Genomic DNA, 144,179 nt, shown 5'->3' with positions numbered 1-144,179 from the left:
CAAAAAATTTCAATTTTCGCCAAGTGGTTTTTGTCTTATTATACCTGCGGGTTGTCAAAATCTTACTAAGCTTTCTAAATCTTACTAAAAATTAGCTCAATTTTTTTGAGTCAAATATTTTACAACTTTTCCTGCCTCAAAAAGTCTAGTTTTCCCTGTGTTTAAGCCATTTCGTTAAAAAAGTAAATTTATCTCTACTACTGCTTAAAAAAAAAAATAAATAAGTAATAATAGTATAATATTTTTTGTTTTTCATAAGAGTTTGCAAATATTTTACTTTTTTTCTGTATTGGTTCTATCACAGGTAAAACTCGTGTTTTTTAGCCCGGAAAAGTTGTAAAAGTTTTAGCTCAAAAAAATCCGCCTCTTCCAGTCTAACCCACGGTCCCATATGCAAAAATCACCTTTTTTTCTGTCAGTAAGATAATCAAGCTTTTCAAAAAAATAAGTCCTTACATAGAGAATAATAAAAAAATTTTTTTCTCTTTCAAATTTTTTATTTCGTCTAAAAATAAATTTCAAAATTTTTAAAAAAAAACTTGACAAAAAAAAAAAACTATGTTAAAATTAATTGGGCGAGCTTTTGGCAATTTTTTATTTAATTTTTATTTTAAATTTTCAAAAATCAATTTTTTAATTTCTATAATATTATTTTAACACTTTACCCCTTTTTTGTCGTTTGTGGTATAATGCAAAAATTTTAAAAAAAAAATAAGTAAAAAAAAAAATAACAAAAAAAAAAATAATAATATATAATTAAATTGAAACGTAAAAGATAAATGCATTAATTAATTAATATATATTTAATTATTATTATAATATTGAGGAGGTGCCACAATGACACACACAAAAAAAAATAGACTTGGACGCTTTGAAGTCGTAAAATGTACGGATTTAAGCAAAAAAAAAATCGATAATTTTTTGGCGGACTGTTTCGATAATCAAGACATAAAGGACGAAAAAAACCGATTATTAAAAAAAATTAATTATAACCGCCACCAATGCACAAGCGGAGCACGTGAAGACTGCGACGCGGACCGTGTAGAATTGGCGCAATACGTGATTATTTGACCAAATAACAACGACGAAGACGAAAGAGAGGCCGAAGAAGAAGAGGAAGCAAAAGAAGCAGAAGAAGAGAAAAAAGAACAAATTAAATTTTGTAACTCCTTTACTGGTTTAAATGATAAATTAAATTGGGCACATTACTGCACCGAAGATGTGGAGGATAGAGCGCGCGACCTGTTCACCGACAGCGACGAGGTAGAAGATGGGGAGATTTGGAACGCGTTAAATGGATACACTCAAGCCGAAGACTTGAAGCCTGAAGATTTCGCGACGTGAAAAGATTTAATTTTGAGAAGTTGCGGAATTACCGCGCAAAGTATACGCGAAGAATCCCACGACCTCGCAACATCTGAAGAGAACAAGACGCAGGACGACGAGACGCAAAACGATTTAGCGGATAAAATCAACTTGGCACGAATGCTTGAAGATTTCGAACGTGACGAAGGAGGTGCAGAATAATGGAAATAAAGCAAAAAAATAAATTATTGGCCATTTTCTCGACACTTGACAACAAAAACGATTTCGAAAATCTCGAAAAAATTACATTTGAAACAGACAACGCCAAAAAAATTATAAATAATTTAATTATAAATAATTTAAACAATTTGGCAAGCTTCGAAATGGAGCCGGTCGACTTAATCGAAATTATAAAAAAATTTTTAAATTATTTTGAGGCGAAAGAATTACAGGCCAAAAAAGAAATTGAATTTTTAAAAATCCGGTTGATTTTGGCAAAGATGAAAAAGGAGGGTGCAAATAATAAATAATAATAAATAAATAAATATTATTTAGGGCCGGGGCTTAGATGTTCCCGGTCTTTTTTTTGCCTGTTGAAATCTGAAAGCTTGCGGATTGTGTCAGTCGTAGCGCTGAAATATTCAAATAATTGCCATTTGAGGGCCTAAACGAGTTTAAACGTGGTTTAGTATTAAAAGAAGAAAAAGCAAGCCCATTTTTAACGTGTTCAATCGTGCGAATTGTGCCGGCGAAAGGCTCCCCGTTTATTATATATTAAAATTTTTATTTTGTCAAGTACTTTTTTTTTTATCTCAACGATCGAGAACGTGAAAAGGTACCCCCTTTTATTATATCACAAGAACGCGAGAAAGTCAAGCCCGAGGATATCCCAAGCTTTTTTTAGGGTCCTAGGGTAACTCAATTTGTCACAGCCTCAACTTATAGTAAGATTTTTTATTCTCGCGCTCTCAGACGTAAAACTCGATGTTTTTAAAAATAATTCAAAATAATTAAAAATAATTAAATCTTTTTTAGTGTTTTTGTACATATATATATATGAAGGGGTATAAAGTTTATTTCGACTAGTACCTCCTTATCGTCATCAACTTTAAGATCCCTTCTTATTATATAATAGGAGAAATTTATGGAAAATAACATAAAAGAAACTGTGGAAACACAAGAAGTGCAAAATACTGAGAAAAGCACAAGTACAGACAAAGACACTAAAGTAAGTGTAGCTGAGTTTAATATGTGAGAAAAAAAGTATGATACTTTGAAGAAACAATATGAAAAAGCTGTCGACCAAATTTCAAACTTAGAGAAAATCAAAAACACTCTTGGCGAAAATTTGAAAAATAGAGAGCTCGCTCATAAGGATCTTGAAGGGAAGTTCATACAAGCTCAAACATCATTAAGACATAACCACATTAAGGAATTATTTAAGAAAGAAGGTGGCGATGAATCTAAAATGAAACATGTTTTGACCTTATTAGGCAATAAATCTGCTCAGTTAGAAGACAAAGATTTGATTAACGAGTTTAAAGTTTTAAAAACCGAATTAAGTTCTTTATTTGTTCAAAAGGCTGAACCGCTCCCAACTACTAATTATAATGGGGACATGACACAAAAGACACCTAATGTGCCTAATGTGACAAATTTAAACCAACCCGTTAATGAATATATAAGACAAGCTACTCGTAGAGTAGATCCCCAAACTGGTATTATTATTGATGATGACTTGAGCAACAAATAATTAAAATAATAAAGGAGAATATTAATTATGGCAACACTAAGTCAAGACCAAGCTTTTGGAACTATCAATGCGACTACTAAATCTGCTATTGAAGGAATTCCAGGGCAAACATTAACAGAATCACAATTAATTGCAGCGGAATCTACCGATACAAATCATTCGTTATTCTATATTCAAGGATTTAAAGGTAATGAAATTGTTCAATCAATCAATTTATCTCAAATCCCAACAATTCCAAATATTGATTATGACACAATTTTCAAATTAGGGATTGTTAACATGCACAGAGATCAAAATGGAACTCTCCAAAAAACATGAGTTTTAGCATCTGGGCATGGAACTTCATCATATTCACACCAATTAGCTCTTTCTAATGGGTTCAATTCAACAGCACCTGTCAATCCAACATATCCAGGAGTGGATAAAAAAACTATTGGAATGACATTTTCGCACTTTGAATTCAATCCTATGGAACAATTAGACAAATCATTATTTTTACATAGTGGATTCGTCTATTCTGCTCTTTTGGCACAAAGATGAAGTAATTATAAAAATCGTGTTAATCTTCATTACTTTAAAGCAGTTATCGAAGCTCTTGAAACTGATTCAGAAGCTAAAAGTAACGTTTTACAACTTACAGACGAAGATATTGCAGCCACAAATGCTGACTCACGTTTTGCGGGAATCACTTTCCTTCATAAATTCTTAAACATGATTCAATCATTGAAAACACGTACAAGTCTTTATGGTAAAGTGGGAACTAATTTAGTTTTGATTGTAGCACCCCACATCAAAAATTTATTAGCTATCGTAAACGCCAAAGTTGGATTAGATACAAGCAACTATCAAGAATTCGAGGATAATAACTTGAAAATTGGAGGTTTGAAAGCTGAAGTATCAATCCTTTTAGGTAAAATCTGACCTAAAGGAAAACCTGGAGCTACTTATACTGAAATTGCTAACAGTCTTTCAGAAGTTACAAGTACTTCGGCTGCAGACACCCTTCCACTAGACGCAAACACAGGATTAGCTACTATTCCTTCGTCACCAGCTAACGCAGTTTATATGCCAACATATAGTACAGCAATTACTGGAGATTTAGGAGCAGACTTATCTCAATATATTGCGATCTTACAATACATTTCGCCTGAAAAAAATTCACCAGTTATGGTATTAGCGGGGGCACCTTATGTGTGATCAGCTATAATTCCACAAACAGGTAATATTGTTACAGGGTTGAAAGCTTTGTATGGAATCTCTAAATGAAAGGGATTATGTCAAAAATTCTTGTATGGTATTAAATTACCAGCAGGTAAAACAATTTATGACATTGGTGGATCTTAGAATATAAGGTCTAAATAGTTTAGAGGTCTTCTATTTATCAAAAAGGCCTCACAGAGGAAAAATATGAAAAATCAAATTAATAAAATTAATATTAAAAATTTAGAAAAACGTTTAAAATTATTAGAACAACAAGAAAAACGTTTAAGTTTGTTAGAAAAACAAAATAAAATTTTAAAAAATGCCGTTGTTAATAATGCTAATAATAATCGTAGAAATGAAACAGCTATTGAAATAGCGGAAACTACAGTTCTTAAAGTCACACCTAAAGGAACTATCAACATTAGAGCCAACGATGCGTTACAAGAAGTAATTAAAGATTATAAACAAATTACTAAAGCTTATTTAAAAATTTCAGACGTTTTGGATGAAAAAGATAATACTATTCACTATATTGTAGTTGATGTGTTATCTGACCTTGTTGAATTATCTCAACATTTACGTGAAACTAGAGCTTCTTGACAATATGAAACATTACCTATTATTATTAAAACAAATATGTATTGTGAACATGTTCAAGCAGAAATGAAAAATAAACTAGATTCACTTTTAAAAAATATCTTTTTACCAAGAAATGCTTTTAATAAAGTATTAGATACAATAAATTCAACATATATAGACGTTGACGAAAAGAAAAAATTACATGCGGAGTTAAATAAACTCGATTAATTATGACAACATTACTAGAATTTCAAACTAAATATAACTCTATTTTTGACAATATTGAAACTTTCAAGTCAAGTATTATAAATAACAGTGAAAACAAAACTTTAACTGAATTATTAATACAAGTAACTAATGAAATATCAACTATTAATACATATACTTTAAATTATAACACTTCTATAGCACTTTTTACTGATGACCTTATAGCACCTACAAATTTTAATGATTTTTTACAATGATTAAATTTAAGGAAAACTTATTATGAAAGGGTTATTAATTATGAAAATGTTTATCCTTTTATAAAGAGAGCTAACAATAATGATTTTAGTACTATAGTTACACGACGTGATATTGATAACGAATTAAAGTCAATAGCAAATTTTAATATTGAGTATAATAAAGAAAATAGTGATATTAAATTAATAATTGATAGTTTGATTTCTAGTAGTAATATTATTTTATATAAGAAAAGTTTAAACGATTCAAGAGCCGAGTCGGCACCTTATATATATGCTAGAGATGTTGAAGCATTAATTAATAGAAAATATAAAACTGAACAATACGAACGTATTATTTATAATGCTTATGAACGTATTGACGCTGTAACAGAAGGTAAAATTACATCTTATGTTACTTTATTAAGTCATACTACTAAAGACAAAGTTAAGTTTTTACGTAAAGCTTTAGTATTGTTATCTGCTTATTATATTCAACACGGAATCAATTTTGAAGGGCGCCAAGTTTCTGAATCTGTTAATGGACTTTCTGAAAATGTAGCCAACTCATGACCTATTGGTTATTTACCAAAAGAAGTTGTTAATTTATTAGTGGCTGCAGGATTAGTTAAAAAAGCTACATTAATAGATCCCATAGGGCAAAATTGTACGACACCTTTTAATGTAAACGACCAAGATAGTGAAATTATAGAAGGGTTGTCTAACTTCGAATTACGACCAATCACTTACATAGAATTTGTTCGTGCTTGAAATGAGAAAGTTGGATTAGCTGACATGAATAGATTAATAACTGAGTATTTAAAAAGTACTAATCTATTAGATGAAAATCTAGAACATCCTACTCACGAAATACCAGAAATTTCGTCTCAACAAAGTTATATAGAATCTTTTGGTGACTGAGAAGCTCAATATACAGATGAACAAATTGAACATCTTCAAACATCAACTGATACATTCGACTTAACTAAATTTGATATATATAAAGTATTTGACCAATTTATTTATGGTAGTGATACTTATGTTGTTACAAATGTATCGACATCACAATTGACAGTTGTTCCACTATATAGAAATAAACCAGTTATTACGATTGTAAAACAAGGAGCTAATTTTAATGGTCAATTACTTGATTATAATTCTAGTATACCTAGCCCTTACAACGTAAATAACGCTAATTTAAATTTACATTATACTAATTCTATTTTAACATGAATTAAAGATATATATGATCACCCAATTTCAGACCCAACTAATCAAGGAACACAATTAGATTATAATTCTAGATTTTCATTTCTTGATAGTAATACACCAATGTTACCAGTATTTATTAATGGAAAAGGTAACACTATTATAGGTATTAATGCTACTAAGTACTTATCAAGTATTTTTGTAAAAAAAGATGAAATAAGTCCATCACAGACTGACGTTTTTAAAATTGAAAATCATGTATCACACAGTCAAGTTGCTGAGTTGATTGAATTAGATAAACTAATTTCTGTAATTTATGATGATACTGATGTTAATTCATTAAGTAACTTAAAAGTAAATGATTTAGTTTATTATAGTGGTGAAATTTATATTACATTTGCTAAAGATAGTACTTATACTTATCTTATAAACAAATATAAACGTCAAGTTTGAAGACATACAAGTACATTACATCCCGACGAACTAAATGGAACTAAAGGTATTTTGACAGTTAAAGAAACTGCTTTAGCTCTTGAGTACGTTAAAAAACACGCGCCAACTGTTGATACTTCGGGCGAAAATTTTTTCATTGACTTACTTACAAGTGTTTATAATGGCGAAGATACAGAACATGGATTTGTTCCTTTTTATACAGCGGGTCATACAATTGTTGGTTTTGAAACAGGTGCTCCTGACACTGGAATAGCATTAATAGATCCAACAATAAAAGGTGCTGATAATCATAGCACAGTTTTACATCATCCTTTAATTGAAAGTTTAGCATCAGACGACAGAACATCAACATTTTTGGATTCACTTTATTATTTTGAAAAAGATGGTAAAATGTATTTGAAACAAGTTAATGGTGATGTTAAACAATTGTTATATTCAGATTCAGGGCTTAACACTATACATTCTATTTTACATAATAATATAACGTTTGCTTATAAAAGAGATACATATAATAAAGCAGAAATTGATAGTAAACTTGAAGGTTTATTACGATTAGATGATTTACTTTTAAACGAAACTACTTTACCTTGAACATCAGTACCATTAGACGACCAACGAGCAGTTTTAGCTGACGTTTTTAAAGTCCCCGAAACCTTTTATGGATTAAACGTTGGAAAATGATCAAGTGATTGAGCTCATAATCCTTTAACGCTCCGTACAGAAGAAAAAGTTTATCTTTATAAATTTAATAACTTTGGTATACCACAAACTTTTATTCAAGATATTTGAAGTTTATGAAAAAAAGATACTGTTGAATTTCCTTCAGATTGAGATGACTTAACTGAAGATCAAAAACACGATGAAGCTTTAAAATTTGTAAATAGAAGATGTGGATCTAGTTATAAAAGAAGTGACTTTGAACATATTGGAGGTAGTGTTACAAAATTAGATCATATTAATCCTATTAGAAGAAGCGATTTAGGAAAACTTTATGAATATTTTATAAATTCACAACAACCACCAGTTTATTCATTTGAGTCTAATTTCAGCACACCACAAAAATGATCTGACGAATATGGTTATACAAAAGAGCAGTTTTATAATCATTTTGTTAAAAACACAATTATCACACGTGTTGATAATATGGTAAAATCTAGTAGTGTTGATGTTGCATTAGATTCTTTTGCAGGATGGAAGCAACAACTAACCGACTCTCAACTTGATGATATTGCTAGAAATGTTAAAAATTATGATTCTACTAAATATAGTGACTATAAACTTTTTGATAAAATTTTTTATGATGGTGAAGTATATATTTTTGTTAGTAAAACACCAGATAATGTAGACTGAATTATTGCTCCATTATTAAAAAATTTATCACCTTTTGAAATTAGAAGAAATGGTAATAAAGTACGTATTATTCCATATGACGATACTTTACCAAGTCCTTATAATACAAGAGGCGCAAATTTAAATTTACAATACATTAGTTCTATTTTATCTTGAATTAAATATGTTAAAACGCATCCAATTTCTCACTCAACACCTGAAGATATTGTTGAAAGTTATAATAAAAGATTTACATTCTTAGAAGGTCATTTACCAACATTTCCTATTTTCACTACTGAAGATGGTACTATATATGGTGTAAATGCTCTAGGTTTTTTAAATGATTCTTTTGCTAAATTACACCAAATCGAAACAGGCGAAACCGTTTATGCTACAAAAAAAGACACATATACTAGACCTCAAATTGATACAAAAATTGATTCTATTTTTAGAACTACAAATCCTTTATTGTCAGAACTAACATTAGGTTGAGAAAAAACACCAAGTGAAGCTCAAAAAACAGCCTTATTATCAACTCTTAAAATTCCTGAAACTTATTATGCTTTAGAAGAAGAAGGGTATGGAGGTGACTACGCAACACAACCTTTGAGTTTAAATGTTGGCGACAAAATAAATATCTATAAAATCGTTAACTTTGGCGAAAAAACTTATGCTATTAAAGACGCATGAAGTCTCTACAAAGGACCTGGTGATTGAGACGATTTGACTGAGTATCAAAAACGAGCAACTTTATTAGCTTGAATTAATGATATATGTAGTTCAACTTATGTATTAAGTAATTACACAAAACCAAATGGCGAAGTTGAAGAGTTAAGTCACATCGTACATATAAAACGTTCAGATCTAGCTTTGCTTTTCAAACATTTTGAAACAGATAATGATAGTGATGTAGCCGAAGAAGAGGGTATTGTTAAAACACCAAAACTTTATAGCGAAAAAAATCATTTACAACAAGAAGATTTTTATAACTTACTTAGAGGGAAAATTGAAAACTTAACTAAAGTGTCAATGGATTCTTTTATTGATTGAGAAACACAATTGACAGACGAACAAATTGATATTATTAAAGAAGATATTCATGCTTTTGATTGAGCCAAATTTGATGATTACAAAGTATTAGATTTATTTACTTTTGGTGATCAGGTTTTCGTTTGTGCTCGTCTTTTAAATAATGAAAATATATTTGCTATTAATTTGTTAAGAAACCAAGCTGTTAGAATATTTAATAAAACTGCAGAGTTAATAGCTATTCAAGGAGATCACGTAAAAGCAATTATGGGTCCTTATGATACTGAGCTGGCAAACTTAAACTTAAAATATATAAACTCAATTTACAGTTGAATTGAAGACCACGATAATCAGGCTATTTCTACCCCAATACCAGGTGGATCAGTATTTGGCGATTGAGAAACTAGATTAAAATATATAACACCAGAATATTCAAACTATCCTACACTACCAGTATTTACAAACAGAAAGGGGAAGATTTTTGGTGTTAAAGCGTATAGTTATTTAAAAAAGTTTTTTGCTTTAAAAACAGATATAAAATCACATACTACAATCGAGTCATTTGAAGATTGAAATGCTCCATTTACAAATGAACAGATTGATCTTATTCGTGGAGAAGTTTCCTTCTATGACGAAAACAAATTAAATGAATATAAAATTTATGACTTATTTGATTATAACGATAGCCTTTATATTGTTTCTTATAAATATGCGACACAAGCAGGTATTATAGCTTTAAATTTATTACGTAATACTGCTCCTTTAAAATTTACTGTTGGTGATATTCGAGCTGTTACAGGAAATACTTATGTTACAACAATTGAAGCACCTTTCAATGAAAACAATGCTAATTTAAGTCTAAATTATGTTAACTCAACTTATTCTTTTTTGGAAGATGGTTACAATCATGTTATTTCAAACCCAGATCAAGATGATAACTATGATACAAGTACTTGAAATAATCGTTTTAATTATAATGTACCAGAAGCTTCAAATTTTCCAACAATGCCCGTATTTACAAATTTAAAAGGAAAAATGTTTGGTATTAATGGATTTAAGTATCTTAAAAATTTTTTTGCTACAAAAGATACTATATATACTCGTCAACAAATAGACGCTCAGTTAAATAATCGTTTATCAGAATTAGAAACTGAGGTAACTAATATTGAATTATTACCTTATGATGTTAATACAAATCCTACAGGATTGAAATGAGAAGAAGTACCTACAGCATCTCAACGTGAAAAATTATTAGCGGTTTTAAGTGAACCAGATCATTGATATGGTAATCATAGTCAAAATAATCACAAAACAGCTTATATAATAGCTTATGATGATTATATAGATAAACGAGTACCTTTTACTAAAGATGGTATTAAACATGATGTTTTAGATGAATTATCTACTGTACTAAAAAGAATTTATAGAATAAATGACATTTTAGGAACAAGTTATGATAATGATGTTCAACCTATTTATTGAAGAACTGGGGATATTCAAAAATTGATTGATAGTGGACGATATTATAAAAGTACTAGTAGTCCAAATGTATGAGCTAGTGCTCCTAAATTTTATTCTGCTTATAACAGTCTATCTCAAACTGAATTTTTCAATCTTCTTAGAGAATTTAAAGCCCTTACTAATTTACCAGATGAAATTAACCACAAATTATATGCTAAAATAGCAGATACATATAACAAACCTCAAATCGACGCAAAATTTAATGGAATACTCAGAACAGAAGATTTAATATTAAACAGAGACACTATTCCTTGAACAACTGTTCCAACTACTGAGAAGCTTCAAACTTTAGTTACTGTTTTAAATACAGAAGCTGAATATTATAGTCTTGTTCAAGAAGGATATGGAAGTAATATAATTTCGCAACCTCTTTCTCTTGATATAAATGACAAAGTTGATATTTACCAAATTTGTAATTTCAAAGAAGAAAGTTGTGTAATTCGTGATATTTGACAATATTACAGAGGACCTACTGATTGAAATGATTTAACAGATTATCAAAAACATTTTGCTTTATTGACTTGAATTAATAATCTATGTGGTTCTAACTATACATTAAGTAATTACATAAGAAAAGATGGAACTACTAGTGTATTAAGTCATATTATTCATGTAAAAAGATCTGATTTAGGAAAAATTTATAAAGAATTTAGAGACGTTGACACAACTCGGGCAACTAACGTACTAAACATAGCAAGTACTCCTGAAAAATATTCATTATTGAATCATTTAACAGAAGATGAATTTTATGACTTATTAGCTGACAAATCTCTAAGCGTGAAAGCTGTTAATAACGCGTCAATTGAATCTTTTCATGGTTGAAATGAACAGTTGAGAGACGACCAAATTGACTTCATAAGAGCTGAAGTACCAGATCTTGACATGACTAAGTTTGATACATACAAAGTTTATGACTTGTTTGTTCAAGATGACGAATTATATATTATTGCTAACATTGTTGACCCTAGTTTGTACTGTATTAATTTACTAAGAAACTATGCTGTTATAAAATTTAGCAAAGACGGAAGTTCTGATTTAATTGGATCTCATGGTCAATTTGTTGAAGAACCTTTTAATACTGATGGTGCTAATCTTAGCATAAAGTATGTTAATTCTGTGTACTCATTCGTTGAAGATTATCAAAATCACGTTATTTCAAATCCCGACCCACAAGACGAAATTGCTCAATCATGAGAAAATCGTTTCACTTATCTAGATCCATCAAGATCAAACTTTCCTTCAATACCTGTTTTCACTAATCAAAAAGGAAAATTTTTTGGGATTGATGGTTATGATTATTTGAAAAATTACTTCGCTCTAATTGGAGCTCATTATACAAAGCATCAAGTAGATACATTATTAGAGAACCGATTGGCACCTCTAGAAACAAAAATTGTTGATCCAGAAATGGAACCTTACGATGAGGATAATAATGCTGAAGGTTTGAGATGAACTGACAGACCAACAGGTTCACAAAAAGATAAATTGATTGACATATTAAAAGCACCTGTCTCTTACTCATCACGAATTAATTCGATAAATAACTCATATTATATTCGTGATAATTCACATTTAAAAATATATAAGTATTATCCATTCGAAAAAGTTGAAACATATACTTCTGGATTAAATTATAAAGACACAAAAACTATATTAGAACGAATAACTCATGTTGATTCTAGACGTCAATTATATGCTTCTTATGGTTATTATAAACCTATTAGTGTATCAGAAATTGAAACTGTTTTAGCAAATGTTGACTTTCAATGAACTAAAGGAACAGATGATTATAATTCAATATTTGGTGAAAACTCACCTAAAGCATATTCTGAAACACATGGTCTTACAGAAGCACAATTCAGACATTTAATTACACAATATGAAGCAAAAGTGGAAGGTCAAACATTAATCGAAAATATTGGTAATGACAATATAACAGATTCTCAATTTAAAGATCTAGGGAGTACCGAAATATTCGAAACAGCACGTAGTCGTCTTGAAATGTTACACACTCCCCACCCATGAGTAGACGTTATAGGTACTGGTTCAACAATTACAAAAATGGATTCATCAAACAACATTGAAGCTAATACTTACTTCGCTGGAGTTGGAAAAAAAACAAGTTTTCCAATCATTGACAGAGTAGGATCCCAATTAAAATACTTTAGTAACTCGTTTTTTGTTACCTTAAATACTGGTAATTCTAAAGAATTTAAAGATGGATTGTATTCTTTTGATATTCATATCGAACCGCCTCTTAATACGTCTAATGTTAGATGACATTCATTTTTAGTACCAAAACAAACTGGCGACACAACAAACAAAACTTTTCAATATTTAGTAACCACTGACAATTACAACGCAACCTCATCAACAACAAAAACATATTTTCACTCAACGTTAAAATCAGCGAGTCCATGACAATTGAACGCAAATCTTTACAACCACTATTTCGCAACAAAAACAGGTGTTAATATTAAAGGGAATATTAAATGAACAAAAGCAACTGGCGACTTATTATATTGAGGAGATATATGATGATTAACAAATAACGACGTTTATCGTCATCCATTTTACGTTTACTACCATATGAGAAATAATGTTGCTTTAAACGATATAAAATGAACATTTAACGCTAATGGTAATTATAATTTGGTCTTCCCAACAAAATTTAACTTATCAGTTAGAAGAGAGAGCGGACATTAGATGAAAAGAAATGATAAAATTTATGAATTGAGATAAAATATATTGAAAAATGATAAGCGCAACCGTAGGAGGTTTTGGCTTGTCGCAATTTATCCACTTTGCTAATAGTGAAAGTAATAATAAAACAATTTATTCAGCTTTAATTGTTTCTATTCCTGCGCTTATAGCACTCACTGTAATAATATGTGTTACTCTGGCTTACATGTATGACAGGAAATATATAAGTAAAGATTTGGCTGTTGAAAAGGCGAATGAAAAACAAAGTGAAGATTTAAAAAAATGAATCGATAAAAGAATTAATGGCAAGCTAGAAAAAATTATGGAAGTTATTAACAAAAATAACAAAGGAGAAAATAACAATGAACAAAACATTAAAAATGATAATTAGTTTCGTAATGAGTTTTGCGAAATCACAAATAGACGAAGTGGCAATTTATATTATTAATAAATATGCTACAAAAACTCAAAAAAATGACATCTGTAAAAAGATTTCATGTGACTGTAAAAAAACAAAAAAGGAATAATATAAAATATAATGGAAAGTTGAGAACTAGATATTAATAAAGTTTCTAAGTATTGAAACATGTTACACGATAAAAATGGTGAAAGAACTACTAATCACTTAAACAAATTTTGTGATTTTCCAATAGTTATAGCTGAGCACTTAACACATGCTATATATAATAGACATTACGTATTTGATACTGACAACGAAAAATTACTAAAGTTTTGAAATACATTTAAAGTTAATGCTCAATGAGACAAATTCTTATCTAAATTAATTTTCCAAACATCTTTATATGGTGAGGCGATTTTAGGTTTTGATAAAATAGAAAACTCTATTGAAGACGATCAAGGATTTAGAGTATATTTAAATCGTCCAAAATTTATTATATGACAACAAAAGAGTTTTGAAGAAATTGTAAGTATTTCAACATTTGCCGAAAAAGAAACACATACAGTTATTCCTATTATTATTAGAGAAACATGAACACATGACGGTCGAATCAAAAGAACATATATCTATAATAGTAAAGAGATAGCTCTAGGTGAATTAAGTGCTATGATTCCTAACTACTACTTCAAACCTCAAAATGACAGAAACCCCTTTTACAAAGAAATTAAAGGTAGAAAAATTCCTATTATACCGTTCGAACATTTCACAACTTTTTTTCACACATCTCAAACACCTAGACCCGACTGATTAAAATGTACTAACGTTATTAAAGACATCGTTAATTTCTATGATTGAATTGAAAAAGAACGTCTTAATAACCGTACTATCATGTACGTTGGAAACTTAGACCCCGACACATTAGAAGATTGAGACAAGAGAACTAAAAATAACATGGCTCTTCCACGAGCTGTTTTGGTTAGTGAACTTCCTTCCGAAGATCAAGCTATTCAAGCTATTCACCCAAACATCAACTGAGAAAGTCTCCAAAAAACTATGCTCGAAAAATTTCACTTATTGTATTCTTTAATTGGAATTAGTTTGAATAGTAAGTTAGAAGCAAACGTAGCTGAAGATATTAAAAATGTTTCTGCAGCCGAAATTAAAACTATTATTTCTAAAAGAATGATGTTTAATCAACTGATTAATAGATTCTTGAAAAAAATGTTCTATTGTGCTGGTTTTGGTGATGTAAATTTTTCTTTCGCTATTAGAGATGGAAATAATAAAAATACAATCGAATATATCAATGCTGAAATTGCTAAATTAAATAATGGACTCCAAGATAGAATAACAACTATTAGTAACGTTCAAGAAATTGGCCGAGCATCAAGTGTTGAAATGAAAAAATTAGTTGACAAAGATGCTGACGAAAATAGAAAACAATTCTTAGACTTTGAAAAAGAGAAAGGAAAAAATGAAATTATGAATGATGCTCAAAACGGCAAATTGAAAAAATTTAATCAAGTGAGTAACTTTAATTCACGCGATTCAAATCCAAAATCACATGCTCAAATGAGAACATCAAATGACGGGTTAGGAGGAAACAAGACAGATGCTGGATCTAAATAATAAAATTGTATACCGAGATGCTGATACTGATAATTTAAAAGTTGAAATAGATAAAAATAGAGATCTTTATTTTTTTCCTTATGTTTTTGCTACTGGTGCTACAGATGTTGATGATAATTTAAGGTTTAATTCTTTAATTAGAGAGCGTATTTTTACAGGTAAAAAAACTATATTAGTTAAACCTTTAGGTTGAGAAGACCCTATCAATCCAGTAGAAGATGATGCGTCAACTATTATAAATGTTGATATTTTAAAAAATATATCTCCTAAAGAACCTGTTAAACCTGAAAATTATGATACATTAGACACTTTTGATGAACTTAGATTAACATATGATGAACAAAAAAAACAATATGATTCATATAAAATAATAGAAGCAAAAATAAAAAATTGTAAAGGAAAAAAAATATTCAAAGAAGGTTATTATGTTGTTGGTAAACCGTTGCCTCCAATTAATTATTCTAGTACTTTTACACATGATGATGATGGTTATGTTCGTCAAGTATTACAAAGTACAATAAGAGCTCGATTTGATGATACTCAAAAAGATACAGAAAATATAGAAAGTTTTATTTGAAGAGCAGATTCTCATACCATAAAAAAAGATAATATGACACTTTTGTGATTATGTCCAGAAATTAATGGTAATGATTTATTCTATATTCAAAGCATTGAAGTTTTTACAAATCCTAAAACAAACGATTATATGTGACATGATGTTACTTTTAAAAGTGTAAATGAAAGTTTACGTACTGTAGGAAAGAATATTATACAATCTATTCAATTTGGTCAACCTGGTGAAACTTTTTTTAAACCAAATGTTATTTCAACTAGTGCTAAATTAGAATTAAAAACAAATGATAGTGGCGAAATTATGTATGATATAAATAACAATCCAATTTATGACGAAATTCCACAAACTAAAAGAGCACCTACACTAGAAGATATAGATAATGATATTAAAAATATGAAAGAGGATGAAGATTATGAGCCTCTATTTTTTTCAGAAGTTAAAGGTGTTAATTCTTTACAATTAGAAGTAGAAGGTTCTGTAGCTTTATTGTCTTGTGAAATATATGGACATAAAAAAGAAAAAGATCCATCAATAATAAATATTATTACACCATTATGAATTGAAAAATTTTTACAACCTAAAGTATCTCCACTATCAAAAACTTATCAATATGAACAACAACATTTAATTATACCTGATGGTAATTTTGCTTCTATTAATTATGCTTTGAATTGAAAGCAAGACCAAGAGATAAATTTCAATCCTAACGATAAACGACACAACCGAGGAAGTTTAGTAGCTGAAACTTTTGATTCTAAAATATGAGATAAGGGATGAATTGGTAAAGCAAATGTTTTAAAAACTATTAGAGAAATTACGGATTCTGACTCAATTCATGAGCTTAAAGCTGTAGCTGTCGATGGTTTAAAAGTAGATACTATAAATTATGTTCACTTAATGAATTATATAAATGTTAAATCTGCTAACAGTACATTATATTTAAGTTCTAATAATGATGTTTCAAATATTAGATTTCATGGTGGTTATGATATTAAAGAAGAAAACTGAGAAAGACATAAATTTGCTACATTATCTTCGGCGACAAATTTATTTTTTGACAAATCGGTTGATGTTGACGGTAAAATAATATATGATTCAACAGGATCTATAATTGATGAAAGTAGAGATGACAATTCAAGTAATTTGCCTATATTTACTAATGCTACAAAAGCAGACTGTTTAAATTATATGAATCTCATTAATAAAAAAATAGTTACTTTAGAACCTTATAGAGTTAAATGAGAAGATTATAGAGGTTATTATACAGCTTGATTAAAAATTGTTGTTTCTTCTGCTTCATTTTTTATGTTATTTCTCCCAGTAGGAGGTATAGTTAAATTAGTAGGTGGTGCTTTAGCTCAACAAATTGCTCCACAAATTACAAGTCTTATACCTGCTGAATGAGCTACTTTTAGATCTGTAATGGGTAATGGACTAACTTTTTCATTTCCTTATATGATTAGTCGTTCAGTAATGAATGGTATGCTTTCAAATCTTCCAAGAGCCATTACTGGTATACCTCTTATAATGTTTACAACAGACGAAAATCCTTTTTCACAAATACTAGACACAACACAATTTAGAGATGTTTATCATTGACAACTTACAGATAAAGTTATGATTTATGATTCTAAAGAAGAAGGTGACGAAAGAAATGAAATAATCAATTTAGAAAAAGTAATTAAAGGTGAAAAAAAAATTAAATTAGGTTATAATCAAACTACAATATCTTATCCTAAAGACAAAGATTCAGAATTTGTTATTGATTGTATATTATTAAAAACAATAGGTAATAGAAATGTTAAAGTTAGTTTTATGGATGATGATAGAAATATTATATACTATTATGAAACCCAAACACAATCTGAGTGAAGTGGAAATATGAGAGAAGTTTCTAACATGGTATTGTTTAATTATAGTACTGATAATTATTCAAATTTGGAATCTTATAAAAACAAATCTGTTATAGATGATACGGCTCAATCAATTACAGTTGATAAATTAGAAAAAATAGTTCCTTTAGAAACTAAAGAATTTTTATATAATTCTATATTAGATGATATTAATTATACTTATATAACTGATATCCAAGAAATTGAAACTTTTAAAACAATAAATCAATTATTAGAAAAAAAAAATTCAATAAATACTTATACTGTATTTACAGTTACACTTGAAGATGTTCAAGATGTCAATATTAATATAGATATTGTTAAAAAAGATATTACTAAAGAATTAAAAGATAAGTTAATATTGTTGGTTGATACCAAATTACTAAATCTTTATACTATAGAATCTGACAATATTATTAGAGAGATAGAACAACAATATACATTTCCACACTATTTAGAGAATAAAGAAAAAGATATTAAGTTAAAAAATTTTCCTACTGATATTGAACAGAATTTATTATATAATATTGAAAAATATAAAAATTTGCTAAAAATAACTGCTTTAAAAAATTTATTTACTGTCGACAGTTCTAATGATGACTTTAACTATGATGGTCTTACTAAACCTCAAGATATTATAGATCTTAAAGTTAGAGTTAATGATAATACTAATTTATCAAATAGTCAAAAATTAACTAATATAAGGGACTTAGATCAAAGATTATTAGATTTGAGCACTTGATATAAAGATACAATTATAAATTCTTTAAACACATCACCTATTATAGTTACCGATTATAAAAAACTAGGTCAAATTATTAATGATGCTGTAGAATATTATGGGCTACCTGTAGGTGATGCTTATCCTGTCAAACCTAATAATTTTAATACTTTAACAAGTATTGATTATGATAAATATAAATATATTTTTATAGATGAAATTTTTACAAGAGCAAAAGAAAAATTAATAGGTTCTTTACAAAAAGAAGTTGATAATTACATGGATGCTAAAATAATTAATTTAAATAGTTTTTATGATGATTTAAAAGTAAAGACAGTAAATATAATAGAGAGTGAATATAATAGTAGTAGAGAAGATGAAGCGGTTGTAGACATTTATAGTGATATTATAGGAGATGAAAATTTTACAAATAGTGAAACAGCATATAATAAGATTTATACTACAGCTATAAGTCTCTCAAGTTTAACAGATGTTTCTAGCGATTTAGAAACTTATATGAGTGGTCATTTGTATAAAGAATCAACCACTAACATCGAAACTATGAAAACAGTAGCAAACCAACGTTTAATAGATGAAACAAAAACGATGGAACAATTAAAGCAATATTTAGAAATATATATAAGAGACAAAAAAGATTCTATTATATCAACTAAATCATCAACAGTATATAGTTCTTTGTATTCATTATTCTATAAAAAAAGAACATATTATTATTCTAAAAGTGAATTAGAAAAAACAGTAAGTGATTTGTACTTAATAAATACTGAACATCAATATGTTGGTTATTCACCTATTACTAATTCTATAAAACCATCGGGTAATATGACAGATTATCCTTTCACAACAGAAGATTATACAAACTGAAAAAGTTATTTTCAAGCTGAATATAACACATTACAACCTTTAACTTTAAATCATTTATATTCTGCTAATAAAGGAATTCAGTTTAAAGACTTAGTTGATTTATATGAGGATGGTAGAAATTATAGATTTTTAAATTTAACTGGTAAATATCATTCCATAACTCATAAAAATAATGGATTTCCTTTTTGATATAATGCTAGAAGTGCTAGATTAAGATATCTTAAAGGTTCGGGTTGAAACACAGCTTCATCTAATGCATCTATTAATGGTCGATCTAAAAATCAAATTAATGCTTATAGATTTAATCTACAATTAAAAGAAGAAATAGTTCAATATATAGATCCTAACTTAATAAAATTTAAACCTACAATTTCTGTGTTTGAACAATATCCTAGTTTACCGAAATGAGAAAGTCTTTTAAGTTCTAATATACAACCAATTGTTCTTTTAGAAGATGTAGGAAAATATAAAGGTGATTATTCTATTTCAATGTCAAGATATAGAGCTCAAACTGTTATAAATGGTTATAATAAAGCTGTAGATAAGAAACTTATAAATAATCATATTTTGAAAGACGCAGAACCTAACGGTGAAAATACTTGATTATATAATATAAATCCACATAAAAAAGAACCTTGATTTTCTTTTTGCTATGACCAAATAATTTCAGATAATTATTATGTTCTTTCAATAAACTCACTCCGATCTTATAAGAAAAAAAGTACATCTCAACAAAGTAGTGGTTATTATTCATTTGGTACTGGTGCTTTTTTCGAAGATGATTCAAAGATGAATGAACCTGTATTTTATCTTAGTTCTCTTGAATATACAACACCTTCAATACTTTTAGAAGATTTAAAACGTTTAAAACAATTTTATATAGATGCTATGACTATGACTACAGCTGATTTTTGAGCATCTGAAAATACTTTAAATATCGTAAATAGTGAACCTTTAACAATTTTAGAAAAATATAAAAATAATATAAGTTATAATACAGAATCTTTATGATATGAATTATTTAAAGACATTTATAAACCTGTTGTTAAATATATATCAGCGCATCCTTTCTTTAATGTTTTTAAAAGACATATTATTAATATATTGTCTAGACCTTTAACAGTATATACTACTTATAATCCAACAAATTCAAAATTGAATGTAAAAGCTACTTCACTTATAACAACAGGATCAAGTGTTTATAATACAATTGTTGACGCTGAAGATAATATAGTATCAACAACAATTAGCGATTATGACTTAGTAAATACGTTTGGTTATGATTTAAGTGAAAATAGTACTTTAGTTTTGAAAAGATTGAATCCTGTAAAATAAAATTATGAATAATAACTTTACAAATTATAATAAACGTTTAAATTCATTTTATCAAGTAATAAAAAGAGATAGATATGCTGGGGTACCAGACATTAGAGCTTTTCAACCTGGTATTACAGCTACAATCAACAAGGCAAGATCTATAATATATTATTATTATATAAAAAATCCTTGAGATCGGAAAGCATTACGTCAATTAATAAGAATCCAAATCGATAAAGCTGTTGATAGAATTGAAACTCACATGTCAAGTGCTTACGCAAAAGCCTTTAGAGAAAAAATAGAACATCTAAATATTTTAGGTATAGCTACTAAAGGAGGTTATGACAAAGCATTACAAATGTTATATGATGAAATTAAATCAATCCAATTTGACAAAGAAGATTATCTTAATAAACAAACAGATATAACGCGAGAAGGTGATGTTATTAATAAACAGCAAGTAGCTGTCAAATATAATGTTGGTAACTTAGAAACTTATGAAAATTTAAAAGGAGTAGCTTCTTCTTGAATTCAAGGACTTAGATATGAACATACTACCCAACAATTATGAATTAGAGCTCACAATAGATGATATATTTGAGTTAAAATACCAGAAAGAATTTATGAAGAAAGTCTAAATCCCTCAAAAATTGCTTTTGGATCTACTTATAGTAAAATAAAAGGTAAAGGAAGTGGTAGTGGAATTGGAACCGCTATGTGAAAAACTGGAATCTTTTTTAAAAATCCTGAATTAGGTCAAGCTTTACTTACAACTGTTGCTAAAGGAAAAAAATGAACAGAAAAAAAAAGAGAGAAAGTTGAAAAATGAGCTATAGCACAAATAAATAAGTCATGACGAAAAAGAAGAAGAGAAATGATTGGTGTTTTAAAAGCAGAAGCTAAAAAAAACGTCGATTATACTGGCTTTGTTTTCAGTGATGTTTTAGGTAGTGACTTTCACGTTAGCGATACAAGGATGGATGTTATCAGACCTACAAAATCTGTTCTAAAAACATGACAACGTCAAAATTTAAGATCATATTATAGAGATATTGAATTAAGAAAAACTAATATAAAACAGTTGAAGACTGCTAAAATAAATGCTAAAAAAGATATATCACTAAAAGTTAAAAATGCTAGAAAACAATATGGGAAGAAAAACTTAAAGAGAGAAATAAGAAAGAGAGTTAAATATAAAAAAACACAAATAAGGAGTCAAGCATGAGCAAAATACAATCAAGGAAAATTAGACCCAAGAAAAATATTAAAAAAAATGGGCGTAAAATTGAAAAGATAACACATAAAGAGGTTGGGCCTTGTACTTGTTTCACAGATTTTTTAAAGAAACAAAAACTCGACACTCTAGTTCTATTAGCAGATCCTGGATCAATTCCATCACTTATTGAAAAATATAAGAAATGAAAATTTGAATTAGGATTTTGTGTACGTGATAGTAATTGACGTGAATTTTCAGAACAATTAAAAAGTATTGTTATGAGACGAGCTTTATCAACAGCTTCTCGTTACGATATAGGTAATAAAATAACTATAACTTCTGACGAAGCTCCAAAATATACTATTAATGTAGAAAATAAATCAGGAAAAAAAGTATAGATGAATAAAAATAAATTTGGATTATCACCAACATTTTCATATTTAAACGACATTATGTTAAAGATGTCAAGAGGTGAAGAATTAAATATTTATAAATTTATGTTTGGTGGGGGTCGTTATACGGGTAAAACCGCAAACGCATTAGTTTTTGCGATGATGTGTGCCGACTTTATGCCCGAAAAATCATTTCGTATTTATTTAATTCGTAAAACTTTAAAAAATATTAAATACATTTTTGAAGAGTATATTAATTTAATTCCACCTTGATATAAAAAAAATGGACTTAATATCAATTATTCAAACTCAACAATTCGAGGAAATAACTACACAGTTAGAGCTTTAGGATTGAAAGACTCTTCACAACGTAAAATTGCGCACGTAGGACTCCCTCGAGGTTATTGTGATTATGTTATTTCAATTTACGACGAAGCTGGTGAATTAGACGAATCCGACTTATCAGCCATTAAAGGTGCTATTGCCGGTCAAAAAGAAAGTATTCGTTTCTTCACATCAAACCCCTTCTTCCCCGGATGTTGATTCTTTAGAACACTTGAAAAAGTATTGCCTTGAAATCGAGCTAAAATGATGACTAAAGGTGAAGAGTTTTATATTAGTGAAGAAGATCACACGATTTACCATTGAACTAATATTCTCAAAACTAAAGATGAAGGTTATATTTCTAAACAACAAATCGAGGAAATTTTAAAAGACGCCGAATCTGGATCCCACAACGCCGAAGTTATTGCTTATGGTAAACCTGCTGTTTCTTCAGACATTATATTCCCAACAGAAAAAATTATCCATATTGATAATTTGCTCCAAGTTGAGAAAACATTTGAAGGTGGCTCTTTCCGAATTGGTGTCGATTTTGGTCGAACGATAAACATGACTTATGTTTGAATGGGTATTGTTTCTAGAGATCGAACTAGTGTTATAACGTTATGTGAAAAAAAAATAATACACAAAAACCGCGCATATAATTCGACCTCTTTACAGACAACTATTTTCACTTTTATTCATGATTCTTTAAGAAAATTTGGCTTTGATATGAATCGTGCAGCCACAGTATATACCGACGATAACGAACCTAACTTAGTCCATAATTTACGAATGTATGCTAAAGCTCGAAGTAACATATATTTTGTTCCAGTAAAAAGTAAAAACTCAAATAGTTTTAAACGTGAGATTAGAATTACATCGATTAAAGAAGTTATGTCTGTAGCTAAATTTTATGTATTGAAAAATAAATGTCCAGTTCTTTTAGAATGTTTAAACAGCATGAAATATAAACATGATGCTAATGATGTTAACAAACTTGTTGAAGATAATAGTGTTGGATTTAACGATCCTTTCGACGCAATGTGTTATGGTCTAATGCGAGAAATTAAAGGTAATCGTATTGGTTATCTTAAAGGTATTAGAAATAGAGAAAGATCAATGCGTATGTCTAACATCAGACACGGAAGTATTATTAGATCTTAATTATCTTCTAATTACTTTAGATATATTATAACACACTTGACCACCTGAAGAAGTTTCTTTATAAACGCTGTATTCAGAGAAAGAAGAGTCATATAATACTTTAAGTAATTTCGAAACTTGAGGTAAACGTCGGCGATCTATAATAGACATGTCACTTTCAGTTTTTCAAATTCTATATTCATCGCGTAGTTCTGAAGGTTTATAATATTTACTTTTACCATCACCTAGCAATCATTCTAAGAAATCTTTAATTGGACTGCTGATATTCTTATTATACAATTCTTCCATCGCTTTAGTATTTTCAATTTTACATTTGTACGCCATTAAATAGTATAGTGATGTTGTAAATACTTCTTCTAAAAAACTTTTTGATCTCATTAATCTATCTAGTTTGTCAGGATCCATAGCGTCTTTTGAATCGGCGCCTTTGAAATTTTTGGGGAACAGCATGAATTTAAATCTAGCTCTAATACTATCGTTATCTTCTTCTAAATCCATTGTATAGTTAGTTGATGTTACGAAGTTTTGAGGATAAATCATCATCGACGGTTTACCAAATTTAACTTTTAAAAAGTCAGTATATAAATTACTTGTCGTCTTTTTGAAAAAAACAATTTCTTCTTTTGTAATTTTTTGTTTTTCATCTTGAATGATTAAAGTTTTATTTCTAATTTTAGTGATAATATCAAACTCATATTTCATAATAGTATTAATTGCTGACTTAGAAGTTGATGTTTCTGGCGATAAGTTGTCTAGAAGTTCCAAGTATTTAGATTTTCCATTACGTCCTACCGAATTATAAATAATAAAAACTAACCCTAAATATGAGTATCTCAATAATAATTTAGCTGTACACTTAAATAAAGCAATCATATTTAAACGCCCTTCACTATTATTTTCAAATAAACCACCAAACATATTCAAAACGTCTTTATCTATACTAGCTTCCCCTTTTTCAATTAATCTATTATAAATACTTTTGTTAAAAGGTAAATTTTGAAAATAAGGGATTGGTTGCTTCTTTTTAGTATCCCAAAGCGGTATATCATGTTCTTTCAAAACGACACCATCCCCATCTTTTTCAATTTTATAAGCTTTGTTATTGCTGAAAAAATAACCGCCGTCTTTGTGACAGTTATCAGCAAACTCTATCAAAATGTTTCTTAACTTAACCGAACCTTCTGAACCATCAGGTAATTTTTTAATGATGTGATCATAAATATTTTGAGCTGAATCTTCGGGAATTTCTTCTTTGTCTAATAAATCCATGAACTCGTTAATTTCAAAATTTTGCCATTTGTTTTTTTTCTTATCAAACACATATGTAAACACTCCAATTTTAACAATATCATATTTATATAAAAAATACTTACTTACAACTTCTTTATAAAATCTTTTTAATTTATAATCCATAAAAAATTGAATTATAATTTCATTAGCTTTAAAAGGCGTTTTTGGAAAACAATTTTTTAAATGATCTATAATGTCAGGTCATTTTCTTTTATTACGTTCAATACAAATGTGTAATAATTCAGTACATAAATCTTTTTTTGTTTTACTATTCATTATATTCAATTTCCTTTAAAAATTCATCTTTACATTTTTCATCTCCACATCAACAATTTACATATAATTTATTACCCAAACTCTTTACACTCAATATTAAGCCTTTTTTTACTTTATTGTGGTGGTCACTTTTACCGCTTGCGTGGCATTTTGGTTGAATAGTCAAAATATAGGGGTGTAAAGCGTGTCGTGAATACTTAAACCCTTTCTTGATCAATTGCTCTTCGATTTCGTCACATATTTTGTAGTCTTTTTTCAAAATGTGGACATCATCCAAGAAAAATTTAAGATCATTTGGTAATTTAGCAATTTTTACTCCATTATTTTTATATTCTATATTTTTAACATCATAAACTGTCATAAATTTAAATGGTCTTAACTCAACTATCTTGTCATACTTTTTATAATTTTCTCGAAGTTCTCAAATTATATTATTACTTTCAAAAATTAATTTAAAATGATCTTCGTCGTTGTTTGTTGATTTAATCATAAGTGTTTTGTCTTTAAACTTTTTTAATTTGTCAGTCAACATACATGGACCATCGACATCAAAAATAGTATATTTACCATTTCCTTTAACACTAATACAGTTAAATTTTTCAAACGTCTTCATTTTCTTATTTTGAGACGCGTATGGACTTATTTTTTCATAAGCATTAACTTTTGTTGTATCAATTGTTCAATCTTTACTTCGATGTCTTACATACTTAGTATTATCTTTGTTTCTTTTAACTACTGTCTGTGTTCATTGAATACAATCTAAATCTAATCCTAATCTATGAAGTTCAGTAATTGCTTCTCTGTTACTTTTAGCTCATTTTTCATCTATTTCATCATTAATAGCGAATCCAAATAACGCATAATCTTTTGGCAAATTTTCATATTTATTTTTAGAGAAGTCTTCAATTCATCTTTTTCTTTCTCTAATATCATATTCGGTTAATTTTTTACCATCAATAATATTAGGTTTAATTTTAGTATAATTATAAATACCTTTTAATCCAAATTGTCCATCAATAGTTTCATAACAAAACTCGTTAACATTTTTTGATAAGAATCATTTTAACTCTGTTGCTACTAAACCAATCCCTACCGCTTTTTCAATTTCTTCTCTAATTAAATTAACATCTTTTTTAGTTTTAACAAAAATACCATCAGTGTTAATATTAATCATAGTATCTTCTTTGTTAAATTTATCAACGAGGCTTATACAATAAATACGTCCTTGTTTACAAATTCATTTTCTAATTTTTTCGCCAATTGAGTTGTTTACACAGATATATTGAAGGATACCATAAGTACTGTTTAACAATAATTTTAATGGTTTTCTTTGTTCTTTCTCATCGGCGGTCCCAAATTTTCATCTCGTCGCCTTTTCTAATCAACTTTTATATAGTCAAAGCGAGTCGTCGTTGAAGATACGAAATTGTTTTTTATTTTGTCCTTGTATTAAAATGTTAGGATAAAGTGATGTAAAGTCTAATGAAAAAATTTTTCCGGCGCCATCACTTTTAAATAGTTTATTTTGAATAGCATTATGAATTCCTCCATCTGTTTCAGTCGACGTTGAAATACAGTCTTTTTGGTATGAAATAAATGGTGGATTGTAATTTCGAGAATCGTTATCAGATTTATAAGTGACAACGTTTGATGCTCTACAAAAAGGATTCTTGTCGCCTTTTAACAAGCTACGAACAATTAAAGTAATTTTTTTATTAAATAATAATCATTGTAAAACTCGTTTTGATAATGTAGGGTTGACAATCTTAGCAATATTTAAATAACTATTTCTATCATGATGTTTAAATAATCTTTTTGTTGCGTACAAATCTCGATTAAGATATTGTATACATTTATCTTTGTTTTTATAGATATAATCAACTTCTTCAAATTGTTTTTTATCTCCTTTTTCACCTTCTCAAATATCGTGCTTAAATTTTTTAATGTACTTATTTTTCAAAGACATTCCGATTGAGCCAGTTGTTACAAATTGAGATTCAGCCAAATCGTAAGAACGATAAGCTTTTTTCATTCAATACTTGTGAGTATACTTACCCAACTTATTTTCTAAATATACATTCCCTCCTTTAATAATTTTGTTATTTGAAGTCAGAACACTTTTTCCTTCTATGTAATCTTCTAAAACAATAAAATCATATCGATAACCGTTGAAAGAAATAAAATTGTGAGTTTCTAAAATCTCTTTAACTTTTTCTCTCGACGGATTATCGTAGATTAATGCTTCGTCGCCATATAAAGGTAATAAGCCTATTAATAGATGACCTTGCTTATTGCTAGTGTTATAAACTTCAATGTCTATAATACAGCATTTTTTGTCCATTACTCAAGATACTCATCATAATATTTATATAAAACGAAGGCGTCGGCTAGGTCATCATTATCTGTTTTGTCTTCGTTATATTTATTATACAAATCTTTAGAAAATGCTTTTTTATCAACTCTTAATCATTTTTGTTTTTTCCCCAAAATTGAGTTAAATACGTTAACTTCATTAAAACGTTCATATTTATAATGAATAACTGTGTTTTCTATTGTTTGTAAAAGTTTTCCCTTATACTCGTGTAATTTTGCTGTTGTCTTGTGATTTCTTCCAACATCTTCATAAGTGATTAATATGAGAGGATTGTTTGGTGAAATTTGATGTTTTATAATGTCAATGTGATATTTTATTTTTCTTAAAACGTCACTAAATGTTCCGTGTCCTTTAATAAAACCTAACCTTCCCAATCTCCCATAATATCCACTTTTGAGTGCGGTGTCAATTGCTATAATATATTTATTGTCATAATTCTTCATAGTTTAATTGTTCCTTTATTAATAAATTTCCCTTCATGTGAACAACAAAAGTTCTAATTTTTTGGTATTCGTTTTTTGGTTTTCAGTTTTCTTTTAGTAACATTATGTAACCTCAAAGTTGCGCCGAATATTTTCATTTAGTGCTTTCATAAGACGAATATTTTCCACTTTTTCAGTCTCAGATTTCGACACACTTATCTTTGTCGTTTCATAATATCAAGTCGGCAGTGCCCGCCAGTTTTTCTTTTCGAGAAACCAACGGGACTTCTGTCATTATGATCTTTAAATAATCATTTTTTTCGAAATGTTTTTTTAGCTCTTCAATTCAAGGTTTGATTCGATTTCGTATTGTATCAAAATCGGATGATCTCAAATCTACTTCTTCATTTCATATTGTTTTTTCACATGCGCCGTGAATAATTTTACCTGTTAGGGACGCAATTTGAAGAATCCTTTTAGAAGCTAATTGACCTCGTCTGGCGTAGTATCTATTACAATGTGACAATTCTTGACTTACACTTGATAATTGAAGATATGGATTATCTACTAATAGATATTTATGTGTTTTTTCTTCAAATTTCAAATTCGCCATGTTAAATTCAAATTGTTCAACATTAAAACGAGGTACTATATATTTCTTATAATTATTTTGATGTATCATTCTTTACAGCACTAATTTTAATAAATGACTTTGTAATTGTTTCACCAGAAGATTTTTCAATTAATTCTGCCATTTGTTCATTTGTATATTTAAGTTCTTCTTGAACTAATTTTTTAAAAATTGTTGTGTTCAATCTCTTTGTTTTACGTTCTTTGTACACATTAAATGAGTGGTTATTTGACACATATTTATTCAAGTCGTGAGATTTCATAACAGCAACTAAAATATCTTTATATTCAGTTTCAGTTTTACGCAATTCGTCAATTTTTTGTTTAATCTTAACTAAATTTGCGCAAGCTGTATCTAAAGTATTTTGTAAACTATTATTCATTATTTAATTACCTTCACTTTTTGGATTTCTTCTGGTACTTGAACCTCAGTTTTCATTGTTTCATTCAACTTCATATCGTTATTCAACTTTTTTAATTGTTCAATTTGAGGATCTTGTTGAGGTTGTTGTTGAACTTGTGGTTGATTATATTGTTGGGGTTGTCCTTGATATTGTTGAGGTTGATATTGTTGAGGTTGCGGTTGTTGATATGGTTGAGGTTGATTATGTGGTTGATATTGTTGAGGTTGTCCTTGATTATATTGTTGATATGGTTGAGGTTGATTATGTGGTTGATATTGTTGAGGTTGAGGTTGTCCTTGAACAGGTGAACCATCAAGATTAGTATAAATATCTTTATCATTATTAAATTCAATTGCATAAGTTTTTGTATTTCGTAATAAAGGCCCAACTTGAGCATCACGATCACGTCAACTAATATTTTCGGCAAGAGGGATGATTTGGTTTTTAAATCTTAAAGTTGAATAAAAACTTGTTTTAATTTGACCAGTATTTTTATCAGTATAATTTTTTTGTTGAATGATTACACTACGGATCCCAAAAATAGGTGTATTAAAGCGATTTTCGCCAATCATTTTGTGTAAGAAATTAAGCAATTCAATATGTTTAAATTTATTTGCCGACATTTTCATATTAACACGTTTATATCCAATATTTGGAATTGTAAAGTAAACGTCAAATGTTAATGTTAACCCAAATTGAGTTAAAATTTTAGGATTAAACGCCATTGAAATAGTACTTGCTCTTTCAGCAACAATATTAGGTAATGAGTATTGTTTTCCTTGATTTTGGTTATAGTTATTCATTCCTTGATTTTGATTATAATTTTGATTATTCATTCCTTGATTATAGTTTTGGTTTTGGTTGTAGTTATAGTTATTCATTATTTTTTGTTCTCCTTATTTTTTTTTTCTAATTCTTTTTTCTTAGCTACTAATTTGTCCATTTTATGAATTGTTGATTGTGCTTGTGTATATTTATATTCAGCCATCAAAATTCTATTTTCATTAATTTTTTTACTTGTTTGTGCTCCAATAATTTCAAAAATGTAGTCAATTTCTAAATCGTCACTAATTTTTTCAGCTGTTGTTAAATGAGGTTTTGCGCTAATTATAATGTCAAATAACACAACTCCTTTAAACACTTCAAAAAGATTGTGAATAAAATTTATGTGAGAAGGTCCTTGAACTAAATTATCAAAGTCTTTTTTTGAAATTGTTACTTTTTTTTTAATTCATGTCATTTTTTCATTTGTTGGAATTTTATACTCATTTGAAAGTTCAATATCAATTTTTTCTTCATTAATACTATATTTGATATCTTTATTAAATAATTCACCCATGATTTTTAAGAAATTTTCTTTATCATAAGTTATTCCATACAAACGAGGTAAGTCGTTAATTGTTACTTTGAAATCTAATTTATTAATTGTATATCAAGACACAATTCCATCATTTATTTTTTTTAAGATTTCAGTCAAAATTAGTGGATTTAATGTTTTCAATGATACTTTAAAATCTTTAATTATTTTTTCGTGAGTACTAATATAACTTTTTACAACTTGATTGTAATTTGTAACTTGTACTTTTCTATTGTTAAAATCTGAATCCTTTTCTTTTTTACCTTTTTTTGGTTTGTCTTGATACATTTTTTTAAAATCGAAATCAAAAACTTTTGGTATTGAGAGTAATGAAACTCCAGTATAAGCACCTTTAAAAATATTTTGTCACATATAATACTCGATATTTTTTAGTGCGTTATTTTGTTCGATATTATTATTTTCGTTCATATTCATTTTTATATATTTTTCTCCTTATATTTTTCTTTTTTTATGAAACATTTCATGCATAATGCTTGGTAAGTGTCTGATCCACCAACATAGCTTGTTGATTTAGTTGATTTTCGATATGACAAAGAGTAATCTGGCATATCTTCACATGATGAGCAAAAATCAGTACCTTCTAAATTGACAATAAAATCTGCTTTTCCTTCTAATGTTTTCATCATGAAACGGCGTACATCATTATTAAGTAATCTAAGACCACAAAATAACAATACAATACCTCAGCTGATTAATTTGTCAATATCGTTAAAGAATTCAAGAGGCAAGAAATGACATTCTTCAAAAACGATGATTTGGGGTAACTTTTTATTTAAAATTTTATTAAGAACTTCGTCTAATTTCGATTTTAAATCAACGTTATTTTTATATGGAATCACATTTTCAATCTGTCTTTCTTTTCTAATAGTATCTTCACGTTGAAAAATAGGTGCGTCTTCACACTCTCATTCAATTAATTTTCTTTGTACTCAAGCCGTTTTTCCGGCAAACATAGGGCCAGTAACTAAAAAAATTGGCCCTAAGTTGTATAAATTTTGTCCTCTGAAATCTAACATTTTAGTTGACCGTTCAGCAACGACATTTATAATATCGTTTAAAATGAGGATCTTTTCGTAAACTAAAACAAGTATCCTTACAACAACGACTATAATATCTATAATGGCGTATTATATTTGGACATCTGTTCATTTTCATACAGTACATCTCAAACTTCAAATCTTCATTTTTTTCTTCTAATTCTTTATTTTTTTCTTTTAATTCTTTATTTTCATTATAAAATCTTTCTAATTCTATTTTTCATGGTGAATCTTCACGATCAATATTTGGTGATGTTGTTACATCTGTTTCTGGGTCGTAATACATTATTCTTTTTTCTCCTTTTTTTCTTCTTGTTTAATAATATGAAAACTTAATAAATTCTTCATAGCTTCACAATGTCGAGTAATTATACCTATTTGTCGTACACTTTCTAATGATGTAATTTGAAATTTTTTAAAATGGTTTCTTTTTTCTTCAAACTCTCGCGTGCTATATTCATAAAATAATTTTTTAAGATCTTTAATAGTCATATGTTTATTATATATTTCATATATTATCAAGTCTTCTATAATTCTATAATCTGATTCATCGTTACTATTATAAAATCTATCATTACTTGATAATACAAATCTTCTATTTTTTTCTAAATATTTTTCTCTTTCGCTATATTCTCATTCTCAATCTCTAATCATTATTTTTCTCCTTTGATTTTATCGAAATTTTTGATACAATGTTCCAATGCTTTTTTAATCATAATACATTCTAATTGTATTTCTTCGTTGAAAGTTATTTCTCCTCATTCTCTGCGGTACATCTTTTTAATAATTTCTTCTGAACGTTCTAATATTTCATTTTTTGTTATAGTCAACATATCTTTTAAATTTTCTAAATTAATTAAATTATTTATCACTAATACTGAAACATGTTTGATAAATTTTTTATATATATCATTATTTGTCATTATTCTTAACCTTGTCTTCGAGTTTTTCAATACGTTTACCTATTGGATATAAGCAGTCTCCAATTACGGCACGTGTTGGTAAATCTTCTACTTTTTTTTCAAGTTTTTCAATACGTTCTAAAATTGGTTTCAAATAAACGTCGATTACTTTACTAAATGCCACACCTAAAATTTTATGACTTTCATGTATAGTATCTAACTTTTTAAATGTTTTTTTTGTGTTAATATATTTAAATTTTAAAGATTCAGGTGCGCCATCTCCAATTCAGTTATAAATCGAATTCATATATTCCAAATTTAAATTAGCATCTAGTTTGTTAAAAGGTTTTGGTAATGTTGAATCATACTCATCATAAAGTTTAATTAATGTTCCATCACCTGCGCTACTATATTTTTCAGCGCTATTCTTTAGTAAAGGATACGCTCACATATAACCTAGATCATATGTTTCTACAACACAAACTACATCTTTATATACAAAAGTATCAAATTGTTTGTATATTTTTTTTGGATCATATTGTGGTATATATTTTTTGATTAAATCAATTTGTTTGTCTGTTAACTGTTTAGTTCAACTTAGCCCATCTTCTTCTATTAGTAATGTCATTATAGTTCCTATTAATTTTTCATTTGTTGTTTTCATTATTTTTTCTCCTTTATTTTATTATAATTTTTAATACAATATTTTATTGCTTTATTTGTTTCTTCAACTCTAAGTGATAATTGTAACAATTTTTTTAACTTAAAATCTTTTTCTTCTACTCAATGTTTAATGGTGAGTAACTCCACTTTTCCTTTTTCTGTTAAAAACTTCATGTCTTCTTTAGCTTGCGCATCTGTCAACATTATTATCAAACCTCCTTAATATTATTAAAATTTTTAATACAATATTCTAAAGCTGTTTTAATTTCAATTTTATGTTCTAAAAGACTGTTGTGTGGCATAATTGATTGCCCTTCTTTTATACATTTTAAAATTGTTTCTGTCAAATTCAATATAGAGTATTTAACTAAATCTAATGATTCTTTAAGATCTTCTAATTGTAAGTCATCTTTTTCTATTAATATTTCACAATATTTAACATAATCATTATATATTTGTGATGTTGCGTGTTTTGCTCAATCTCTATGAATCATATCATATTTTTCTATTCTATATAACATATTTTTTTCTCCTAAGATGTAATCTTATCTGTTGTCATCTCATTTTTCTTTCATTTTTTTACCTTGTTTTATTTTGTCGTAATTATCAACACCATACTGCATAGCCTCTTCTTTCTTTTTTACAATTTCTAAGATTGTGAAATATCGTGGATTCACATATTCAGACTCTCAATGTGGAGGTGGTCCTTCAAAATCAGCCATTAACATATATCTTAACTCTTTTACTTGATTTTTTAGAGTTCTTAAATCAATCATATTTTTTTGTATCATTGTTGAAACTGATCAAATGTATCAATCATACATTCGTTTTTCTTCATTTGTCATTTATATAAAAACTGAAACAATAACAACATCAGCGATATCATTTTCGTCTTCAATCTTCTTTTTCTTTTTTTCTCTGTCCATAGTAATATTATTATTTAACTATGACTTTTTCAAGGGATTTTCGTAGTATGAGGATTATATAATTTTTGTACGCTAGTTTCGTACCCACCTCGCTCTACTATTTTAGTATTAATTTTTTTTATTTTGTTTATAATTTTCACGTTTCGATAACACTTTACATATAAATAGTAAGGTATGATTATTACAAACAAACATAAGAAAAAAAGAAGTTTGACGTGTTTTATTTGTGATATTAAAACTAGCCTCTTCTGTCTTAAAACTAAAAGTTTTTCACTTTGAGTCATGTTTCTTTTGACGCATATCGTTTTCATTTTGATCACCTCAAATAATGAGCAGTTTAAATTGTGATGCTCGGCACATTTGGAATCTGACGTTATAGACGTCGTTGTTCCTGAAAATGTCAAAAATGACATTGAAATATTGGAGCAGATGGGGAGAATTGAACTCCCGCAATCAGATTGGAAATCTGAGGTTCTACCACTAAACTACATCTGCGAAACGTTTACCACATGTCAAAATGGTCTGTAGAGACAGTGGTGGCAAACTAGGCTTACACTAATATAGTGCTACCTTTGACTAGCCTTGAGTCTGTAGAGCTGGTCCTTGGATTTTTGGACCAGATAAATAAAATGGTACCCACGGAAGGATTCAAACCTTCAACCTAGGGCTTAGAACACCCTTACTCTGATCAATTGAGCTACGTGGGCAAAAATGGTGCCTCGTAAAGGACTCGAACCTTTAACCGTTTGCTTAAAAGGCAACTACTCTACCGTTTGAGTTAACAAGGCGTGGCGCCCAATACAGGATTCGAACTTGTGACCTCTTGCTTAACGGGCAATCGCTCTAACCAACTGAGCTAATCGGGCGTGGCGGAGCAAATGGGATTCGAACCCATGCGTCAGAAACTAACCTAACTCATTAGCAATGAGTCCCCTTAAACCAGCTTGGGTATCGCTCCAAAATGGTCGGAAAGAGAGGATTTGAACCTATGATCTCTCGGACCCAAACCGAGTGCTTTTCCATCTAAGCTACTTTCCGATAATGGTGGAGGAAAAGAGATTCGAACTCCCGTATCTAAAAAGAATCTGATTTACAGTCAGACGCGTTTAACCACTTCGCTACTCCTCCGTGGCGGACCTGACGAGAATCGAACTCGCTATCTTCTCTTAGACAGAGAGGCATGTTATCCATTACACCACAGATCCAAATGGTAGAGCTATTGGGGATCGAACCCAAGATCTCACGCTTATAGGGCGTGCGCTGTAACCACTAAGCTATAGCTCTATATGGTGCTGGTTAAAGGCCTCGAACCTTTACTCGTCCGTTTACAAGACGGGTGCTTTGCCAAATTAAGCTAAACCAGCAAAAAATGGTAGAGTGTAGTGGGCTTGAACCACTGACCTCCTGCTTGTAATACAGGCGCTCTTACTTGCTGAGCTAACACTCTATTATGGTGGACCTGGCCAGATTCGAACTGACTGCCTTTTGATTGCAAACCAAATGCTCTCCCTATTGAGCTACAGGCCCAAAAACCACCTCCGCGTTAACAGAGGTAGTTAAGTCGGTTTAAGTCACGACTTGACTAAAAGGTTATAGTACCTTTTCAAACTGTAGTGTGGTTAAAGACGCACCCGTGTCTAACAGTTTAAAGTCAAAAAGTTAATTTAGTAACAAGGCGGAGTTTGTTACTCTTAAATTTTATGTATTTAGGACTAGAGGTTTTTTGAGACCCTCCATATATATATATGTACAAAAACACTAAAAAAGATTTAATTATTTTTAAAATATTTTCTAAGTTCCTTTTCAATAGTTCGTAGTCTTGTTTTTATAGAACCTAAAGGTTTATTATATATTTTAGCTAATTCTTTATTTTTTAATTTCTTTCCATTGAGTCCAATATAGTCACATATTAATTTATAATCAAAAGTATCGCCTAAAATACTCTTTAAATCTAACTTTAATTTGTCATTATTAAAAGTATCTAATGATCGTGTTGTATAAATTCTAGATTTTGTAATGTCTAAACTTTTATGATATTGTCTACTTCTTAAATAATTTCAAAGACAAATAGCAGTATATGTACTCAACGTTGTTTTATGTGTAGGTTCATAATCGTTTATTATTTTATCAAACCGTTCAAAACAGAAACTGTACATTGTTTTTGGATCACTATAACCTTTTGTTTTTATATGTGAAACAACTTTACATGTTTTTTTTGCTATATCCATCATCTCATATTTGATTCTATTTAGAATTTTTTTGTCTTTTGTTTCAACATACTTATTATATAATATATCTATTTTTTTTTTCATTTCTTTAAAAATCCTTTAAATTCTCGATATCATGACATAGTAGGTGGTCACACTGTAACATAAAAACGTAACCCTTCTCTATAACATTTTATTCTATTTTTATCATTATCTTCCAATTTTAAAATATTTTTCGATAGTGATCAAATTGCTTTACATGTCAAAATAGTTCGTCGAGTATTTAACAATTTAGACGTATTCATTTTTGATGAATGTTTTACTAAGGTAGCACTCTGATAACCATGAACTTTTTGTCATGTACTTCAACTTAACGATACTGTTCTACAAAATACTTCATTGGCAACTTCTAACATAATATCAATATCATCACTATATACCCCTAAATCATTATTTTCTTTATTATTTTTAAACATCTTCTTTTACTCCTTTTATGTTATTTATAAATGTTCTTACAAACTTTAAATTTATTATATATCTATCAACTTCGTTTCTAAAATTTTTAAAATATAGATTAGAATGTGTTGCTCGAAATTTTCGTCAAGAATCGTTTAAAAAATCTATTGAAAAATTATAGTTAATACTAAATCTAATTTTATATATTTGTTTTTTATGGACTTGACTATCTAAAATTTCATTTCAATTAACAAAGTGGGCTTTCGAACCCACCGTGTCAATCGCTACAAATCCATAATCACCGTCAAGACAATTAAACTTGATTTTTAAATTATTGTTCTTTACAAAGGTTTTTTTAGCAAAAAATTTTTTTTCGCCCCAACTGTTACTTTCAAAATATTTAAACTTGTTCGTGTTCTTCAAAACGACAGCATAAGCTTTTTTGTCATTATAAAATAATTTGTAATTTAAAACAATAATAGTTTTGTTTAATTTTTTTGCCTCATTGATAGGCATCAATTTCAACTCATCTGTTTCATACATATTCAAATCGCGCATTTGCGCCAAACTCTTAAAAATATTATTCATTAATTTTGTCATCCTTTTCAAACACAATAACGTTTCATTCGATACGTTTTTTAAAATAGATAGTGTTATACGTAAAAAACTCAAAAGTTTCTTTGTAGGCTTTTCTAATCTTATTAACATAACTTTTCTTTAAACATTTTGCGTCGTAATTATTAGCTGGTAATCTAATTTTTACTCGTCTTAAAATTTCGGCAGTCGAACAATCTACTCAGTGTACTTCGTGAGGTAAATAATTTTTTGGCATCGCGTAAGTGTACATTGTCAATAATTGATTTTGATTAATTGTTTTATCACCTCCAAATACTTGATAAGCAAACGTACTAAATATATACCTATCACAAATCACAATATCATACTTCTTAAACTTTTTAGCCAATACTTTATTATATAATTCTCAACCGACACTAATAAACAAAATTGCTTTTGTGATCGAACTAATTTTGAGGTTGTCATTAAAAAAGACTTCTTTAGCTAATAATTCGCCAAAACTAATTCCTCGTGGCTCTCGCGTCACATAAACACTTTTTCCTTCTTTCTTATATTTTTTTTTCAATTTTTCTATGTAGGTTGATTTACCTGAATAATCAATACCTTCAACTACTATAAATTTATTCATATTATATATTCTCCTTTTTTATTATGATAGGAACCGTTTGTCCTTTTAATTCAATAACGACATGGTCACCCACTTTATATTTACTTTTATTAGTTGACAAATTAACTTTCTTGACAGTAATTTCATTCAATTTAATACTTTGTTTTAATCAAGCAATATAAGAAATTTTGCCCGTTTTTTTGCCAATTTGTTTTGTTATTTTATCTATTGTTCCACAACTTTTAGGTCCTTCGAATTTAAACGCATATTTACGTTCAATAATCACACCATCAGTGTAAAAATCAATATTTTTCTGTTGTTCAATATACTTTTTCAAATCTTTCAATTTAATTATTTTTTCAACTCTTTTGTAGTTAATAAATTCTAACAAGTCGTGGCGTTTATCATAAAACTTTCTATTAATAAGACCTACAACATCACGCCGATTTCCAAACTCTTTATTTAAAACTAATTCGCCAAAGCCTTCAACTCTATCATCTTTTTTTATAGAAAATGTTGTCACTCTAGCCGAGGATCGACATATAACTAAACTGTTAGATGTTTTATCATAGTAAGCCCCAACTCCGTCAAGTTTAGGGCTTACAGTAACATTTTCGACATTGCCAATTTTCGCCAATATTTTATTTAAATCTCAAAATTTTTTAATTTCTTTTTTTAACATTTTTTTTACGCTCTTTTTCGTTCTTTAAAAAACACTCTAAACAGTATGTGCCTTTAGGTTCTTTAATACAATAATTACATTTTGTCATTTGCTTTTTTCTTAGCTTTTTTTGCTATATCCTTTAATATTTTTGCTTCCATCTCTTTTCTTTTTGCTTCAAGCTCTTTCTTTTCCTCTTTTTTTCGTAATGCTCTTCATTTATCAGCTTCTTTTTTTTCAGCTTCTTCAATTTCTTCTTTGTCTCTTATTTCTAAATATGTTATAGTTTTTTTAATTTTATCAATAATATCATCTCAATCGTTATGGATATCAAAATAAGTTGCTACTTTACAATACATAGTTTTATGTCCATCGTCATCATATTCTGTAAAGTTTGTGATGTCGGGATATTTAACTTTAATATCACCTCCTCTATAAACACAAATTGAAACATCTGTCGCATATTTATAATCTTCATCTTTTTTTCCAATTAAAAAATAAAAAAGAGTAGTATCATCTGATGTTTCGCTACCATGAACATCTTTATCATAAAATCTGTCATTTAAAGTAACTAATTTATCTTTATCATAATTATTTTGTCTGTTTACTTCTTCTGCTAAAGCTTCCATGTTTTTCATAGTAATTCATGATCATTCATATTGTTTAAAACGTTTTAGTAATTTTACTACTTCTAATCTTTTCCGTTCTTTTGTTTTATCTTCTTCAATTTTATTATTATCTCTAATAACATTAATTAAATCAAAAAATATTTCATCTCTTAATAAAAGAAACAAATCATGTTCGATATCAGACATTTTAAGTTCTCCATTTATAACATCTATTACTTTATTTTTGTCTTCATCTTTTTTAATATGTTTACAATTTAAAATTCGATTTGTCAAATTACTATGATATTTTATGTCTTTATGATTTGATAATCAAATATATTTTCGTAAAAATAATTTTCATCTTTCGCGTTCTCTTTGTTTTTCTGTCATTTCTTTAATTTTTTTTCCTTTTTCTTTATTTGTCATTATTCTTCTCCTTTATATTTATACGATCCTCTTTTTTTCGTAAATTTTTGATTAGCAATTTCTTTTCTAATTCTATTAATTGTCTTTATTTTTTCAACGTTTTCTTTTTCTCAATCTAAAATAGCATATACGCCAATAAATATTTTAGGGTCATCGCCTTTTTTTCAATTTGAAAGTCTTGTGTTTACTATTTTAATAAGTGCTTTTCGATATTTGTTGAAAGCGCGACGTGAAACTTTACCTTCGAGGTAAGTATTTGTCAAATCATTATCACCAAAATATTTTTTTCCAATTTCTCAAACTTTTTTAATACGAATATTTTCAAAATTATAACTATACAATTGGTTTCAATTTTTAGCTCGTATAATTGAACGCATTTCTTTTCTAATAGTTTTTTTAAATTCTTCAAGATAATCATCTAATTTTTCAAAATCCTCAAGTATTAAATAAACTTCGATTTTGTCATTATCACTATCTTCTAAATGATATCATCGTCTAGGTTTTTTTTCTAAAATATGAATATTAAAGTTTACAAAGTCAAATCTATGACCCATAGACTCAATAGTGACGACAAAACGACCTCTCAAAGGTTCATGTGGTGACTCATCCCATCTCATTCAATCACAATAAACCACACCGCAATTCATTTTTTCAACAGCACTAATAAGTGTATTTTCCATTTTTTTTTCTAATTGTTTTAATTCGTCACTAGATATTTTTTTATATTTTCCATTTCCATCCGAAAAATTATTCATTATTCTTTTCCTCCTTTTTCAAACGTTTTAATTGTTACATAAAAACCTTTTTTATCTCAAATAGTATTGTCTTTGTCCCCTTTTGGTGATAATATTGTACTTTCAATACTAGTTCTAGCATCATATTCAATTTTTAAATCTCATAGTATACTTTCCAATTTATCCAACTCTTTTTTATCTTTCATTCAAATTTTATATGTTTTCATTATTCTTTTTTCTCCTTTTTTTCTTCTTGTTTTTTAAATTTTCATAACTTTCCATATATTTATTATATCACATTTATTTTTGTTTTCTAATTTAATTAGGTTTGTTTCTTGAAGTCTAGTAAGTGTTCTTAATCTTTCTAATTCTTCTTCTTGATTCCCAATAATTATTTTTAAATCTTCTTGAGATCTAATAATTCCGTTTAGTTTTGTCTTCTCATTATCTAATTCTACTAATTTAGTTTCTAAGTTTGACTTATCATTATTTAATTCTAAATTACTTTTAATCAAAATAATACTAAAAATAACATTTACTATAAATAAAAATATCAATATACTTTTTTTAATTTCGTTTCTCATTTCTATATATATTTATTATATCATATTCAACTTTAAACTTTCTTCAAATTTATTTCAAAGTTTCGGAAAAATATATTTGTTCAAAAACAAAATTTCTTTATCCTCAAATTGAGACAACACTCATTGTTTTAAATTTTTCTGTCTATCTATTCCTAAGTAAAACATTTTAATTTTATTAGTTTTGAATTGTTCAACTATGTCGTGTGTTCCACGATGACCATTATTACATATATGATTTTTTATTTTAAATTTTGTTAGTTTTAAATCCGTATTATCGGCAAAAATAATTAATTGATCATAATTTCATTTTTGTTTTTGACAAATTTTTCTCAAAATCTTTCCTGAATCATTCATTAGTGTTTTCAATTTAATAAAATAAACTGGACTAATACCAGTACAAATGTAATCTTTAAAGTAATAATAATGTTTTTTTTCAATAAATGTATTTTCCGTTATTAAAGCCATAAAATCGCAAAAAAGTCAACCAATATTATGTCTAGTATTTGATAACTCTTTTGAATCATTACCTAAAAAAACGCAAATTATGGGTGTTTTATTCATAATTATGACCTCCTTGTAATTTCCTGATCTCATTATATTCTTTTATAAAATCTGTTGTCGAAAAACCTGGTACAATTGTATTACTATGTGACAGTTCTTCAAAATCTATTAACTCAACAACTTTTTTTGCTAACTCATCATTATATTTAATAAACATATACTGTTGAGTTGTCTTTAACTCTTTTTGATCTGTAATTAATTTTGAGTAGTCGCAAAAACCTTGTCGAGGTATACCCACGTCCCACTTGTATTTAGCCTTATCAAAAAATTTGACAGTCTTTTTTGTGTTATTGTAAATAAACGTCTTTACAGAAGGAACTCGAAACGGTTGTTTTTCTAATAATCTCAAATTTTTTCCGTCTTTAAATTCTTCTCGATTTTTATTGACTCAAATTTGAAATGAGCAATTGAAATTTTTTGTTTTGTTTTTATACTCGAAAGCATTTTGATCAACAGTTAATTCTACAATCAATTTTAGGTCGTTATTTAATTTTTTTTGAGTTGAATATCGTCGCAAAGTATTAGGTACTATAAAACAAACAATATCAGCAATTTTTGAAGCCTTATTGATAAAGTCAATTGCTAACTGTCCAGATCGACCAAATGGTGGATTTCCAAAAATTATATTTTTCGCCGAATGCTTTAGATTAACCTTTAAAAAGTCTTGTTTAATGACTCTTTTGTTCTTTAAATCTTCATCAATATCATAGCACAGAATTTTAGGTTTTATGTCTAATACTTGTTCTAAAGCGTCAACAAACACTCCTTCGCCGGCGCTAGGTTCAATTCATGTTAAATTGTTATAATCAATTTTATAATATTTTAAAACCGCATATATATATGTTGTTAACTTATTAGCTATTTTTTGTTTTGTATAATATTTATCTAATTTATTCATCATGTATTGTTTTCTCCTCAAGTACAAACCATTTTTTATAAAACGCCTCAATATCTTTTCTTCGTTGGTTGTCTAATTCATGTAAACGCGCTATCTTTTTATGAGTTTCTTCAATGTGTTCTTTTAATTTTTTTCTTTGATAATTCAGTGATAACATAATATGATCTTCTAATTTTTTTCAACCTTTTTTATTTTGTTTAATAAAAATACATTGCGTCAATTTGTCTCCCGTATCTGGAATTCGTATATGTAACCTTCCGCTTTTTTCTTCGTGAACTATTACATGTAATGCTGTTCGACCAAAACAATTTCAGAAATCAACAACTCCTGCTTCGTTTTCTCTAATACCCTTTTCTAAAGCTCTGTCTTTTCCAAAATTTTTTTCGATAGTATTATTAATTAAAGTTTCAATTGTATCTTTTAAATCTATATTCATTGTGTTCCTTCTCCTTTATTTTCTCACTTTTCGTTAAAATCTTCTAAGTCTTCGCGGTACGATGTAAACATCTTAACGTCTGAGCTGAAGCCTCCACTAGAATTTTGGGCCTCTTGCGTTAATTCTATTCATGAGTCTACAGTTGTCACAACGGCATTATGTATTTCTTTTATGTCTTCATCTGTCAAATCGTCAAATTTTTCACAACGTCAAATATCTTTCAATTCTTCTGGCATATTTTGACGTATCGCTCTTGGAACGTCAAGATGTTTTAAATTATCGACATCTTTTTTTATTTCTTTAATTTGTTCTTTTGTCATTATTATTTTTCTCCTTTTTAAATTTTCACAAATATTTTATAATTTTATATTGTATGTTAATTGACTCTACACTAAAATATAAAACAATTGGTGTTCCAATACTTAATATTATAATTAATAATATATAGATTGTAATAAGTTTCTTAACTTTCAACACACCAATATTATTAAGTCACCCAAAATAAGTAATATAATTTGATGCTAATATAAATAATATTGACGCTACAACCATAAATATAAGTAAAAAATCAACTATGTTTTTTAGAAAAAATTTTAATTTATTCATTATTTTCTCCTCCTAATCATCCAATTTTATCAAAAAATGAAAAAACTGCTAAAGCTAGTGTTGGATTTAACAGTGGTAATAAAGCTAATCAACTTGGTAAAGTCTCAATTGTTGTTAGTACTACAACTGAGCAAATCAAATGTGAGCAATATATCATTGTAACAACTATTGCTAAAAAATTAACTAGTTTCTTGTTCATCATATTCTTTATCTTCTCCTTCTTTAATTAAATTATAATTGTAAAGGCAGTACTCGATAGCTTTTAATATACTTTCATAGTTTTCTTTATTATGATTATCAACTCAAACGCTTTCGCCTTTTACTACATTTTTTAAAATTTCACTTTTTAATTTTAGTATATTATTACTTACAACTTTGAATGATTTTTCCAAATCTTTAACGCTTAATTTATCATTTCTTATTAAAGATTTTGCGTTTGATAAATAACTTTCATATTCTAATTTATTTTTCATATTATTTTTTACCTCCTTTTTTATCACGATAAACCTCTTTTTTTTTCATTTCTTCAAGTCTCGAAATTGTTGTTTTTAGTCGACTCAACTTAAATTTATTGATACTTAAAATTCAATCTAAAAAATGTTTATTTGTTTTAAATGTTATTTTTTTAAAATTAATTTTGTCATTTTCTCAATTTCTAAAGTGTGCAAACGCCATTTCTTCGTAATAATTTAACCCGTCGCGTCCTTTAAATTCGAAATTGTCAAAGTCGGTTGAACGGCTAAAACTTCCCATTATGTTTAAAAAATCTGAAGCAATTGTTTTCTCTTCAGGTGTTAATCGGTTAGCTTCTTTAGCTTCCAAATATTCTTTAAACTCTTTAATAATCTTTAATCTTCAATTATTCATTTTTTTTTCTCCTTTGTTTTCTTCTATTTTTATTATATCATATTCAACTTTATTTTATTATATCATATCCTAACCCAGGTTGGCATCACAACCTTTGTAAAACAATTTATTATAATAAACAACTATATCTTTGTTTTTTTGGATCTTACAACTGTTTTTAGTTTCACCAATTAAACTATGTTTAATCAATATTAATGTAGATAATTTAAATTGTTTCAAATTTACTTCTAAAATTTCCCGACGCCGATCTTTAAACGAATTTCAACGATCATTAAAACATTTAACACTAATATCGCTTTCAAAATGTTTCAAAATATTTTTCGCCAAAATTTTTTCACCTTTCCCTTTACCTTTTTCTTCGCTAATAATCCCTACTAACTTAAAAATTAAATCAATTGTATTTTTTTTCATAATTTTCTCCTTTTATACTCAATTATTTTTTAAATATCCTTTAATAATGGGTAAACTTCGCTCCATATCTTTCGCACAATATGCTTTAAACTTTATCAAATCATCTTTCAAAATTTCGTCAATCATTCGTTGGATGTGTTTAAAAAAATCGTATGTTTGTTTCTTGAAATTGTCAAAAATCTTTTCATCTTGTAAATTTACGTCATCATCTAAATATAATTTAATTTGCGCTCAATCTTTGTTTTTGCTCATTATTTTAAAATAAGTTTCTTCCATATCTTTATAATTTAATTCTTTAAACAATTTATTTAAATTCTTTCTAAAATAAAATTGTGATCCCGCCCCCATATCATCAAGATAATTAACTTCTTCATCTATGTCATATATATATTCTGAATTGTCAATTTTATTCAAAATAGCATTAAAACGTTGTCTTGCTGTTTCTTTTTGTGTAGTAATCATAATTTTTTCTCCTTTATTTAAAAATCTTCACGCGGTCAATTGTTGTCGTCGTGGTAATATTCATCAGCGTCGATATCATAATCATCATAAGCATCATTATTATCGTCGTCATTTGGTCCAATTTCTTTTGTAAAATCAATATCTTTTAAATGTTCGTCTTTAATTCAAATTGAACATTCTAAGAAAAGATAATCATTTCCTCACATTTTGTTTTTTGTTTCTGTTTTCATAATTATTTTCTCCTTATTTTTTTTATTATTATATTATTATTATATCATATTGGGTTTTCTGTTTGTGAATCATCAACAAAAATGACCACAATAATCGTTGTTTTTCTTTTCTAAATAATATTTAAATCTTTTTTTACAATTTTTACATCTTTTAAATTGTTTTTTAAGTAACAAACCACTACTTTTTATTTCATTTAAATAATATTGTAATTCGTGACTATCTTTAAAACAATCAATAATATATTCTTTCTCAAATCAACAAGTCTCATTTATAACACCAAAATCTTCTGAACCGGCCATTTCATTATCAATACCTTCGTTAATATGTGTCGAAAATCTTAATTTGAATTCGTAACTATCAACTCTTACATAACCATTTTTATCATCTTTATATCGACAATTAATATAAATATATCTGCTTTCACTCTTTCGACTTTTCACTTGCGTAAATTCAACATATTTAAATTTGCTTTTTAATTGTTCTTTTAAATATTTCTTAATCAAAGGTAATAACTTTGTAATATGTACTATTTTACCTTCTTCAACATCTTTTTTAAATTTTTCTAATTCTTCATAATTTAAAACTAATTTGTTCATATTCTTTTTCTCCTTTATTATTATTATATCACATTGAGTATTTATATTATATCATACTCGATATCTTACTGGTACCCTCAAAAAATTTCAATTTTCGCCAAGTGGTTTTTGTCTTATTATACCTGCGGGTTGTCAAAATCTTACTAAGCTTTCTAAATCTTACTAAAAATTAGCTCAATTTTTTTGAGTCAAAATTTCTATAACTTTTCCGGCCTCGAAAAGTCTACTTTACCCAGTGTTTAAGCCATTTCGTTAAAAAAGTAAATTTATCTCTACTACTGCTTAAAAAAAAAAATAAATAAGTAATAATAGTATAATATTTTTTGTTTTTCATAAGAGTTTGCAAATATTTTACTTTTTTTCTGTATTGGTTCTACGACAGGTAAAACTCGTGTTTTTCAGCCCGGAAAAGTTGTAAAAGTTTTAGCTCAAAAAAATTCACCTCTTCCAGTCTAACCCACGGTCCCATATGCAAAAATCACCTTTTTTTCTGTCAGTAAGATAATCAAGCTTTTCAAAAAAATAAGTCCTTACATAGAGAATAATAAAAAAATTTTTTTCTCTTTCAAATTTTTTATTTCGTCTAAAAATAAATTTCAAAATTTTTAAAAAAAAACTTGACAAAAAAAAAAAACTATGTTAAAATTAATTGGGCGAGCTTTTGGCAATTTTTTATTTAATTTTTATTTTAAATTTTCAAAAATCAATTTTTTAATTTCTATAATATTATTTTAACACTTTACCCCTTTTTTGTCGTTTGTGGTATAATGCAAAAATTTTAAAAAAAAAATAAGTAAAAAAAAAAATAACAAAAAAAAAAATAATAATATATAATTAAATTGAAACGTAAAAGATAAATGCATTAATTAATTAATATATATTTAATTATTATTATAATATTGAGGAGGTGCCACAATGACACACACAAAAAAAAATAGACTTGGACGCTTTGAAGTCGTAAAATGTACGGATTTAAGCAAAAAAAAAATCGATAATTTTTTGGCGGACTGTTTCGATAATCAAGACATAAAGGACGAAAAAAACCGATTATTAAAAAAAATTAATTATAACCGCCACCAATGCACAAGCGGAGCACGTGAAGACTGCGACGCGGACCGTGTAGAATTGGCGCAATACGTGATTATTTGACCAAATAACAACGACGAAGACGAAAGAGAGGCCGAAGAAGAAGAGGAAGCAAAAGAAGCAGAAGAAGAGAAAAAAGAACAAATTAAATTTTGTAACTCCTTTACTGGTTTAAATGATAAATTAAATTGGGCACATTACTGCACCGAAGATGTGGAGGATAGAGCGCGCGACCTGTTCACCGACAGCGACGAGGTAGAAGATGGGGAGATTTGGAACGCGTTAAATGGATACACTCAAGCCGAAGACTTGAAGCCTGAAGATTTCGCGACGTGAAAAGATTTAATTTTGAGAAGTTGCGGAATTACCGCGCAAAGTATACGCGAAGAATCCCACGACCTCGCAACATCTGAAGAGAACAAGACGCAGGACGACGAGACGCAAAACGATTTAGCGGATAAAATCAACTTGGCACGAATGCTTGAAGATTTCGAACGTGACGAAGGAGGTGCAGAATAATGGAAATAAAGCAAAAAAATAAATTATTGGCCATTTTCTCGACACTTGACAACAAAAACGATTTCGAAAATCTCGAAAAAATTACATTTGAAACAGACAACGCCAAAAAAATTATAAATAATTTAATTATAAATAATTTAAACAATTTGGCAAGCTTCGAAATGGAGCCGGTCGACTTAATCGAAATTATAAAAAAATTTTTAAATTATTTTGAGGCGAAAGAATTACAGGCCAAAAAAGAAATTGAATTTTTAAAAATCCGGTTGATTTTGGCAAAGATGAAAAAGGAGGGTGCAAATAATAAATAATAATAAATAAATAAATATTATTTAGGGCCGGGGCTTAGATGTTCCCGGTCTTTTTTTTGCCTGTTGAAATCTGAAAGCTTGCGGATTGTGTCAGTCGTAGCGCTGAAATATTCAAATAATTGCCATTTGAGGGCCTAAACGAGTTTAAACGTGGTTTAGTATTAAAAGAAGAAAAAGCAAGCCCATTTTTAACGTGTTCAATCGTGCGAATTGTGCCGGCGAAAGGCTCCCCGTTTATTATATATTAAAATTTTTATTTTGTCAAGTACTTTTTTTTTTATCTCAACGATCGAGAACGTGAAAAGGTACCCCCTTTTATTATATCACAAGAACGCGAGAAAGTCAAGCCCGAGGATATCCCAAGCAATTTTGAGGGTCCTAGGGTGACTCAATTTGTCACAGCCTCAACTTATAGTAAGATTTTTTATTCTCGCGCTCTCAGACGTAAAACTCGATGTTTTTAAAAATAATTCAAAATAATTAAAAATAATTAAATCTTTTTTAGTGTTTTTGTACATATATATATATGAAGGGGTATAAAGTTTATTTCGACTAGTACCTCCTTATCGTCATCAACTTTAAGATCCCTTCTTATTATATAATAGGAGAAATTTATGGAAAATAACATAAAAGAAACTGTGGAAACACAAGAAGTGCAAAATACTGAGAAAAGCACAAGTACAGACAAAGACACTAAAGTAAGTGTAGCTGAGTTTAATATGTGAGAAAAAAAGTATGATACTTTGAAGAAACAATATGAAAAAGCTGTCGACCAAATTTCAAACTTAGAGAAAATCAAAAACACTCTTGGCGAAAATTTGAAAAATAGAGAGCTCGCTCATAAGGATCTTGAAGGGAAGTTCATACAAGCTCAAACATCATTAAGACATAACCACATTAAGGAATTATTTAAGAAAGAAGGTGGCGATGAATCTAAAATGAAACATGTTTTGACCTTATTAGGCAATAAATCTGCTCAGTTAGAAGACAAAGATTTGATTAACGAGTTTAAAGTTTTAAAAACCGAATTAAGTTCTTTATTTGTTCAAAAGGCTGAACCGCTCCCAACTACTAATTATAATGGGGACATGACACAAAAGACACCTAATGTGCCTAATGTGACAAATTTAAACCAACCCGTTAATGAATATATAAGACAAGCTACTCGTAGAGTAGATCCCCAAACTGGTATTATTATTGATGATGACTTGAGCAACAAATAATTAAAATAATAAAGGAGAATATTAATTATGGCAACACTAAGTCAAGACCAAGCTTTTGGAACTATCAATGCGACTACTAAATCTGCTATTGAAGGAATTCCAGGGCAAACATTAACAGAATCACAATTAATTGCAGCGGAATCTACCGATACAAATCATTCGTTATTCTATATTCAAGGATTTAAAGGTAATGAAATTGTTCAATCAATCAATTTATCTCAAATCCCAACAATTCCAAATATTGATTATGACACAATTTTCAAATTAGGGATTGTTAACATGCACAGAGATCAAAATGGAACTCTCCAAAAAACATGAGTTTTAGCATCTGGGCATGGAACTTCATCATATTCACACCAATTAGCTCTTTCTAATGGGTTCAATTCAACAGCACCTGTCAATCCAACATATCCAGGAGTGGATAAAAAAACTATTGGAATGACATTTTCGCACTTTGAATTCAATCCTATGGAACAATTAGACAAATCATTATTTTTACATAGTGGATTCGTCTATTCTGCTCTTTTGGCACAAAGATGAAGTAATTATAAAAATCGTGTTAATCTTCATTACTTTAAAGCAGTTATCGAAGCTCTTGAAACTGATTCAGAAGCTAAAAGTAACGTTTTACAACTTACAGACGAAGATATTGCAGCCACAAATGCTGACTCACGTTTTGCGGGAATCACTTTCCTTCATAAATTCTTAAACATGATTCAATCATTGAAAACACGTACAAGTCTTTATGGTAAAGTGGGAACTAATTTAGTTTTGATTGTAGCACCCCACATCAAAAATTTATTAGCTATCGTAAACGCCAAAGTTGGATTAGATACAAGCAACTATCAAGAATTCGAGGATAATAACTTGAAAATTGGAGGTTTGAAAGCTGAAGTATCAATCCTTTTAGGTAAAATCTGACCTAAAGGAAAACCTGGAGCTACTTATACTGAAATTGCTAACAGTCTTTCAGAAGTTACAAGTACTTCGGCTGCAGACACCCTTCCACTAGACGCAAACACAGGATTAGCTACTATTCCTTCGTCACCAGCTAACGCAGTTTATATGCCAACATATAGTACAGCAATTACTGGAGATTTAGGAGCAGACTTATCTCAATATATTGCGATCTTACAATACATTTCGCCTGAAAAAAATTCACCAGTTATGGTATTAGCGGGGGCACCTTATGTGTGATCAGCTATAATTCCACAAACAGGTAATATTGTTACAGGGTTGAAAGCTTTGTATGGAATCTCTAAATGAAAGGGATTATGTCAAAAATTCTTGTATGGTATTAAATTACCAGCAGGTAAAACAATTTATGACATTGGTGGATCTTAGAATATAAGGTCTAAATAGTTTAGAGGTCTTCTATTTATCAAAAAGGCCTCACAGAGGAAAAATATGAAAAATCAAATTAATAAAATTAATATTAAAAATTTAGAAAAACGTTTAAAATTATTAGAACAACAAGAAAAACGTTTAAGTTTGTTAGAAAAACAAAATAAAATTTTAAAAAATGCCGTTGTTAATAATGCTAATAATAATCGTAGAAATGAAACAGCTATTGAAATAGCGGAAACTACAGTTCTTAAAGTCACACCTAAAGGAACTATCAACATTAGAGCCAACGATGCGTTACAAGAAGTAATTAAAGATTATAAACAAATTACTAAAGCTTATTTAAAAATTTCAGACGTTTTGGATGAAAAAGATAATACTATTCACTATATTGTAGTTGATGTGTTATCTGACCTTGTTGAATTATCTCAACATTTACGTGAAACTAGAGCTTCTTGACAATATGAAACATTACCTATTATTATTAAAACAAATATGTATTGTGAACATGTTCAAGCAGAAATGAAAAATAAACTAGATTCACTTTTAAAAAATATCTTTTTACCAAGAAATGCTTTTAATAAAGTATTAGATACAATAAATTCAACATATATAGACGTTGACGAAAAGAAAAAATTACATGCGGAGTTAAATAAACTCGATTAATTATGACAACATTACTAGAATTTCAAACTAAATATAACTCTATTTTTGACAATATTGAAACTTTCAAGTCAAGTATTATAAATAACAGTGAAAACAAAACTTTAACTGAATTATTAATACAAGTAACTAATGAAATATCAACTATTAATACATATACTTTAAATTATAACACTTCTATAGCACTTTTTACTGATGACCTTATAGCACCTACAAATTTTAATGATTTTTTACAATGATTAAATTTAAGGAAAACTTATTATGAAAGGGTTATTAATTATGAAAATGTTTATCCTTTTATAAAGAGAGCTAACAATAATGATTTTAGTACTATAGTTACACGACGTGATATTGATAACGAATTAAAGTCAATAGCAAATTTTAATATTGAGTATAATAAAGAAAATAGTGATATTAAATTAATAATTGATAGTTTGATTTCTAGTAGTAATATTATTTTATATAAGAAAAGTTTAAACGATTCAAGAGCCGAGTCGGCACCTTATATATATGCTAGAGATGTTGAAGCATTAATTAATAGAAAATATAAAACTGAACAATACGAACGTATTATTTATAATGCTTATGAACGTATTGACGCTGTAACAGAAGGTAAAATTACATCTTATGTTACTTTATTAAGTCATACTACTAAAGACAAAGTTAAGTTTTTACGTAAAGCTTTAGTATTGTTATCTGCTTATTATATTCAACACGGAATCAATTTTGAAGGGCGCCAAGTTTCTGAATCTGTTAATGGACTTTCTGAAAATGTAGCCAACTCATGACCTATTGGTTATTTACCAAAAGAAGTTGTTAATTTATTAGTGGCTGCAGGATTAGTTAAAAAAGCTACATTAATAGATCCCATAGGGCAAAATTGTACGACACCTTTTAATGTAAACGACCAAGATAGTGAAATTATAGAAGGGTTGTCTAACTTCGAATTACGACCAATCACTTACATAGAATTTGTTCGTGCTTGAAATGAGAAAGTTGGATTAGCTGACATGAATAGATTAATAACTGAGTATTTAAAAAGTACTAATCTATTAGATGAAAATCTAGAACATCCTACTCACGAAATACCAGAAATTTCGTCTCAACAAAGTTATATAGAATCTTTTGGTGACTGAGAAGCTCAATATACAGATGAACAAATTGAACATCTTCAAACATCAACTGATACATTCGACTTAACTAAATTTGATATATATAAAGTATTTGACCAATTTATTTATGGTAGTGATACTTATGTTGTTACAAATGTATCGACATCACAATTGACAGTTGTTCCACTATATAGAAATAAACCAGTTATTACGATTGTAAAACAAGGAGCTAATTTTAATGGTCAATTACTTGATTATAATTCTAGTATACCTAGCCCTTACAACGTAAATAACGCTAATTTAAATTTACATTATACTAATTCTATTTTAACATGAATTAAAGATATATATGATCACCCAATTTCAGACCCAACTAATCAAGGAACACAATTAGATTATAATTCTAGATTTTCATTTCTTGATAGTAATACACCAATGTTACCAGTATTTATTAATGGAAAAGGTAACACTATTATAGGTATTAATGCTACTAAGTACTTATCAAGTATTTTTGTAAAAAAAGATGAAATAAGTCCATCACAGACTGACGTTTTTAAAATTGAAAATCATGTATCACACAGTCAAGTTGCTGAGTTGATTGAATTAGATAAACTAATTTCTGTAATTTATGATGATACTGATGTTAATTCATTAAGTAACTTAAAAGTAAATGATTTAGTTTATTATAGTGGTGAAATTTATATTACATTTGCTAAAGATAGTACTTATACTTATCTTATAAACAAATATAAACGTCAAGTTTGAAGACATACAAGTACATTACATCCCGACGAACTAAATGGAACTAAAGGTATTTTGACAGTTAAAGAAACTGCTTTAGCTCTTGAGTACGTTAAAAAACACGCGCCAACTGTTGATACTTCGGGCGAAAATTTTTTCATTGACTTACTTACAAGTGTTTATAATGGCGAAGATACAGAACATGGATTTGTTCCTTTTTATACAGCGGGTCATACAATTGTTGGTTTTGAAACAGGTGCTCCTGACACTGGAATAGCATTAATAGATCCAACAATAAAAGGTGCTGATAATCATAGCACAGTTTTACATCATCCTTTAATTGAAAGTTTAGCATCAGACGACAGAACATCAACATTTTTGGATTCACTTTATTATTTTGAAAAAGATGGTAAAATGTATTTGAAACAAGTTAATGGTGATGTTAAACAATTGTTATATTCAGATTCAGGGCTTAACACTATACATTCTATTTTACATAATAATATAACGTTTGCTTATAAAAGAGATACATATAATAAAGCAGAAATTGATAGTAAACTTGAAGGTTTATTACGATTAGATGATTTACTTTTAAACGAAACTACTTTACCTTGAACATCAGTACCATTAGACGACCAACGAGCAGTTTTAGCTGACGTTTTTAAAGTCCCCGAAACCTTTTATGGATTAAACGTTGGAAAATGATCAAGTGATTGAGCTCATAATCCTTTAACGCTCCGTACAGAAGAAAAAGTTTATCTTTATAAATTTAATAACTTTGGTATACCACAAACTTTTATTCAAGATATTTGAAGTTTATGAAAAAAAGATACTGTTGAATTTCCTTCAGATTGAGATGACTTAACTGAAGATCAAAAACACGATGAAGCTTTAAAATTTGTAAATAGAAGATGTGGATCTAGTTATAAAAGAAGTGACTTTGAACATATTGGAGGTAGTGTTACAAAATTAGATCATATTAATCCTATTAGAAGAAGCGATTTAGGAAAACTTTATGAATATTTTATAAATTCACAACAACCACCAGTTTATTCATTTGAGTCTAATTTCAGCACACCACAAAAATGATCTGACGAATATGGTTATACAAAAGAGCAGTTTTATAATCATTTTGTTAAAAACACAATTATCACACGTGTTGATAATATGGTAAAATCTAGTAGTGTTGATGTTGCATTAGATTCTTTTGCAGGATGGAAGCAACAACTAACCGACTCTCAACTTGATGATATTGCTAGAAATGTTAAAAATTATGATTCTACTAAATATAGTGACTATAAACTTTTTGATAAAATTTTTTATGATGGTGAAGTATATATTTTTGTTAGTAAAACACCAGATAATGTAGACTGAATTATTGCTCCATTATTAAAAAATTTATCACCTTTTGAAATTAGAAGAAATGGTAATAAAGTACGTATTATTCCATATGACGATACTTTACCAAGTCCTTATAATACAAGAGGCGCAAATTTAAATTTACAATACATTAGTTCTATTTTATCTTGAATTAAATATGTTAAAACGCATCCAATTTCTCACTCAACACCTGAAGATATTGTTGAAAGTTATAATAAAAGATTTACATTCTTAGAAGGTCATTTACCAACATTTCCTATTTTCACTACTGAAGATGGTACTATATATGGTGTAAATGCTCTAGGTTTTTTAAATGATTCTTTTGCTAAATTACACCAAATCGAAACAGGCGAAACCGTTTATGCTACAAAAAAAGACACATATACTAGACCTCAAATTGATACAAAAATTGATTCTATTTTTAGAACTACAAATCCTTTATTGTCAGAACTAACATTAGGTTGAGAAAAAACACCAAGTGAAGCTCAAAAAACAGCCTTATTATCAACTCTTAAAATTCCTGAAACTTATTATGCTTTAGAAGAAGAAGGGTATGGAGGTGACTACGCAACACAACCTTTGAGTTTAAATGTTGGCGACAAAATAAATATCTATAAAATCGTTAACTTTGGCGAAAAAACTTATGCTATTAAAGACGCATGAAGTCTCTACAAAGGACCTGGTGATTGAGACGATTTGACTGAGTATCAAAAACGAGCAACTTTATTAGCTTGAATTAATGATATATGTAGTTCAACTTATGTATTAAGTAATTACACAAAACCAAATGGCGAAGTTGAAGAGTTAAGTCACATCGTACATATAAAACGTTCAGATCTAGCTTTGCTTTTCAAACATTTTGAAACAGATAATGATAGTGATGTAGCCGAAGAAGAGGGTATTGTTAAAACACCAAAACTTTATAGCGAAAAAAATCATTTACAACAAGAAGATTTTTATAACTTACTTAGAGGGAAAATTGAAAACTTAACTAAAGTGTCAATGGATTCTTTTATTGATTGAGAAACACAATTGACAGACGAACAAATTGATATTATTAAAGAAGATATTCATGCTTTTGATTGAGCCAAATTTGATGATTACAAAGTATTAGATTTATTTACTTTTGGTGATCAGGTTTTCGTTTGTGCTCGTCTTTTAAATAATGAAAATATATTTGCTATTAATTTGTTAAGAAACCAAGCTGTTAGAATATTTAATAAAACTGCAGAGTTAATAGCTATTCAAGGAGATCACGTAAAAGCAATTATGGGTCCTTATGATACTGAGCTGGCAAACTTAAACTTAAAATATATAAACTCAATTTACAGTTGAATTGAAGACCACGATAATCAGGCTATTTCTACCCCAATACCAGGTGGATCAGTATTTGGCGATTGAGAAACTAGATTAAAATATATAACACCAGAATATTCAAACTATCCTACACTACCAGTATTTACAAACAGAAAGGGGAAGATTTTTGGTGTTAAAGCGTATAGTTATTTAAAAAAGTTTTTTGCTTTAAAAACAGATATAAAATCACATACTACAATCGAGTCATTTGAAGATTGAAATGCTCCATTTACAAATGAACAGATTGATCTTATTCGTGGAGAAGTTTCCTTCTATGACGAAAACAAATTAAATGAATATAAAATTTATGACTTATTTGATTATAACGATAGCCTTTATATTGTTTCTTATAAATATGCGACACAAGCAGGTATTATAGCTTTAAATTTATTACGTAATACTGCTCCTTTAAAATTTACTGTTGGTGATATTCGAGCTGTTACAGGAAATACTTATGTTACAACAATTGAAGCACCTTTCAATGAAAACAATGCTAATTTAAGTCTAAATTATGTTAACTCAACTTATTCTTTTTTGGAAGATGGTTACAATCATGTTATTTCAAACCCAGATCAAGATGATAACTATGATACAAGTACTTGAAATAATCGTTTTAATTATAATGTACCAGAAGCTTCAAATTTTCCAACAATGCCCGTATTTACAAATTTAAAAGGAAAAATGTTTGGTATTAATGGATTTAAGTATCTTAAAAATTTTTTTGCTACAAAAGATACTATATATACTCGTCAACAAATAGACGCTCAGTTAAATAATCGTTTATCAGAATTAGAAACTGAGGTAACTAATATTGAATTATTACCTTATGATGTTAATACAAATCCTACAGGATTGAAATGAGAAGAAGTACCTACAGCATCTCAACGTGAAAAATTATTAGCGGTTTTAAGTGAACCAGATCATTGATATGGTAATCATAGTCAAAATAATCACAAAACAGCTTATATAATAGCTTATGATGATTATATAGATAAACGAGTACCTTTTACTAAAGATGGTATTAAACATGATGTTTTAGATGAATTATCTACTGTACTAAAAAGAATTTATAGAATAAATGACATTTTAGGAACAAGTTATGATAATGATGTTCAACCTATTTATTGAAGAACTGGGGATATTCAAAAATTGATTGATAGTGGACGATATTATAAAAGTACTAGTAGTCCAAATGTATGAGCTAGTGCTCCTAAATTTTATTCTGCTTATAACAGTCTATCTCAAACTGAATTTTTCAATCTTCTTAGAGAATTTAAAGCCCTTACTAATTTACCAGATGAAATTAACCACAAATTATATGCTAAAATAGCAGATACATATAACAAACCTCAAATCGACGCAAAATTTAATGGAATACTCAGAACAGAAGATTTAATATTAAACAGAGACACTATTCCTTGAACAACTGTTCCAACTACTGAGAAGCTTCAAACTTTAGTTACTGTTTTAAATACAGAAGCTGAATATTATAGTCTTGTTCAAGAAGGATATGGAAGTAATATAATTTCGCAACCTCTTTCTCTTGATATAAATGACAAAGTTGATATTTACCAAATTTGTAATTTCAAAGAAGAAAGTTGTGTAATTCGTGATATTTGACAATATTACAGAGGACCTACTGATTGAAATGATTTAACAGATTATCAAAAACATTTTGCTTTATTGACTTGAATTAATAATCTATGTGGTTCTAACTATACATTAAGTAATTACATAAGAAAAGATGGAACTACTAGTGTATTAAGTCATATTATTCATGTAAAAAGATCTGATTTAGGAAAAATTTATAAAGAATTTAGAGACGTTGACACAACTCGGGCAACTAACGTACTAAACATAGCAAGTACTCCTGAAAAATATTCATTATTGAATCATTTAACAGAAGATGAATTTTATGACTTATTAGCTGACAAATCTCTAAGCGTGAAAGCTGTTAATAACGCGTCAATTGAATCTTTTCATGGTTGAAATGAACAGTTGAGAGACGACCAAATTGACTTCATAAGAGCTGAAGTACCAGATCTTGACATGACTAAGTTTGATACATACAAAGTTTATGACTTGTTTGTTCAAGATGACGAATTATATATTATTGCTAACATTGTTGACCCTAGTTTGTACTGTATTAATTTACTAAGAAACTATGCTGTTATAAAATTTAGCAAAGACGGAAGTTCTGATTTAATTGGATCTCATGGTCAATTTGTTGAAGAACCTTTTAATACTGATGGTGCTAATCTTAGCATAAAGTATGTTAATTCTGTGTACTCATTCGTTGAAGATTATCAAAATCACGTTATTTCAAATCCCGACCCACAAGACGAAATTGCTCAATCATGAGAAAATCGTTTCACTTATCTAGATCCATCAAGATCAAACTTTCCTTCAATACCTGTTTTCACTAATCAAAAAGGAAAATTTTTTGGGATTGATGGTTATGATTATTTGAAAAATTACTTCGCTCTAATTGGAGCTCATTATACAAAGCATCAAGTAGATACATTATTAGAGAACCGATTGGCACCTCTAGAAACAAAAATTGTTGATCCAGAAATGGAACCTTACGATGAGGATAATAATGCTGAAGGTTTGAGATGAACTGACAGACCAACAGGTTCACAAAAAGATAAATTGATTGACATATTAAAAGCACCTGTCTCTTACTCATCACGAATTAATTCGATAAATAACTCATATTATATTCGTGATAATTCACATTTAAAAATATATAAGTATTATCCATTCGAAAAAGTTGAAACATATACTTCTGGATTAAATTATAAAGACACAAAAACTATATTAGAACGAATAACTCATGTTGATTCTAGACGTCAATTATATGCTTCTTATGGTTATTATAAACCTATTAGTGTATCAGAAATTGAAACTGTTTTAGCAAATGTTGACTTTCAATGAACTAAAGGAACAGATGATTATAATTCAATATTTGGTGAAAACTCACCTAAAGCATATTCTGAAACACATGGTCTTACAGAAGCACAATTCAGACATTTAATTACACAATATGAAGCAAAAGTGGAAGGTCAAACATTAATCGAAAATATTGGTAATGACAATATAACAGATTCTCAATTTAAAGATCTAGGGAGTACCGAAATATTCGAAACAGCACGTAGTCGTCTTGAAATGTTACACACTCCCCACCCATGAGTAGACGTTATAGGTACTGGTTCAACAATTACAAAAATGGATTCATCAAACAACATTGAAGCTAATACTTACTTCGCTGGAGTTGGAAAAAAAACAAGTTTTCCAATCATTGACAGAGTAGGATCCCAATTAAAATACTTTAGTAACTCGTTTTTTGTTACCTTAAATACTGGTAATTCTAAAGAATTTAAAGATGGATTGTATTCTTTTGATATTCATATCGAACCGCCTCTTAATACGTCTAATGTTAGATGACATTCATTTTTAGTACCAAAACAAACTGGCGACACAACAAACAAAACTTTTCAATATTTAGTAACCACTGACAATTACAACGCAACCTCATCAACAACAAAAACATATTTTCACTCAACGTTAAAATCAGCGAGTCCATGACAATTGAACGCAAATCTTTACAACCACTATTTCGCAACAAAAACAGGTGTTAATATTAAAGGGAATATTAAATGAACAAAAGCAACTGGCGACTTATTATATTGAGGAGATATATGATGATTAACAAATAACGACGTTTATCGTCATCCATTTTACGTTTACTACCATATGAGAAATAATGTTGCTTTAAACGATATAAAATGAACATTTAACGCTAATGGTAATTATAATTTGGTCTTCCCAACAAAATTTAACTTATCAGTTAGAAGAGAGAGCGGACATTAGATGAAAAGAAATGATAAAATTTATGAATTGAGATAAAATATATTGAAAAATGATAAGCGCAACCGTAGGAGGTTTTGGCTTGTCGCAATTTATCCACTTTGCTAATAGTGAAAGTAATAATAAAACAATTTATTCAGCTTTAATTGTTTCTATTCCTGCGCTTATAGCACTCACTGTAATAATATGTGTTACTCTGGCTTACATGTATGACAGGAAATATATAAGTAAAGATTTGGCTGTTGAAAAGGCGAATGAAAAACAAAGTGAAGATTTAAAAAAATGAATCGATAAAAGAATTAATGGCAAGCTAGAAAAAATTATGGAAGTTATTAACAAAAATAACAAAGGAGAAAATAACAATGAACAAAACATTAAAAATGATAATTAGTTTCGTAATGAGTTTTGCGAAATCACAAATAGACGAAGTGGCAATTTATATTATTAATAAATATGCTACAAAAACTCAAAAAAATGACATCTGTAAAAAGATTTCATGTGACTGTAAAAAAACAAAAAAGGAATAATATAAAATATAATGGAAAGTTGAGAACTAGATATTAATAAAGTTTCTAAGTATTGAAACATGTTACACGATAAAAATGGTGAAAGAACTACTAATCACTTAAACAAATTTTGTGATTTTCCAATAGTTATAGCTGAGCACTTAACACATGCTATATATAATAGACATTACGTATTTGATACTGACAACGAAAAATTACTAAAGTTTTGAAATACATTTAAAGTTAATGCTCAATGAGACAAATTCTTATCTAAATTAATTTTCCAAACATCTTTATATGGTGAGGCGATTTTAGGTTTTGATAAAATAGAAAACTCTATTGAAGACGATCAAGGATTTAGAGTATATTTAAATCGTCCAAAATTTATTATATGACAACAAAAGAGTTTTGAAGAAATTGTAAGTATTTCAACATTTGCCGAAAAAGAAACACATACAGTTATTCCTATTATTATTAGAGAAACATGAACACATGACGGTCGAATCAAAAGAACATATATCTATAATAGTAAAGAGATAGCTCTAGGTGAATTAAGTGCTATGATTCCTAACTACTACTTCAAACCTCAAAATGACAGAAACCCCTTTTACAAAGAAATTAAAGGTAGAAAAATTCCTATTATACCGTTCGAACATTTCACAACTTTTTTTCACACATCTCAAACACCTAGACCCGACTGATTAAAATGTACTAACGTTATTAAAGACATCGTTAATTTCTATGATTGAATTGAAAAAGAACGTCTTAATAACCGTACTATCATGTACGTTGGAAACTTAGACCCCGACACATTAGAAGATTGAGACAAGAGAACTAAAAATAACATGGCTCTTCCACGAGCTGTTTTGGTTAGTGAACTTCCTTCCGAAGATCAAGCTATTCAAGCTATTCACCCAAACATCAACTGAGAAAGTCTCCAAAAAACTATGCTCGAAAAATTTCACTTATTGTATTCTTTAATTGGAATTAGTTTGAATAGTAAGTTAGAAGCAAACGTAGCTGAAGATATTAAAAATGTTTCTGCAGCCGAAATTAAAACTATTATTTCTAAAAGAATGATGTTTAATCAACTGATTAATAGATTCTTGAAAAAAATGTTCTATTGTGCTGGTTTTGGTGATGTAAATTTTTCTTTCGCTATTAGAGATGGAAATAATAAAAATACAATCGAATATATCAATGCTGAAATTGCTAAATTAAATAATGGACTCCAAGATAGAATAACAACTATTAGTAACGTTCAAGAAATTGGCCGAGCATCAAGTGTTGAAATGAAAAAATTAGTTGACAAAGATGCTGACGAAAATAGAAAACAATTCTTAGACTTTGAAAAAGAGAAAGGAAAAAATGAAATTATGAATGATGCTCAAAACGGCAAATTGAAAAAATTTAATCAAGTGAGTAACTTTAATTCACGCGATTCAAATCCAAAATCACATGCTCAAATGAGAACATCAAATGACGGGTTAGGAGGAAACAAGACAGATGCTGGATCTAAATAATAAAATTGTATACCGAGATGCTGATACTGATAATTTAAAAGTTGAAATAGATAAAAATAGAGATCTTTATTTTTTTCCTTATGTTTTTGCTACTGGTGCTACAGATGTTGATGATAATTTAAGGTTTAATTCTTTAATTAGAGAGCGTATTTTTACAGGTAAAAAAACTATATTAGTTAAACCTTTAGGTTGAGAAGACCCTATCAATCCAGTAGAAGATGATGCGTCAACTATTATAAATGTTGATATTTTAAAAAATATATCTCCTAAAGAACCTGTTAAACCTGAAAATTATGATACATTAGACACTTTTGATGAACTTAGATTAACATATGATGAACAAAAAAAACAATATGATTCATATAAAATAATAGAAGCAAAAATAAAAAATTGTAAAGGAAAAAAAATATTCAAAGAAGGTTATTATGTTGTTGGTAAACCGTTGCCTCCAATTAATTATTCTAGTACTTTTACACATGATGATGATGGTTATGTTCGTCAAGTATTACAAAGTACAATAAGAGCTCGATTTGATGATACTCAAAAAGATACAGAAAATATAGAAAGTTTTATTTGAAGAGCAGATTCTCATACCATAAAAAAAGATAATATGACACTTTTGTGATTATGTCCAGAAATTAATGGTAATGATTTATTCTATATTCAAAGCATTGAAGTTTTTACAAATCCTAAAACAAACGATTATATGTGACATGATGTTACTTTTAAAAGTGTAAATGAAAGTTTACGTACTGTAGGAAAGAATATTATACAATCTATTCAATTTGGTCAACCTGGTGAAACTTTTTTTAAACCAAATGTTATTTCAACTAGTGCTAAATTAGAATTAAAAACAAATGATAGTGGCGAAATTATGTATGATATAAATAACAATCCAATTTATGACGAAATTCCACAAACTAAAAGAGCACCTACACTAGAAGATATAGATAATGATATTAAAAATATGAAAGAGGATGAAGATTATGAGCCTCTATTTTTTTCAGAAGTTAAAGGTGTTAATTCTTTACAATTAGAAGTAGAAGGTTCTGTAGCTTTATTGTCTTGTGAAATATATGGACATAAAAAAGAAAAAGATCCATCAATAATAAATATTATTACACCATTATGAATTGAAAAATTTTTACAACCTAAAGTATCTCCACTATCAAAAACTTATCAATATGAACAACAACATTTAATTATACCTGATGGTAATTTTGCTTCTATTAATTATGCTTTGAATTGAAAGCAAGACCAAGAGATAAATTTCAATCCTAACGATAAACGACACAACCGAGGAAGTTTAGTAGCTGAAACTTTTGATTCTAAAATATGAGATAAGGGATGAATTGGTAAAGCAAATGTTTTAAAAACTATTAGAGAAATTACGGATTCTGACTCAATTCATGAGCTTAAAGCTGTAGCTGTCGATGGTTTAAAAGTAGATACTATAAATTATGTTCACTTAATGAATTATATAAATGTTAAATCTGCTAACAGTACATTATATTTAAGTTCTAATAATGATGTTTCAAATATTAGATTTCATGGTGGTTATGATATTAAAGAAGAAAACTGAGAAAGACATAAATTTGCTACATTATCTTCGGCGACAAATTTATTTTTTGACAAATCGGTTGATGTTGACGGTAAAATAATATATGATTCAACAGGATCTATAATTGATGAAAGTAGAGATGACAATTCAAGTAATTTGCCTATATTTACTAATGCTACAAAAGCAGACTGTTTAAATTATATGAATCTCATTAATAAAAAAATAGTTACTTTAGAACCTTATAGAGTTAAATGAGAAGATTATAGAGGTTATTATACAGCTTGATTAAAAATTGTTGTTTCTTCTGCTTCATTTTTTATGTTATTTCTCCCAGTAGGAGGTATAGTTAAATTAGTAGGTGGTGCTTTAGCTCAACAAATTGCTCCACAAATTACAAGTCTTATACCTGCTGAATGAGCTACTTTTAGATCTGTAATGGGTAATGGACTAACTTTTTCATTTCCTTATATGATTAGTCGTTCAGTAATGAATGGTATGCTTTCAAATCTTCCAAGAGCCATTACTGGTATACCTCTTATAATGTTTACAACAGACGAAAATCCTTTTTCACAAATACTAGACACAACACAATTTAGAGATGTTTATCATTGACAACTTACAGATAAAGTTATGATTTATGATTCTAAAGAAGAAGGTGACGAAAGAAATGAAATAATCAATTTAGAAAAAGTAATTAAAGGTGAAAAAAAAATTAAATTAGGTTATAATCAAACTACAATATCTTATCCTAAAGACAAAGATTCAGAATTTGTTATTGATTGTATATTATTAAAAACAATAGGTAATAGAAATGTTAAAGTTAGTTTTATGGATGATGATAGAAATATTATATACTATTATGAAACCCAAACACAATCTGAGTGAAGTGGAAATATGAGAGAAGTTTCTAACATGGTATTGTTTAATTATAGTACTGATAATTATTCAAATTTGGAATCTTATAAAAACAAATCTGTTATAGATGATACGGCTCAATCAATTACAGTTGATAAATTAGAAAAAATAGTTCCTTTAGAAACTAAAGAATTTTTATATAATTCTATATTAGATGATATTAATTATACTTATATAACTGATATCCAAGAAATTGAAACTTTTAAAACAATAAATCAATTATTAGAAAAAAAAAATTCAATAAATACTTATACTGTATTTACAGTTACACTTGAAGATGTTCAAGATGTCAATATTAATATAGATATTGTTAAAAAAGATATTACTAAAGAATTAAAAGATAAGTTAATATTGTTGGTTGATACCAAATTACTAAATCTTTATACTATAGAATCTGACAATATTATTAGAGAGATAGAACAACAATATACATTTCCACACTATTTAGAGAATAAAGAAAAAGATATTAAGTTAAAAAATTTTCCTACTGATATTGAACAGAATTTATTATATAATATTGAAAAATATAAAAATTTGCTAAAAATAACTGCTTTAAAAAATTTATTTACTGTCGACAGTTCTAATGATGACTTTAACTATGATGGTCTTACTAAACCTCAAGATATTATAGATCTTAAAGTTAGAGTTAATGATAATACTAATTTATCAAATAGTCAAAAATTAACTAATATAAGGGACTTAGATCAAAGATTATTAGATTTGAGCACTTGATATAAAGATACAATTATAAATTCTTTAAACACATCACCTATTATAGTTACCGATTATAAAAAACTAGGTCAAATTATTAATGATGCTGTAGAATATTATGGGCTACCTGTAGGTGATGCTTATCCTGTCAAACCTAATAATTTTAATACTTTAACAAGTATTGATTATGATAAATATAAATATATTTTTATAGATGAAATTTTTACAAGAGCAAAAGAAAAATTAATAGGTTCTTTACAAAAAGAAGTTGATAATTACATGGATGCTAAAATAATTAATTTAAATAGTTTTTATGATGATTTAAAAGTAAAGACAGTAAATATAATAGAGAGTGAATATAATAGTAGTAGAGAAGATGAAGCGGTTGTAGACATTTATAGTGATATTATAGGAGATGAAAATTTTACAAATAGTGAAACAGCATATAATAAGATTTATACTACAGCTATAAGTCTCTCAAGTTTAACAGATGTTTCTAGCGATTTAGAAACTTATATGAGTGGTCATTTGTATAAAGAATCAACCACTAACATCGAAACTATGAAAACAGTAGCAAACCAACGTTTAATAGATGAAACAAAAACGATGGAACAATTAAAGCAATATTTAGAAATATATATAAGAGACAAAAAAGATTCTATTATATCAACTAAATCATCAACAGTATATAGTTCTTTGTATTCATTATTCTATAAAAAAAGAACATATTATTATTCTAAAAGTGAATTAGAAAAAACAGTAAGTGATTTGTACTTAATAAATACTGAACATCAATATGTTGGTTATTCACCTATTACTAATTCTATAAAACCATCGGGTAATATGACAGATTATCCTTTCACAACAGAAGATTATACAAACTGAAAAAGTTATTTTCAAGCTGAATATAACACATTACAACCTTTAACTTTAAATCATTTATATTCTGCTAATAAAGGAATTCAGTTTAAAGACTTAGTTGATTTATATGAGGATGGTAGAAATTATAGATTTTTAAATTTAACTGGTAAATATCATTCCATAACTCATAAAAATAATGGATTTCCTTTTTGATATAATGCTAGAAGTGCTAGATTAAGATATCTTAAAGGTTCGGGTTGAAACACAGCTTCATCTAATGCATCTATTAATGGTCGATCTAAAAATCAAATTAATGCTTATAGATTTAATCTACAATTAAAAGAAGAAATAGTTCAATATATAGATCCTAACTTAATAAAATTTAAACCTACAATTTCTGTGTTTGAACAATATCCTAGTTTACCGAAATGAGAAAGTCTTTTAAGTTCTAATATACAACCAATTGTTCTTTTAGAAGATGTAGGAAAATATAAAGGTGATTATTCTATTTCAATGTCAAGATATAGAGCTCAAACTGTTATAAATGGTTATAATAAAGCTGTAGATAAGAAACTTATAAATAATCATATTTTGAAAGACGCAGAACCTAACGGTGAAAATACTTGATTATATAATATAAATCCACATAAAAAAGAACCTTGATTTTCTTTTTGCTATGACCAAATAATTTCAGATAATTATTATGTTCTTTCAATAAACTCACTCCGATCTTATAAGAAAAAAAGTACATCTCAACAAAGTAGTGGTTATTATTCATTTGGTACTGGTGCTTTTTTCGAAGATGATTCAAAGATGAATGAACCTGTATTTTATCTTAGTTCTCTTGAATATACAACACCTTCAATACTTTTAGAAGATTTAAAACGTTTAAAACAATTTTATATAGATGCTATGACTATGACTACAGCTGATTTTTGAGCATCTGAAAATACTTTAAATATCGTAAATAGTGAACCTTTAACAATTTTAGAAAAATATAAAAATAATATAAGTTATAATACAGAATCTTTATGATATGAATTATTTAAAGACATTTATAAACCTGTTGTTAAATATATATCAGCGCATCCTTTCTTTAATGTTTTTAAAAGACATATTATTAATATATTGTCTAGACCTTTAACAGTATATACTACTTATAATCCAACAAATTCAAAATTGAATGTAAAAGCTACTTCACTTATAACAACAGGATCAAGTGTTTATAATACAATTGTTGACGCTGAAGATAATATAGTATCAACAACAATTAGCGATTATGACTTAGTAAATACGTTTGGTTATGATTTAAGTGAAAATAGTACTTTAGTTTTGAAAAGATTGAATCCTGTAAAATAAAATTATGAATAATAACTTTACAAATTATAATAAACGTTTAAATTCATTTTATCAAGTAATAAAAAGAGATAGATATGCTGGGGTACCAGACATTAGAGCTTTTCAACCTGGTATTACAGCTACAATCAACAAGGCAAGATCTATAATATATTATTATTATATAAAAAATCCTTGAGATCGGAAAGCATTACGTCAATTAATAAGAATCCAAATCGATAAAGCTGTTGATAGAATTGAAACTCACATGTCAAGTGCTTACGCAAAAGCCTTTAGAGAAAAAATAGAACATCTAAATATTTTAGGTATAGCTACTAAAGGAGGTTATGACAAAGCATTACAAATGTTATATGATGAAATTAAATCAATCCAATTTGACAAAGAAGATTATCTTAATAAACAAACAGATATAACGCGAGAAGGTGATGTTATTAATAAACAGCAAGTAGCTGTCAAATATAATGTTGGTAACTTAGAAACTTATGAAAATTTAAAAGGAGTAGCTTCTTCTTGAATTCAAGGACTTAGATATGAACATACTACCCAACAATTATGAATTAGAGCTCACAATAGATGATATATTTGAGTTAAAATACCAGAAAGAATTTATGAAGAAAGTCTAAATCCCTCAAAAATTGCTTTTGGATCTACTTATAGTAAAATAAAAGGTAAAGGAAGTGGTAGTGGAATTGGAACCGCTATGTGAAAAACTGGAATCTTTTTTAAAAATCCTGAATTAGGTCAAGCTTTACTTACAACTGTTGCTAAAGGAAAAAAATGAACAGAAAAAAAAAGAGAGAAAGTTGAAAAATGAGCTATAGCACAAATAAATAAGTCATGACGAAAAAGAAGAAGAGAAATGATTGGTGTTTTAAAAGCAGAAGCTAAAAAAAACGTCGATTATACTGGCTTTGTTTTCAGTGATGTTTTAGGTAGTGACTTTCACGTTAGCGATACAAGGATGGATGTTATCAGACCTACAAAATCTGTTCTAAAAACATGACAACGTCAAAATTTAAGATCATATTATAGAGATATTGAATTAAGAAAAACTAATATAAAACAGTTGAAGACTGCTAAAATAAATGCTAAAAAAGATATATCACTAAAAGTTAAAAATGCTAGAAAACAATATGGGAAGAAAAACTTAAAGAGAGAAATAAGAAAGAGAGTTAAATATAAAAAAACACAAATAAGGAGTCAAGCATGAGCAAAATACAATCAAGGAAAATTAGACCCAAGAAAAATATTAAAAAAAATGGGCGTAAAATTGAAAAGATAACACATAAAGAGGTTGGGCCTTGTACTTGTTTCACAGATTTTTTAAAGAAACAAAAACTCGACACTCTAGTTCTATTAGCAGATCCTGGATCAATTCCATCACTTATTGAAAAATATAAGAAATGAAAATTTGAATTAGGATTTTGTGTACGTGATAGTAATTGACGTGAATTTTCAGAACAATTAAAAAGTATTGTTATGAGACGAGCTTTATCAACAGCTTCTCGTTACGATATAGGTAATAAAATAACTATAACTTCTGACGAAGCTCCAAAATATACTATTAATGTAGAAAATAAATCAGGAAAAAAAGTATAGATGAATAAAAATAAATTTGGATTATCACCAACATTTTCATATTTAAACGACATTATGTTAAAGATGTCAAGAGGTGAAGAATTAAATATTTATAAATTTATGTTTGGTGGGGGTCGTTATACAGGTAAAACCGCAAACGCATTAGTTTTTGCGATGATGTGTGCCGACTTTATGCCCGAAAAATCATTTCGTATTTATTTAATTCGTAAAACTTTAAAAAATATTAAATACATTTTTGAAGAGTATATTAATTTAATTCCACCTTGATATAAAAAAAATGGACTTAATATCAATTATTCAAACTCAACAATTCGAGGAAATAACTACACAGTTAGAGCTTTAGGATTGAAAGACTCTTCACAACGTAAAATTGCGCACGTAGGACTCCCTCGAGGTTATTGTGATTATGTTATTTCAATTTACGACGAAGCTGGTGAATTAGACGAATCCGACTTATCAGCCATTAAAGGTGCTATTGCCGGTCAAAAAGAAAGTATTCGTTTCTTCACATCAAACCCCTTCTTCCCCGGATGTTGATTCTTTAGAACACTTGAAAAAGTATTGCCTTGAAATCGAGCTAAAATGATGACTAAAGGTGAAGAGTTTTATATTAGTGAAGAAGATCACACGATTTACCATTGAACTAATATTCTCAAAACTAAAGATGAAGGTTATATTTCTAAACAACAAATCGAGGAAATTTTAAAAGACGCCGAATCTGGATCCCACAACGCCGAAGTTATTGCTTATGGTAAACCTGCTGTTTCTTCAGACATTATATTCCCAACAGAAAAAATTATCCATATTGATAATTTGCTCCAAGTTGAGAAAACATTTGAAGGTGGCTCTTTCCGAATTGGTGTCGATTTTGGTCGAACGATAAACATGACTTATGTTTGAATGGGTATTGTTTCTAGAGATCGAACTAGTGTTATAACGTTATGTGAAAAAAAAATAATACACAAAAACCGCGCATATAATTCGACCTCTTTACAGACAACTATTTTCACTTTTATTCATGATTCTTTAAGAAAATTTGGCTTTGATATGAATCGTGCAGCCACAGTATATACCGACGATAACGAACCTAACTTAGTCCATAATTTACGAATGTATGCTAAAGCTCGAAGTAACATATATTTTGTTCCAGTAAAAAGTAAAAACTCAAATAGTTTTAAACGTGAGATTAGAATTACATCGATTAAAGAAGTTATGTCTGTAGCTAAATTTTATGTATTGAAAAATAAATGTCCAGTTCTTTTAGAATGTTTAAACAGCATGAAATATAAACATGATGCTAATGATGTTAACAAACTTGTTGAAGATAATAGTGTTGGATTTAACGATCCTTTCGACGCAATGTGTTATGGTCTAATGCGAGAAATTAAAGGTAATCGTATTGGTTATCTTAAAGGTATTAGAAATAGAGAAAGATCAATGCGTATGTCTAACATCAGACACGGAAGTATTATTAGATCTTAATTATCTTCTAATTACTTTAGATATATTATAACACACTTGACCACCTGAAGAAGTTTCTTTATAAACGCTGTATTCAGAGAAAGAAGAGTCATATAATACTTTAAGTAATTTCGAAACTTGAGGTAAACGTCGGCGATCTATAATAGACATGTCACTTTCAGTTTTTCAAATTCTATATTCATCGCGTAGTTCTGAAGGTTTATAATATTTACTTTTACCATCACCTAGCAATCATTCTAAGAAATCTTTAATTGGACTGCTGATATTCTTATTATACAATTCTTCCATCGCTTTAGTATTTTCAATTTTACATTTGTACGCCATTAAATAGTATAGTGATGTTGTAAATACTTCTTCTAAAAAACTTTTTGATCTCATTAATCTATCTAGTTTGTCAGGATCCATAGCGTCTTTTGAATCGGCGCCTTTGAAATTTTTGGGGAACAGCATGAATTTAAATCTAGCTCTAATACTATCGTTATCTTCTTCTAAATCCATTGTATAGTTAGTTGATGTTACGAAGTTTTGAGGATAAATCATCATCGACGGTTTACCAAATTTAACTTTTAAAAAGTCAGTATATAAATTACTTGTCGTCTTTTTGAAAAAAACAATTTCTTCTTTTGTAATTTTTTGTTTTTCATCTTGAATGATTAAAGTTTTATTTCTAATTTTAGTGATAATATCAAACTCATATTTCATAATAGTATTAATTGCTGACTTAGAAGTTGATGTTTCTGGCGATAAGTTGTCTAGAAGTTCCAAGTATTTAGATTTTCCATTACGTCCTACCGAATTATAAATAATAAAAACTAACCCTAAATATGAGTATCTCAATAATAATTTAGCTGTACACTTAAATAAAGCAATCATATTTAAACGCCCTTCACTATTATTTTCAAATAAACCACCAAACATATTCAAAACGTCTTTATCTATACTAGCTTCCCCTTTTTCAATTAATCTATTATAAATACTTTTGTTAAAAGGTAAATTTTGAAAATAAGGGATTGGTTGCTTCTTTTTAGTATCCCAAAGCGGTATATCATGTTCTTTCAAAACGACACCATCCCCATCTTTTTCAATTTTATAAGCTTTGTTATTGCTGAAAAAATAACCGCCGTCTTTGTGACAGTTATCAGCAAACTCTATCAAAATGTTTCTTAACTTAACCGAACCTTCTGAACCATCAGGTAATTTTTTAATGATGTGATCATAAATATTTTGAGCTGAATCTTCGGGAATTTCTTCTTTGTCTAATAAATCCATGAACTCGTTAATTTCAAAATTTTGCCATTTGTTTTTTTTCTTATCAAACACATATGTAAACACTCCAATTTTAACAATATCATATTTATATAAAAAATACTTACTTACAACTTCTTTATAAAATCTTTTTAATTTATAATCCATAAAAAATTGAATTATAATTTCATTAGCTTTAAAAGGCGTTTTTGGAAAACAATTTTTTAAATGATCTATAATGTCAGGTCATTTTCTTTTATTACGTTCAATACAAATGTGTAATAATTCAGTACATAAATCTTTTTTTGTTTTACTATTCATTATATTCAATTTCCTTTAAAAATTCATCTTTACATTTTTCATCTCCACATCAACAATTTACATATAATTTATTACCCAAACTCTTTACACTCAATATTAAGCCTTTTTTTACTTTATTGTGGTGGTCACTTTTACCGCTTGCGTGGCATTTTGGTTGAATAGTCAAAATATAGGGGTGTAAAGCGTGTCGTGAATACTTAAACCCTTTCTTGATCAATTGCTCTTCGATTTCGTCACATATTTTGTAGTCTTTTTTCAAAATGTGGACATCATCCAAGAAAAATTTAAGATCATTTGGTAATTTAGCAATTTTTACTCCATTATTTTTATATTCTATATTTTTAACATCATAAACTGTCATAAATTTAAATGGTCTTAACTCAACTATCTTGTCATACTTTTTATAATTTTCTCGAAGTTCTCAAATTATATTATTACTTTCAAAAATTAATTTAAAATGATCTTCGTCGTTGTTTGTTGATTTAATCATAAGTGTTTTGTCTTTAAACTTTTTTAATTTGTCAGTCAACATACATGGACCATCGACATCAAAAATAGTATATTTACCATTTCCTTTAACACTAATACAGTTAAATTTTTCAAACGTCTTCATTTTCTTATTTTGAGACGCGTATGGACTTATTTTTTCATAAGCATTAACTTTTGTTGTATCAATTGTTCAATCTTTACTTCGATGTCTTACATACTTAGTATTATCTTTGTTTCTTTTAACTACTGTCTGTGTTCATTGAATACAATCTAAATCTAATCCTAATCTATGAAGTTCAGTAATTGCTTCTCTGTTACTTTTAGCTCATTTTTCATCTATTTCATCATTAATAGCGAATCCAAATAACGCATAATCTTTTGGCAAATTTTCATATTTATTTTTAGAGAAGTCTTCAATTCATCTTTTTCTTTCTCTAATATCATATTCGGTTAATTTTTTACCATCAATAATATTAGGTTTAATTTTAGTATAATTATAAATACCTTTTAATCCAAATTGTCCATCAATAGTTTCATAACAAAACTCGTTAACATTTTTTGATAAGAATCATTTTAACTCTGTTGCTACTAAACCAATCCCTACCGCTTTTTCAATTTCTTCTCTAATTAAATTAACATCTTTTTTAGTTTTAACAAAAATACCATCAGTGTTAATATTAATCATAGTATCTTCTTTGTTAAATTTATCAACGAGGCTTATACAATAAATACGTCCTTGTTTACAAATTCATTTTCTAATTTTTTCGCCAATTGAGTTGTTTACACAGATATATTGAAGGATACCATAAGTACTGTTTAACAATAATTTTAATGGTTTTCTTTGTTCTTTCTCATCGGCGGTCCCAAATTTTCATCTCGTCGCCTTTTCTAATCAACTTTTATATAGTCAAAGCGAGTCGTCGTTGAAGATACGAAATTGTTTTTTATTTTGTCCTTGTATTAAAATGTTAGGATAAAGTGATGTAAAGTCTAATGAAAAAATTTTTCCGGCGCCATCACTTTTAAATAGTTTATTTTGAATAGCATTATGAATTCCTCCATCTGTTTCAGTCGACGTTGAAATACAGTCTTTTTGGTATGAAATAAATGGTGGATTGTAATTTCGAGAATCGTTATCAGATTTATAAGTGACAACGTTTGATGCTCTACAAAAAGGATTCTTGTCGCCTTTTAACAAGCTACGAACAATTAAAGTAATTTTTTTATTAAATAATAATCATTGTAAAACTCGTTTTGATAATGTAGGGTTGACAATCTTAGCAATATTTAAATAACTATTTCTATCATGATGTTTAAATAATCTTTTTGTTGCGTACAAATCTCGATTAAGATATTGTATACATTTATCTTTGTTTTTATAGATATAATCAACTTCTTCAAATTGTTTTTTATCTCCTTTTTCACCTTCTCAAATATCGTGCTTAAATTTTTTAATGTACTTATTTTTCAAAGACATTCCGATTGAGCCAGTTGTTACAAATTGAGATTCAGCCAAATCGTAAGAACGATAAGCTTTTTTCATTCAATACTTGTGAGTATACTTACCCAACTTATTTTCTAAATATACATTCCCTCCTTTAATAATTTTGTTATTTGAAGTCAGAACACTTTTTCCTTCTATGTAATCTTCTAAAACAATAAAATCATATCGATAACCGTTGAAAGAAATAAAATTGTGAGTTTCTAAAATCTCTTTAACTTTTTCTCTCGACGGATTATCGTAGATTAATGCTTCGTCGCCATATAAAGGTAATAAGCCTATTAATAGATGACCTTGCTTATTGCTAGTGTTATAAACTTCAATGTCTATAATACAGCATTTTTTGTCCATTACTCAAGATACTCATCATAATATTTATATAAAACGAAGGCGTCGGCTAGGTCATCATTATCTGTTTTGTCTTCGTTATATTTATTATACAAATCTTTAGAAAATGCTTTTTTATCAACTCTTAATCATTTTTGTTTTTTCCCCAAAATTGAGTTAAATACGTTAACTTCATTAAAACGTTCATATTTATAATGAATAACTGTGTTTTCTATTGTTTGTAAAAGTTTTCCCTTATACTCGTGTAATTTTGCTGTTGTCTTGTGATTTCTTCCAACATCTTCATAAGTGATTAATATGAGAGGATTGTTTGGTGAAATTTGATGTTTTATAATGTCAATGTGATATTTTATTTTTCTTAAAACGTCACTAAATGTTCCGTGTCCTTTAATAAAACCTAACCTTCCCAATCTCCCATAATATCCACTTTTGAGTGCGGTGTCAATTGCTATAATATATTTATTGTCATAATTCTTCATAGTTTAATTGTTCCTTTATTAATAAATTTCCCTTCATGTGAACAACAAAAGTTCTAATTTTTTGGTATTCGTTTTTTGGTTTTCAGTTTTCTTTTAGTAACATTATGTAACCTCAAAGTTGCGCCGAATATTTTCATTTAGTGCTTTCATAAGACGAATATTTTCCACTTTTTCAGTCTCAGATTTCGACACACTTATCTTTGTCGTTTCATAATATCAAGTCGGCAGTGCCCGCCAGTTTTTCTTTTCGAGAAACCAACGGGACTTCTGTCATTATGATCTTTAAATAATCATTTTTTTCGAAATGTTTTTTTAGCTCTTCAATTCAAGGTTTGATTCGATTTCGTATTGTATCAAAATCGGATGATCTCAAATCTACTTCTTCATTTCATATTGTTTTTTCACATGCGCCGTGAATAATTTTACCTGTTAGGGACGCAATTTGAAGAATCCTTTTAGAAGCTAATTGACCTCGTCTGGCGTAGTATCTATTACAATGTGACAATTCTTGACTTACACTTGATAATTGAAGATATGGATTATCTACTAATAGATATTTATGTGTTTTTTCTTCAAATTTCAAATTCGCCATGTTAAATTCAAATTGTTCAACATTAAAACGAGGTACTATATATTTCTTATAATTATTTTGATGTATCATTCTTTACAGCACTAATTTTAATAAATGACTTTGTAATTGTTTCACCAGAAGATTTTTCAATTAATTCTGCCATTTGTTCATTTGTATATTTAAGTTCTTCTTGAACTAATTTTTTAAAAATTGTTGTGTTCAATCTCTTTGTTTTACGTTCTTTGTACACATTAAATGAGTGGTTATTTGACACATATTTATTCAAGTCGTGAGATTTCATAACAGCAACTAAAATATCTTTATATTCAGTTTCAGTTTTACGCAATTCGTCAATTTTTTGTTTAATCTTAACTAAATTTGCGCAAGCTGTATCTAAAGTATTTTGTAAACTATTATTCATTATTTAATTACCTTCACTTTTTGGATTTCTTCTGGTACTTGAACCTCAGTTTTCATTGTTTCATTCAACTTCATATCGTTATTCAACTTTTTTAATTGTTCAATTTGAGGATCTTGTTGAGGTTGTTGTTGAACTTGTGGTTGATTATATTGTTGGGGTTGTCCTTGATATTGTTGAGGTTGATATTGTTGAGGTTGCGGTTGTTGATATGGTTGAGGTTGATTATGTGGTTGATATTGTTGAGGTTGTCCTTGATTATATTGTTGATATGGTTGAGGTTGATTATGTGGTTGATATTGTTGAGGTTGAGGTTGTCCTTGAACAGGTGAACCATCAAGATTAGTATAAATATCTTTATCATTATTAAATTCAATTGCATAAGTTTTTGTATTTCGTAATAAAGGCCCAACTTGAGCATCACGATCACGTCAACTAATATTTTCGGCAAGAGGGATGATTTGGTTTTTAAATCTTAAAGTTGAATAAAAACTTGTTTTAATTTGACCAGTATTTTTATCAGTATAATTTTTTTGTTGAATGATTACACTACGGATCCCAAAAATAGGTGTATTAAAGCGATTTTCGCCAATCATTTTGTGTAAGAAATTAAGCAATTCAATATGTTTAAATTTATTTGCCGACATTTTCATATTAACACGTTTATATCCAATATTTGGAATTGTAAAGTAAACGTCAAATGTTAATGTTAACCCAAATTGAGTTAAAATTTTAGGATTAAACGCCATTGAAATAGTACTTGCTCTTTCAGCAACAATATTAGGTAATGAGTATTGTTTTCCTTGATTTTGGTTATAGTTATTCATTCCTTGATTTTGATTATAATTTTGATTATTCATTCCTTGATTATAGTTTTGGTTTTGGTTGTAGTTATAGTTATTCATTATTTTTTGTTCTCCTTATTTTTTTTTTCTAATTCTTTTTTCTTAGCTACTAATTTGTCCATTTTATGAATTGTTGATTGTGCTTGTGTATATTTATATTCAGCCATCAAAATTCTATTTTCATTAATTTTTTTACTTGTTTGTGCTCCAATAATTTCAAAAATGTAGTCAATTTCTAAATCGTCACTAATTTTTTCAGCTGTTGTTAAATGAGGTTTTGCGCTAATTATAATGTCAAATAACACAACTCCTTTAAACACTTCAAAAAGATTGTGAATAAAATTTATGTGAGAAGGTCCTTGAACTAAATTATCAAAGTCTTTTTTTGAAATTGTTACTTTTTTTTTAATTCATGTCATTTTTTCATTTGTTGGAATTTTATACTCATTTGAAAGTTCAATATCAATTTTTTCTTCATTAATACTATATTTGATATCTTTATTAAATAATTCACCCATGATTTTTAAGAAATTTTCTTTATCATAAGTTATTCCATACAAACGAGGTAAGTCGTTAATTGTTACTTTGAAATCTAATTTATTAATTGTATATCAAGACACAATTCCATCATTTATTTTTTTTAAGATTTCAGTCAAAATTAGTGGATTTAATGTTTTCAATGATACTTTAAAATCTTTAATTATTTTTTCGTGAGTACTAATATAACTTTTTACAACTTGATTGTAATTTGTAACTTGTACTTTTCTATTGTTAAAATCTGAATCCTTTTCTTTTTTACCTTTTTTTGGTTTGTCTTGATACATTTTTTTAAAATCGAAATCAAAAACTTTTGGTATTGAGAGTAATGAAACTCCAGTATAAGCACCTTTAAAAATATTTTGTCACATATAATACTCGATATTTTTTAGTGCGTTATTTTGTTCGATATTATTATTTTCGTTCATATTCATTTTTATATATTTTTCTCCTTATATTTTTCTTTTTTTATGAAACATTTCATGCATAATGCTTGGTAAGTGTCTGATCCACCAACATAGCTTGTTGATTTAGTTGATTTTCGATATGACAAAGAGTAATCTGGCATATCTTCACATGATGAGCAAAAATCAGTACCTTCTAAATTGACAATAAAATCTGCTTTTCCTTCTAATGTTTTCATCATGAAACGGCGTACATCATTATTAAGTAATCTAAGACCACAAAATAACAATACAATACCTCAGCTGATTAATTTGTCAATATCGTTAAAGAATTCAAGAGGCAAGAAATGACATTCTTCAAAAACGATGATTTGGGGTAACTTTTTATTTAAAATTTTATTAAGAACTTCGTCTAATTTCGATTTTAAATCAACGTTATTTTTATATGGAATCACATTTTCAATCTGTCTTTCTTTTCTAATAGTATCTTCACGTTGAAAAATAGGTGCGTCTTCACACTCTCATTCAATTAATTTTCTTTGTACTCAAGCCGTTTTTCCGGCAAACATAGGGCCAGTAACTAAAAAAATTGGCCCTAAGTTGTATAAATTTTGTCCTCTGAAATCTAACATTTTAGTTGACCGTTCAGCAACGACATTTATAATATCGTTTAAAATGAGGATCTTTTCGTAAACTAAAACAAGTATCCTTACAACAACGACTATAATATCTATAATGGCGTATTATATTTGGACATCTGTTCATTTTCATACAGTACATCTCAAACTTCAAATCTTCATTTTTTTCTTCTAATTCTTTATTTTTTTCTTTTAATTCTTTATTTTCATTATAAAATCTTTCTAATTCTATTTTTCATGGTGAATCTTCACGATCAATATTTGGTGATGTTGTTACATCTGTTTCTGGGTCGTAATACATTATTCTTTTTTCTCCTTTTTTTCTTCTTGTTTAATAATATGAAAACTTAATAAATTCTTCATAGCTTCACAATGTCGAGTAATTATACCTATTTGTCGTACACTTTCTAATGATGTAATTTGAAATTTTTTAAAATGGTTTCTTTTTTCTTCAAACTCTCGCGTGCTATATTCATAAAATAATTTTTTAAGATCTTTAATAGTCATATGTTTATTATATATTTCATATATTATCAAGTCTTCTATAATTCTATAATCTGATTCATCGTTACTATTATAAAATCTATCATTACTTGATAATACAAATCTTCTATTTTTTTCTAAATATTTTTCTCTTTCGCTATATTCTCATTCTCAATCTCTAATCATTATTTTTCTCCTTTGATTTTATCGAAATTTTTGATACAATGTTCCAATGCTTTTTTAATCATAATACATTCTAATTGTATTTCTTCGTTGAAAGTTATTTCTCCTCATTCTCTGCGGTACATCTTTTTAATAATTTCTTCTGAACGTTCTAATATTTCATTTTTTGTTATAGTCAACATATCTTTTAAATTTTCTAAATTAATTAAATTATTTATCACTAATACTGAAACATGTTTGATAAATTTTTTATATATATCATTATTTGTCATTATTCTTAACCTTGTCTTCGAGTTTTTCAATACGTTTACCTATTGGATATAAGCAGTCTCCAATTACGGCACGTGTTGGTAAATCTTCTACTTTTTTTTCAAGTTTTTCAATACGTTCTAAAATTGGTTTCAAATAAACGTCGATTACTTTACTAAATGCCACACCTAAAATTTTATGACTTTCATGTATAGTATCTAACTTTTTAAATGTTTTTTTTGTGTTAATATATTTAAATTTTAAAGATTCAGGTGCGCCATCTCCAATTCAGTTATAAATCGAATTCATATATTCCAAATTTAAATTAGCATCTAGTTTGTTAAAAGGTTTTGGTAATGTTGAATCATACTCATCATAAAGTTTAATTAATGTTCCATCACCTGCGCTACTATATTTTTCAGCGCTATTCTTTAGTAAAGGATACGCTCACATATAACCTAGATCATATGTTTCTACAACACAAACTACATCTTTATATACAAAAGTATCAAATTGTTTGTATATTTTTTTTGGATCATATTGTGGTATATATTTTTTGATTAAATCAATTTGTTTGTCTGTTAACTGTTTAGTTCAACTTAGCCCATCTTCTTCTATTAGTAATGTCATTATAGTTCCTATTAATTTTTCATTTGTTGTTTTCATTATTTTTTCTCCTTTATTTTATTATAATTTTTAATACAATATTTTATTGCTTTATTTGTTTCTTCAACTCTAAGTGATAATTGTAACAATTTTTTTAACTTAAAATCTTTTTCTTCTACTCAATGTTTAATGGTGAGTAACTCCACTTTTCCTTTTTCTGTTAAAAACTTCATGTCTTCTTTAGCTTGCGCATCTGTCAACATTATTATCAAACCTCCTTAATATTATTAAAATTTTTAATACAATATTCTAAAGCTGTTTTAATTTCAATTTTATGTTCTAAAAGACTGTTGTGTGGCATAATTGATTGCCCTTCTTTTATACATTTTAAAATTGTTTCTGTCAAATTCAATATAGAGTATTTAACTAAATCTAATGATTCTTTAAGATCTTCTAATTGTAAGTCATCTTTTTCTATTAATATTTCACAATATTTAACATAATCATTATATATTTGTGATGTTGCGTGTTTTGCTCAATCTCTATGAATCATATCATATTTTTCTATTCTATATAACATATTTTTTTCTCCTAAGATGTAATCTTATCTGTTGTCATCTCATTTTTCTTTCATTTTTTTACCTTGTTTTATTTTGTCGTAATTATCAACACCATACTGCATAGCCTCTTCTTTCTTTTTTACAATTTCTAAGATTGTGAAATATCGTGGATTCACATATTCAGACTCTCAATGTGGAGGTGGTCCTTCAAAATCAGCCATTAACATATATCTTAACTCTTTTACTTGATTTTTTAGAGTTCTTAAATCAATCATATTTTTTTGTATCATTGTTGAAACTGATCAAATGTATCAATCATACATTCGTTTTTCTTCATTTGTCATTTATATAAAAACTGAAACAATAACAACATCAGCGATATCATTTTCGTCTTCAATCTTCTTTTTCTTTTTTTCTCTGTCCATAGTAATATTATTATTTAACTATGACTTTTTCAAGGGATTTTCGTAGTATGAGGATTATATAATTTTTGTACGCTAGTTTCGTACCCACCTCGCTCTACTATTTTAGTATTAATTTTTTTTATTTTGTTTATAATTTTCACGTTTCGATAACACTTTACATATAAATAGTAAGGTATGATTATTACAAACAAACATAAGAAAAAAAGAAGTTTGACGTGTTTTATTTGTGATATTAAAACTAGCCTCTTCTGTCTTAAAACTAAAAGTTTTTCACTTTGAGTCATGTTTCTTTTGACGCATATCGTTTTCATTTTGATCACCTCAAATAATGAGCAGTTTAAATTGTGATGCTCGGCACATTTGGAATCTGACGTTATAGACGTCGTTGTTCCTGAAAATGTCAAAAATGACATTGAAATATTGGAGCAGATGGGGAGAATTGAACTCCCGCAATCAGATTGGAAATCTGAGGTTCTACCACTAAACTACATCTGCGAAACGTTTACCACATGTCAAAATGGTCTGTAGAGACAGTGGTGGCAAACTAGGCTTACACTAATATAGTGCTACCTTTGACTAGCCTTGAGTCTGTAGAGCTGGTCCTTGGATTTTTGGACCAGATAAATAAAATGGTACCCACGGAAGGATTCAAACCTTCAACCTAGGGCTTAGAACACCCTTACTCTGATCAATTGAGCTACGTGGGCAAAAATGGTGCCTCGTAAAGGACTCGAACCTTTAACCGTTTGCTTAAAAGGCAACTACTCTACCGTTTGAGTTAACAAGGCGTGGCGCCCAATACAGGATTCGAACTTGTGACCTCTTGCTTAACGGGCAATCGCTCTAACCAACTGAGCTAATCGGGCGTGGCGGAGCAAATGGGATTCGAACCCATGCGTCAGAAACTAACCTAACTCATTAGCAATGAGTCCCCTTAAACCAGCTTGGGTATCGCTCCAAAATGGTCGGAAAGAGAGGATTTGAACCTATGATCTCTCGGACCCAAACCGAGTGCTTTTCCATCTAAGCTACTTTCCGATAATGGTGGAGGAAAAGAGATTCGAACTCCCGTATCTAAAAAGAATCTGATTTACAGTCAGACGCGTTTAACCACTTCGCTACTCCTCCGTGGCGGACCTGACGAGAATCGAACTCGCTATCTTCTCTTAGACAGAGAGGCATGTTATCCATTACACCACAGATCCAAATGGTAGAGCTATTGGGGATCGAACCCAAGATCTCACGCTTATAGGGCGTGCGCTGTAACCACTAAGCTATAGCTCTATATGGTGCTGGTTAAAGGCCTCGAACCTTTACTCGTCCGTTTACAAGACGGGTGCTTTGCCAAATTAAGCTAAACCAGCAAAAAATGGTAGAGTGTAGTGGGCTTGAACCACTGACCTCCTGCTTGTAATACAGGCGCTCTTACTTGCTGAGCTAACACTCTATTATGGTGGACCTGGCCAGATTCGAACTGACTGCCTTTTGATTGCAAACCAAATGCTCTCCCTATTGAGCTACAGGCCCAAAAACCACCTCCGCGTTAACAGAGGTAGTTAAGTCGGTTTAAGTCACGACTTGACTAAAAGGTTATAGTACCTTTTCAAACTGTAGTGTGGTTAAAGACGCACCCGTGTCTAACAGTTTAAAGTCAAAAAGTTAATTTAGTAACAAGGCGGAGTTTGTTACTCTTAAATTTTATGTATTTAGGACTAGAGGTTTTTTGAGACCCTCCATATATATATATGTACAAAAACACTAAAAAAGATTTAATTATTTTTAAAATATTTTCTAAGTTCCTTTTCAATAGTTCGTAGTCTTGTTTTTATAGAACCTAAAGGTTTATTATATATTTTAGCTAATTCTTTATTTTTTAATTTCTTTCCATTGAGTCCAATATAGTCACATATTAATTTATAATCAAAAGTATCGCCTAAAATACTCTTTAAATCTAACTTTAATTTGTCATTATTAAAAGTATCTAATGATCGTGTTGTATAAATTCTAGATTTTGTAATGTCTAAACTTTTATGATATTGTCTACTTCTTAAATAATTTCAAAGACAAATAGCAGTATATGTACTCAACGTTGTTTTATGTGTAGGTTCATAATCGTTTATTATTTTATCAAACCGTTCAAAACAGAAACTGTACATTGTTTTTGGATCACTATAACCTTTTGTTTTTATATGTGAAACAACTTTACATGTTTTTTTTGCTATATCCATCATCTCATATTTGATTCTATTTAGAATTTTTTTGTCTTTTGTTTCAACATACTTATTATATAATATATCTATTTTTTTTTTCATTTCTTTAAAAATCCTTTAAATTCTCGATATCATGACATAGTAGGTGGTCACACTGTAACATAAAAACGTAACCCTTCTCTATAACATTTTATTCTATTTTTATCATTATCTTCCAATTTTAAAATATTTTTCGATAGTGATCAAATTGCTTTACATGTCAAAATAGTTCGTCGAGTATTTAACAATTTAGACGTATTCATTTTTGATGAATGTTTTACTAAGGTAGCACTCTGATAACCATGAACTTTTTGTCATGTACTTCAACTTAACGATACTGTTCTACAAAATACTTCATTGGCAACTTCTAACATAATATCAATATCATCACTATATACCCCTAAATCATTATTTTCTTTATTATTTTTAAACATCTTCTTTTACTCCTTTTATGTTATTTATAAATGTTCTTACAAACTTTAAATTTATTATATATCTATCAACTTCGTTTCTAAAATTTTTAAAATATAGATTAGAATGTGTTGCTCGAAATTTTCGTCAAGAATCGTTTAAAAAATCTATTGAAAAATTATAGTTAATACTAAATCTAATTTTATATATTTGTTTTTTATGGACTTGACTATCTAAAATTTCATTTCAATTAACAAAGTGGGCTTTCGAACCCACCGTGTCAATCGCTACAAATCCATAATCACCGTCAAGACAATTAAACTTGATTTTTAAATTATTGTTCTTTACAAAGGTTTTTTTAGCAAAAAATTTTTTTTCGCCCCAACTGTTACTTTCAAAATATTTAAACTTGTTCGTGTTCTTCAAAACGACAGCATAAGCTTTTTTGTCATTATAAAATAATTTGTAATTTAAAACAATAATAGTTTTGTTTAATTTTTTTGCCTCATTGATAGGCATCAATTTCAACTCATCTGTTTCATACATATTCAAATCGCGCATTTGCGCCAAACTCTTAAAAATATTATTCATTAATTTTGTCATCCTTTTCAAACACAATAACGTTTCATTCGATACGTTTTTTAAAATAGATAGTGTTATACGTAAAAAACTCAAAAGTTTCTTTGTAGGCTTTTCTAATCTTATTAACATAACTTTTCTTTAAACATTTTGCGTCGTAATTATTAGCTGGTAATCTAATTTTTACTCGTCTTAAAATTTCGGCAGTCGAACAATCTACTCAGTGTACTTCGTGAGGTAAATAATTTTTTGGCATCGCGTAAGTGTACATTGTCAATAATTGATTTTGATTAATTGTTTTATCACCTCCAAATACTTGATAAGCAAACGTACTAAATATATACCTATCACAAATCACAATATCATACTTCTTAAACTTTTTAGCCAATACTTTATTATATAATTCTCAACCGACACTAATAAACAAAATTGCTTTTGTGATCGAACTAATTTTGAGGTTGTCATTAAAAAAGACTTCTTTAGCTAATAATTCGCCAAAACTAATTCCTCGTGGCTCTCGCGTCACATAAACACTTTTTCCTTCTTTCTTATATTTTTTTTTCAATTTTTCTATGTAGGTTGATTTACCTGAATAATCAATACCTTCAACTACTATAAATTTATTCATATTATATATTCTCCTTTTTTATTATGATAGGAACCGTTTGTCCTTTTAATTCAATAACGACATGGTCACCCACTTTATATTTACTTTTATTAGTTGACAAATTAACTTTCTTGACAGTAATTTCATTCAATTTAATACTTTGTTTTAATCAAGCAATATAAGAAATTTTGCCCGTTTTTTTGCCAATTTGTTTTGTTATTTTATCTATTGTTCCACAACTTTTAGGTCCTTCGAATTTAAACGCATATTTACGTTCAATAATCACACCATCAGTGTAAAAATCAATATTTTTCTGTTGTTCAATATACTTTTTCAAATCTTTCAATTTAATTATTTTTTCAACTCTTTTGTAGTTAATAAATTCTAACAAGTCGTGGCGTTTATCATAAAACTTTCTATTAATAAGACCTACAACATCACGCCGATTTCCAAACTCTTTATTTAAAACTAATTCGCCAAAGCCTTCAACTCTATCATCTTTTTTTATAGAAAATGTTGTCACTCTAGCCGAGGATCGACATATAACTAAACTGTTAGATGTTTTATCATAGTAAGCCCCAACTCCGTCAAGTTTAGGGCTTACAGTAACATTTTCGACATTGCCAATTTTCGCCAATATTTTATTTAAATCTCAAAATTTTTTAATTTCTTTTTTTAACATTTTTTTTACGCTCTTTTTCGTTCTTTAAAAAACACTCTAAACAGTATGTGCCTTTAGGTTCTTTAATACAATAATTACATTTTGTCATTTGCTTTTTTCTTAGCTTTTTTTGCTATATCCTTTAATATTTTTGCTTCCATCTCTTTTCTTTTTGCTTCAAGCTCTTTCTTTTCCTCTTTTTTTCGTAATGCTCTTCATTTATCAGCTTCTTTTTTTTCAGCTTCTTCAATTTCTTCTTTGTCTCTTATTTCTAAATATGTTATAGTTTTTTTAATTTTATCAATAATATCATCTCAATCGTTATGGATATCAAAATAAGTTGCTACTTTACAATACATAGTTTTATGTCCATCGTCATCATATTCTGTAAAGTTTGTGATGTCGGGATATTTAACTTTAATATCACCTCCTCTATAAACACAAATTGAAACATCTGTCGCATATTTATAATCTTCATCTTTTTTTCCAATTAAAAAATAAAAAAGAGTAGTATCATCTGATGTTTCGCTACCATGAACATCTTTATCATAAAATCTGTCATTTAAAGTAACTAATTTATCTTTATCATAATTATTTTGTCTGTTTACTTCTTCTGCTAAAGCTTCCATGTTTTTCATAGTAATTCATGATCATTCATATTGTTTAAAACGTTTTAGTAATTTTACTACTTCTAATCTTTTCCGTTCTTTTGTTTTATCTTCTTCAATTTTATTATTATCTCTAATAACATTAATTAAATCAAAAAATATTTCATCTCTTAATAAAAGAAACAAATCATGTTCGATATCAGACATTTTAAGTTCTCCATTTATAACATCTATTACTTTATTTTTGTCTTCATCTTTTTTAATATGTTTACAATTTAAAATTCGATTTGTCAAATTACTATGATATTTTATGTCTTTATGATTTGATAATCAAATATATTTTCGTAAAAATAATTTTCATCTTTCGCGTTCTCTTTGTTTTTCTGTCATTTCTTTAATTTTTTTTCCTTTTTCTTTATTTGTCATTATTCTTCTCCTTTATATTTATACGATCCTCTTTTTTTCGTAAATTTTTGATTAGCAATTTCTTTTCTAATTCTATTAATTGTCTTTATTTTTTCAACGTTTTCTTTTTCTCAATCTAAAATAGCATATACGCCAATAAATATTTTAGGGTCATCGCCTTTTTTTCAATTTGAAAGTCTTGTGTTTACTATTTTAATAAGTGCTTTTCGATATTTGTTGAAAGCGCGACGTGAAACTTTACCTTCGAGGTAAGTATTTGTCAAATCATTATCACCAAAATATTTTTTTCCAATTTCTCAAACTTTTTTAATACGAATATTTTCAAAATTATAACTATACAATTGGTTTCAATTTTTAGCTCGTATAATTGAACGCATTTCTTTTCTAATAGTTTTTTTAAATTCTTCAAGATAATCATCTAATTTTTCAAAATCCTCAAGTATTAAATAAACTTCGATTTTGTCATTATCACTATCTTCTAAATGATATCATCGTCTAGGTTTTTTTTCTAAAATATGAATATTAAAGTTTACAAAGTCAAATCTATGACCCATAGACTCAATAGTGACGACAAAACGACCTCTCAAAGGTTCATGTGGTGACTCATCCCATCTCATTCAATCACAATAAACCACACCGCAATTCATTTTTTCAACAGCACTAATAAGTGTATTTTCCATTTTTTTTTCTAATTGTTTTAATTCGTCACTAGATATTTTTTTATATTTTCCATTTCCATCCGAAAAATTATTCATTATTCTTTTCCTCCTTTTTCAAACGTTTTAATTGTTACATAAAAACCTTTTTTATCTCAAATAGTATTGTCTTTGTCCCCTTTTGGTGATAATATTGTACTTTCAATACTAGTTCTAGCATCATATTCAATTTTTAAATCTCATAGTATACTTTCCAATTTATCCAACTCTTTTTTATCTTTCATTCAAATTTTATATGTTTTCATTATTCTTTTTTCTCCTTTTTTTCTTCTTGTTTTTTAAATTTTCATAACTTTCCATATATTTATTATATCACATTTATTTTTGTTTTCTAATTTAATTAGGTTTGTTTCTTGAAGTCTAGTAAGTGTTCTTAATCTTTCTAATTCTTCTTCTTGATTCCCAATAATTATTTTTAAATCTTCTTGAGATCTAATAATTCCGTTTAGTTTTGTCTTCTCATTATCTAATTCTACTAATTTAGTTTCTAAGTTTGACTTATCATTATTTAATTCTAAATTACTTTTAATCAAAATAATACTAAAAATAACATTTACTATAAATAAAAATATCAATATACTTTTTTTAATTTCGTTTCTCATTTCTATATATATTTATTATATCATATTCAACTTTAAACTTTCTTCAAATTTATTTCAAAGTTTCGGAAAAATATATTTGTTCAAAAACAAAATTTCTTTATCCTCAAATTGAGACAACACTCATTGTTTTAAATTTTTCTGTCTATCTATTCCTAAGTAAAACATTTTAATTTTATTAGTTTTGAATTGTTCAACTATGTCGTGTGTTCCACGATGACCATTATTACATATATGATTTTTTATTTTAAATTTTGTTAGTTTTAAATCCGTATTATCGGCAAAAATAATTAATTGATCATAATTTCATTTTTGTTTTTGACAAATTTTTCTCAAAATCTTTCCTGAATCATTCATTAGTGTTTTCAATTTAATAAAATAAACTGGACTAATACCAGTACAAATGTAATCTTTAAAGTAATAATAATGTTTTTTTTCAATAAATGTATTTTCCGTTATTAAAGCCATAAAATCGCAAAAAAGTCAACCAATATTATGTCTAGTATTTGATAACTCTTTTGAATCATTACCTAAAAAAACGCAAATTATGGGTGTTTTATTCATAATTATGACCTCCTTGTAATTTCCTGATCTCATTATATTCTTTTATAAAATCTGTTGTCGAAAAACCTGGTACAATTGTATTACTATGTGACAGTTCTTCAAAATCTATTAACTCAACAACTTTTTTTGCTAACTCATCATTATATTTAATAAACATATACTGTTGAGTTGTCTTTAACTCTTTTTGATCTGTAATTAATTTTGAGTAGTCGCAAAAACCTTGTCGAGGTATACCCACGTCCCACTTGTATTTAGCCTTATCAAAAAATTTGACAGTCTTTTTTGTGTTATTGTAAATAAACGTCTTTACAGAAGGAACTCGAAACGGTTGTTTTTCTAATAATCTCAAATTTTTTCCGTCTTTAAATTCTTCTCGATTTTTATTGACTCAAATTTGAAATGAGCAATTGAAATTTTTTGTTTTGTTTTTATACTCGAAAGCATTTTGATCAACAGTTAATTCTACAATCAATTTTAGGTCGTTATTTAATTTTTTTTGAGTTGAATATCGTCGCAAAGTATTAGGTACTATAAAACAAACAATATCAGCAATTTTTGAAGCCTTATTGATAAAGTCAATTGCTAACTGTCCAGATCGACCAAATGGTGGATTTCCAAAAATTATATTTTTCGCCGAATGCTTTAGATTAACCTTTAAAAAGTCTTGTTTAATGACTCTTTTGTTCTTTAAATCTTCATCAATATCATAGCACAGAATTTTAGGTTTTATGTCTAATACTTGTTCTAAAGCGTCAACAAACACTCCTTCGCCGGCGCTAGGTTCAATTCATGTTAAATTGTTATAATCAATTTTATAATATTTTAAAACCGCATATATATATGTTGTTAACTTATTAGCTATTTTTTGTTTTGTATAATATTTATCTAATTTATTCATCATGTATTGTTTTCTCCTCAAGTACAAACCATTTTTTATAAAACGCCTCAATATCTTTTCTTCGTTGGTTGTCTAATTCATGTAAACGCGCTATCTTTTTATGAGTTTCTTCAATGTGTTCTTTTAATTTTTTTCTTTGATAATTCAGTGATAACATAATATGATCTTCTAATTTTTTTCAACCTTTTTTATTTTGTTTAATAAAAATACATTGCGTCAATTTGTCTCCCGTATCTGGAATTCGTATATGTAACCTTCCGCTTTTTTCTTCGTGAACTATTACATGTAATGCTGTTCGACCAAAACAATTTCAGAAATCAACAACTCCTGCTTCGTTTTCTCTAATACCCTTTTCTAAAGCTCTGTCTTTTCCAAAATTTTTTTCGATAGTATTATTAATTAAAGTTTCAATTGTATCTTTTAAATCTATATTCATTGTGTTCCTTCTCCTTTATTTTCTCACTTTTCGTTAAAATCTTCTAAGTCTTCGCGGTACGATGTAAACATCTTAACGTCTGAGCTGAAGCCTCCACTAGAATTTTGGGCCTCTTGCGTTAATTCTATTCATGAGTCTACAGTTGTCACAACGGCATTATGTATTTCTTTTATGTCTTCATCTGTCAAATCGTCAAATTTTTCACAACGTCAAATATCTTTCAATTCTTCTGGCATATTTTGACGTATCGCTCTTGGAACGTCAAGATGTTTTAAATTATCGACATCTTTTTTTATTTCTTTAATTTGTTCTTTTGTCATTATTATTTTTCTCCTTTTTAAATTTTCACAAATATTTTATAATTTTATATTGTATGTTAATTGACTCTACACTAAAATATAAAACAATTGGTGTTCCAATACTTAATATTATAATTAATAATATATAGATTGTAATAAGTTTCTTAACTTTCAACACACCAATATTATTAAGTCACCCAAAATAAGTAATATAATTTGATGCTAATATAAATAATATTGACGCTACAACCATAAATATAAGTAAAAAATCAACTATGTTTTTTAGAAAAAATTTTAATTTATTCATTATTTTCTCCTCCTAATCATCCAATTTTATCAAAAAATGAAAAAACTGCTAAAGCTAGTGTTGGATTTAACAGTGGTAATAAAGCTAATCAACTTGGTAAAGTCTCAATTGTTGTTAGTACTACAACTGAGCAAATCAAATGTGAGCAATATATCATTGTAACAACTATTGCTAAAAAATTAACTAGTTTCTTGTTCATCATATTCTTTATCTTCTCCTTCTTTAATTAAATTATAATTGTAAAGGCAGTACTCGATAGCTTTTAATATACTTTCATAGTTTTCTTTATTATGATTATCAACTCAAACGCTTTCGCCTTTTACTACATTTTTTAAAATTTCACTTTTTAATTTTAGTATATTATTACTTACAACTTTGAATGATTTTTCCAAATCTTTAACGCTTAATTTATCATTTCTTATTAAAGATTTTGCGTTTGATAAATAACTTTCATATTCTAATTTATTTTTCATATTATTTTTTACCTCCTTTTTTATCACGATAAACCTCTTTTTTTTTCATTTCTTCAAGTCTCGAAATTGTTGTTTTTAGTCGACTCAACTTAAATTTATTGATACTTAAAATTCAATCTAAAAAATGTTTATTTGTTTTAAATGTTATTTTTTTAAAATTAATTTTGTCATTTTCTCAATTTCTAAAGTGTGCAAACGCCATTTCTTCGTAATAATTTAACCCGTCGCGTCCTTTAAATTCGAAATTGTCAAAGTCGGTTGAACGGCTAAAACTTCCCATTATGTTTAAAAAATCTGAAGCAATTGTTTTCTCTTCAGGTGTTAATCGGTTAGCTTCTTTAGCTTCCAAATATTCTTTAAACTCTTTAATAATCTTTAATCTTCAATTATTCATTTTTTTTTCTCCTTTGTTTTCTTCTATTTTTATTATATCATATTCAACTTTATTTTATTATATCATATCCTAACCCAGGTTGGCATCACAACCTTTGTAAAACAATTTATTATAATAAACAACTATATCTTTGTTTTTTTGGATCTTACAACTGTTTTTAGTTTCACCAATTAAACTATGTTTAATCAATATTAATGTAGATAATTTAAATTGTTTCAAATTTACTTCTAAAATTTCCCGACGCCGATCTTTAAACGAATTTCAACGATCATTAAAACATTTAACACTAATATCGCTTTCAAAATGTTTCAAAATATTTTTCGCCAAAATTTTTTCACCTTTCCCTTTACCTTTTTCTTCGCTAATAATCCCTACTAACTTAAAAATTAAATCAATTGTATTTTTTTTCATAATTTTCTCCTTTTATACTCAATTATTTTTTAAATATCCTTTAATAATGGGTAAACTTCGCTCCATATCTTTCGCACAATATGCTTTAAACTTTATCAAATCATCTTTCAAAATTTCGTCAATCATTCGTTGGATGTGTTTAAAAAAATCGTATGTTTGTTTCTTGAAATTGTCAAAAATCTTTTCATCTTGTAAATTTACGTCATCATCTAAATATAATTTAATTTGCGCTCAATCTTTGTTTTTGCTCATTATTTTAAAATAAGTTTCTTCCATATCTTTATAATTTAATTCTTTAAACAATTTATTTAAATTCTTTCTAAAATAAAATTGTGATCCCGCCCCCATATCATCAAGATAATTAACTTCTTCATCTATGTCATATATATATTCTGAATTGTCAATTTTATTCAAAATAGCATTAAAACGTTGTCTTGCTGTTTCTTTTTGTGTAGTAATCATAATTTTTTCTCCTTTATTTAAAAATCTTCACGCGGTCAATTGTTGTCGTCGTGGTAATATTCATCAGCGTCGATATCATAATCATCATAAGCATCATTATTATCGTCGTCATTTGGTCCAATTTCTTTTGTAAAATCAATATCTTTTAAATGTTCGTCTTTAATTCAAATTGAACATTCTAAGAAAAGATAATCATTTCCTCACATTTTGTTTTTTGTTTCTGTTTTCATAATTATTTTCTCCTTATTTTTTTTATTATTATATTATTATTATATCATATTGGGTTTTCTGTTTGTGAATCATCAACAAAAATGACCACAATAATCGTTGTTTTTCTTTTCTAAATAATATTTAAATCTTTTTTTACAATTTTTACATCTTTTAAATTGTTTTTTAAGTAACAAACCACTACTTTTTATTTCATTTAAATAATATTGTAATTCGTGACTATCTTTAAAACAATCAATAATATATTCTTTCTCAAATCAACAAGTCTCATTTATAACACCAAAATCTTCTGAACCGGCCATTTCATTATCAATACCTTCGTTAATATGTGTCGAAAATCTTAATTTGAATTCGTAACTATCAACTCTTACATAACCATTTTTATCATCTTTATATCGACAATTAATATAAATATATCTGCTTTCACTCTTTCGACTTTTCACTTGCGTAAATTCAACATATTTAAATTTGCTTTTTAATTGTTCTTTTAAATATTTTTTAATTAAAGGTAATAACTTTGTAATATGTACTATTTTACCTTCTTCTACGTCTTGTCTAAATTTTTCTAACTCTTCAAAATTCAAAACTAATTTGTTCATATTCTTTTTCTCCTTTATTATTATTATATCACATTGAGTATTTATATTATATCATATTCAATATCTTACTGGTAGTCTCAAAAAATTTCAATTTTCGCCAAGTGGTTTTTGTCTTATTATACCTGCGGGTTGTCAAAATCTTACTAAGCTTTCTAAATCTTACTAAAAATTAGCTCAATTTTTTTGAGTCAAATATTTTACAACTTTTCCTGCCTCAAAAAGTCTAGTTTTCCCTGTGTTTAAGCCATTTCGTTAAAAAAGTAAATTTATTCCTATTACTGTCTAAAAAAAAAATAAATAAAGTAATAATAGTATAAATAATTTTGTTTTTCATATAGATTTACAAATATTTTACTTTTTTTCTGTATTGGTTCTACGACAGGTAAAACTCGTGTTTTTCAGCCCGGAAAAGTTGTAAAAGTTTTAGCTCAAAAAAATTCACCTCTTCCAGTCTAACCCACGGTCCCATATGCAAAAATCACCTTTTTTTCTGTCAGTAAGATAATCAAGCTTTTCAAAAAAATAAGTCCTTACATAGAGAATAATAAAAAAATTTTTTTCTCTTTCAAATTTTTTATTTCGTCTAAAAATAAATTTCAAAATTTTTAAAAAAAAACTTGACAAAAAAAAAAAACTATGTTAAAATTAATTGGGCGAGCTTTTGGCAATTTTTTATTTAATTTTTATTTTAAATTTTCAAAAATCAATTTTTTAATTTCTATAATATTATTTTAACACTTTACCCCTTTTTTGTCGTTTGTGGTATAATGCAAAAATTTTAAAAAAAAAATAAGTAAAAAAAAAAATAACAAAAAAAAAAATAATAATATATAATTAAATTGAAACGTAAAAGATAAATGCATTAATTAATTAATATATATTTAATTATTATTATAATATTGAGGAGGTGCCACAATGACACACACAAAAAAAAATAGACTTGGACGCTTTGAAGTCGTAAAATGTACGGATTTAAGCAAAAAAAAAATCGATAATTTTTTGGCGGACTGTTTCGATAATCAAGACATAAAGGACGAAAAAAACCGATTATTAAAAAAAATTAATTATAACCGCCACCAATGCACAAGCGGAGCACGTGAAGACTGCGACGCGGACCGTGTAGAATTGGCGCAATACGTGATTATTTGACCAAATAACAACGACGAAGACGAAAGAGAGGCCGAAGAAGAAGAGGAAGCAAAAGAAGCAGAAGAAGAGAAAAAAGAACAAATTAAATTTTGTAACTCCTTTACTGGTTTAAATGATAAATTAAATTGGGCACATTACTGCACCGAAGATGTGGAGGATAGAGCGCGCGACCTGTTCACCGACAGCGACGAGGTAGAAGATGGGGAGATTTGGAACGCGTTAAATGGATACACTCAAGCCGAAGACTTGAAGCCTGAAGATTTCGCGACGTGAAAAGATTTAATTTTGAGAAGTTGCGGAATTACCGCGCAAAGTATACGCGAAGAATCCCACGACCTCGCAACATCTGAAGAGAACAAGACGCAGGACGACGAGACGCAAAACGATTTAGCGGATAAAATCAACTTGGCACGAATGCTTGAAGATTTCGAACGTGACGAAGGAGGTGCAGAATAATGGAAATAAAGCAAAAAAATAAATTATTGGCCATTTTCTCGACACTTGACAACAAAAACGATTTCGAAAATCTCGAAAAAATTACATTTGAAACAGACAACGCCAAAAAAATTATAAATAATTTAATTATAAATAATTTAAACAATTTGGCAAGCTTCGAAATGGAGCCGGTCGACTTAATCGAAATTATAAAAAAATTTTTAAATTATTTTGAGGCGAAAGAATTACAGGCCAAAAAAGAAATTGAATTTTTAAAAATCCGGTTGATTTTGGCAAAGATGAAAAAGGAGGGTGCAAATAATAAATAATAATAAATAAATAAATATTATTTAGGGCCGGGGCTTAGATGTTCCCGGTCTTTTTTTTGCCTGTTGAAATCTGAAAGCTTGCGGATTGTGTCAGTCGTAGCGCTGAAATATTCAAATAATTGCCATTTGAGGGCCTAAACGAGTTTAAACGTGGTTTAGTATTAAAAGAAGAAAAAGCAAGCCCATTTTTAACGTGTTCAATCGTGCGAATTGTGCCGGCGAAAGGCTCCCCGTTTATTATATATTAAAATTTTTATTTTGTCAAGTACTTTTTTTTTTATCTCAACGATCGAGAACGTGAAAAGGTACCCCCTTTTATTATATCACAAGAACGCGAGAAAGTCAAGCCCGAGGATATCCCAAGCAATTTTGAGGGTCCTAGGGTGACTCGATTTGTCACAGCCTCAACTTATAGTAAGATTTTTTATTCTCGCGCTCTCAGACGTAAAACTCGATGTTTTTAAAAATAATTCAAAATAATTAAAAATAATTAAATCTTTTTTAGTGTTTTTGTACATATATATATATGAAGGGGTATAAAGTTTATTTCGACTAGTACCTCCTTATCGTCATCAACTTTAAGATCCCTTCTTATTATATAATAGGAGAAATTTATGGAAAATAACATAAAAGAAACTGTGGAAACACAAGAAGTGCAAAATACTGAGAAAAGCACAAGTACAGACAAAGACACTAAAGTAAGTGTAGCTGAGTTTAATATGTGAGAAAAAAAGTATGATACTTTGAAGAAACAATATGAAAAAGCTGTCGACCAAATTTCAAACTTAGAGAAAATCAAAAACACTCTTGGCGAAAATTTGAAAAATAGAGAGCTCGCTCATAAGGATCTTGAAGGGAAGTTCATACAAGCTCAAACATCATTAAGACATAACCACATTAAGGAATTATTTAAGAAAGAAGGTGGCGATGAATCTAAAATGAAACATGTTTTGACCTTATTAGGCAATAAATCTGCTCAGTTAGAAGACAAAGATTTGATTAACGAGTTTAAAGTTTTAAAAACCGAATTAAGTTCTTTATTTGTTCAAAAGGCTGAACCGCTCCCAACTACTAATTATAATGGGGACATGACACAAAAGACACCTAATGTGCCTAATGTGACAAATTTAAACCAACCCGTTAATGAATATATAAGACAAGCTACTCGTAGAGTAGATCCCCAAACTGGTATTATTATTGATGATGACTTGAGCAACAAATAATTAAAATAATAAAGGAGAATATTAATTATGGCAACACTAAGTCAAGACCAAGCTTTTGGAACTATCAATGCGACTACTAAATCTGCTATTGAAGGAATTCCAGGGCAAACATTAACAGAATCACAATTAATTGCAGCGGAATCTACCGATACAAATCATTCGTTATTCTATATTCAAGGATTTAAAGGTAATGAAATTGTTCAATCAATCAATTTATCTCAAATCCCAACAATTCCAAATATTGATTATGACACAATTTTCAAATTAGGGATTGTTAACATGCACAGAGATCAAAATGGAACTCTCCAAAAAACATGAGTTTTAGCATCTGGGCATGGAACTTCATCATATTCACACCAATTAGCTCTTTCTAATGGGTTCAATTCAACAGCACCTGTCAATCCAACATATCCAGGAGTGGATAAAAAAACTATTGGAATGACATTTTCGCACTTTGAATTCAATCCTATGGAACAATTAGACAAATCATTATTTTTACATAGTGGATTCGTCTATTCTGCTCTTTTGGCACAAAGATGAAGTAATTATAAAAATCGTGTTAATCTTCATTACTTTAAAGCAGTTATCGAAGCTCTTGAAACTGATTCAGAAGCTAAAAGTAACGTTTTACAACTTACAGACGAAGATATTGCAGCCACAAATGCTGACTCACGTTTTGCGGGAATCACTTTCCTTCATAAATTCTTAAACATGATTCAATCATTGAAAACACGTACAAGTCTTTATGGTAAAGTGGGAACTAATTTAGTTTTGATTGTAGCACCCCACATCAAAAATTTATTAGCTATCGTAAACGCCAAAGTTGGATTAGATACAAGCAACTATCAAGAATTCGAGGATAATAACTTGAAAATTGGAGGTTTGAAAGCTGAAGTATCAATCCTTTTAGGTAAAATCTGACCTAAAGGAAAACCTGGAGCTACTTATACTGAAATTGCTAACAGTCTTTCAGAAGTTACAAGTACTTCGGCTGCAGACACCCTTCCACTAGACGCAAACACAGGATTAGCTACTATTCCTTCGTCACCAGCTAACGCAGTTTATATGCCAACATATAGTACAGCAATTACTGGAGATTTAGGAGCAGACTTATCTCAATATATTGCGATCTTACAATACATTTCGCCTGAAAAAAATTCACCAGTTATGGTATTAGCGGGGGCACCTTATGTGTGATCAGCTATAATTCCACAAACAGGTAATATTGTTACAGGGTTGAAAGCTTTGTATGGAATCTCTAAATGAAAGGGATTATGTCAAAAATTCTTGTATGGTATTAAATTACCAGCAGGTAAAACAATTTATGACATTGGTGGATCTTAGAATATAAGGTCTAAATAGTTTAGAGGTCTTCTATTTATCAAAAAGGCCTCACAGAGGAAAAATATGAAAAATCAAATTAATAAAATTAATATTAAAAATTTAGAAAAACGTTTAAAATTATTAGAACAACAAGAAAAACGTTTAAGTTTGTTAGAAAAACAAAATAAAATTTTAAAAAATGCCGTTGTTAATAATGCTAATAATAATCGTAGAAATGAAACAGCTATTGAAATAGCGGAAACTACAGTTCTTAAAGTCACACCTAAAGGAACTATCAACATTAGAGCCAACGATGCGTTACAAGAAGTAATTAAAGATTATAAACAAATTACTAAAGCTTATTTAAAAATTTCAGACGTTTTGGATGAAAAAGATAATACTATTCACTATATTGTAGTTGATGTGTTATCTGACCTTGTTGAATTATCTCAACATTTACGTGAAACTAGAGCTTCTTGACAATATGAAACATTACCTATTATTATTAAAACAAATATGTATTGTGAACATGTTCAAGCAGAAATGAAAAATAAACTAGATTCACTTTTAAAAAATATCTTTTTACCAAGAAATGCTTTTAATAAAGTATTAGATACAATAAATTCAACATATATAGACGTTGACGAAAAGAAAAAATTACATGCGGAGTTAAATAAACTCGATTAATTATGACAACATTACTAGAATTTCAAACTAAATATAACTCTATTTTTGACAATATTGAAACTTTCAAGTCAAGTATTATAAATAACAGTGAAAACAAAACTTTAACTGAATTATTAATACAAGTAACTAATGAAATATCAACTATTAATACATATACTTTAAATTATAACACTTCTATAGCACTTTTTACTGATGACCTTATAGCACCTACAAATTTTAATGATTTTTTACAATGATTAAATTTAAGGAAAACTTATTATGAAAGGGTTATTAATTATGAAAATGTTTATCCTTTTATAAAGAGAGCTAACAATAATGATTTTAGTACTATAGTTACACGACGTGATATTGATAACGAATTAAAGTCAATAGCAAATTTTAATATTGAGTATAATAAAGAAAATAGTGATATTAAATTAATAATTGATAGTTTGATTTCTAGTAGTAATATTATTTTATATAAGAAAAGTTTAAACGATTCAAGAGCCGAGTCGGCACCTTATATATATGCTAGAGATGTTGAAGCATTAATTAATAGAAAATATAAAACTGAACAATACGAACGTATTATTTATAATGCTTATGAACGTATTGACGCTGTAACAGAAGGTAAAATTACATCTTATGTTACTTTATTAAGTCATACTACTAAAGACAAAGTTAAGTTTTTACGTAAAGCTTTAGTATTGTTATCTGCTTATTATATTCAACACGGAATCAATTTTGAAGGGCGCCAAGTTTCTGAATCTGTTAATGGACTTTCTGAAAATGTAGCCAACTCATGACCTATTGGTTATTTACCAAAAGAAGTTGTTAATTTATTAGTGGCTGCAGGATTAGTTAAAAAAGCTACATTAATAGATCCCATAGGGCAAAATTGTACGACACCTTTTAATGTAAACGACCAAGATAGTGAAATTATAGAAGGGTTGTCTAACTTCGAATTACGACCAATCACTTACATAGAATTTGTTCGTGCTTGAAATGAGAAAGTTGGATTAGCTGACATGAATAGATTAATAACTGAGTATTTAAAAAGTACTAATCTATTAGATGAAAATCTAGAACATCCTACTCACGAAATACCAGAAATTTCGTCTCAACAAAGTTATATAGAATCTTTTGGTGACTGAGAAGCTCAATATACAGATGAACAAATTGAACATCTTCAAACATCAACTGATACATTCGACTTAACTAAATTTGATATATATAAAGTATTTGACCAATTTATTTATGGTAGTGATACTTATGTTGTTACAAATGTATCGACATCACAATTGACAGTTGTTCCACTATATAGAAATAAACCAGTTATTACGATTGTAAAACAAGGAGCTAATTTTAATGGTCAATTACTTGATTATAATTCTAGTATACCTAGCCCTTACAACGTAAATAACGCTAATTTAAATTTACATTATACTAATTCTATTTTAACATGAATTAAAGATATATATGATCACCCAATTTCAGACCCAACTAATCAAGGAACACAATTAGATTATAATTCTAGATTTTCATTTCTTGATAGTAATACACCAATGTTACCAGTATTTATTAATGGAAAAGGTAACACTATTATAGGTATTAATGCTACTAAGTACTTATCAAGTATTTTTGTAAAAAAAGATGAAATAAGTCCATCACAGACTGACGTTTTTAAAATTGAAAATCATGTATCACACAGTCAAGTTGCTGAGTTGATTGAATTAGATAAACTAATTTCTGTAATTTATGATGATACTGATGTTAATTCATTAAGTAACTTAAAAGTAAATGATTTAGTTTATTATAGTGGTGAAATTTATATTACATTTGCTAAAGATAGTACTTATACTTATCTTATAAACAAATATAAACGTCAAGTTTGAAGACATACAAGTACATTACATCCCGACGAACTAAATGGAACTAAAGGTATTTTGACAGTTAAAGAAACTGCTTTAGCTCTTGAGTACGTTAAAAAACACGCGCCAACTGTTGATACTTCGGGCGAAAATTTTTTCATTGACTTACTTACAAGTGTTTATAATGGCGAAGATACAGAACATGGATTTGTTCCTTTTTATACAGCGGGTCATACAATTGTTGGTTTTGAAACAGGTGCTCCTGACACTGGAATAGCATTAATAGATCCAACAATAAAAGGTGCTGATAATCATAGCACAGTTTTACATCATCCTTTAATTGAAAGTTTAGCATCAGACGACAGAACATCAACATTTTTGGATTCACTTTATTATTTTGAAAAAGATGGTAAAATGTATTTGAAACAAGTTAATGGTGATGTTAAACAATTGTTATATTCAGATTCAGGGCTTAACACTATACATTCTATTTTACATAATAATATAACGTTTGCTTATAAAAGAGATACATATAATAAAGCAGAAATTGATAGTAAACTTGAAGGTTTATTACGATTAGATGATTTACTTTTAAACGAAACTACTTTACCTTGAACATCAGTACCATTAGACGACCAACGAGCAGTTTTAGCTGACGTTTTTAAAGTCCCCGAAACCTTTTATGGATTAAACGTTGGAAAATGATCAAGTGATTGAGCTCATAATCCTTTAACGCTCCGTACAGAAGAAAAAGTTTATCTTTATAAATTTAATAACTTTGGTATACCACAAACTTTTATTCAAGATATTTGAAGTTTATGAAAAAAAGATACTGTTGAATTTCCTTCAGATTGAGATGACTTAACTGAAGATCAAAAACACGATGAAGCTTTAAAATTTGTAAATAGAAGATGTGGATCTAGTTATAAAAGAAGTGACTTTGAACATATTGGAGGTAGTGTTACAAAATTAGATCATATTAATCCTATTAGAAGAAGCGATTTAGGAAAACTTTATGAATATTTTATAAATTCACAACAACCACCAGTTTATTCATTTGAGTCTAATTTCAGCACACCACAAAAATGATCTGACGAATATGGTTATACAAAAGAGCAGTTTTATAATCATTTTGTTAAAAACACAATTATCACACGTGTTGATAATATGGTAAAATCTAGTAGTGTTGATGTTGCATTAGATTCTTTTGCAGGATGGAAGCAACAACTAACCGACTCTCAACTTGATGATATTGCTAGAAATGTTAAAAATTATGATTCTACTAAATATAGTGACTATAAACTTTTTGATAAAATTTTTTATGATGGTGAAGTATATATTTTTGTTAGTAAAACACCAGATAATGTAGACTGAATTATTGCTCCATTATTAAAAAATTTATCACCTTTTGAAATTAGAAGAAATGGTAATAAAGTACGTATTATTCCATATGACGATACTTTACCAAGTCCTTATAATACAAGAGGCGCAAATTTAAATTTACAATACATTAGTTCTATTTTATCTTGAATTAAATATGTTAAAACGCATCCAATTTCTCACTCAACACCTGAAGATATTGTTGAAAGTTATAATAAAAGATTTACATTCTTAGAAGGTCATTTACCAACATTTCCTATTTTCACTACTGAAGATGGTACTATATATGGTGTAAATGCTCTAGGTTTTTTAAATGATTCTTTTGCTAAATTACACCAAATCGAAACAGGCGAAACCGTTTATGCTACAAAAAAAGACACATATACTAGACCTCAAATTGATACAAAAATTGATTCTATTTTTAGAACTACAAATCCTTTATTGTCAGAACTAACATTAGGTTGAGAAAAAACACCAAGTGAAGCTCAAAAAACAGCCTTATTATCAACTCTTAAAATTCCTGAAACTTATTATGCTTTAGAAGAAGAAGGGTATGGAGGTGACTACGCAACACAACCTTTGAGTTTAAATGTTGGCGACAAAATAAATATCTATAAAATCGTTAACTTTGGCGAAAAAACTTATGCTATTAAAGACGCATGAAGTCTCTACAAAGGACCTGGTGATTGAGACGATTTGACTGAGTATCAAAAACGAGCAACTTTATTAGCTTGAATTAATGATATATGTAGTTCAACTTATGTATTAAGTAATTACACAAAACCAAATGGCGAAGTTGAAGAGTTAAGTCACATCGTACATATAAAACGTTCAGATCTAGCTTTGCTTTTCAAACATTTTGAAACAGATAATGATAGTGATGTAGCCGAAGAAGAGGGTATTGTTAAAACACCAAAACTTTATAGCGAAAAAAATCATTTACAACAAGAAGATTTTTATAACTTACTTAGAGGGAAAATTGAAAACTTAACTAAAGTGTCAATGGATTCTTTTATTGATTGAGAAACACAATTGACAGACGAACAAATTGATATTATTAAAGAAGATATTCATGCTTTTGATTGAGCCAAATTTGATGATTACAAAGTATTAGATTTATTTACTTTTGGTGATCAGGTTTTCGTTTGTGCTCGTCTTTTAAATAATGAAAATATATTTGCTATTAATTTGTTAAGAAACCAAGCTGTTAGAATATTTAATAAAACTGCAGAGTTAATAGCTATTCAAGGAGATCACGTAAAAGCAATTATGGGTCCTTATGATACTGAGCTGGCAAACTTAAACTTAAAATATATAAACTCAATTTACAGTTGAATTGAAGACCACGATAATCAGGCTATTTCTACCCCAATACCAGGTGGATCAGTATTTGGCGATTGAGAAACTAGATTAAAATATATAACACCAGAATATTCAAACTATCCTACACTACCAGTATTTACAAACAGAAAGGGGAAGATTTTTGGTGTTAAAGCGTATAGTTATTTAAAAAAGTTTTTTGCTTTAAAAACAGATATAAAATCACATACTACAATCGAGTCATTTGAAGATTGAAATGCTCCATTTACAAATGAACAGATTGATCTTATTCGTGGAGAAGTTTCCTTCTATGACGAAAACAAATTAAATGAATATAAAATTTATGACTTATTTGATTATAACGATAGCCTTTATATTGTTTCTTATAAATATGCGACACAAGCAGGTATTATAGCTTTAAATTTATTACGTAATACTGCTCCTTTAAAATTTACTGTTGGTGATATTCGAGCTGTTACAGGAAATACTTATGTTACAACAATTGAAGCACCTTTCAATGAAAACAATGCTAATTTAAGTCTAAATTATGTTAACTCAACTTATTCTTTTTTGGAAGATGGTTACAATCATGTTATTTCAAACCCAGATCAAGATGATAACTATGATACAAGTACTTGAAATAATCGTTTTAATTATAATGTACCAGAAGCTTCAAATTTTCCAACAATGCCCGTATTTACAAATTTAAAAGGAAAAATGTTTGGTATTAATGGATTTAAGTATCTTAAAAATTTTTTTGCTACAAAAGATACTATATATACTCGTCAACAAATAGACGCTCAGTTAAATAATCGTTTATCAGAATTAGAAACTGAGGTAACTAATATTGAATTATTACCTTATGATGTTAATACAAATCCTACAGGATTGAAATGAGAAGAAGTACCTACAGCATCTCAACGTGAAAAATTATTAGCGGTTTTAAGTGAACCAGATCATTGATATGGTAATCATAGTCAAAATAATCACAAAACAGCTTATATAATAGCTTATGATGATTATATAGATAAACGAGTACCTTTTACTAAAGATGGTATTAAACATGATGTTTTAGATGAATTATCTACTGTACTAAAAAGAATTTATAGAATAAATGACATTTTAGGAACAAGTTATGATAATGATGTTCAACCTATTTATTGAAGAACTGGGGATATTCAAAAATTGATTGATAGTGGACGATATTATAAAAGTACTAGTAGTCCAAATGTATGAGCTAGTGCTCCTAAATTTTATTCTGCTTATAACAGTCTATCTCAAACTGAATTTTTCAATCTTCTTAGAGAATTTAAAGCCCTTACTAATTTACCAGATGAAATTAACCACAAATTATATGCTAAAATAGCAGATACATATAACAAACCTCAAATCGACGCAAAATTTAATGGAATACTCAGAACAGAAGATTTAATATTAAACAGAGACACTATTCCTTGAACAACTGTTCCAACTACTGAGAAGCTTCAAACTTTAGTTACTGTTTTAAATACAGAAGCTGAATATTATAGTCTTGTTCAAGAAGGATATGGAAGTAATATAATTTCGCAACCTCTTTCTCTTGATATAAATGACAAAGTTGATATTTACCAAATTTGTAATTTCAAAGAAGAAAGTTGTGTAATTCGTGATATTTGACAATATTACAGAGGACCTACTGATTGAAATGATTTAACAGATTATCAAAAACATTTTGCTTTATTGACTTGAATTAATAATCTATGTGGTTCTAACTATACATTAAGTAATTACATAAGAAAAGATGGAACTACTAGTGTATTAAGTCATATTATTCATGTAAAAAGATCTGATTTAGGAAAAATTTATAAAGAATTTAGAGACGTTGACACAACTCGGGCAACTAACGTACTAAACATAGCAAGTACTCCTGAAAAATATTCATTATTGAATCATTTAACAGAAGATGAATTTTATGACTTATTAGCTGACAAATCTCTAAGCGTGAAAGCTGTTAATAACGCGTCAATTGAATCTTTTCATGGTTGAAATGAACAGTTGAGAGACGACCAAATTGACTTCATAAGAGCCGAAGTACCTGATCTTGACATGACTAAGTTTGATACATACAAGGTTTATGACTTGTTTGTTCAAGATGATGAATTATATATTATTGCTAATATTGTTGATCCTAGTTTATACTGTATTAATTTACTAAGAAATTATGCTGTTATAAAATTTAGCAAAGATGGAAGCTCAGACTTAATTGGATCCCACGGTCAATTCGTAGAAGAACCTTTTAATACTGATGGTGCTAATCTTAGCATAAAGTATGTTAATTCTGTGTATTCTTTTGTTGAAGATTATCAAAATCACGTTATTTCAAATCCCGACCCACAAGACGAAATTGCTCAATCATGAGAAAATCGTTTCACTTATCTAGACCCATCAAGATCAAACTTTCCTTCAATACCAGTTTTCACTAATCAAAAAGGAAAATTTTTTGGAATTGATGGTTATGATTATTTCAAGAATTTCTTTTCTCTAATTGGAGCTAATTATACAAAGCATCAAGTAGATATATTATTAGAAAATCGATTGGCCCCTCTAGAAACAAAAATTGTTGATCAAGAAATGGAACCTTTTGATGAGGATAATAACCCTACAGGTTTAAGATGAACCGATAGACCGACAGGTTCACAAAAAGATAAATTGATTAACATATTAAAAGCACCTGTCACTTACTCATCACGACTTTATAAAATAGATACCTCATATTTTTTTCGTGATAGCGAACATTTAAAAATTTATAAGTATCTTCCATTCGAAAAAGTTGAAACATACATTTCTGGATTAAATTATAAAGACACAAAAACTATATTAGAACGAATAACTCATGTCAATTCTAGAAGTCAATTATATGCTTCTTACGGTTATTATAAACCTATTAGTGTATCGGAAATAGAAACTGTTTTAGCAAATGTTGACTTACAATGAAGTAAAAGAACAGATGATTATGATTCAACAGTTGGTGAAAACTCACCTAAACAATATTCTGAAGCACACGGTCTTACAGAATCACAATTCAGATATTTAATTACACAATATGAAGCAAAAGTGGAAGGTCAAAAACTAATTGAAAATATTGGTAATGATGATATAACCGATGACGAATTTAAAGATCTAGGTAGCACCGAAATATTTGACACAGCACGTAGCCGTCTTGAAATGTTACATACGCCTCACCCATGAGTAGACGTTATAGGTACTGGTTCAACAATTACAAAAATGGATTCATCAAACAACATTGAAGCTAACACTTACTTCGCTGGAGTTGGAAAAAAAACAAGTTTTCCAATCATTGACAGAGTAGGATCCCAATTAAAATACTTTAGTAACTCGTTTTTTGTTACCTTAAATACTGGTAATTCTAAAGAATTTAAAGATGGATTGTATTCTTTTGATATTCATATCGAACCGCCTCTTAATACGTCTAATGTTAGATGACATTCATTTTTAGTACCAAAACAAACTGGCGACACAACAAACAAAACTTTTCAATATTTAGTAACCACTGACAATTACAACGCAACCTCATCAACAACAAAAACATATTTTCACTCAACGTTAAAATCAGCGAGTCCATGACAATTGAACGCAAATCTTTACAACCACTATTTCGCAACAAAAACAGGTGTTAATATTAAAGGGAATATTAAATGAACAAAAGCAACTGGCGACTTATTATATTGAGGAGATATATGATGATTAACAAATAACGACGTTTATCGTCATCCATTTTACGTTTACTACCATATGAGAAATAATGTTGCTTTAAACGATATAAAATGAACATTTAACGCTAATGGTAATTATAATTTGGTCTTCCCAACAAAATTTAACTTATCAGTTAGAAGAGAGAGCGGACATTAGATGAAAAGAAATGATAAAATTTATGAATTGAGATAAAATATATTGAAAAATGATAAGCGCAACCGTAGGAGGTTTTGGCTTGTCGCAATTTATCCACTTTGCTAATAGTGAAAGTAATAATAAAACAATTTATTCAGCTTTAATTGTTTCTATTCCTGCGCTTATAGCACTCACTGTAATAATATGTGTTACTCTGGCTTACATGTATGACAGGAAATATATAAGTAAAGATTTGGCTGTTGAAAAGGCGAATGAAAAACAAAGTGAAGATTTAAAAAAATGAATCGATAAAAGAATTAATGGCAAGCTAGAAAAAATTATGGAAGTTATTAACAAAAATAACAAAGGAGAAAATAACAATGAACAAAACATTAAAAATGATAATTAGTTTCGTAATGAGTTTTGCGAAATCACAAATAGACGAAGTGGCAATTTATATTATTAATAAATATGCTACAAAAACTCAAAAAAATGACATCTGTAAAAAGATTTCATGTGACTGTAAAAAAACAAAAAAGGAATAATATAAAATATAATGGAAAGTTGAGAACTAGATATTAATAAAGTTTCTAAGTATTGAAACATGTTACACGATAAAAATGGTGAAAGAACTACTAATCACTTAAACAAATTTTGTGATTTTCCAATAGTTATAGCTGAGCACTTAACACATGCTATATATAATAGACATTACGTATTTGATACTGACAACGAAAAATTACTAAAGTTTTGAAATACATTTAAAGTTAATGCTCAATGAGACAAATTCTTATCTAAATTAATTTTCCAAACATCTTTATATGGTGAGGCGATTTTAGGTTTTGATAAAATAGAAAACTCTATTGAAGACGATCAAGGATTTAGAGTATATTTAAATCGTCCAAAATTTATTATATGACAACAAAAGAGTTTTGAAGAAATTGTAAGTATTTCAACATTTGCCGAAAAAGAAACACATACAGTTATTCCTATTATTATTAGAGAAACATGAACACATGACGGTCGAATCAAAAGAACATATATCTATAATAGTAAAGAGATAGCTCTAGGTGAATTAAGTGCTATGATTCCTAACTACTACTTCAAACCTCAAAATGACAGAAACCCCTTTTACAAAGAAATTAAAGGTAGAAAAATTCCTATTATACCGTTCGAACATTTCACAACTTTTTTTCACACATCTCAAACACCTAGACCCGACTGATTAAAATGTACTAACGTTATTAAAGACATCGTTAATTTCTATGATTGAATTGAAAAAGAACGTCTTAATAACCGTACTATCATGTACGTTGGAAACTTAGACCCCGACACATTAGAAGATTGAGACAAGAGAACTAAAAATAACATGGCTCTTCCACGAGCTGTTTTGGTTAGTGAACTTCCTTCCGAAGATCAAGCTATTCAAGCTATTCACCCAAACATCAACTGAGAAAGTCTCCAAAAAACTATGCTCGAAAAATTTCACTTATTGTATTCTTTAATTGGAATTAGTTTGAATAGTAAGTTAGAAGCAAACGTAGCTGAAGATATTAAAAATGTTTCTGCAGCCGAAATTAAAACTATTATTTCTAAAAGAATGATGTTTAATCAACTGATTAATAGATTCTTGAAAAAAATGTTCTATTGTGCTGGTTTTGGTGATGTAAATTTTTCTTTCGCTATTAGAGATGGAAATAATAAAAATACAATCGAATATATCAATGCTGAAATTGCTAAATTAAATAATGGACTCCAAGATAGAATAACAACTATTAGTAACGTTCAAGAAATTGGCCGAGCATCAAGTGTTGAAATGAAAAAATTAGTTGACAAAGATGCTGACGAAAATAGAAAACAATTCTTAGACTTTGAAAAAGAGAAAGGAAAAAATGAAATTATGAATGATGCTCAAAACGGCAAATTGAAAAAATTTAATCAAGTGAGTAACTTTAATTCACGCGATTCAAATCCAAAATCACATGCTCAAATGAGAACATCAAATGACGGGTTAGGAGGAAACAAGACAGATGCTGGATCTAAATAATAAAATTGTATACCGAGATGCTGATACTGATAATTTAAAAGTTGAAATAGATAAAAATAGAGATCTTTATTTTTTTCCTTATGTTTTTGCTACTGGTGCTACAGATGTTGATGATAATTTAAGGTTTAATTCTTTAATTAGAGAGCGTATTTTTACAGGTAAAAAAACTATATTAGTTAAACCTTTAGGTTGAGAAGACCCTATCAATCCAGTAGAAGATGATGCGTCAACTATTATAAATGTTGATATTTTAAAAAATATATCTCCTAAAGAACCTGTTAAACCTGAAAATTATGATACATTAGACACTTTTGATGAACTTAGATTAACATATGATGAACAAAAAAAACAATATGATTCATATAAAATAATAGAAGCAAAAATAAAAAATTGTAAAGGAAAAAAAATATTCAAAGAAGGTTATTATGTTGTTGGTAAACCGTTGCCTCCAATTAATTATTCTAGTACTTTTACACATGATGATGATGGTTATGTTCGTCAAGTATTACAAAGTACAATAAGAGCTCGATTTGATGATACTCAAAAAGATACAGAAAATATAGAAAGTTTTATTTGAAGAGCAGATTCTCATACCATAAAAAAAGATAATATGACACTTTTGTGATTATGTCCAGAAATTAATGGTAATGATTTATTCTATATTCAAAGCATTGAAGTTTTTACAAATCCTAAAACAAACGATTATATGTGACATGATGTTACTTTTAAAAGTGTAAATGAAAGTTTACGTACTGTAGGAAAGAATATTATACAATCTATTCAATTTGGTCAACCTGGTGAAACTTTTTTTAAACCAAATGTTATTTCAACTAGTGCTAAATTAGAATTAAAAACAAATGATAGTGGCGAAATTATGTATGATATAAATAACAATCCAATTTATGACGAAATTCCACAAACTAAAAGAGCACCTACACTAGAAGATATAGATAATGATATTAAAAATATGAAAGAGGATGAAGATTATGAGCCTCTATTTTTTTCAGAAGTTAAAGGTGTTAATTCTTTACAATTAGAAGTAGAAGGTTCTGTAGCTTTATTGTCTTGTGAAATATATGGACATAAAAAAGAAAAAGATCCATCAATAATAAATATTATTACACCATTATGAATTGAAAAATTTTTACAACCTAAAGTATCTCCACTATCAAAAACTTATCAATATGAACAACAACATTTAATTATACCTGATGGTAATTTTGCTTCTATTAATTATGCTTTGAATTGAAAGCAAGACCAAGAGATAAATTTCAATCCTAACGATAAACGACACAACCGAGGAAGTTTAGTAGCTGAAACTTTTGATTCTAAAATATGAGATAAGGGATGAATTGGTAAAGCAAATGTTTTAAAAACTATTAGAGAAATTACGGATTCTGACTCAATTCATGAGCTTAAAGCTGTAGCTGTCGATGGTTTAAAAGTAGATACTATAAATTATGTTCACTTAATGAATTATATAAATGTTAAATCTGCTAACAGTACATTATATTTAAGTTCTAATAATGATGTTTCAAATATTAGATTTCATGGTGGTTATGATATTAAAGAAGAAAACTGAGAAAGACATAAATTTGCTACATTATCTTCGGCGACAAATTTATTTTTTGACAAATCGGTTGATGTTGACGGTAAAATAATATATGATTCAACAGGATCTATAATTGATGAAAGTAGAGATGACAATTCAAGTAATTTGCCTATATTTACTAATGCTACAAAAGCAGACTGTTTAAATTATATGAATCTCATTAATAAAAAAATAGTTACTTTAGAACCTTATAGAGTTAAATGAGAAGATTATAGAGGTTATTATACAGCTTGATTAAAAATTGTTGTTTCTTCTGCTTCATTTTTTATGTTATTTCTCCCAGTAGGAGGTATAGTTAAATTAGTAGGTGGTGCTTTAGCTCAACAAATTGCTCCACAAATTACAAGTCTTATACCTGCTGAATGAGCTACTTTTAGATCTGTAATGGGTAATGGACTAACTTTTTCATTTCCTTATATGATTAGTCGTTCAGTAATGAATGGTATGCTTTCAAATCTTCCAAGAGCCATTACTGGTATACCTCTTATAATGTTTACAACAGACGAAAATCCTTTTTCACAAATACTAGACACAACACAATTTAGAGATGTTTATCATTGACAACTTACAGATAAAGTTATGATTTATGATTCTAAAGAAGAAGGTGACGAAAGAAATGAAATAATCAATTTAGAAAAAGTAATTAAAGGTGAAAAAAAAATTAAATTAGGTTATAATCAAACTACAATATCTTATCCTAAAGACAAAGATTCAGAATTTGTTATTGATTGTATATTATTAAAAACAATAGGTAATAGAAATGTTAAAGTTAGTTTTATGGATGATGATAGAAATATTATATACTATTATGAAACCCAAACACAATCTGAGTGAAGTGGAAATATGAGAGAAGTTTCTAACATGGTATTGTTTAATTATAGTACTGATAATTATTCAAATTTGGAATCTTATAAAAACAAATCTGTTATAGATGATACGGCTCAATCAATTACAGTTGATAAATTAGAAAAAATAGTTCCTTTAGAAACTAAAGAATTTTTATATAATTCTATATTAGATGATATTAATTATACTTATATAACTGATATCCAAGAAATTGAAACTTTTAAAACAATAAATCAATTATTAGAAAAAAAAAATTCAATAAATACTTATACTGTATTTACAGTTACACTTGAAGATGTTCAAGATGTCAATATTAATATAGATATTGTTAAAAAAGATATTACTAAAGAATTAAAAGATAAGTTAATATTGTTGGTTGATACCAAATTACTAAATCTTTATACTATAGAATCTGACAATATTATTAGAGAGATAGAACAACAATATACATTTCCACACTATTTAGAGAATAAAGAAAAAGATATTAAGTTAAAAAATTTTCCTACTGATATTGAACAGAATTTATTATATAATATTGAAAAATATAAAAATTTGCTAAAAATAACTGCTTTAAAAAATTTATTTACTGTCGACAGTTCTAATGATGACTTTAACTATGATGGTCTTACTAAACCTCAAGATATTATAGATCTTAAAGTTAGAGTTAATGATAATACTAATTTATCAAATAGTCAAAAATTAACTAATATAAGGGACTTAGATCAAAGATTATTAGATTTGAGCACTTGATATAAAGATACAATTATAAATTCTTTAAACACATCACCTATTATAGTTACCGATTATAAAAAACTAGGTCAAATTATTAATGATGCTGTAGAATATTATGGGCTACCTGTAGGTGATGCTTATCCTGTCAAACCTAATAATTTTAATACTTTAACAAGTATTGATTATGATAAATATAAATATATTTTTATAGATGAAATTTTTACAAGAGCAAAAGAAAAATTAATAGGTTCTTTACAAAAAGAAGTTGATAATTACATGGATGCTAAAATAATTAATTTAAATAGTTTTTATGATGATTTAAAAGTAAAGACAGTAAATATAATAGAGAGTGAATATAATAGTAGTAGAGAAGATGAAGCGGTTGTAGACATTTATAGTGATATTATAGGAGATGAAAATTTTACAAATAGTGAAACAGCATATAATAAGATTTATACTACAGCTATAAGTCTCTCAAGTTTAACAGATGTTTCTAGCGATTTAGAAACTTATATGAGTGGTCATTTGTATAAAGAATCAACCACTAACATCGAAACTATGAAAACAGTAGCAAACCAACGTTTAATAGATGAAACAAAAACGATGGAACAATTAAAGCAATATTTAGAAATATATATAAGAGACAAAAAAGATTCTATTATATCAACTAAATCATCAACAGTATATAGTTCTTTGTATTCATTATTCTATAAAAAAAGAACATATTATTATTCTAAAAGTGAATTAGAAAAAACAGTAAGTGATTTGTACTTAATAAATACTGAACATCAATATGTTGGTTATTCACCTATTACTAATTCTATAAAACCATCGGGTAATATGACAGATTATCCTTTCACAACAGAAGATTATACAAACTGAAAAAGTTATTTTCAAGCTGAATATAACACATTACAACCTTTAACTTTAAATCATTTATATTCTGCTAATAAAGGAATTCAGTTTAAAGACTTAGTTGATTTATATGAGGATGGTAGAAATTATAGATTTTTAAATTTAACTGGTAAATATCATTCCATAACTCATAAAAATAATGGATTTCCTTTTTGATATAATGCTAGAAGTGCTAGATTAAGATATCTTAAAGGTTCGGGTTGAAACACAGCTTCATCTAATGCATCTATTAATGGTCGATCTAAAAATCAAATTAATGCTTATAGATTTAATCTACAATTAAAAGAAGAAATAGTTCAATATATAGATCCTAACTTAATAAAATTTAAACCTACAATTTCTGTGTTTGAACAATATCCTAGTTTACCGAAATGAGAAAGTCTTTTAAGTTCTAATATACAACCAATTGTTCTTTTAGAAGATGTAGGAAAATATAAAGGTGATTATTCTATTTCAATGTCAAGATATAGAGCTCAAACTGTTATAAATGGTTATAATAAAGCTGTAGATAAGAAACTTATAAATAATCATATTTTGAAAGACGCAGAACCTAACGGTGAAAATACTTGATTATATAATATAAATCCACATAAAAAAGAACCTTGATTTTCTTTTTGCTATGACCAAATAATTTCAGATAATTATTATGTTCTTTCAATAAACTCACTCCGATCTTATAAGAAAAAAAGTACATCTCAACAAAGTAGTGGTTATTATTCATTTGGTACTGGTGCTTTTTTCGAAGATGATTCAAAGATGAATGAACCTGTATTTTATCTTAGTTCTCTTGAATATACAACACCTTCAATACTTTTAGAAGATTTAAAACGTTTAAAACAATTTTATATAGATGCTATGACTATGACTACAGCTGATTTTTGAGCATCTGAAAATACTTTAAATATCGTAAATAGTGAACCTTTAACAATTTTAGAAAAATATAAAAATAATATAAGTTATAATACAGAATCTTTATGATATGAATTATTTAAAGACATTTATAAACCTGTTGTTAAATATATATCAGCGCATCCTTTCTTTAATGTTTTTAAAAGACATATTATTAATATATTGTCTAGACCTTTAACAGTATATACTACTTATAATCCAACAAATTCAAAATTGAATGTAAAAGCTACTTCACTTATAACAACAGGATCAAGTGTTTATAATACAATTGTTGACGCTGAAGATAATATAGTATCAACAACAATTAGCGATTATGACTTAGTAAATACGTTTGGTTATGATTTAAGTGAAAATAGTACTTTAGTTTTGAAAAGATTGAATCCTGTAAAATAAAATTATGAATAATAACTTTACAAATTATAATAAACGTTTAAATTCATTTTATCAAGTAATAAAAAGAGATAGATATGCTGGGGTACCAGACATTAGAGCTTTTCAACCTGGTATTACAGCTACAATCAACAAGGCAAGATCTATAATATATTATTATTATATAAAAAATCCTTGAGATCGGAAAGCATTACGTCAATTAATAAGAATCCAAATCGATAAAGCTGTTGATAGAATTGAAACTCACATGTCAAGTGCTTACGCAAAAGCCTTTAGAGAAAAAATAGAACATCTAAATATTTTAGGTATAGCTACTAAAGGAGGTTATGACAAAGCATTACAAATGTTATATGATGAAATTAAATCAATCCAATTTGACAAAGAAGATTATCTTAATAAACAAACAGATATAACGCGAGAAGGTGATGTTATTAATAAACAGCAAGTAGCTGTCAAATATAATGTTGGTAACTTAGAAACTTATGAAAATTTAAAAGGAGTAGCTTCTTCTTGAATTCAAGGACTTAGATATGAACATACTACCCAACAATTATGAATTAGAGCTCACAATAGATGATATATTTGAGTTAAAATACCAGAAAGAATTTATGAAGAAAGTCTAAATCCCTCAAAAATTGCTTTTGGATCTACTTATAGTAAAATAAAAGGTAAAGGAAGTGGTAGTGGAATTGGAACCGCTATGTGAAAAACTGGAATCTTTTTTAAAAATCCTGAATTAGGTCAAGCTTTACTTACAACTGTTGCTAAAGGAAAAAAATGAACAGAAAAAAAAAGAGAGAAAGTTGAAAAATGAGCTATAGCACAAATAAATAAGTCATGACGAAAAAGAAGAAGAGAAATGATTGGTGTTTTAAAAGCAGAAGCTAAAAAAAACGTCGATTATACTGGCTTTGTTTTCAGTGATGTTTTAGGTAGTGACTTTCACGTTAGCGATACAAGGATGGATGTTATCAGACCTACAAAATCTGTTCTAAAAACATGACAACGTCAAAATTTAAGATCATATTATAGAGATATTGAATTAAGAAAAACTAATATAAAACAGTTGAAGACTGCTAAAATAAATGCTAAAAAAGATATATCACTAAAAGTTAAAAATGCTAGAAAACAATATGGGAAGAAAAACTTAAAGAGAGAAATAAGAAAGAGAGTTAAATATAAAAAAACACAAATAAGGAGTCAAGCATGAGCAAAATACAATCAAGGAAAATTAGACCCAAGAAAAATATTAAAAAAAATGGGCGTAAAATTGAAAAGATAACACATAAAGAGGTTGGGCCTTGTACTTGTTTCACAGATTTTTTAAAGAAACAAAAACTCGACACTCTAGTTCTATTAGCAGATCCTGGATCAATTCCATCACTTATTGAAAAATATAAGAAATGAAAATTTGAATTAGGATTTTGTGTACGTGATAGTAATTGACGTGAATTTTCAGAACAATTAAAAAGTATTGTTATGAGACGAGCTTTATCAACAGCTTCTCGTTACGATATAGGTAATAAAATAACTATAACTTCTGACGAAGCTCCAAAATATACTATTAATGTAGAAAATAAATCAGGAAAAAAAGTATAGATGAATAAAAATAAATTTGGATTATCACCAACATTTTCATATTTAAACGACATTATGTTAAAGATGTCAAGAGGTGAAGAATTAAATATTTATAAATTTATGTTTGGTGGGGGTCGTTATACGGGTAAAACCGCAAACGCATTAGTTTTTGCGATGATGTGTGCCGACTTTATGCCCGAAAAATCATTTCGTATTTATTTAATTCGTAAAACTTTAAAAAATATTAAATACATTTTTGAAGAGTATATTAATTTAATTCCACCTTGATATAAAAAAAATGGACTTAATATCAATTATTCAAACTCAACAATTCGAGGAAATAACTACACAGTTAGAGCTTTAGGATTGAAAGACTCTTCACAACGTAAAATTGCGCACGTAGGACTCCCTCGAGGTTATTGTGATTATGTTATTTCAATTTACGACGAAGCTGGTGAATTAGACGAATCCGACTTATCAGCCATTAAAGGTGCTATTGCCGGTCAAAAAGAAAGTATTCGTTTCTTCACATCAAACCCCTTCTTCCCCGGATGTTGATTCTTTAGAACACTTGAAAAAGTATTGCCTTGAAATCGAGCTAAAATGATGACTAAAGGTGAAGAGTTTTATATTAGTGAAGAAGATCACACGATTTACCATTGAACTAATATTCTCAAAACTAAAGATGAAGGTTATATTTCTAAACAACAAATCGAGGAAATTTTAAAAGACGCCGAATCTGGATCCCACAACGCCGAAGTTATTGCTTATGGTAAACCTGCTGTTTCTTCAGACATTATATTCCCAACAGAAAAAATTATCCATATTGATAATTTGCTCCAAGTTGAGAAAACATTTGAAGGTGGCTCTTTCCGAATTGGTGTCGATTTTGGTCGAACGATAAACATGACTTATGTTTGAATGGGTATTGTTTCTAGAGATCGAACTAGTGTTATAACGTTATGTGAAAAAAAAATAATACACAAAAACCGCGCATATAATTCGACCTCTTTACAGACAACTATTTTCACTTTTATTCATGATTCTTTAAGAAAATTTGGCTTTGATATGAATCGTGCAGCCACAGTATATACCGACGATAACGAACCTAACTTAGTCCATAATTTACGAATGTATGCTAAAGCTCGAAGTAACATATATTTTGTTCCAGTAAAAAGTAAAAACTCAAATAGTTTTAAACGTGAGATTAGAATTACATCGATTAAAGAAGTTATGTCTGTAGCTAAATTTTATGTATTGAAAAATAAATGTCCAGTTCTTTTAGAATGTTTAAACAGCATGAAATATAAACATGATGCTAATGATGTTAACAAACTTGTTGAAGATAATAGTGTTGGATTTAACGATCCTTTCGACGCAATGTGTTATGGTCTAATGCGAGAAATTAAAGGTAATCGTATTGGTTATCTTAAAGGTATTAGAAATAGAGAAAGATCAATGCGTATGTCTAACATCAGACACGGAAGTATTATTAGATCTTAATTATCTTCTAATTACTTTAGATATATTATAACACACTTGACCACCTGAAGAAGTTTCTTTATAAACGCTGTATTCAGAGAAAGAAGAGTCATATAATACTTTAAGTAATTTCGAAACTTGAGGTAAACGTCGGCGATCTATAATAGACATGTCACTTTCAGTTTTTCAAATTCTATATTCATCGCGTAGTTCTGAAGGTTTATAATATTTACTTTTACCATCACCTAGCAATCATTCTAAGAAATCTTTAATTGGACTGCTGATATTCTTATTATACAATTCTTCCATCGCTTTAGTATTTTCAATTTTACATTTGTACGCCATTAAATAGTATAGTGATGTTGTAAATACTTCTTCTAAAAAACTTTTTGATCTCATTAATCTATCTAGTTTGTCAGGATCCATAGCGTCTTTTGAATCGGCGCCTTTGAAATTTTTGGGGAACAGCATGAATTTAAATCTAGCTCTAATACTATCGTTATCTTCTTCTAAATCCATTGTATAGTTAGTTGATGTTACGAAGTTTTGAGGATAAATCATCATCGACGGTTTACCAAATTTAACTTTTAAAAAGTCAGTATATAAATTACTTGTCGTCTTTTTGAAAAAAACAATTTCTTCTTTTGTAATTTTTTGTTTTTCATCTTGAATGATTAAAGTTTTATTTCTAATTTTAGTGATAATATCAAACTCATATTTCATAATAGTATTAATTGCTGACTTAGAAGTTGATGTTTCTGGCGATAAGTTGTCTAGAAGTTCCAAGTATTTAGATTTTCCATTACGTCCTACCGAATTATAAATAATAAAAACTAACCCTAAATATGAGTATCTCAATAATAATTTAGCTGTACACTTAAATAAAGCAATCATATTTAAACGCCCTTCACTATTATTTTCAAATAAACCACCAAACATATTCAAAACGTCTTTATCTATACTAGCTTCCCCTTTTTCAATTAATCTATTATAAATACTTTTGTTAAAAGGTAAATTTTGAAAATAAGGGATTGGTTGCTTCTTTTTAGTATCCCAAAGCGGTATATCATGTTCTTTCAAAACGACACCATCCCCATCTTTTTCAATTTTATAAGCTTTGTTATTGCTGAAAAAATAACCGCCGTCTTTGTGACAGTTATCAGCAAACTCTATCAAAATGTTTCTTAACTTAACCGAACCTTCTGAACCATCAGGTAATTTTTTAATGATGTGATCATAAATATTTTGAGCTGAATCTTCGGGAATTTCTTCTTTGTCTAATAAATCCATGAACTCGTTAATTTCAAAATTTTGCCATTTGTTTTTTTTCTTATCAAACACATATGTAAACACTCCAATTTTAACAATATCATATTTATATAAAAAATACTTACTTACAACTTCTTTATAAAATCTTTTTAATTTATAATCCATAAAAAATTGAATTATAATTTCATTAGCTTTAAAAGGCGTTTTTGGAAAACAATTTTTTAAATGATCTATAATGTCAGGTCATTTTCTTTTATTACGTTCAATACAAATGTGTAATAATTCAGTACATAAATCTTTTTTTGTTTTACTATTCATTATATTCAATTTCCTTTAAAAATTCATCTTTACATTTTTCATCTCCACATCAACAATTTACATATAATTTATTACCCAAACTCTTTACACTCAATATTAAGCCTTTTTTTACTTTATTGTGGTGGTCACTTTTACCGCTTGCGTGGCATTTTGGTTGAATAGTCAAAATATAGGGGTGTAAAGCGTGTCGTGAATACTTAAACCCTTTCTTGATCAATTGCTCTTCGATTTCGTCACATATTTTGTAGTCTTTTTTCAAAATGTGGACATCATCCAAGAAAAATTTAAGATCATTTGGTAATTTAGCAATTTTTACTCCATTATTTTTATATTCTATATTTTTAACATCATAAACTGTCATAAATTTAAATGGTCTTAACTCAACTATCTTGTCATACTTTTTATAATTTTCTCGAAGTTCTCAAATTATATTATTACTTTCAAAAATTAATTTAAAATGATCTTCGTCGTTGTTTGTTGATTTAATCATAAGTGTTTTGTCTTTAAACTTTTTTAATTTGTCAGTCAACATACATGGACCATCGACATCAAAAATAGTATATTTACCATTTCCTTTAACACTAATACAGTTAAATTTTTCAAACGTCTTCATTTTCTTATTTTGAGACGCGTATGGACTTATTTTTTCATAAGCATTAACTTTTGTTGTATCAATTGTTCAATCTTTACTTCGATGTCTTACATACTTAGTATTATCTTTGTTTCTTTTAACTACTGTCTGTGTTCATTGAATACAATCTAAATCTAATCCTAATCTATGAAGTTCAGTAATTGCTTCTCTGTTACTTTTAGCTCATTTTTCATCTATTTCATCATTAATAGCGAATCCAAATAACGCATAATCTTTTGGCAAATTTTCATATTTATTTTTAGAGAAGTCTTCAATTCATCTTTTTCTTTCTCTAATATCATATTCGGTTAATTTTTTACCATCAATAATATTAGGTTTAATTTTAGTATAATTATAAATACCTTTTAATCCAAATTGTCCATCAATAGTTTCATAACAAAACTCGTTAACATTTTTTGATAAGAATCATTTTAACTCTGTTGCTACTAAACCAATCCCTACCGCTTTTTCAATTTCTTCTCTAATTAAATTAACATCTTTTTTAGTTTTAACAAAAATACCATCAGTGTTAATATTAATCATAGTATCTTCTTTGTTAAATTTATCAACGAGGCTTATACAATAAATACGTCCTTGTTTACAAATTCATTTTCTAATTTTTTCGCCAATTGAGTTGTTTACACAGATATATTGAAGGATACCATAAGTACTGTTTAACAATAATTTTAATGGTTTTCTTTGTTCTTTCTCATCGGCGGTCCCAAATTTTCATCTCGTCGCCTTTTCTAATCAACTTTTATATAGTCAAAGCGAGTCGTCGTTGAAGATACGAAATTGTTTTTTATTTTGTCCTTGTATTAAAATGTTAGGATAAAGTGATGTAAAGTCTAATGAAAAAATTTTTCCGGCGCCATCACTTTTAAATAGTTTATTTTGAATAGCATTATGAATTCCTCCATCTGTTTCAGTCGACGTTGAAATACAGTCTTTTTGGTATGAAATAAATGGTGGATTGTAATTTCGAGAATCGTTATCAGATTTATAAGTGACAACGTTTGATGCTCTACAAAAAGGATTCTTGTCGCCTTTTAACAAGCTACGAACAATTAAAGTAATTTTTTTATTAAATAATAATCATTGTAAAACTCGTTTTGATAATGTAGGGTTGACAATCTTAGCAATATTTAAATAACTATTTCTATCATGATGTTTAAATAATCTTTTTGTTGCGTACAAATCTCGATTAAGATATTGTATACATTTATCTTTGTTTTTATAGATATAATCAACTTCTTCAAATTGTTTTTTATCTCCTTTTTCACCTTCTCAAATATCGTGCTTAAATTTTTTAATGTACTTATTTTTCAAAGACATTCCGATTGAGCCAGTTGTTACAAATTGAGATTCAGCCAAATCGTAAGAACGATAAGCTTTTTTCATTCAATACTTGTGAGTATACTTACCCAACTTATTTTCTAAATATACATTCCCTCCTTTAATAATTTTGTTATTTGAAGTCAGAACACTTTTTCCTTCTATGTAATCTTCTAAAACAATAAAATCATATCGATAACCGTTGAAAGAAATAAAATTGTGAGTTTCTAAAATCTCTTTAACTTTTTCTCTCGACGGATTATCGTAGATTAATGCTTCGTCGCCATATAAAGGTAATAAGCCTATTAATAGATGACCTTGCTTATTGCTAGTGTTATAAACTTCAATGTCTATAATACAGCATTTTTTGTCCATTACTCAAGATACTCATCATAATATTTATATAAAACGAAGGCGTCGGCTAGGTCATCATTATCTGTTTTGTCTTCGTTATATTTATTATACAAATCTTTAGAAAATGCTTTTTTATCAACTCTTAATCATTTTTGTTTTTTCCCCAAAATTGAGTTAAATACGTTAACTTCATTAAAACGTTCATATTTATAATGAATAACTGTGTTTTCTATTGTTTGTAAAAGTTTTCCCTTATACTCGTGTAATTTTGCTGTTGTCTTGTGATTTCTTCCAACATCTTCATAAGTGATTAATATGAGAGGATTGTTTGGTGAAATTTGATGTTTTATAATGTCAATGTGATATTTTATTTTTCTTAAAACGTCACTAAATGTTCCGTGTCCTTTAATAAAACCTAACCTTCCCAATCTCCCATAATATCCACTTTTGAGTGCGGTGTCAATTGCTATAATATATTTATTGTCATAATTCTTCATAGTTTAATTGTTCCTTTATTAATAAATTTCCCTTCATGTGAACAACAAAAGTTCTAATTTTTTGGTATTCGTTTTTTGGTTTTCAGTTTTCTTTTAGTAACATTATGTAACCTCAAAGTTGCGCCGAATATTTTCATTTAGTGCTTTCATAAGACGAATATTTTCCACTTTTTCAGTCTCAGATTTCGACACACTTATCTTTGTCGTTTCATAATATCAAGTCGGCAGTGCCCGCCAGTTTTTCTTTTCGAGAAACCAACGGGACTTCTGTCATTATGATCTTTAAATAATCATTTTTTTCGAAATGTTTTTTTAGCTCTTCAATTCAAGGTTTGATTCGATTTCGTATTGTATCAAAATCGGATGATCTCAAATCTACTTCTTCATTTCATATTGTTTTTTCACATGCGCCGTGAATAATTTTACCTGTTAGGGACGCAATTTGAAGAATCCTTTTAGAAGCTAATTGACCTCGTCTGGCGTAGTATCTATTACAATGTGACAATTCTTGACTTACACTTGATAATTGAAGATATGGATTATCTACTAATAGATATTTATGTGTTTTTTCTTCAAATTTCAAATTCGCCATGTTAAATTCAAATTGTTCAACATTAAAACGAGGTACTATATATTTCTTATAATTATTTTGATGTATCATTCTTTACAGCACTAATTTTAATAAATGACTTTGTAATTGTTTCACCAGAAGATTTTTCAATTAATTCTGCCATTTGTTCATTTGTATATTTAAGTTCTTCTTGAACTAATTTTTTAAAAATTGTTGTGTTCAATCTCTTTGTTTTACGTTCTTTGTACACATTAAATGAGTGGTTATTTGACACATATTTATTCAAGTCGTGAGATTTCATAACAGCAACTAAAATATCTTTATATTCAGTTTCAGTTTTACGCAATTCGTCAATTTTTTGTTTAATCTTAACTAAATTTGCGCAAGCTGTATCTAAAGTATTTTGTAAACTATTATTCATTATTTAATTACCTTCACTTTTTGGATTTCTTCTGGTACTTGAACCTCAGTTTTCATTGTTTCATTCAACTTCATATCGTTATTCAACTTTTTTAATTGTTCAATTTGAGGATCTTGTTGAGGTTGTTGTTGAACTTGTGGTTGATTATATTGTTGGGGTTGTCCTTGATATTGTTGAGGTTGATATTGTTGAGGTTGCGGTTGTTGATATGGTTGAGGTTGATTATGTGGTTGATATTGTTGAGGTTGTCCTTGATTATATTGTTGATATGGTTGAGGTTGATTATGTGGTTGATATTGTTGAGGTTGAGGTTGTCCTTGAACAGGTGAACCATCAAGATTAGTATAAATATCTTTATCATTATTAAATTCAATTGCATAAGTTTTTGTATTTCGTAATAAAGGCCCAACTTGAGCATCACGATCACGTCAACTAATATTTTCGGCAAGAGGGATGATTTGGTTTTTAAATCTTAAAGTTGAATAAAAACTTGTTTTAATTTGACCAGTATTTTTATCAGTATAATTTTTTTGTTGAATGATTACACTACGGATCCCAAAAATAGGTGTATTAAAGCGATTTTCGCCAATCATTTTGTGTAAGAAATTAAGCAATTCAATATGTTTAAATTTATTTGCCGACATTTTCATATTAACACGTTTATATCCAATATTTGGAATTGTAAAGTAAACGTCAAATGTTAATGTTAACCCAAATTGAGTTAAAATTTTAGGATTAAACGCCATTGAAATAGTACTTGCTCTTTCAGCAACAATATTAGGTAATGAGTATTGTTTTCCTTGATTTTGGTTATAGTTATTCATTCCTTGATTTTGATTATAATTTTGATTATTCATTCCTTGATTATAGTTTTGGTTTTGGTTGTAGTTATAGTTATTCATTATTTTTTGTTCTCCTTATTTTTTTTTTCTAATTCTTTTTTCTTAGCTACTAATTTGTCCATTTTATGAATTGTTGATTGTGCTTGTGTATATTTATATTCAGCCATCAAAATTCTATTTTCATTAATTTTTTTACTTGTTTGTGCTCCAATAATTTCAAAAATGTAGTCAATTTCTAAATCGTCACTAATTTTTTCAGCTGTTGTTAAATGAGGTTTTGCGCTAATTATAATGTCAAATAACACAACTCCTTTAAACACTTCAAAAAGATTGTGAATAAAATTTATGTGAGAAGGTCCTTGAACTAAATTATCAAAGTCTTTTTTTGAAATTGTTACTTTTTTTTTAATTCATGTCATTTTTTCATTTGTTGGAATTTTATACTCATTTGAAAGTTCAATATCAATTTTTTCTTCATTAATACTATATTTGATATCTTTATTAAATAATTCACCCATGATTTTTAAGAAATTTTCTTTATCATAAGTTATTCCATACAAACGAGGTAAGTCGTTAATTGTTACTTTGAAATCTAATTTATTAATTGTATATCAAGACACAATTCCATCATTTATTTTTTTTAAGATTTCAGTCAAAATTAGTGGATTTAATGTTTTCAATGATACTTTAAAATCTTTAATTATTTTTTCGTGAGTACTAATATAACTTTTTACAACTTGATTGTAATTTGTAACTTGTACTTTTCTATTGTTAAAATCTGAATCCTTTTCTTTTTTACCTTTTTTTGGTTTGTCTTGATACATTTTTTTAAAATCGAAATCAAAAACTTTTGGTATTGAGAGTAATGAAACTCCAGTATAAGCACCTTTAAAAATATTTTGTCACATATAATACTCGATATTTTTTAGTGCGTTATTTTGTTCGATATTATTATTTTCGTTCATATTCATTTTTATATATTTTTCTCCTTATATTTTTCTTTTTTTATGAAACATTTCATGCATAATGCTTGGTAAGTGTCTGATCCACCAACATAGCTTGTTGATTTAGTTGATTTTCGATATGACAAAGAGTAATCTGGCATATCTTCACATGATGAGCAAAAATCAGTACCTTCTAAATTGACAATAAAATCTGCTTTTCCTTCTAATGTTTTCATCATGAAACGGCGTACATCATTATTAAGTAATCTAAGACCACAAAATAACAATACAATACCTCAGCTGATTAATTTGTCAATATCGTTAAAGAATTCAAGAGGCAAGAAATGACATTCTTCAAAAACGATGATTTGGGGTAACTTTTTATTTAAAATTTTATTAAGAACTTCGTCTAATTTCGATTTTAAATCAACGTTATTTTTATATGGAATCACATTTTCAATCTGTCTTTCTTTTCTAATAGTATCTTCACGTTGAAAAATAGGTGCGTCTTCACACTCTCATTCAATTAATTTTCTTTGTACTCAAGCCGTTTTTCCGGCAAACATAGGGCCAGTAACTAAAAAAATTGGCCCTAAGTTGTATAAATTTTGTCCTCTGAAATCTAACATTTTAGTTGACCGTTCAGCAACGACATTTATAATATCGTTTAAAATGAGGATCTTTTCGTAAACTAAAACAAGTATCCTTACAACAACGACTATAATATCTATAATGGCGTATTATATTTGGACATCTGTTCATTTTCATACAGTACATCTCAAACTTCAAATCTTCATTTTTTTCTTCTAATTCTTTATTTTTTTCTTTTAATTCTTTATTTTCATTATAAAATCTTTCTAATTCTATTTTTCATGGTGAATCTTCACGATCAATATTTGGTGATGTTGTTACATCTGTTTCTGGGTCGTAATACATTATTCTTTTTTCTCCTTTTTTTCTTCTTGTTTAATAATATGAAAACTTAATAAATTCTTCATAGCTTCACAATGTCGAGTAATTATACCTATTTGTCGTACACTTTCTAATGATGTAATTTGAAATTTTTTAAAATGGTTTCTTTTTTCTTCAAACTCTCGCGTGCTATATTCATAAAATAATTTTTTAAGATCTTTAATAGTCATATGTTTATTATATATTTCATATATTATCAAGTCTTCTATAATTCTATAATCTGATTCATCGTTACTATTATAAAATCTATCATTACTTGATAATACAAATCTTCTATTTTTTTCTAAATATTTTTCTCTTTCGCTATATTCTCATTCTCAATCTCTAATCATTATTTTTCTCCTTTGATTTTATCGAAATTTTTGATACAATGTTCCAATGCTTTTTTAATCATAATACATTCTAATTGTATTTCTTCGTTGAAAGTTATTTCTCCTCATTCTCTGCGGTACATCTTTTTAATAATTTCTTCTGAACGTTCTAATATTTCATTTTTTGTTATAGTCAACATATCTTTTAAATTTTCTAAATTAATTAAATTATTTATCACTAATACTGAAACATGTTTGATAAATTTTTTATATATATCATTATTTGTCATTATTCTTAACCTTGTCTTCGAGTTTTTCAATACGTTTACCTATTGGATATAAGCAGTCTCCAATTACGGCACGTGTTGGTAAATCTTCTACTTTTTTTTCAAGTTTTTCAATACGTTCTAAAATTGGTTTCAAATAAACGTCGATTACTTTACTAAATGCCACACCTAAAATTTTATGACTTTCATGTATAGTATCTAACTTTTTAAATGTTTTTTTTGTGTTAATATATTTAAATTTTAAAGATTCAGGTGCGCCATCTCCAATTCAGTTATAAATCGAATTCATATATTCCAAATTTAAATTAGCATCTAGTTTGTTAAAAGGTTTTGGTAATGTTGAATCATACTCATCATAAAGTTTAATTAATGTTCCATCACCTGCGCTACTATATTTTTCAGCGCTATTCTTTAGTAAAGGATACGCTCACATATAACCTAGATCATATGTTTCTACAACACAAACTACATCTTTATATACAAAAGTATCAAATTGTTTGTATATTTTTTTTGGATCATATTGTGGTATATATTTTTTGATTAAATCAATTTGTTTGTCTGTTAACTGTTTAGTTCAACTTAGCCCATCTTCTTCTATTAGTAATGTCATTATAGTTCCTATTAATTTTTCATTTGTTGTTTTCATTATTTTTTCTCCTTTATTTTATTATAATTTTTAATACAATATTTTATTGCTTTATTTGTTTCTTCAACTCTAAGTGATAATTGTAACAATTTTTTTAACTTAAAATCTTTTTCTTCTACTCAATGTTTAATGGTGAGTAACTCCACTTTTCCTTTTTCTGTTAAAAACTTCATGTCTTCTTTAGCTTGCGCATCTGTCAACATTATTATCAAACCTCCTTAATATTATTAAAATTTTTAATACAATATTCTAAAGCTGTTTTAATTTCAATTTTATGTTCTAAAAGACTGTTGTGTGGCATAATTGATTGCCCTTCTTTTATACATTTTAAAATTGTTTCTGTCAAATTCAATATAGAGTATTTAACTAAATCTAATGATTCTTTAAGATCTTCTAATTGTAAGTCATCTTTTTCTATTAATATTTCACAATATTTAACATAATCATTATATATTTGTGATGTTGCGTGTTTTGCTCAATCTCTATGAATCATATCATATTTTTCTATTCTATATAACATATTTTTTTCTCCTAAGATGTAATCTTATCTGTTGTCATCTCATTTTTCTTTCATTTTTTTACCTTGTTTTATTTTGTCGTAATTATCAACACCATACTGCATAGCCTCTTCTTTCTTTTTTACAATTTCTAAGATTGTGAAATATCGTGGATTCACATATTCAGACTCTCAATGTGGAGGTGGTCCTTCAAAATCAGCCATTAACATATATCTTAACTCTTTTACTTGATTTTTTAGAGTTCTTAAATCAATCATATTTTTTTGTATCATTGTTGAAACTGATCAAATGTATCAATCATACATTCGTTTTTCTTCATTTGTCATTTATATAAAAACTGAAACAATAACAACATCAGCGATATCATTTTCGTCTTCAATCTTCTTTTTCTTTTTTTCTCTGTCCATAGTAATATTATTATTTAACTATGACTTTTTCAAGGGATTTTCGTAGTATGAGGATTATATAATTTTTGTACGCTAGTTTCGTACCCACCTCGCTCTACTATTTTAGTATTAATTTTTTTTATTTTGTTTATAATTTTCACGTTTCGATAACACTTTACATATAAATAGTAAGGTATGATTATTACAAACAAACATAAGAAAAAAAGAAGTTTGACGTGTTTTATTTGTGATATTAAAACTAGCCTCTTCTGTCTTAAAACTAAAAGTTTTTCACTTTGAGTCATGTTTCTTTTGACGCATATCGTTTTCATTTTGATCACCTCAAATAATGAGCAGTTTAAATTGTGATGCTCGGCACATTTGGAATCTGACGTTATAGACGTCGTTGTTCCTGAAAATGTCAAAAATGACATTGAAATATTGGAGCAGATGGGGAGAATTGAACTCCCGCAATCAGATTGGAAATCTGAGGTTCTACCACTAAACTACATCTGCGAAACGTTTACCACATGTCAAAATGGTCTGTAGAGACAGTGGTGGCAAACTAGGCTTACACTAATATAGTGCTACCTTTGACTAGCCTTGAGTCTGTAGAGCTGGTCCTTGGATTTTTGGACCAGATAAATAAAATGGTACCCACGGAAGGATTCAAACCTTCAACCTAGGGCTTAGAACACCCTTACTCTGATCAATTGAGCTACGTGGGCAAAAATGGTGCCTCGTAAAGGACTCGAACCTTTAACCGTTTGCTTAAAAGGCAACTACTCTACCGTTTGAGTTAACAAGGCGTGGCGCCCAATACAGGATTCGAACTTGTGACCTCTTGCTTAACGGGCAATCGCTCTAACCAACTGAGCTAATCGGGCGTGGCGGAGCAAATGGGATTCGAACCCATGCGTCAGAAACTAACCTAACTCATTAGCAATGAGTCCCCTTAAACCAGCTTGGGTATCGCTCCAAAATGGTCGGAAAGAGAGGATTTGAACCTATGATCTCTCGGACCCAAACCGAGTGCTTTTCCATCTAAGCTACTTTCCGATAATGGTGGAGGAAAAGAGATTCGAACTCCCGTATCTAAAAAGAATCTGATTTACAGTCAGACGCGTTTAACCACTTCGCTACTCCTCCGTGGCGGACCTGACGAGAATCGAACTCGCTATCTTCTCTTAGACAGAGAGGCATGTTATCCATTACACCACAGATCCAAATGGTAGAGCTATTGGGGATCGAACCCAAGATCTCACGCTTATAGGGCGTGCGCTGTAACCACTAAGCTATAGCTCTATATGGTGCTGGTTAAAGGCCTCGAACCTTTACTCGTCCGTTTACAAGACGGGTGCTTTGCCAAATTAAGCTAAACCAGCAAAAAATGGTAGAGTGTAGTGGGCTTGAACCACTGACCTCCTGCTTGTAATACAGGCGCTCTTACTTGCTGAGCTAACACTCTATTATGGTGGACCTGGCCAGATTCGAACTGACTGCCTTTTGATTGCAAACCAAATGCTCTCCCTATTGAGCTACAGGCCCAAAAACCACCTCCGCGTTAACAGAGGTAGTTAAGTCGGTTTAAGTCACGACTTGACTAAAAGGTTATAGTACCTTTTCAAACTGTAGTGTGGTTAAAGACGCACCCGTGTCTAACAGTTTAAAGTCAAAAAGTTAATTTAGTAACAAGGCGGAGTTTGTTACTCTTAAATTTTATGTATTTAGGACTAGAGGTTTTTTGAGACCCTCCATATATATATATGTACAAAAACACTAAAAAAGATTTAATTATTTTTAAAATATTTTCTAAGTTCCTTTTCAATAGTTCGTAGTCTTGTTTTTATAGAACCTAAAGGTTTATTATATATTTTAGCTAATTCTTTATTTTTTAATTTCTTTCCATTGAGTCCAATATAGTCACATATTAATTTATAATCAAAAGTATCGCCTAAAATACTCTTTAAATCTAACTTTAATTTGTCATTATTAAAAGTATCTAATGATCGTGTTGTATAAATTCTAGATTTTGTAATGTCTAAACTTTTATGATATTGTCTACTTCTTAAATAATTTCAAAGACAAATAGCAGTATATGTACTCAACGTTGTTTTATGTGTAGGTTCATAATCGTTTATTATTTTATCAAACCGTTCAAAACAGAAACTGTACATTGTTTTTGGATCACTATAACCTTTTGTTTTTATATGTGAAACAACTTTACATGTTTTTTTTGCTATATCCATCATCTCATATTTGATTCTATTTAGAATTTTTTTGTCTTTTGTTTCAACATACTTATTATATAATATATCTATTTTTTTTTTCATTTCTTTAAAAATCCTTTAAATTCTCGATATCATGACATAGTAGGTGGTCACACTGTAACATAAAAACGTAACCCTTCTCTATAACATTTTATTCTATTTTTATCATTATCTTCCAATTTTAAAATATTTTTCGATAGTGATCAAATTGCTTTACATGTCAAAATAGTTCGTCGAGTATTTAACAATTTAGACGTATTCATTTTTGATGAATGTTTTACTAAGGTAGCACTCTGATAACCATGAACTTTTTGTCATGTACTTCAACTTAACGATACTGTTCTACAAAATACTTCATTGGCAACTTCTAACATAATATCAATATCATCACTATATACCCCTAAATCATTATTTTCTTTATTATTTTTAAACATCTTCTTTTACTCCTTTTATGTTATTTATAAATGTTCTTACAAACTTTAAATTTATTATATATCTATCAACTTCGTTTCTAAAATTTTTAAAATATAGATTAGAATGTGTTGCTCGAAATTTTCGTCAAGAATCGTTTAAAAAATCTATTGAAAAATTATAGTTAATACTAAATCTAATTTTATATATTTGTTTTTTATGGACTTGACTATCTAAAATTTCATTTCAATTAACAAAGTGGGCTTTCGAACCCACCGTGTCAATCGCTACAAATCCATAATCACCGTCAAGACAATTAAACTTGATTTTTAAATTATTGTTCTTTACAAAGGTTTTTTTAGCAAAAAATTTTTTTTCGCCCCAACTGTTACTTTCAAAATATTTAAACTTGTTCGTGTTCTTCAAAACGACAGCATAAGCTTTTTTGTCATTATAAAATAATTTGTAATTTAAAACAATAATAGTTTTGTTTAATTTTTTTGCCTCATTGATAGGCATCAATTTCAACTCATCTGTTTCATACATATTCAAATCGCGCATTTGCGCCAAACTCTTAAAAATATTATTCATTAATTTTGTCATCCTTTTCAAACACAATAACGTTTCATTCGATACGTTTTTTAAAATAGATAGTGTTATACGTAAAAAACTCAAAAGTTTCTTTGTAGGCTTTTCTAATCTTATTAACATAACTTTTCTTTAAACATTTTGCGTCGTAATTATTAGCTGGTAATCTAATTTTTACTCGTCTTAAAATTTCGGCAGTCGAACAATCTACTCAGTGTACTTCGTGAGGTAAATAATTTTTTGGCATCGCGTAAGTGTACATTGTCAATAATTGATTTTGATTAATTGTTTTATCACCTCCAAATACTTGATAAGCAAACGTACTAAATATATACCTATCACAAATCACAATATCATACTTCTTAAACTTTTTAGCCAATACTTTATTATATAATTCTCAACCGACACTAATAAACAAAATTGCTTTTGTGATCGAACTAATTTTGAGGTTGTCATTAAAAAAGACTTCTTTAGCTAATAATTCGCCAAAACTAATTCCTCGTGGCTCTCGCGTCACATAAACACTTTTTCCTTCTTTCTTATATTTTTTTTTCAATTTTTCTATGTAGGTTGATTTACCTGAATAATCAATACCTTCAACTACTATAAATTTATTCATATTATATATTCTCCTTTTTTATTATGATAGGAACCGTTTGTCCTTTTAATTCAATAACGACATGGTCACCCACTTTATATTTACTTTTATTAGTTGACAAATTAACTTTCTTGACAGTAATTTCATTCAATTTAATACTTTGTTTTAATCAAGCAATATAAGAAATTTTGCCCGTTTTTTTGCCAATTTGTTTTGTTATTTTATCTATTGTTCCACAACTTTTAGGTCCTTCGAATTTAAACGCATATTTACGTTCAATAATCACACCATCAGTGTAAAAATCAATATTTTTCTGTTGTTCAATATACTTTTTCAAATCTTTCAATTTAATTATTTTTTCAACTCTTTTGTAGTTAATAAATTCTAACAAGTCGTGGCGTTTATCATAAAACTTTCTATTAATAAGACCTACAACATCACGCCGATTTCCAAACTCTTTATTTAAAACTAATTCGCCAAAGCCTTCAACTCTATCATCTTTTTTTATAGAAAATGTTGTCACTCTAGCCGAGGATCGACATATAACTAAACTGTTAGATGTTTTATCATAGTAAGCCCCAACTCCGTCAAGTTTAGGGCTTACAGTAACATTTTCGACATTGCCAATTTTCGCCAATATTTTATTTAAATCTCAAAATTTTTTAATTTCTTTTTTTAACATTTTTTTTACGCTCTTTTTCGTTCTTTAAAAAACACTCTAAACAGTATGTGCCTTTAGGTTCTTTAATACAATAATTACATTTTGTCATTTGCTTTTTTCTTAGCTTTTTTTGCTATATCCTTTAATATTTTTGCTTCCATCTCTTTTCTTTTTGCTTCAAGCTCTTTCTTTTCCTCTTTTTTTCGTAATGCTCTTCATTTATCAGCTTCTTTTTTTTCAGCTTCTTCAATTTCTTCTTTGTCTCTTATTTCTAAATATGTTATAGTTTTTTTAATTTTATCAATAATATCATCTCAATCGTTATGGATATCAAAATAAGTTGCTACTTTACAATACATAGTTTTATGTCCATCGTCATCATATTCTGTAAAGTTTGTGATGTCGGGATATTTAACTTTAATATCACCTCCTCTATAAACACAAATTGAAACATCTGTCGCATATTTATAATCTTCATCTTTTTTTCCAATTAAAAAATAAAAAAGAGTAGTATCATCTGATGTTTCGCTACCATGAACATCTTTATCATAAAATCTGTCATTTAAAGTAACTAATTTATCTTTATCATAATTATTTTGTCTGTTTACTTCTTCTGCTAAAGCTTCCATGTTTTTCATAGTAATTCATGATCATTCATATTGTTTAAAACGTTTTAGTAATTTTACTACTTCTAATCTTTTCCGTTCTTTTGTTTTATCTTCTTCAATTTTATTATTATCTCTAATAACATTAATTAAATCAAAAAATATTTCATCTCTTAATAAAAGAAACAAATCATGTTCGATATCAGACATTTTAAGTTCTCCATTTATAACATCTATTACTTTATTTTTGTCTTCATCTTTTTTAATATGTTTACAATTTAAAATTCGATTTGTCAAATTACTATGATATTTTATGTCTTTATGATTTGATAATCAAATATATTTTCGTAAAAATAATTTTCATCTTTCGCGTTCTCTTTGTTTTTCTGTCATTTCTTTAATTTTTTTTCCTTTTTCTTTATTTGTCATTATTCTTCTCCTTTATATTTATACGATCCTCTTTTTTTCGTAAATTTTTGATTAGCAATTTCTTTTCTAATTCTATTAATTGTCTTTATTTTTTCAACGTTTTCTTTTTCTCAATCTAAAATAGCATATACGCCAATAAATATTTTAGGGTCATCGCCTTTTTTTCAATTTGAAAGTCTTGTGTTTACTATTTTAATAAGTGCTTTTCGATATTTGTTGAAAGCGCGACGTGAAACTTTACCTTCGAGGTAAGTATTTGTCAAATCATTATCACCAAAATATTTTTTTCCAATTTCTCAAACTTTTTTAATACGAATATTTTCAAAATTATAACTATACAATTGGTTTCAATTTTTAGCTCGTATAATTGAACGCATTTCTTTTCTAATAGTTTTTTTAAATTCTTCAAGATAATCATCTAATTTTTCAAAATCCTCAAGTATTAAATAAACTTCGATTTTGTCATTATCACTATCTTCTAAATGATATCATCGTCTAGGTTTTTTTTCTAAAATATGAATATTAAAGTTTACAAAGTCAAATCTATGACCCATAGACTCAATAGTGACGACAAAACGACCTCTCAAAGGTTCATGTGGTGACTCATCCCATCTCATTCAATCACAATAAACCACACCGCAATTCATTTTTTCAACAGCACTAATAAGTGTATTTTCCATTTTTTTTTCTAATTGTTTTAATTCGTCACTAGATATTTTTTTATATTTTCCATTTCCATCCGAAAAATTATTCATTATTCTTTTCCTCCTTTTTCAAACGTTTTAATTGTTACATAAAAACCTTTTTTATCTCAAATAGTATTGTCTTTGTCCCCTTTTGGTGATAATATTGTACTTTCAATACTAGTTCTAGCATCATATTCAATTTTTAAATCTCATAGTATACTTTCCAATTTATCCAACTCTTTTTTATCTTTCATTCAAATTTTATATGTTTTCATTATTCTTTTTTCTCCTTTTTTTCTTCTTGTTTTTTAAATTTTCATAACTTTCCATATATTTATTATATCACATTTATTTTTGTTTTCTAATTTAATTAGGTTTGTTTCTTGAAGTCTAGTAAGTGTTCTTAATCTTTCTAATTCTTCTTCTTGATTCCCAATAATTATTTTTAAATCTTCTTGAGATCTAATAATTCCGTTTAGTTTTGTCTTCTCATTATCTAATTCTACTAATTTAGTTTCTAAGTTTGACTTATCATTATTTAATTCTAAATTACTTTTAATCAAAATAATACTAAAAATAACATTTACTATAAATAAAAATATCAATATACTTTTTTTAATTTCGTTTCTCATTTCTATATATATTTATTATATCATATTCAACTTTAAACTTTCTTCAAATTTATTTCAAAGTTTCGGAAAAATATATTTGTTCAAAAACAAAATTTCTTTATCCTCAAATTGAGACAACACTCATTGTTTTAAATTTTTCTGTCTATCTATTCCTAAGTAAAACATTTTAATTTTATTAGTTTTGAATTGTTCAACTATGTCGTGTGTTCCACGATGACCATTATTACATATATGATTTTTTATTTTAAATTTTGTTAGTTTTAAATCCGTATTATCGGCAAAAATAATTAATTGATCATAATTTCATTTTTGTTTTTGACAAATTTTTCTCAAAATCTTTCCTGAATCATTCATTAGTGTTTTCAATTTAATAAAATAAACTGGACTAATACCAGTACAAATGTAATCTTTAAAGTAATAATAATGTTTTTTTTCAATAAATGTATTTTCCGTTATTAAAGCCATAAAATCGCAAAAAAGTCAACCAATATTATGTCTAGTATTTGATAACTCTTTTGAATCATTACCTAAAAAAACGCAAATTATGGGTGTTTTATTCATAATTATGACCTCCTTGTAATTTCCTGATCTCATTATATTCTTTTATAAAATCTGTTGTCGAAAAACCTGGTACAATTGTATTACTATGTGACAGTTCTTCAAAATCTATTAACTCAACAACTTTTTTTGCTAACTCATCATTATATTTAATAAACATATACTGTTGAGTTGTCTTTAACTCTTTTTGATCTGTAATTAATTTTGAGTAGTCGCAAAAACCTTGTCGAGGTATACCCACGTCCCACTTGTATTTAGCCTTATCAAAAAATTTGACAGTCTTTTTTGTGTTATTGTAAATAAACGTCTTTACAGAAGGAACTCGAAACGGTTGTTTTTCTAATAATCTCAAATTTTTTCCGTCTTTAAATTCTTCTCGATTTTTATTGACTCAAATTTGAAATGAGCAATTGAAATTTTTTGTTTTGTTTTTATACTCGAAAGCATTTTGATCAACAGTTAATTCTACAATCAATTTTAGGTCGTTATTTAATTTTTTTTGAGTTGAATATCGTCGCAAAGTATTAGGTACTATAAAACAAACAATATCAGCAATTTTTGAAGCCTTATTGATAAAGTCAATTGCTAACTGTCCAGATCGACCAAATGGTGGATTTCCAAAAATTATATTTTTCGCCGAATGCTTTAGATTAACCTTTAAAAAGTCTTGTTTAATGACTCTTTTGTTCTTTAAATCTTCATCAATATCATAGCACAGAATTTTAGGTTTTATGTCTAATACTTGTTCTAAAGCGTCAACAAACACTCCTTCGCCGGCGCTAGGTTCAATTCATGTTAAATTGTTATAATCAATTTTATAATATTTTAAAACCGCATATATATATGTTGTTAACTTATTAGCTATTTTTTGTTTTGTATAATATTTATCTAATTTATTCATCATGTATTGTTTTCTCCTCAAGTACAAACCATTTTTTATAAAACGCCTCAATATCTTTTCTTCGTTGGTTGTCTAATTCATGTAAACGCGCTATCTTTTTATGAGTTTCTTCAATGTGTTCTTTTAATTTTTTTCTTTGATAATTCAGTGATAACATAATATGATCTTCTAATTTTTTTCAACCTTTTTTATTTTGTTTAATAAAAATACATTGCGTCAATTTGTCTCCCGTATCTGGAATTCGTATATGTAACCTTCCGCTTTTTTCTTCGTGAACTATTACATGTAATGCTGTTCGACCAAAACAATTTCAGAAATCAACAACTCCTGCTTCGTTTTCTCTAATACCCTTTTCTAAAGCTCTGTCTTTTCCAAAATTTTTTTCGATAGTATTATTAATTAAAGTTTCAATTGTATCTTTTAAATCTATATTCATTGTGTTCCTTCTCCTTTATTTTCTCACTTTTCGTTAAAATCTTCTAAGTCTTCGCGGTACGATGTAAACATCTTAACGTCTGAGCTGAAGCCTCCACTAGAATTTTGGGCCTCTTGCGTTAATTCTATTCATGAGTCTACAGTTGTCACAACGGCATTATGTATTTCTTTTATGTCTTCATCTGTCAAATCGTCAAATTTTTCACAACGTCAAATATCTTTCAATTCTTCTGGCATATTTTGACGTATCGCTCTTGGAACGTCAAGATGTTTTAAATTATCGACATCTTTTTTTATTTCTTTAATTTGTTCTTTTGTCATTATTATTTTTCTCCTTTTTAAATTTTCACAAATATTTTATAATTTTATATTGTATGTTAATTGACTCTACACTAAAATATAAAACAATTGGTGTTCCAATACTTAATATTATAATTAATAATATATAGATTGTAATAAGTTTCTTAACTTTCAACACACCAATATTATTAAGTCACCCAAAATAAGTAATATAATTTGATGCTAATATAAATAATATTGACGCTACAACCATAAATATAAGTAAAAAATCAACTATGTTTTTTAGAAAAAATTTTAATTTATTCATTATTTTCTCCTCCTAATCATCCAATTTTATCAAAAAATGAAAAAACTGCTAAAGCTAGTGTTGGATTTAACAGTGGTAATAAAGCTAATCAACTTGGTAAAGTCTCAATTGTTGTTAGTACTACAACTGAGCAAATCAAATGTGAGCAATATATCATTGTAACAACTATTGCTAAAAAATTAACTAGTTTCTTGTTCATCATATTCTTTATCTTCTCCTTCTTTAATTAAATTATAATTGTAAAGGCAGTACTCGATAGCTTTTAATATACTTTCATAGTTTTCTTTATTATGATTATCAACTCAAACGCTTTCGCCTTTTACTACATTTTTTAAAATTTCACTTTTTAATTTTAGTATATTATTACTTACAACTTTGAATGATTTTTCCAAATCTTTAACGCTTAATTTATCATTTCTTATTAAAGATTTTGCGTTTGATAAATAACTTTCATATTCTAATTTATTTTTCATATTATTTTTTACCTCCTTTTTTATCACGATAAACCTCTTTTTTTTTCATTTCTTCAAGTCTCGAAATTGTTGTTTTTAGTCGACTCAACTTAAATTTATTGATACTTAAAATTCAATCTAAAAAATGTTTATTTGTTTTAAATGTTATTTTTTTAAAATTAATTTTGTCATTTTCTCAATTTCTAAAGTGTGCAAACGCCATTTCTTCGTAATAATTTAACCCGTCGCGTCCTTTAAATTCGAAATTGTCAAAGTCGGTTGAACGGCTAAAACTTCCCATTATGTTTAAAAAATCTGAAGCAATTGTTTTCTCTTCAGGTGTTAATCGGTTAGCTTCTTTAGCTTCCAAATATTCTTTAAACTCTTTAATAATCTTTAATCTTCAATTATTCATTTTTTTTTCTCCTTTGTTTTCTTCTATTTTTATTATATCATATTCAACTTTATTTTATTATATCATATCCTAACCCAGGTTGGCATCACAACCTTTGTAAAACAATTTATTATAATAAACAACTATATCTTTGTTTTTTTGGATCTTACAACTGTTTTTAGTTTCACCAATTAAACTATGTTTAATCAATATTAATGTAGATAATTTAAATTGTTTCAAATTTACTTCTAAAATTTCCCGACGCCGATCTTTAAACGAATTTCAACGATCATTAAAACATTTAACACTAATATCGCTTTCAAAATGTTTCAAAATATTTTTCGCCAAAATTTTTTCACCTTTCCCTTTACCTTTTTCTTCGCTAATAATCCCTACTAACTTAAAAATTAAATCAATTGTATTTTTTTTCATAATTTTCTCCTTTTATACTCAATTATTTTTTAAATATCCTTTAATAATGGGTAAACTTCGCTCCATATCTTTCGCACAATATGCTTTAAACTTTATCAAATCATCTTTCAAAATTTCGTCAATCATTCGTTGGATGTGTTTAAAAAAATCGTATGTTTGTTTCTTGAAATTGTCAAAAATCTTTTCATCTTGTAAATTTACGTCATCATCTAAATATAATTTAATTTGCGCTCAATCTTTGTTTTTGCTCATTATTTTAAAATAAGTTTCTTCCATATCTTTATAATTTAATTCTTTAAACAATTTATTTAAATTCTTTCTAAAATAAAATTGTGATCCCGCCCCCATATCATCAAGATAATTAACTTCTTCATCTATGTCATATATATATTCTGAATTGTCAATTTTATTCAAAATAGCATTAAAACGTTGTCTTGCTGTTTCTTTTTGTGTAGTAATCATAATTTTTTCTCCTTTATTTAAAAATCTTCACGCGGTCAATTGTTGTCGTCGTGGTAATATTCATCAGCGTCGATATCATAATCATCATAAGCATCATTATTATCGTCGTCATTTGGTCCAATTTCTTTTGTAAAATCAATATCTTTTAAATGTTCGTCTTTAATTCAAATTGAACATTCTAAGAAAAGATAATCATTTCCTCACATTTTGTTTTTTGTTTCTGTTTTCATAATTATTTTCTCCTTATTTTTTTTATTATTATATTATTATTATATCATATTGGGTTTTCTGTTTGTGAATCATCAACAAAAATGACCACAATAATCGTTGTTTTTCTTTTCTAAATAATATTTAAATCTTTTTTTACAATTTTTACATCTTTTAAATTGTTTTTTAAGTAACAAACCACTACTTTTTATTTCATTTAAATAATATTGTAATTCGTGACTATCTTTAAAACAATCAATAATATATTCTTTCTCAAATCAACAAGTCTCATTTATAACACCAAAATCTTCTGAACCGGCCATTTCATTATCAATACCTTCGTTAATATGTGTCGAAAATCTTAATTTGAATTCGTAACTATCAACTCTTACATAACCATTTTTATCATCTTTATATCGACAATTAATATAAATATATCTGCTTTCACTCTTTCGACTTTTCACTTGCGTAAATTCAACATATTTAAATTTGCTTTTTAATTGTTCTTTTAAATATTTTTTAATTAAAGGTAATAACTTTGTAATATGTACTATTTTACCTTCTTCTACGTCTTGTCTAAATTTTTCTAACTCTTCAAAATTCAAAACTAATTTGTTCATATTCTTTTTCTCCTTTATTATTATTATATCACATTGAGTATTTATATTATATCATATTCAATATCTTACTGGTAGTCTCAAAAAATTTCAATTTTCGCCAAGTGGTTTTTGTCTTATTATACCTGCGGGTTGTCAAAATCTTACTAAGCTTTCTAAATCTTACTAAAAATTAGCTCAATTTTTTTGAGTCAAATATTTTACAACTTTTCCTGCCTCAAAAAGTCTAGTTTTCCCTGTGTTTAAGCCATTTCGTTAAAAAGTAAATTTATTCCTATTACTGTCTAAAAAAAAAATAAATAAAGTAATAATAGTATAAATAATTTTGTTTTTCATATAGATTTACAAATATTTTACTTTTTTTCTGTATTGGTTCTATCACAGGTAAAACTCGTGTTTTTTAGCCCGGAAAAGTTGTAAAAGTTTTAGCTCAAAAAAATCCGCCTCTTCCAGTCTAACCCACGGTCCCATATGCAAAAATCACCTTTTTTTCTGTCAGTAAGATAATCAAGCTTTTCAAAAAAATAAGTCCTTACATAGAGAATAATAAAAAAATTTTTTTCTCTTTCAAATTTTTTATTTCGTCTAAAAATAAATTTCAAAATTTTTAAAAAAAAACTTGACAAAAAAAAAAAACTATGTTAAAATTAATTGGGCGAGCTTTTGGCAATTTTTTATTTAATTTTTATTTTAAATTTTCAAAAATCAATTTTTTAATTTCTATAATATTATTTTAACACTTTACCCCTTTTTTGTCGTTTGTGGTATAATGCAAAAATTTTAAAAAAAAAATAAGTAAAAAAAAAAATAACAAAAAAAAAAATAATAATATATAATTAAATTGAAACGTAAAAGATAAATGCATTAATTAATTAATATATATTTAATTATTATTATAATATTGAGGAGGTGCCACAATGACACACACAAAAAAAAATAGACTTGGACGCTTTGAAGTCGTAAAATGTACGGATTTAAGCAAAAAAAAAATCGATAATTTTTTGGCGGACTGTTTCGATAATCAAGACATAAAGGACGAAAAAAACCGATTATTAAAAAAAATTAATTATAACCGCCACCAATGCACAAGCGGAGCACGTGAAGACTGCGACGCGGACCGTGTAGAATTGGCGCAATACGTGATTATTTGACCAAATAACAACGACGAAGACGAAAGAGAGGCCGAAGAAGAAGAGGAAGCAAAAGAAGCAGAAGAAGAGAAAAAAGAACAAATTAAATTTTGTAACTCCTTTACTGGTTTAAATGATAAATTAAATTGGGCACATTACTGCACCGAAGATGTGGAGGATAGAGCGCGCGACCTGTTCACCGACAGCGACGAGGTAGAAGATGGGGAGATTTGGAACGCGTTAAATGGATACACTCAAGCCGAAGACTTGAAGCCTGAAGATTTCGCGACGTGAAAAGATTTAATTTTGAGAAGTTGCGGAATTACCGCGCAAAGTATACGCGAAGAATCCCACGACCTCGCAACATCTGAAGAGAACAAGACGCAGGACGACGAGACGCAAAACGATTTAGCGGATAAAATCAACTTGGCACGAATGCTTGAAGATTTCGAACGTGACGAAGGAGGTGCAGAATAATGGAAATAAAGCAAAAAAATAAATTATTGGCCATTTTCTCGACACTTGACAACAAAAACGATTTCGAAAATCTCGAAAAAATTACATTTGAAACAGACAACGCCAAAAAAATTATAAATAATTTAATTATAAATAATTTAAACAATTTGGCAAGCTTCGAAATGGAGCCGGTCGACTTAATCGAAATTATAAAAAAATTTTTAAATTATTTTGAGGCGAAAGAATTACAGGCCAAAAAAGAAATTGAATTTTTAAAAATCCGGTTGATTTTGGCAAAGATGAAAAAGGAGGGTGCAAATAATAAATAATAATAAATAAATAAATATTATTTAGGGCCGGGGCTTAGATGTTCCCGGTCTTTTTTTTGCCTGTTGAAATCTGAAAGCTTGCGGATTGTGTCAGTCGTAGCGCTGAAATATTCAAATAATTGCCATTTGAGGGCCTAAACGAGTTTAAACGTGGTTTAGTATTAAAAGAAGAAAAAGCAAGCCCATTTTTAACGTGTTCAATCGTGCGAATTGTGCCGGCGAAAGGCTCCCCGTTTATTATATATTAAAATTTTTATTTTGTCAAGTACTTTTTTTTTTATCTCAACGATCGAGAACGTGAAAAGGTACCCCCTTTTATTATATCACAAGAACGCGAGAAAGTCAAGCCCGAGGATATCCCAAGCAATTTTGAGGGTCCTAGGGTGACTCGATTTGTCACAGCCTCAACTTATAGTAAGATTTTTTATTCTCGCGCTCTCAGACGTAAAACTCGATGTTTTTAAAAATAATTCAAAATAATTAAAAATAATTAAATCTTTTTTAGTGTTTTTGTACATATATATATATGAAGGGGTATAAAGTTTATTTCGACTAGTACCTCCTTATCGTCATCAACTTTAAGATCCCTTCTTATTATATAATAGGAGAAATTTATGGAAAATAACATAAAAGAAACTGTGGAAACACAAGAAGTGCAAAATACTGAGAAAAGCACAAGTACAGACAAAGACACTAAAGTAAGTGTAGCTGAGTTTAATATGTGAGAAAAAAAGTATGATACTTTGAAGAAACAATATGAAAAAGCTGTCGACCAAATTTCAAACTTAGAGAAAATCAAAAACACTCTTGGCGAAAATTTGAAAAATAGAGAGCTCGCTCATAAGGATCTTGAAGGGAAGTTCATACAAGCTCAAACATCATTAAGACATAACCACATTAAGGAATTATTTAAGAAAGAAGGTGGCGATGAATCTAAAATGAAACATGTTTTGACCTTATTAGGCAATAAATCTGCTCAGTTAGAAGACAAAGATTTGATTAACGAGTTTAAAGTTTTAAAAACCGAATTAAGTTCTTTATTTGTTCAAAAGGCTGAACCGCTCCCAACTACTAATTATAATGGGGACATGACACAAAAGACACCTAATGTGCCTAATGTGACAAATTTAAACCAACCCGTTAATGAATATATAAGACAAGCTACTCGTAGAGTAGATCCCCAAACTGGTATTATTATTGATGATGACTTGAGCAACAAATAATTAAAATAATAAAGGAGAATATTAATTATGGCAACACTAAGTCAAGACCAAGCTTTTGGAACTATCAATGCGACTACTAAATCTGCTATTGAAGGAATTCCAGGGCAAACATTAACAGAATCACAATTAATTGCAGCGGAATCTACCGATACAAATCATTCGTTATTCTATATTCAAGGATTTAAAGGTAATGAAATTGTTCAATCAATCAATTTATCTCAAATCCCAACAATTCCAAATATTGATTATGACACAATTTTCAAATTAGGGATTGTTAACATGCACAGAGATCAAAATGGAACTCTCCAAAAAACATGAGTTTTAGCATCTGGGCATGGAACTTCATCATATTCACACCAATTAGCTCTTTCTAATGGGTTCAATTCAACAGCACCTGTCAATCCAACATATCCAGGAGTGGATAAAAAAACTATTGGAATGACATTTTCGCACTTTGAATTCAATCCTATGGAACAATTAGACAAATCATTATTTTTACATAGTGGATTCGTCTATTCTGCTCTTTTGGCACAAAGATGAAGTAATTATAAAAATCGTGTTAATCTTCATTACTTTAAAGCAGTTATCGAAGCTCTTGAAACTGATTCAGAAGCTAAAAGTAACGTTTTACAACTTACAGACGAAGATATTGCAGCCACAAATGCTGACTCACGTTTTGCGGGAATCACTTTCCTTCATAAATTCTTAAACATGATTCAATCATTGAAAACACGTACAAGTCTTTATGGTAAAGTGGGAACTAATTTAGTTTTGATTGTAGCACCCCACATCAAAAATTTATTAGCTATCGTAAACGCCAAAGTTGGATTAGATACAAGCAACTATCAAGAATTCGAGGATAATAACTTGAAAATTGGAGGTTTGAAAGCTGAAGTATCAATCCTTTTAGGTAAAATCTGACCTAAAGGAAAACCTGGAGCTACTTATACTGAAATTGCTAACAGTCTTTCAGAAGTTACAAGTACTTCGGCTGCAGACACCCTTCCACTAGACGCAAACACAGGATTAGCTACTATTCCTTCGTCACCAGCTAACGCAGTTTATATGCCAACATATAGTACAGCAATTACTGGAGATTTAGGAGCAGACTTATCTCAATATATTGCGATCTTACAATACATTTCGCCTGAAAAAAATTCACCAGTTATGGTATTAGCGGGGGCACCTTATGTGTGATCAGCTATAATTCCACAAACAGGTAATATTGTTACAGGGTTGAAAGCTTTGTATGGAATCTCTAAATGAAAGGGATTATGTCAAAAATTCTTGTATGGTATTAAATTACCAGCAGGTAAAACAATTTATGACATTGGTGGATCTTAGAATATAAGGTCTAAATAGTTTAGAGGTCTTCTATTTATCAAAAAGGCCTCACAGAGGAAAAATATGAAAAATCAAATTAATAAAATTAATATTAAAAATTTAGAAAAACGTTTAAAATTATTAGAACAACAAGAAAAACGTTTAAGTTTGTTAGAAAAACAAAATAAAATTTTAAAAAATGCCGTTGTTAATAATGCTAATAATAATCGTAGAAATGAAACAGCTATTGAAATAGCGGAAACTACAGTTCTTAAAGTCACACCTAAAGGAACTATCAACATTAGAGCCAACGATGCGTTACAAGAAGTAATTAAAGATTATAAACAAATTACTAAAGCTTATTTAAAAATTTCAGACGTTTTGGATGAAAAAGATAATACTATTCACTATATTGTAGTTGATGTGTTATCTGACCTTGTTGAATTATCTCAACATTTACGTGAAACTAGAGCTTCTTGACAATATGAAACATTACCTATTATTATTAAAACAAATATGTATTGTGAACATGTTCAAGCAGAAATGAAAAATAAACTAGATTCACTTTTAAAAAATATCTTTTTACCAAGAAATGCTTTTAATAAAGTATTAGATACAATAAATTCAACATATATAGACGTTGACGAAAAGAAAAAATTACATGCGGAGTTAAATAAACTCGATTAATTATGACAACATTACTAGAATTTCAAACTAAATATAACTCTATTTTTGACAATATTGAAACTTTCAAGTCAAGTATT

The 144,179-nt window shown here is 28.1% G+C and overlaps 15 non-coding genes across 15 annotated transcripts; all 15 read right to left on the bottom strand.

Annotated features, from left to right (window-relative positions):
• Positions 1-34,764: 34,764 nt before the first annotated feature.
• Trnag-ucc (transfer RNA glycine (anticodon UCC)) lies at positions 34,765-34,835 on the bottom strand. Its single transcript has one exon. It is a non-coding gene; the product is annotated as a tRNA-Gly (tRNA).
• Positions 34,836-35,132: 297 nt separating this feature from the next.
• On the bottom strand, positions 35,133-35,206 carry Trnan-guu (transfer RNA asparagine (anticodon GUU)). Its single transcript has one exon. It is a non-coding gene; the product is annotated as a tRNA-Asn (tRNA).
• A 4-nt stretch (positions 35,207-35,210) lies between these two features.
• On the bottom strand, positions 35,211-35,298 carry Trnas-gcu (transfer RNA serine (anticodon GCU)). Its single transcript has one exon. It is a non-coding gene; the product is annotated as a tRNA-Ser (tRNA).
• Positions 35,299-35,551: 253 nt separating this feature from the next.
• Positions 35,552-35,624, bottom strand: Trnai-uau (transfer RNA isoleucine (anticodon UAU)). The gene has a single exon. It is a non-coding gene; the product is annotated as a tRNA-Ile (tRNA).
• A 170-nt stretch (positions 35,625-35,794) lies between these two features.
• Positions 35,795-35,867, bottom strand: Trnaa-ugc (transfer RNA alanine (anticodon UGC)). Its single transcript has one exon. It is a non-coding gene; the product is annotated as a tRNA-Ala (tRNA).
• A 45,242-nt stretch (positions 35,868-81,109) lies between these two features.
• On the bottom strand, positions 81,110-81,180 carry Trnag-ucc (transfer RNA glycine (anticodon UCC)). Its single transcript has one exon. It is a non-coding gene; the product is annotated as a tRNA-Gly (tRNA).
• A 297-nt stretch (positions 81,181-81,477) lies between these two features.
• Positions 81,478-81,551, bottom strand: Trnan-guu (transfer RNA asparagine (anticodon GUU)). Its single transcript has one exon. It is a non-coding gene; the product is annotated as a tRNA-Asn (tRNA).
• Positions 81,552-81,555: 4 nt separating this feature from the next.
• Trnas-gcu (transfer RNA serine (anticodon GCU)) lies at positions 81,556-81,643 on the bottom strand. The gene has a single exon. It is a non-coding gene; the product is annotated as a tRNA-Ser (tRNA).
• Positions 81,644-81,896: 253 nt separating this feature from the next.
• On the bottom strand, positions 81,897-81,969 carry Trnai-uau (transfer RNA isoleucine (anticodon UAU)). The gene has a single exon. It is a non-coding gene; the product is annotated as a tRNA-Ile (tRNA).
• A 170-nt stretch (positions 81,970-82,139) lies between these two features.
• On the bottom strand, positions 82,140-82,212 carry Trnaa-ugc (transfer RNA alanine (anticodon UGC)). Its single transcript has one exon. It is a non-coding gene; the product is annotated as a tRNA-Ala (tRNA).
• Positions 82,213-127,454: 45,242 nt separating this feature from the next.
• Trnag-ucc (transfer RNA glycine (anticodon UCC)) lies at positions 127,455-127,525 on the bottom strand. The gene has a single exon. It is a non-coding gene; the product is annotated as a tRNA-Gly (tRNA).
• A 297-nt stretch (positions 127,526-127,822) lies between these two features.
• Trnan-guu (transfer RNA asparagine (anticodon GUU)) lies at positions 127,823-127,896 on the bottom strand. The gene has a single exon. It is a non-coding gene; the product is annotated as a tRNA-Asn (tRNA).
• Positions 127,897-127,900: 4 nt separating this feature from the next.
• Positions 127,901-127,988, bottom strand: Trnas-gcu (transfer RNA serine (anticodon GCU)). Its single transcript has one exon. It is a non-coding gene; the product is annotated as a tRNA-Ser (tRNA).
• Positions 127,989-128,241: 253 nt separating this feature from the next.
• Positions 128,242-128,314, bottom strand: Trnai-uau (transfer RNA isoleucine (anticodon UAU)). Its single transcript has one exon. It is a non-coding gene; the product is annotated as a tRNA-Ile (tRNA).
• A 170-nt stretch (positions 128,315-128,484) lies between these two features.
• Positions 128,485-128,557, bottom strand: Trnaa-ugc (transfer RNA alanine (anticodon UGC)). Its single transcript has one exon. It is a non-coding gene; the product is annotated as a tRNA-Ala (tRNA).
• Positions 128,558-144,179: the final 15,622 nt, after the last annotated feature.

This window comes from Styela clava, unplaced genomic scaffold (assembly GCF_964204865.1).
Source record: "Styela clava unplaced genomic scaffold, kaStyClav1.hap1.2 HAP1_SCAFFOLD_33, whole genome shotgun sequence".
Lineage (NCBI taxonomy): Eukaryota > Metazoa > Chordata > Ascidiacea > Stolidobranchia > Styelidae > Styela > Styela clava.
The sequence above is the reverse complement of the archived record's forward strand: the minus strand, read 5'-3'. Positions and strand labels throughout refer to the sequence as shown.